The 113,758-nt window shown below is 44.4% G+C and overlaps 1 protein-coding gene and 1 long non-coding RNA gene across 3 annotated transcripts; one reads left to right on the forward strand and one right to left on the reverse strand.

Annotated features, from left to right (window-relative positions):
• Positions 1-1,440: 1,440 nt before the first annotated feature.
• Positions 1,441-88,429, reverse strand: TBC1D2B (TBC1 domain family member 2B). 2 transcript variants are annotated; one of them, XM_039912268.1, is made up of 13 exons: positions 88,079-88,429; positions 53,984-54,137; positions 46,496-46,661; positions 35,295-35,458; positions 32,899-33,074; positions 30,157-30,552; positions 26,453-26,563; positions 24,338-24,531; positions 22,049-22,543; positions 18,857-18,974; positions 15,873-16,058; positions 14,004-14,125; positions 1,441-5,563 (listed from the first exon to the last, which is right to left on the reverse strand). In XM_039912268.1, exons 1-13 carry the CDS (start codon positions 88,418-88,420, stop codon positions 5,368-5,370), a joined length of 2,820 nt encoding a protein of 939 aa, XP_039768202.1. In that variant the 5' UTR covers positions 88,421-88,429; the 3' UTR covers positions 1,441-5,367. The 2 variants fall into 2 exon arrangements, with proteins under 2 accessions (XP_039768202.1, XP_028921257.1); XM_029065424.2 differs by having other exon boundaries at positions 32,899-33,125.
• Positions 17,705-21,889, forward strand: LOC114812146. Its single transcript, XR_003759791.2, has 2 exons — positions 17,705-17,900; positions 21,737-21,889. It is a non-coding gene; the product is annotated as an uncharacterized LOC114812146 (long non-coding RNA).
• Positions 88,430-113,758: the final 25,329 nt, after the last annotated feature.

Consider the following 113,758-nt stretch of genomic DNA (forward strand, 5'->3'; position numbering starts at 1 on the left):
AAGCAATCAACTGTATTCATTGAGCAATTACTGCGTACAGAGCACTGTACTAAGAGCTTGGGAGAGACTGAGGGTCCCACATGGGACAGGGACTACGTCCAACCCGATTTTCTTGTATTGACCCAAGTGCAATTGTCCAAGTGTATGGTGCCTGCCACATAGTGAGCGGTTAACAAATACCACAATTATTATTAACAGAGACATTCTCTGCCCACAAAGCTTACAGTCTAGAGGACGAGACCGACATTTATATAAACTAAAGATTCGTACTTAAGTGCTGTGGGGCTGAGGGAGGGGTGAACAAAGGGAGCAAATCCAAGGGCGAAGGTGATGCAGAAGGGACTGGTAGAAGAGGAAATGAAGGTTTAGTCAGAGAAGGCCTCTTGGAAGAGATGTCCTTTCAGTAAGTTTTTGAAGGTGTGGAGAATGATCATCTGTTGGATATGAAGAAGGGGGGCAGGATGTGGGCGAGAGGTCAGCGGCAAGATAGATGAGATCGAGGTATAGTGAGAAGGTTGGCATTAGAGGAGCAAAGTGTATGAGCTGGGTTGAAGTGGGAGGGCATCGAGATAAAGTAGGATGGGGGCAAGGTGATTGACTGCTTTATTTCACTTCCCACGCAAAAAAAAAAAAGCCTCTCCCACTCACTTCTTACTCCACTCTGAACCCAAGGCTAGGTGAAGCGGGTGGCACCCCACTGCTTTGGGAACATATACCTCCCTTTGGCTTTCTATAGCCTCTGTGTCAGTGTTTTCTTGACCACCCCACTTCATCAGGCCCCTTGACTCAATCAGTGGTATTTCTTAAATGCTTACTGTGTGCACAGCACTGTATTAAGCAGTTGGCAGAATACAACAGTGATGGCAGACACGTACCCTCCCCACAAGGACCTTAACAGGCTAGACCCTTCCCTGGCATCCCTCTCCTCCTTCCTCCCAATTATTCCCTGACACCCATCCATCCATCTATTCATTCATCTGTATTTATTGAGTGCTTAATAGTGGGCACAGCACTGTACTAAGCCCTTGGGAGAGTACAATGTAACAATAAACAGACACATTCCTTGCCCACAACGAGCTTACCTTCCTTCTCCCTCTCTCTTCTGCCCTCATCATCTGCTCGCCTTCCCCAGGGGCAACCCAGTCCACATTACCAAGTTTGCCAAAGTGAAAGGTTTTGGAAATATTAATCGCTAAGATCTATCTTCTTCTGGGCAACTTCAGTAAATTGTGCCTGGACTTCATATTTCAAAATTTAGATGCATAGTGTTTGGGCGGAGTACCTTATGGGGTGAGAAAAACAGAAGTTTAATCTCGGAATTCAGGACCAGCAGAATGCAGGGTGTCTGGTTTATGGAGGCAAGAGTAAAGCACCTGGCAAATTCACATTCCCACAGCTGTGATTTTAACTGCATACAAGGGGCAGGAAGGAATCCAAACATTAAGCAATTTAACATTTTATTTTTTCTTCAATATTACAATTCCAAAGAGTCTCGTAAAGTACTCCATTTAGCAGATGAACCGATTTGATTTGACTTTAAAACAGAATCCGTGGCACTCCTTTCGGAAAGCCTCACTCAAAACATCTGTGCTCACTTCCGCGGCTTGGAAGGGCCTCGCGTTCATTTCTACATGACCCAAGGAATGCCGAAGCCCAACTATAAACAGAAAATGGTTTTTGTTTTTTTGCTTTTTCAAAACCACCATCGAGTTATTTCTCACACAGTTTGCCACTGCCCACTGTAAGTCCTTCCTGCTCCTTAACCACAAACAGGTGTTTCGATACATGCGAAGAACAGAAAAGTATTAAAAAGGGACATTATACAATACGGTAAACCATTAATAAAAAGAAAACTAACCTGTAATGCTTGCTTACAGTACTGGTTCTTCCAGTAGAGTAGACGCTAATACTAATATCTGGTACCAGCTGTCCTGGCTAAAAACTTCCTCTCTAGACTAACAGCTGTCAGCTCTGCTGCAAGTAACCCAGAGAGTTACCTGGTGTAATTGGATCCATGCATACATATATAAAGTGAATGGTGACCAAGAAAATGGGAGAAGAGTAATTTAGTGGTTCGGTTTACATAAATATCATACACAATGGGGACCATGCATAAGAAATAGTACTGTGCATATAAACGTACATAACCTAGAAAAATCCGTATCAAAATCTATAAAAACACAAACTGTAGTGACACAAAAACATGAAACAGGTGCTTAATACATTAAAAAAAACCAACCACCCCATACATTTAAGGGTTTGCCGTTTCTGCCCAGGGATTATGGAGAATTTCCAAGACAGTGTAGTACTCGGACAACTCCTGTTGATTGCAGTGGTGGTGGCGATGGTTAATTCTCCCTCGCTGCTTAGGAAGTTCATCACTGGGCAATCATTTTTGGTCTCTAGAGAATCCAGCACTTGCAGGTCCCACTCCATTTGTGCTTGCCATCATCTAGTGGTGATCCTGCTTAATTGCCACCTTAAAAAAAAGGGGAGGTCCTTCCTGCTCCTTAACCCCATAGCATAACCCGATTCCTTGTTCTCAAAAGAGCTTTTGCCCAGTATCGTGCAAGGCAAACTTTTACCGGAAAGGAAATTATCTCCAAGAAGAGAGGGGCCATTTAGTGGCCTTTCTCCCTCAAGCTGCTCTGCTCTGATCTCTTCGGGTGGGATTTAAGCAAACTTCTGCCCATCAGGGTAAGCCTGGACACCCCGAATTCATTTCTGTGCCTCCTCCGCTGTCCCGCCTCTATTTATATGGTTGCTAGGAAATTTCTCCCCAGCACATGGCTCTATCAAGATGATCTGAAACACACATAGGTAACGAGTTTAACCCAACATAAAATTTTTGATACAGTATTTATGAAAAAACAATAGGAAACACAGAAACTTCAAAATCAAAGTTGGCCTAGCACCTGCAGTGTAACTCACAGAACATGAGGAGACTTGTGGCCCAAGCTCACTGAAATTGTAACTGATTTGCCAGAGATGAGGGGCTTCTGTGAAAGCCGTTCTCGAGTTAAACCATGATTGATTTATCTGAAGGTTCTCAAGCGTTTATGATGTCTTGGATTGCAGCTGTGATGAAGGCTCATTATAGCAAGGTTAAACTTAAAAAAACCCGGCATGTAAAAGCGTGATGACTCTAGATTTTTAGAAAGTTCGATCTCAAATCTAGCTGCTAGTTAAGAAAACTATAAAATTGATTCAGAATAATTTTAACACTTGGAAACAGAATACGGCTACTGCATCATAGATCTGGATAAAAATACAGAGACCAGCTCTTTCAACATAGTGAAACACTGAATTAATGACACCTAAGATCAGAGGTGGTGGAAAATACATCTGCTCCGATTTGTTTCGAATACTGCTTTAACTGTAGTATGGCTAAAGATGGAGACTTTAAAAAAGCCCATTAACAATAATACTTCTGCTAATTGCATTTCTCAAGTGTCTCTAAATGTCTAGTAGACACTACGAATACATATTATCTTCTGGTGCATTTTTCTGGCTAGTGTGAGGACTTGTAACTTAAAATTACATTTTTCTCCAGTTAGACCACTGGATAGGAATATTCTCAGAATGCCATTAAAGTCGGACTGTGGTCTGATTTGGCATAACAATAATTTGCAGAAACAATGCAGCATACAGCTATAACACCACAAAAAAAAACCTTAAGTGCATTTTCTATTATAAAAGAAAACTTCAAAGATAGGGGTTTCCGACACATTCTGATCTTCATTGAACAACCAGGACTGAAATTTCATAGCCACGTCCTCAACGGCCCTTAGCATGTTGGCCCTGAAAGCTGAATTCACAAAGCACATAGCTGGCAACTGTTTACCCCCATCTACTGTCCTGACATCAGCGACGTGGTGACCCTCGAGCCATCTACGACTTCCCTTTTGGTTTCAAAACCTACATTTTCCACATTCTCACAAGGAAATGCTGAAATTAACCAGGAACCAATGTAAGAGCTATTCACCCCACTAGTATAATCCAGGGGCGGCAACCTCTCTGACACGTGAACAAACGACTGATATGGAAATAGGGAATGTCCAATCTGTATTCCCTGAGGAATGAAATGGCTTGGAAGTAGAAACTGGAAATTGCCAGGCTAAAAGCAACGGCCAGTGAGGAAATGTGGTTTCACACCATTTGCCCAGCAAGGCTAACTGTTCAACCTCTTGAGCAGGGAAATTGTTTTCTTCCTGAAAAGTACAGCTTGCATTAACCAAACGGTTCTCAAACAGTACAAGGTCCTTGTCCTGCCAAAAGCACGACTACAAACTCTACCTCCCTCCCCTGGCCCCCACATCACCTGAAGAATGTTCTTGAATAGTGTTTCGATCCAATTTTTCAAATCTGATCTATGAAAAGTCGATCCTTACTGGAACAACCCCCATCTCACACCTCATTTTACCCTAAGACTCTCAATCTCGCAGAGCCCGTAATCCCAATGGGGCTAGCCCCGTTATTTATGAAGAATTTGTCTGACTTGTAAGTATTAATTGATGTTGAAAGAATAAATGAAATTTGGGCTCCATACAATGGGGATTCCCTCAGGGAGCCTCCAGATTTCTCAGCAAGTTACTTGCAAGTCCAACGTTTGGGGGTGTTCTAGCAAAATAATACTGAAAACATTAATAAATGAAATTTCAGGGAAATCTTCCAGTAGATGAAAGAGGTTACACGAGATAAACGACTTGCGTTTAAAATGTTCAAAGAGCAGGGGTTTGAATTTTAATTATGGGGCTTGGGAAAAAATAGAATAATATAGTCCTTGTTTTTCTAGAGAGACCAATATTTTCAAGTTTACCATCTGCTGGGTCCAGATGATCACTTGACCACAGAGAAGCAGAGCTTGGATTTTTTTTTTCTTAATGTAAATGCTGAAATTACATCAGTGTGCCAGATGACTTTCAAGTTGTCACTCTGAAAATGCATATGGTACGACAAGCAAAGTCGGTGGTTTTCTTTCTTCAAGGATGAGATATTTTCTAACTTTGCTTCAAGCACAACTGCTCTTGGGCCTTAAAGTATCCCTCTCGACGGCTGACCGATTCACTGATCGAAACAGCTTTAAAACCTCGCTTGCTCATGCACATAGCCACAGGGTAACCACAAAAGATCTACCGAGCTCAGCTGTAAACAGAATCGAGATAGCTCTAATGAGAAAATGAAAATTTAAAAGTGCTGAATTATTTTGGAAATCTGTCCAGCATATTTCCAAATGCCACACATACATTTACATTCTGCTTTTAAAGAAATAGAAATATATTTGACTTTAATCTTCTTGATAAGCTTTGGTCATGACAACAGGACAAATAAGAGTGCCTAGAAAAACAAAAAAGTCTGTGAATTCTCTCAATTGTCCTCTTCGTCATCACTGATGAGGTCTCTCTTGTCGGGGTTGGTCTCTCGTTCTCGCAGAAAGTCCTCCCGAATGGCTTCGAGTTCTGTGAGCTCGAGACGCACTTTCTCTAGGTGGTAGGTTCTCCGGTTCCTTATCTGACGCAGTGGGAAAGGATTCAGGTCTCCAAAGGAAATGTTGATCAACTTCCTGGAAGAACAAACGTTAATCAGCGGGTGACCTCTGTCAGGGATCCAAGCAGACAAATTACAGTTTAATTCAGCGCCGTCCAGTCTTCTATATCTGAGAAGTCGGAGCATGCGTGTGGAACCTGGAAACCTAGCCCGTTTGAAGCGATACTGATTTTACAGGCATTCGTGGAAGTCAAGGCAAACAAATGTAGCTCTGGCATTACGGAACCCCAGAAAACCACCACGAGGGAAAAGTTCTTGAGGCCACGCAAAGCAAAGAATACGCACGAATAGATGCAGATATATATACATACGGTCTCATGTGTTATCTTGGGGGGAGGGGCAGAGGTTTTTTTTATGGCATTGGTTAAGTGCTTACTATGAGACAAACACTCCTCTAAGAGCTGGGAGAGAATAATAATAATGTTGGTATTTGTTAAGCGCTTGCTATGTGCAGAGCACTGTTCTAAGCGCTGGGGTCAATACAGGGTAATCAGGCTGTTCCCCCGTGGGGCTCACAGTTAATCCCCATTTTACAGATGAGGTAACTGAGGCACAGAGAAGTTCAGTGACCTGCCCACAGTCACACAGCTGACAAGTGGCTGAGCCAGGATTCAAACACAAGTTGATCAGGTTGAACACAGTCTCTGTCCCACATGGGGCTCAGACTAAGCAGAAAGGAGAAAAGGTACCGAACCCCCATTTTACAGTTGAGGAAACTGAAGCATAGAGAAGTGAAGAGACTTGTCCAAATTCACACATCAGGCAGTTGGCAGAAACGGGATTAGAACTCAGGTCCTCTGACTCCCAGGCCCATGTTCTTTCCATTATGCCACGCTGCTTCCCTGTGATTATTTCACATCACTCACCATTCAAGGAACTATTTTAAGATAGATATTAAGATATTTCAAGAGCCCTCCCTCTCCCTCTGTTCCTCCTCCCCTCCCAATTCCCCCTTCTCCCACCCTCTGCTCTTCCCCCTTTCCCTCCCCACAGCACTGTGCATATTTGTATATATTACTCTATTTTATTAATGATGTGTATATATCTATGATACTATTTATCTTGATGATATTTACACCAGATTACTTGTTTTGTTCTGTTTTGTTGTCTGTCTCCCCCAGAGAGAAGCAGCGTGGCTCAGTGGAAAGAGCACGGGCTTTGGAGTCAGGGCTCATGAGTTCGAATCCCAGCTCTGCCACTTGTCGGCTGTGTGACTGTGGGCAAGTCACTTAACTTCTCTGTGCCTCAGTTCCCTCATCTGTAAAATGGGGATTAAGACTGTGAGCCCCACATGGGACAACCTGATTCCCCTATGTTTACCCCAGCGCTTAGAACAGTGCTCGGCACATAGTAAGCGCTTAACAAATACCAACATTATTATTATTATTATTTAGACTGTGAGTCTCTTGTCAAACTGTACATTCCAAGTGCTTAGTACAGTGCTCTGCACATAGTAAGCGCTCAATAAATACGATGGAATGCCTGAAGATATGCCACTTTGACAATGATTAACTAAACCTTCAAATCGATTTTTACCAATTCTTTTTTTTTTTACAGCTGTTAAATATTGTCAATTTTACCTGCCTCAGTAGCTACTCGGCACCCACTGTGTGCAGAGCAAATAGTAGAAATGCAGGGAAACACAAGTAAAAGACTTGATCTCTGCCCTCAAAGAGCTTAATGGAGTCTCTCGTTGAGAGCGGCAAATCAGCCTCAATCCCGAGATTTTAGGATTGACAGCTGGTGAGAATGTCAGAGGTTTGGTCTGTCCACTTGGGACCGATGGTCTTAGGTGATTCTTTGGCCAGAAATCTCTAGTATTGCTAGCACTCCCACAACAGGTTGCCTGACTCCCACAAGCAGCGTTCTTTCTGACGGACCCACAGCAGGAAGTGGACTATAACAAGGAGCTGAAAATCAAAAGCCTCTAGGTTGGTCTTTTACAGAAAGCCTACACGAATGAATATCTGTGTATCTGCATCACAGATCGTGAGCACCCTCTCCCTCAGGGACAGGGACCATGTCTAATTCCCACCTCTGTATTATTCCCAGCGCTTAGTACAGCGCCCTGCAGATGGTAAGCGCTTCGTAAATACCATTACTCGAATATAAATGCATCGTGTGTCCTCCAAAGCCAATTAAAAATAAACCTACCGTGGAGTTCAAAAGTTGACAGGCCAAAATTGGAATAAAGTTGGCAGGTGGAGAGTGAAGAATAGTAAGGATAGTGAGTTAGACTCAAGAGGGCGGGGGAAAGAAGAGAACGAAAGTTGGATCCAGGAAGCGTTAGCCAACTCTTCGGCAACAGCCATGTCCTGATGATTTGGCTCAGGGATAAGGGCCGAGTCCTCAGGAAATATACCAAGCAGTTCGGTTTATCCTGAGCCTTTGCCCCAAGCCCCACCTCTAAGGGATCTTTACCTCCACCACTCGGAGGGGAAGGGAGCAAGCCTGGGGCAGTTGTGGGCCTCAATCTTCAGTGCCTGACTATTCCCATCTCCCTCCATTCCCAAATGGGGGCAGCTGTCAAGAGCACCATTTTCCAGGAAGTCGTGGTAGTCTACTGGTGAGTAAGCCAGGGAAAATTTTCAAGAGTACAAGTTGTGCTTTTTAAACTCTCCCCTCCCTCCGTACATCCCCCATCTGTCCAGACTGACACTGCCTCTGCTTCCCTGGCCTTTCCAGGACTCTGGATATTTCTGGTCTCCACACCCAAAGGCAGGAAACTGGAACTGTGGAGAGCAGAGGGAGGAGAGCGCAAGGGGATCTGACTTGGGTTTTGTTCTTCGGGGAGTTGGGGAAGGAGTTTTAAGATAAGATTAATGTTCTTTGACCAATCCCCACAAGGGTCTCTTGTCCCAGGCAGGCCCTTACTCCTATTTCGAGGTGGCCCTGTACGTGGTGGACCTCCCACACCAGCCATACACTCTGAAATTGTAAAACTACAGATAATACAATCTTACATACACCTCTCAAGAGTTGTTCATCGATAAAACATATAGAATATCCCGAAACGGGGCCCAAACACAATATTAAAACTGTAACGGTCAAGGATTTTTCACTACGGTTCCATGAACTAAGCTCATTGTGGGCAGGGAATGTGTCTGTTTATTGTTGCATTGTACTCTCCCAAGCACTTAGTACAGTGCTCTGCACACAGTAAGTGTTCAATAAATACAACTGAATGAATGAACTAGTGGCACTATAAAGCATCACTTATTCCACGTCAACACTGACGGCCTGATTCGAGATTACTGACTTTTACTGTACTTTCAAAAGCCCAGGGACCTGCACTTAAATGGAAAACCAAATACTATCTGTCAAAATGGAAAACCTCAGCTGTCTTTTTTGTTCTATAGGGTGGCAAACTTTTAACAGGAGAGAATAAATTAAGAGGGTGATTCCTTTGAATATTTCTTCATCCTAAACTCTGCTGAAAATGTACTCCTTTGAGAATGCATCTAATCCTATAACAAAGAATTTTCCAGTCAGGAAATGACAAAAAAAGAAAAAAAAAGAAAGAAATAATAATGTCCTTTCATCTGGAATCTTAGAACAGATTACTAGCGAAGGCTCTTCCAAGTGACAAATAAAGAAACATGCCCAGAGAGGCTAAGCATCTCACGCGAGGTCAAAGGACATGGTAGGGTTGTAGGCTGAGAAGAAAACTCAAGTGTCTAGACAGCCAATCCCCCGGGGTTCCATGACAAACAGTTGTTAGCTTGTTGTGAGCAGGGAATGTGTCTGCCATACTGTGCTGTCCCAAGCGCTTAGCAGTACTCTACACACCGTAAGTGCTCAATAAATACGACTGATTGACTGATGAACTGGAGGAGCGGGGCTGGTCGAGGTGATCCCTACCCTGTGGCAAAGAGCTGAGTGAGGTCCCCAGCTTTCTGGGCCAATAATAATAATCATAATAACAATTGTAATATTTAAGTGTTTAGTACGTGCCAGGCACTGTACTAAGCGCTGGGGTGATGCAAGCAGATCAGGCCGGACACAGTCCCCGTCCCACATGAGGCTCACGCTCTGAATCTCCATTTTACAGATAAAGGACCGGAGGCACGGGCAACTCAAGTGAATTGCCCAAGGTCACACAGCACACAAGCAGAGCCGGGATTAGAACTCAGGTCCTTCTCACTCCCAGGCCCGTGCTCTATCCACTAGGCCACGCTGCTTCCCGTGCACAGCTAGCACGGGTCGAGAAAGTGGGCACGTGGTGGCCCTGGCTGGGGCAGGGAGAGTCTTACAGGGAAAAACCGGCCCCTGGTCTCCCAGGAAGTGTGCCAACCTCAGGAAGCCGGGGATGCTAACTGAAATGTTTGAGGCCACCTTGAAGCTGATGCCGTGGTGGCTATTTGTGTCAGGCAGTCCCTTGCTACAGACTGTGCTTTTTAATCTTTGTTTTAATTAAAGTGCAATATTAAAAAAAAGGGTGGAAAACGATTTTCTTGGAAGTCTGAGGGACTTCTTTTGGTCTGTTCTTTGTAAATTCATTTCCATTTGGCAGCTACTATGTGAGTTCACACGGTGGCGCTAAACAGCCATGTTCTGATGAAAGTTTGGTTTCCAAATGTTTTTTCCCCCCAAAAAACCACCTCCGAAACACCCTGATCCCAGACCTGCCTATATTTCTATCATTAAATGCGTAATTTAGCAAACATCTGGTAGTCAGAATAACGAAGTGTGCACTGCAGTACATCCTAAGGGGGATACGCAAACATTCTGTGACTGCCTCGGGCCTTCTGTAGGAAGTCCTCTGGCTTGGAAGAAAACCAAATACGTACAGTGATGCGAGGAAAACTCATCTGCAAGAGAAACTGAGCTACTTTAACTCTCAAAGTAGTAAACCTGAACTATGGTCCTTCCAGGATGCAGGGGTTTGAACAAACTGTCCCTTCGGGTTTGTTCTGTTTCTAATGATTTTATGCTTCATAGTAATAATAATGTTCGTATTTGTTAAGTGCTTACTATGTGCAGAGCACTGTTCTAAGCGCTGGGGGAGATGAAGGATGATCAGGTTGTCCCACGTGGGGTTCACAGTTGTAATCCCCATTTGACTGATGAGGGAACTGAGGCACAGAGAAGTTAAGTGACTTGCCCACAGTCACACAGCTGACAAGTGGCAGAGTCGGGATTCGAACCCATGACCTCTGACTCCCAAGCCCGTGCTCTTTCCACTGAGCCACGCAGCTTAATAATGTTGGTATTTGTTAAGTGTTTACTATGTGCAGAGCACTGTTCTAAGCGCTGGGGCAAATACAGGTTAATTAGGTTGTCCCACTTGGGGCTCACAGTCTTAATCCCCATTTTACAGATGAGGTAACTGAGGCACAGAGAAGTGAAGTGACTTGCCCACAGTCACACAGCTGACAAGTGGCAGAGCCGGGATTCGAACCCTTGACCTCTGACACCCAAGCCCAGGCTCTTTCCACTGAGCCACGCTGCTTCATGGAATAAATACTCTTACAGGGTTTCAGGATTAACTCCTGCCTATAAAGTGCAAAACTAAAACTGGATATTGTGATTTGGTAAGCAACAGGTCACGATGGCGGAAGAACAATATGGATCAGAATTGCAAATCCATCCCTTATTTCAAGGTCCTCCAAAAGCGGGGTATCTCGACATATCTGGATCAGACATCGATTGTGAACATGCTGGTGAATTTGGGCTCCATCGGGAGAGAGAGAGGTTACAGGGGTGGTGAGCGTGGCTCAGTGGAAAGAGCCTGGGCTTCGGAGTCAGAGGTCATGGGTTCGACTCCCGGCTCTGCCACTTGTCAGCTGTGTGACTGTGGGCAAGTCGCTTCACTTCTCTGTGCCTCAGTTACCTCATCTGGAAAATGGGGATTAACTGTGAGCCTCATGTGGAACAACCTGATGACCCTGTATCTACCCCAGCGCTTAGAACGGTGCTCTGCACATAGTAAGCGCTTAACAAATACCAACGTCATTATTAATAGTGGGGAGAAAGGGGGAAAACCAAGAAGGGAAGGGAGAGGAACCTAAGAGTTCTCCACATCCCTGCTGTTGAGTTGACACGGCTATGTCAGTTTCTTGGCTCTCGCTGAACTCCGGAGGCGGGCCAGAGAGGCGTGGTCTAGTGGATAGAGCCTGGGCCTGGGAGTCACAAGGACCTGGGTTCTAACCGTAGCTCCACTATTTGCTGTGTGACCTGGGGCAAGTCACTTCACTTCTCTATGCCTCGGTTTCCTCATCTGCAAAATGGGGATTAAGACTGTGAGCCCCAAGTTGGGCAGGGACTACGTCCAACCCGATTAACTTGCAACTACCCCAGTGCTTAGTACAGTGCCTGGCACATAGAAAGCACTTAACAAATACTACAGTTCCCTCCGGTCTGGAGCTCCTGAGGATAAGGTCGGGGCTGTGACTGGACAACTGCTTAGTGTGGTGCTCTGCACACAGTAAGCACTCAAGTGACTGTGGGCAAGTCACTTAACTTCTCTGTGCCTCAGTTCCCTCATCTGTAAAATGGGGATCAAGACTGTGAGCCCCACGAGGGACAACCTGATTCCCCTGTGTCTACCCCAGCGCTTAGAACAATGCTCTGCACATAGTAAGCGCTTAACAAATACCAACATTATTAATAAGACTGAATGAACTGCCATGACAGCATAAGCCCCTCCCCTCCATCCCCGTCCCCCAGGACGTCAATCTACGCCTCACTTCTCCAGGTTGGAGATACCATCATGGATTCCAGGAAATGGAGGCCGATCTCAGGGACCCTGCAGTGGCTTCCGCCTCATCCTCAAGGACTCTGGGGTCAGAGAAGGGAGGACTCTCCTGATTTGGCCCTAGTGCTTTGTGAAGGTAGCGACATCAGTCAATTCAACCATAATACTTTTGGCACACTTGTCTGCAGAACACAGTGGTAGGACAACACAGAATTCGTAGATACAATCCTTGCCCTCACAGAGCTTACAATTAAGTGGGGAGACAGGCACTTAGAGGAATTAATGTTAGGAGCGAAAATGGGGATATGAATATCAGTTAGTGCTTAAGTAGTTGGTATGGAAGTGCTCAAATGGTAGGTAGGAACTCAAAACTGGGGAGATTAGAATTTTTTAAGGTATCTGTTAGGAGCGAAAAGGGGATGTGATTATGAGTTAGTGCTTAAGTAGTTGGTATGGAAGTGCTCAAATGGTTGGTAGGAACTCAAAACTGGGGAGATTAGAATTTTTTAAGGTATCTGTTAGGAGCGAAAAGGGGATGTGATTACGAGTTAGTGCTTAAGTAGTTGGTATGGAAGTGCTCAAATGGTAGGTAGGAACTGGGGAGATTAGAATTTTTTAAGGTATCTGTTAAGGGCTCACTATGTGCCAGGTGAATACAAGACTGGACAAAGTCCAGATCCTGTGTAAAATAATGGGGGGGAAGCCTCAATGAGGCAGCTCTGAGGCACTTGATTTTCACCCCACACCCAGCGTGATAGCATTTATGTACATATCCTTATTCTCTCCATTTCCCCTATCAGGAATTTATTTTAATGTCTGTCACCCCCTCTAGACTGTCAGCTCCTCGTGGGGAGGGATTGTGACTACCGACTATTTTCTGTTGTACTCTCCCAAGCGCTTAATATAGTGCTCTTCACAAAGTGAGTGGTCAAAAATACCACTGACTGACTTGATTACAGGAGATGACGTGATTTCAGAAGGGCTCCAAATAATAATAAGTATTTTCTATGTACCAATCACTTAACCAAGCACAGCACTAAGCAATGGGGTAGATACAAAACAATGAGATCAGGCAGAGCTGAAGCTGGGGAGAACTGCGGGACAGTGTTCGGCACAGAGTATGCGCTTAACAAATACCACTATCATTACTATCTGAAGCAGGGTGAAGTTCCAGGAATGATGAGGACGTGAACAAGAGGTCGGTGTTGGGAGAAGCTAAAACGAGGTGCAGTAAGGTTAGTTTGAGAGGAACAAAGAGCGAGATTTGGGATGCAGTGGGAGAAGAGAGTAGATACACTGGAGGGTGAGAGGGAAGGGCTGGATTCTGGAGATGTTGTAAAGAAATGACACGATCCGGTGACGGACGGAATACGGGAACTGAATGGGAGAGAAGTCAGGAACGGTGACGCGTTCGGTGGCCTGAGAGACGGGGAGGATGGCGGTTGTGTTGACCGTGATGGGAAAGTTCCCTGGAAGAGAGGATCTGGGCAGTTCAATTTTGGATATTCTGAGCTCGAGGAGCCGGTGGGATACCTAGGTAGAGAGGTCCCGGAGGCAGGAGGGAAAGGAAGGGTGAACTAACATTTTCTACTTCCTTTTTACAGTTGCTGGAACCAAAAGGTGGAAATGCACCTTTGCTCCCTTGTTGCCAAACCCATGGAGCCAATAGCCCTGATGCCGTATGGAGTTTGCATTCCTGATTAGAAATCATTAGCCAGGATTTCGACAGAATCTCCGAAGTGATCAAAATAGCACCTACCGAGCGTCGAGAATAGTGCGTGTGAAGTAGCGGAGATACTTGAATATGGACATTGAATCTTGGAGCTTCAAGATCTCCTCTTCCTTGTACTTAAAAAGTGCTAGAGCAAAACGGAAAATGACCTGTGAAGTTGAAAATAAAATGTCAGTGAACATTAAACACCCATCATTATATTTCTGTGATCATTTTCCCAACCCTAGTGTTCAGGGATTTGACCATGAGCCCTGCCTAATCCAGGGAAAATGGGACTAACTTTTGGTACTCTGGCAAATTGGACTGGCCAAAGCTCAGGTGCCATCCATTCTGAAGTTTGCCTTCATCTCAAAATGGCAGCTTTGAGTGTCTAAAGGCGCACTGTCATTTCCCTCTCAGTGTCCTTCCCCTTGACACGGCCCAGAGAAAATCCCGGTCTTCCTTGGGAAGATTACAGTGGCCTAGTGGAAGGAGTAGGGCAGGGAGTCAGGAGAACTGGGTTCTAATTCCACTTCTGCCATCTGTTTGATGTGTGACCCTGGGCAATTTACTACACTTCTCTGGGCCTCAATTTCCTCATCTGTAAAATGGGGATTAAATATTTGTTCTCCTTCCCCTTCCGACTCTGCATGCTGTGTGGGACAGGCTGGGTTCGATCTGATGATTAACCCAGGGCTTAATACAGTGCTTGGCCCATAAGCTCTCAACCCTCAACCTCACAGTTCTCGTGTCCATATAATAATGATGGTACCTGTTACGCGCTTACTATGTGCCAAGCACCGTTCTAAGCGCTGGGGTAGATACAAGGTAATCAGGTTGTCCCATGGAGGGCTCCCAGACTCAATCCCAATTTTACAGATGAGGTAACTGAGGCACAGAGAAGTTTCAGGTGATTTGCCCAAAGTCACACAGCTGATAAGCGGCAGAGCCGGGATTAGAACCTATGACCTCTGACTCTGAGCCCGTGCTCTTGCCACTAAGCCACATTGCTTCTCAATAATGGTATTTGTTGGCTCAGTGGAAAGAGCCCGGGCTTGGGAGTCAGAGATCATGGGTTCTAATCCCAGCTCCACCACTTATCAGCTGTGTGACTTTGGGCAAGTCACTTAACTTCTCTGTGCCTCAGTTACCTCATCTGTAAAATGGGGATCAAGACTGTGAGCCCCACGTGGGACAACCTGATTACCTTGTATTAACCCCAATGCTTAGAACAGTGCTTTGCACATAGTAAACGCTTAACAAATACCGTAATTATTATTTGTTAAGCGCTTACTGTGTGTCAAGCACTGTTCTAAGCACTGGGGTAGATACAAGGTAGTCAGGTGGGACACAGACTTTGTCCTACATAGGCCTCACAGTCTTAAACCCCATTTTACAGATAAGGTAACTGAGGCCCTGAGAAGTGAAGTGACTTGCCCAAGGTCACACAGCAGTCACGCGGCAAAGCCGGAATTAGAACCCATGACTTTCTGACTCCCAGGCCACCAAGCCATGCTGCTTTACATTTCATATAATTTATATTTATTAATAGCTGTCCCTGCCTCCTAGTTTGTTGTGGGAAGGGAACATATCTGCTAACTCTGTTGTACTGTTTTCTTCCCAGCACAGGGCTCTGCAGGTAGTAAATGCTCAATAAATACCATTAACTGATTGTTAGCAAATACTACTATTATTATTATTAGTTGGCCAATTGACGAGACTAAGGTCACAGACATCCATCCTGGGAAGCAATCATTCTTGTTACAAAAATACACCTAGATGACACTTTGTGCTATTTCTCTGCTCCTTGATTTTACTCAGCTGCATTTTCATATACCAGGGCAGTTCGATTCAAAGGGTTCATCACCATATCAAAGAACCTTGCGTACTTCCTGAAAATAGAGTTGGGTAACATACCTTTGGTCCCTCATAAAGAAACGAGTCCCATATTTTGAAGAGGATATCACTGACAACGCTGTCTACGAATACCACCAGAAACCAGTTGAAGGTGATGAGCGTATAGTCGACTTTGTACTGCTCAAAGTGGGCATGCAACCGAGGCAGCTTTTCACTCATGAGATCCTTGAACACTCGTTGGTCCACCTCGAGGGAAAGAAACCAGGGAGAGATGTGAGCAATATCAACGCTCGTCCGCCTGGAAAATCACGTTTTTTGGCTTTCAGTGTTCATAGGGTACTATTTAGAGTGCATACATACATGGGTTTTTAGGGGTTTTTCTTCTAAGGAGGAATGACACGATGTTTAGGGTAATGCTGTTCATATGTGGCTGTGTCTGAATGGAGTCATGGCCTTTACTTAACGATATGGTGGCTGTGTGCAGGGCCTTTTCCTGCTGTGATGTCTCCCCCAACCCGCAAATGCGGGTTCTTTGACCGGCTCTTTTGAAAAGGAGCCTTCCCAGAGGTGCTTGCTGACCTAAGGTTTTTGTGGGCGAGGAATGTGTCTGTTTATTGTTGTACTCTCCCAAATGCTTAGTAAAGTGCTCTACACACAATAAGTGTTCAGTAAATATGATTGTATGAATGAATGATGTTCCCGGCCTTCCCAAAGCCAGACTGTAATTTCCCACACTACTGCGATGTGTCTTTACGAGTGTTTATGAACCCCACTTTTCCTGCTTTGGTAACAATTTGGGTATCCTGCTAAATTGTACTCTCCCAAGCACTTAGTGCAGTGCTCTGCACACAGTAAGCACTCAATAAATATGCTTGAGTCACTATAAAACCTCTGCACCCAACCTTCTGGAGTTGAATCAAACTTCAGTGCCAGCGGACTAGCTGGCTCCACTCCAGGACCTCGGGACACCCAATCTTATCAGGCCATTTTATGCTTTTTTACGGCTTATAGTTGGCACCAATGAACAGCTCAAGAGGCCAGGTATATCTCACATCTTCACAAGGTCCAAAGTGTTCAGTCAAGGAGAAGGTCGGTGAGCTCAATCTTTGGCCTAAAGACTATGCAACCTTAGCACCATACTGTCTAGAAGTCTCCCGATGGACAAATTTGCCTCCTCAATTTCCTTTTCTGCTTCTTTGCCTCACAGCGCTTGGCAGTTTTATCTACAGCCCTCTGGACCAAGAGCTGCCTAGATAATAACAATGATGGCATTTGTTAAGTGCTTACTATGTGCCAAGCACTGTTGTAAGCAGTGGGGGGTACAAAGTGATCAGGTTGTCCCACATTCTTAATCCCCATTTTACAGATGAGGTAACTGAGGCCCAGAGAAGTGAACTGACTTGTCCAAAGGCATATAGCAGACAAGTGGTGGGGCCGGGATTAGAACCCATGGCCTCTGACTCCCAAGCCCAGGCTCTTTCCAATGAGCCACGCTGCTTTGGCTCTGGTCGATGAATATCTATAACGTGCGTCTAGGATTTTTCCGAGCCCAAAAAGTCTTCTGAAAGCCCTGGGAAGATACTGCGAAGTGGCCCCTCATCTCTCGAATGTCGTCTTTTATGAGTGATTCAAAGGAAGGCATCAGCTCCTGGATGACTCTCTCAGGAAATCGGGATGATGTGTAGAGTCTATTCAGCCTCGTACGGTCTGTCTCCAGACTGGGGAGACACGGTAGGCATTTATCAATGATCCATCAAGCGAGGTGGCCTTGATGTGCTTTGCCGCACCTCTTCTGTACCCGCCTCTCAAAGATCACTGTTTTATAGAATTTGGCCACCTACTGCCATTCCAAGTACTGCCCAGTCCCCATTGTCACACGGGCACTATTCCAGAAAGCTTGTGGCTGGGGTCTCGCCAGTGACAGAAAACATTGCTATGCGTAACAGTGGCCACAGTAACTTCCTCTCCTTTCTCCTGTTAGAGAATGATGATGATGGTGTCTTTGAAAGTCTTTGGCATTTCCTTGGCCCTCATAAACCGGCAGCAACCCTTGGGCAACTTCCAAGTCGACCCCTCTCCTTCCCGCTTGTAAGTCTTAGTGGGCAAGTATGTGACGGGTTCCAAAGCTTTCGCTGTCCCTAATGGCTTTCGTTAGAACACTGATCTCTTCTAAGTGAGAAAGAGATCAATCCATATAAAACTCAATGGGAGATATCTTTGCTGTTGGAAAACAGACTGAAATAGATCACTGAAATATGGCTATCTTCCCTTTGAGCAATATGGATGTGAATCTATTCTTCAGTGTGACAGTGCAAGCTTTAGTCAGAGTTTAGTTTTACACAACACTCGGCATCTCTGGTCTTGAAGTCCACTGTCTCTTGAGGATATGGAGTCCTTCGGGGACATTAGAGGGCTTTAACTTTTTTTAGTGGCCTAGTTTAAATTTGTTTTTCAGATTGGAGCTCGGTGCAAAATGGATTTTCCAATTCACGTGTCCCGACAGACTCGTTTCTATTTTGCTAATAATCAAACACTCAGACAAGTTTTATTTTTGGCCTCCAAGTCTGAGTCACCCGACCTCTACCCACCCGGTCTTCAAGGCCCCTATTTGCACCCTTTCAAAGCTTTCCCCCAGACGTGGTCCAACTTGTTCCCCTCAGGGTTCTCCCCTCTGCCCACCATTGCCTGGCAAAACGAAGGGGGCACGAGCAGCGTGGTGGCCTCAAAGAGGTTTTGTGGATAAACCGAGCAAAATTCAGTGGCCACCAGGTGACCAAATGATCTTCCCTTGAGGCAAAGCAGCTCTGTTTGTAGCAGTGTCAACCACAGACCCTCCGAAAGAGGATGTAGAAGTACCCCCTAAAGTCTCCCTCCTCCACTCAAAACATTTCTTGCACAATCTTAACTAGCTGTTCCCCTTACCGTCTTATTCATAGCATTGACAAAAATGTTGGAACCTTGGAAATTATTTTTAATTCACACCCCACCATCCCGATTTCATTCTACAAATTCACGTCTGCAAAATTCAAGGTATAATGAGATACCTGTGATCCCAGGAGAGTTTTTGTATAATAGTCTTGAGGCATAAAAACTTCCACTATAGTAACTAGACACCAGAAAGCATCTTCTTGTTCCAAATATAGGAGTGCAATTGCTACCAATCTACAAACAAATAGAAAAAAGGGGAAAATGGGCAGACAGGTATGCCCCGAGTAAATACTTTTTTCCCATCTTGCTTACCCACAGGTGTAGCAAATTATTCACTGTTCTCTCTTTCAAACGCTACACCCATTTAGAGCTCCTCAGTAGAGAAAATGAAATATGCAAACAATACTTAGCCAACAATAAGTGTTCTTGTTATGAATGAACGGACTACATTTCCCTTCTCAAGTCTCAGACTAGCCCACTGAAACTGGAACTTGGCATCTAACGTTTATTGGAATCTTAATAATAATAATAATGGTAATTATTATTATGGTACTTGTTAAGCACTTAGTATGTGCAAAGCACTGCCTTAAGTGCTACGGTAGGTACAAGTTAATCAGAATGGACACAATCCCTGTCCCATATGGAGCTCACACTTATTTTAAAGATAACCGAGGCCAGAGAAGTGAAGTGACTTGCTCAAAGTCATACAGCAGACAAGTGGCAGAGCTGGGATTAGAACCCAGATCCTTCTGACTCCCAGGCTCATGCTCTATCCACTAAGCCATGCTGCTTCTCTAACTGTTCATGCCTTGTATATGGATTGTCTTGAGATAAACGATGATCAAACAATACAGTATAATTATGTCCATGCTAAGTTAGAGTCTTGTTATGAATAAGACTTTAAAATTTGGCTCAGTAGACTCCTAAAAGGGGTGGATGCAACACCTAGTCCTTGCCCAGGGTAACAGCAGGAAAGCATCAGGCCTGATCCCAGGCCAGGGAGATCTGAGGGAAAAAGCCCGGCCTCGAGGAAAGTGTAAGGGTCTATGGGTCAGAGGAGCTGGGTTCTAATCTACCGTGTGACCTTGGGCAAATCAATTCACTTCTCTGTCCTCAGTTTACTCATCTGTAAAATGGGGATTAAATCCTACTCCCTCCCACTTAGAATGTGAGCCCCGTATGGGACAGGGACAGTGTCCAACCTGATTATCTTGTATCTACCCGGGTGTTTAGTACAGTGCTCGGCATGTGGTAAGCACATAAGCATTATTATTATATTATCATTATTATTATTAAGGATACTCTGCCAACCCAGCAGATTCAGGATGAGCACTACCTGCAGGAGGGGTGCTGGTGCTTAATTAGAGCTCTACATTCATTAAGTGCTCAATAAATACTACTGATTGATTGCTCGACTCGATCTTGTTTGTCCCAAATCTCTGACAATCAACCAATGGCATTTACTGAGCACTTACTCTGTGCAGAGCACTGAACTATGCATATAGGAAAGTAAGATATGGCAGAGTTGGTAGATCAGTGCTTGACACATAGTAAGTGCTTAACAAATACTACTATTATCGATTTCAGTGATCAATGATGAGGGTTTTCAAGTTAAAAGGAGTAGATATAATTTGGGGGGAGAAAAGGTAATAGATTTTTATAATGGGGGTACAACTGGGTTTAAATTTCAAAAATTGGGGGCTTCACTTTAGTTTTTATTTGGATGATTCACATACAGCAACTTCTGCCTGGCAAGTGTTTGACAATATTATTCCTTCTTGGTGTTTGACGAATGATATGGATGCCTTTGGCATCATAGAGATCTGTTGGGAAACCAGCAATGTGCAGGCAACTTAACTTAATTCCAGGTTCTACCCAAAATTAAATTTTAGGGGGTTGGGGGATTGGGTCAAATGTTTGAGGGGTAGAAATCAGATACAACCCAAAACTAATATACTCTAGCAGTGCCCAACACTCCCTGAACTGTGGCTCTAATTCTTCAGGCAAATTAAGAAACTGGGTATGGAACTGGACAACTAAACTATTTGGTTTCTGGGCTATTTAGCAAGGTGGGTTGTAGGGATAGTGATACAATTAACCCCAACACCTCAACTCCCATGCTCATGAGTCAGTTGTTCCTTGATGACAAGCTATCAGCATCCCCTTTTCTCCCTATATCAATCAATGGTATTTATTGAGTGTTTACTATGTGCAGAGCGCCCTACTAAGTGCTTGGGAGAGTATAATACAACAGAATGAGCAGCCATTCCTTACCCATGACTTGCTTACACTCTGGACTGTACATTCCTTGTGGGCAGGGAATGTGTGGACCAATCCTGTTGTATTGTATTCTGAGAGCTTAATTCAATGCTCTGCACACAGCGAGCGCTCAATAACCACCATGGATTGATAGTGGACCCAGTCTTTCCTTTCCCAGGGGAGTGGTCCAAGACAGCACAAGGTGGGGGAGGAGGTCCAGGAGCAGGAGGAGAAGAGTTGGAAGGAAATTCGGAATACAATGCACACCGAATACAGAAAGGAATTTTAGCAAAACAATACAAAGCAGGATGCGTAGCTGGAAAGCTAAAAATGGATGGCTCCAGATATTTCCCTCCCAAATATTTGTTTGGGATACTTTAAAGTAGAGCTACATAATGGCAAGCTTGAAAATACTACATCTATACTTTAAAGGAGAAGGTGAAACATTTAACACAAGAGAAAAAAATCTTTGGAATTTGTTAGCAAAAAGTTTTCGATGTAAAAATCAGTCATTCTAAACATTCTTTGGACCTTATTCTGAGAGACGATGGCATGAACAAAATGGGCACTACCTACTTGTGGATCTATTCCTTCCTGTTGGGTCCACAATTTAGCATAATTCTCTTTTTTTTTTGATAATCTCTAGGCAGAGATAATTTTTTTGTTCTTGTTCATTTATTCTTATAAAAATTTACAACATAGCAATTACTAAACATTTCTTCTACTTTTTTTCCAAGGACATCTAAAACATACACTTTCCAGTTACTGAAGAAAGAAGAGGACCAAAGTTATTTTGTAGTTTAACTGTGATCCTGTCCATATCTATTTAGACCACGTTTTGTTTCTTTAAAGCATTTTGGGGTTAAGAATATTAGGTATCAAACAGTTCACTATGGTTTCTTTTCCAATTGTAGGTTTTCTATTAGTAAAATAATTTATTTAGAAATCAAAATAACCAATAACCCACAAAAAAACATTACTATGGTCAATATAGGTTCAGCATTTCTGTACAGCCCCTCCCCTCACTTTTACGTTCAATGTGCTCATACCTGTTTAGACCTTGGCAATATCCGATATCTGGGTTTCTCCAAGAAAATGCCAGCAGAACGTTTCGCAACTTCTGTATCCCTTCAGAAGTGGGACAAGAGTAATGTTTGTTATTTGGCAAAGTTCGCAACAGATCCAGCTCAATTTGCTTTGATGCGGGATTCTGCTTTTCCAGAGCATTCTGCAGCAATGTCTGGAAATAGCCCGGATCGGTGCTGTCTTTGAACTTTTTAGTGTGCAGGTTGATGCACCACTTCCACATTTTAGACCGATGCTCGTGTGGAATTCCAGTGCGGATAAGGCTTTTCAGTTCTGGAGAGCACATCATCTCTCTGTTCATTGTGCTCGCAAAATAGTTTTCCCACTTCACCCCAGTTGAAATATCCTGGTTCTCCGTGAGGTAAAGGGATTTGAGATCTAAGGCGCGCACTTTGGCTACCAGCTTCTCTTCTTCATCATCCTCGGGTACTGTCCGAAATCCATAAATGTCATATTCACTGGCAGTAAAAACAAAGAGTGAGATGATTATTAATAACAATACTATGTGCCAAGTACTGTTCTAAGCACTGAGGTGGTCACTGTCCCTCACGGGGCTCACGCTTTTAACCTCATTTGACAGATGAGGTAACTGAGGCCCAGAGAAGTGAGCAACTTGCCTAAGGTCACACAGCAGACATGTGGCAGTGCCGGCATTAGAATCCAGGTCCTTCTTACTCCCAGGCCCATGCTCTATTCACTATGCCATGGTGCTTCCCTTTGCTAGTCATCAGCTTTTAGGTTACATAGATGCAGAAAAATCCACATCCTGAGACTCATGTTGCCTCAATAAAAGTCTTTGTCCCACGTTCCCTTTTGATATCCCTCTTTAGTAGCAGAGAATAAAAGGGCAGGTCTGCACTAAGCAAAACATGGATCCCACTGCAAGAGGTAGCTTGGGACAGTATTTTGAGATAAATATTACACATGCAGTCTCTTTGCTCAGACACCTCTGACACTTAAACCGTGTTTACTCTTTTGGCATTGAGCCATTCAAACTGATGAAGCAATATTTGAGGCCTTGTTACCCAATTTCCCTGTTAAATGAAAAGATGGTTTTTGCAAGGCGTAAAAACCAGTGAAAGCAAAAAACACTCCTACCACTTGCTATCAACTGCAGGAGAAACTTTAATCCTAACGCCAGCAGCCTAGACGGAGAATGCTTAGTGACGTGGATGGTAAAAGGTGGATGGAAAGTAGTTGGCAGGCTCCTGAAATCTACCTCGTGCCATCAAATTTCACCTGAAAGCCATGCGTTCACTCACAAACTGCTTGATTTACTCAACTGCTCGCCTCAGCCCCACGGTACTTATGCAAATATTCTTATTTCCCCTAATCTATTTAAAATATCTGTCTCTTCCTGCAGACTGTAAGCTCCTTTGGGGCAGGAATTGAGTCTACCAACTCTGTTGCTTTGTACTGTCCCAAGTATTTATTACAGTGGCCTGCACACGGTAAGCACTCAATAAATACCACTATCTGATAAATCATTTAGAGAAAACAAAAGAGGAAAAAATTATAAAGTCCCCAGATAGGTGAAGGTGCATTTTCCCAGAAGAGATGATTCCCAGTCTCGGAGGGCCCATATTCCCCGCTCCCAATGCCGACTGCAGGATTTTCAGTTCAATTTCCTTAAACCCATTTAAAAAGAAAAATCCACAAAACCACCCTCACATACACTGAATCAATTCACTGTACTTAATGAGTGCTTACAGGGTACAGAGCACTGTACTAAGTGCTTGGGACAGTTCAATCCAGTTGAGTTGAGCTAATGGTCTCGAGGGAGACAGACATTAATATAAATTAATGAATTACAAATACGTATAACATAAGGGCTGAGGGGCTGAGGGAGGGGTGAATAAAGGATGCAAATCCAAGTTAAAGAGCAACACGGAAGAGAGTACGAGAAGAGGAAATGAGGGCGTAGGCGGGGAAGGCCTCTTGGAGGAGGTATGCTTTTAATGAGACTTTGAAGGTGGGGAAAGTGCTCGTCTGTCGGCTACTAAGAGGAAGGGACTGTCGAAAGAAAGCTCATTGTGGGCAGGGAACGTGTCTGTTTATTGTTGTACTGTACTCTCCCAAGCACTTAGTACAGTGCTCTGCACACGGTAAGTGCTCAATAAATACGACTGAATGAATCAAGGGAGTTCGAGGCCAGAGGCAGGATGCGGATGAGGTGATCTCACCTGGCTAAGAGGAACAATTTTCAACTCTGGTTTCGGTGTTTTCCCCCCAACGAGTGGCCGTGAGTTTACCTGACAAGGTGAGGTTTGACAAAAGCTTGTTCCGGCTGCTCCACGCTATCCACCTGCAAAGCATCTTCCAGCAATCTGGCAATGACATCACGGGCAGGGCCCTGCTCTTCAGAGCAAACCGGAGTTTTCATTTCTTGAAGCAAAATCAAGTATTTGCTTTCGATCTGACAGAGTTTTGCTTCCAGGCTAGAATACTGTAGAGAGTGATTGTTTTCAATTATCTTCATTTCAAATACAGACCTTCGGAGTTACTGGATTATAAATACCTCATGCATACAGAGACTTCCACTGGAAATGCTGTTCTTGGCAAACATAACGAATAGGAAAGACTGTGCCGAGGCCAATTTCCTTTTAACTACATCCATCGCCGCAAATGAAATATTGCTCTTCCTCATTTAGAAATATCACTATTGTTGGGTTTTTGTTTTAAAGAATATACTAAGCCATAACACTCAAACGTTACAAAATATTATTTTACGACACCAATGACACAGGTTGATGATTTTGCACCTGTACTTGGTGTTTTTGGAATAAGTAAAAGAACACCTTACTCTTACACATTTTCCAGGAAAAAAACATTTTCCAAAGAGGAATATGCTTATAGTGGCACATTATTACACAACAATATTCAGAATTTTGAACCGTCAATTAAGCCCAAACATAAAAATGCCATGTCACACAACATTCCACTGAGGAAAGAATATCAAAATTCAGTTTAATTTTTTTTAAAAGTTGAAAAGCACTGGATGCTTTAAAAATACAGTATTTCCTCAGTCATAAAAGGACTACATTTGCTTACAAAATTGGCACAACTACTGTAACCAGCTGATTCTTTCATCCTGATAACAGCCTGCACCCTGAAGTTGAATCATGTGAACATTTAACTGCTTCTCAGAGTTAAGAATAATTTCATGCATAACATGGTCATACTAAAAATCTAGCCAAAGGTCATAGAGGGATCTGTTTAAAAATACCAAAAAATCCCACCACTTGATTATTCAATAATTGTCACCTTTTCAGCATCTGTAGTTCCCTAGTGTCAAAAGAAATACATATCTCTTACACGAAACTGTGTATGATAGGCTCTGGGCAGCAGCAAAGCCCTGCACAAGTAACCACTTGCCCTCAGTTTCAACTTCAGAATGAAAGAATCTTCACTGAAATAATGAAATAACTGCAATGGTAACAAGATAGTAAATAGAAATATCACCTTTACAGTCCTTGTACTATCCTAATCACTTGGTGAATCCCAGAGACTATTTTAATAATAATAATGATGATGATTATTATGGTATTAGTTAAGTGCGTACTATGTGCCAGGTACTGTACTGAGCACTGGGGTGGATACAAGCAAAACGAGTTGGACGTAGTCCTTATCTCACATGTGGTTTGCAGATAAGGTAACTGAGGCACAGAGAAGTTAAGTGACATGCCCATGATCACAGAGCAGACAAGTGGTGAGGCAGAATTAGAACCAAGGTCTTTCTGATTCCAAGGCCCATGTTTTATCCACTAGGCTATGCTGCTTCTTAATGTTTGTCTCCTCCACTAGACTGTAAGATACTTGTGGACAAGGAATATCTCTACCAACACTGTTGTATTGTACTCTCCTAAGAGCTTAGTAGAGTGCTGTCTGTCCACATTAAATTCTCAATAAATTCCATTAACTGATTCCTTCCCCGCGGGGCCTCTAAATGGACCTAAGTTGAGACTATGCACAGTCTAAATATTTCAAGAGCATTAAGTGTCTTCACCATAAGTTTTGGTTTCAACTGCTGTTTACTCACTTCTGAATAATTTCCCATCTTCCCCTTCACTGAATAAGGGTCACTTATAATAATAATAATAATAATGTTGGTACTTGTTAAGTGCTTACTATGTGCAGAGCACTGTTCTAAGCGCAGGGGTAGATGCAGGGTAATCAGGTTGTCCCAGGTGAGGCTCACAGTCTTCATCCACATTTTACAGATGAGGTAACTGAGGCCCGGAGAAGTGAAGTGACTTGCCCACAGTCACACAGCTGACAAGTGGCAGAGCCGGGATTTGAACCCATGACCCCTGACTCCCAAGCCCGGGCTCTTTCCACCGAGCCATGCTGCACTCATATATTCTTACCTTAGCCATCATTTCCCTCTCCCTTCTTTCTGCATTTCTCCGTAGAGCGGAGAGTTCCAAAATCTCCTTATTTAGAAATTTGTTCTGGGTTTTGTACCCCTGAAGATTATCCTGTTCGAAGAAACAAAAAAACAATCAAACCCAATCTGACTATTGACACTCACGTTAATATGCAGTCAAAATGCTAACACACCACCAGCTAAATATTAGCCACAAATTAAGGGATGCTTTTTTACAGCTGTGAAAAACCATGTAAAATTAATTGAATGTATATATCATCATTCTATTATGGCATTCAAAAATTTATCAAGCATTATCTTTTTAATCTTCAAATCTATTTGGGAAGCTATAATTAGACATCCAAAATAATTAGCATATGACCAAAATTATTAGTTCTAATTAAAGAAACACCAGAGGTAATTTTAAAAAGGCGCTTTTCTTCCTTAAATCCAACAAGCAATGCTCTTTGGTTAGAACCAATTTTCCAAACTCATCTCAACACTGTCCCCATACCTCTCTCAGAGAAATAATCAAAGAACAATAGTTAAAATTAAAATGGGATCCTTCTTCGGAGAGCATGAATAATTCCTCACATGTTTATTACACTTGATCTGCACCCTTTAAGCACTTGATATTCACCCACCCTCAGACCCAAAGCACTTATGTATATATCTGTAATTTATTTTAATGTCTATGATCCCCCTCTAGACGGAAAGCTCCTATCTACTCTGCAGTATTGTACTCTCCCAAGCACTTAGTACAACAAATTCCATTAATTAATTGATTGATTTATAGAGAAGACGCATGGCCTAGTGGAAAGAGTTTGGGCCTGGGAACCAGAAAGACCTGGGTTCTAATCCTGCCTCCATCACTTGACTGCTGTGTGACCTCGGGTAAATTACTTAACTTCTCTGTGCCTGAGGTTCCTCATCTGTAAAATGGGGATTAAGACCAGGAGCCCAAAGTGGGACATGGACTGTGTCCAACTTCGTATCTATCCCAGAGCTTAGAACAGTGCCTGGCACATAGTAAACACAAATATTATTTAAAAAAGGAGGAGAGGTAACTACTGTCAGTTTTTGAGAAAGTAAATTGGGACATACAAGAGGGTCACACACATGCCCCTCATTTCAATATCAGTGATGGAAGTAGAGGAGAATTTGGGTTTCCAATTCCCATTCAAGATTCTATCCACTGAACTCCACTGACGCTTTAGGGCTCTACAGAGCAATTCAGCATGAACAGCATCTTCCTCAAACTCATTCCAGTTGAGAGGATTCAATCCACCACTCCCACCCACCCGATTCCGTGCATTTTTCTATGCTTTTACAAGCACTTCCAATATTCAACACCGACCATCGATTTTCATATCTACTTTCCTTTCTGCATATGGCAAAAGGAAGACACACACACAAGTGGCTAATTCAAAAGCATACCAAGCACTTCAAAACACATTCATTAGCTGACAGACTTAGCTGACCTGAGATGTGAAGTGTGGTTTTGGCAGAGATTAAGTCAGACAGATTATCTGACTGGGTCAGGAAACCAAATTATTGGAAATTCTGAGCAAAAAAAGTGTAGATGAGAGGGGCAATGAAATTGAAGATAGACATTTTTCAGTTGAAGGCATATGTAAACAGTGGCCAGAATACTTCTTCAAACACAAGCACACTTCCGTAAACAAAAATGGATTTCACTGGAAAAGCGATAGAGGAAGAAGCTTCTTAGACGAGAAACTCTAAACTGGAACCAGTAGAGGGGAAGATGAAGAGTGGATAAAGGACGGAAATTAACAAGGGCTATGACCGGGATGGTGGGAGAGAATGGAGAGCAAACTTTTGGGGAAAATCTTCTGACTGTTGCCTTGAAATTTTACCTTCTTCATCTTCTACCCTTCCTAGAAATAACAGTGAGTAACCGAAGAGAAATTGGCAGCTCTTAAAATTGAAAGTCCAGAAGACAAGAGAAAGCCAAGAGGACTGCTCAAGCAACCAACGGGAACCTCGAAGCTAAATCTTCCAACAGATTACTCCTAGAATCTGGGTTGAGAGGCCAGCCAGACCACTACATTCCTCAAACTGAACAGGTTATTGAAACCCTTTCCTCAGGATTCCTCTCATTTTCTAGTTTCCCAGGTGAATTCAAGTTCAAATTTAGAATGGGGGTCCATTCTTCCCTGAGGGGTTCCCCGCCCCAACATGAATGTTTTTAGGTTATTATAGGAAGTCTGGAGTGCAAGGCTGCTACGCTCTTAAACTGGTTCGTTATTCCAATCAGCCCTGCACAGGGCCACAACATATGTTGCCTTCTTATGGGAGCGCTTTGGAGAGTGGCACAAATCCTAGTAGATGCATAATAGTCAGTTCTCGAGGTACATGTAAACACATGGCATTTTGGCTCGAATGCCAATGACAGAAATAAAGAATGTTCTTCTGCAAAGAACATCTTTCTGCCTGGGTGCAACGTGACGTGGTGTTGGAAATCAATGACTCTGCATGGCTCGAAAACCATGGGAGTTTTGTTTAAAATGGGTCATCAAGAACAAAAAGCCCTGCATTCTAGGTGAACTGACTATGACACTTCCTTTTTCGCTACTGGTTTCATCTTCGTTATTAATCTGCAATTTACATATGTATTAACCAATATTCTAGATGCTATTTAGAACGCGACATTAACTTCCACAACTCTGTGAGTTGGGAGGACTAAGTAAGGTAAGTAAAACATAGAGTTGGACAGAAGCTCAACTGGAATTGACAATTTGGTGCTCTTTAAAAAAAGGCAATATTGGTACCTGAAATGAACTAACAGGAGGGGATCATGCAAGGGTGGGAAAGTCATTCTTCTGCTACATCCTGTGCTGGTCAAACTCTTCTGGATTCAACTCTGATTATCACATTTAAAAAGGATGTGGAAAAACAGGGGAGGATATATTCACAGCCACCTGTAGCATTTATGTACATACTGATTTATGAATTGTAGCATTTATTCCCCTATCTTTTCTATCTCTTATTAAAACAAGTTATAGCTCTAAAAATAATTCTGTGCCTGCCTCTCAGACTATAAGCCCCTTGAGGGTGGGCAACATGTCTTCTGCTTTATTGTGTTCTTTAGGCTCTGTACACCAAATGCACGTAATTGGTCCTATTAACTGAAAGGAGGATGGGAGAGGCCATCATCAACAGATGACAAAAAATATTTAAAATTATGGAAAAATGGGTCTGATGGGGAAAGGTAGAAAAATCAATTGAGAATGATTAGTTTATCATCAAAAAATATGAGTTTTTATGAGGGGGGCAAAGTTGGTCAACTCTCCATGTCCAGAGAAGACTGAGCAGAAGGAAATGGGCTTAAGTGAAACCAGAAGAACTCTGGTTGGACAGACACATTTTCCTGGATTCCAGGCAGAGAGCATAGCAGAACAAAGGAGGTTTTAGAAGAGGTTTTAGAATCTTTGTCTCTGGGGATCTCTAAGAAAAGAAAAATGATCTTCTGCCTTGAAGGCTTACTCATTCTGAAGGCAGGACCAAATAACCTCTCAGTGTTCTTTCCAGATACAACATTCAAATATCTCAATTTTCCTTCTGAAGAAGAGCCTCTTTTATAGCTCAAGTTACCACTTAGCATCTATGAAGGTGTACAGTGATAGCTGTAATTCTGGAATCCTCTCCTGAGGTGAGAAAATAAGAGTAATAATGTTCACTTACTTTTATTCTGTCTAGCTCCTGGAGTTCTTTTTTAAAAGAAGGGGATTCAGAGGTGGTAGGTGTTCCACTCTGGGAGGATGAATTTCCTTCACATTCACTCAGCTGTCGTGAGAGTTTTATGATCACTTCATCTTTGGCTTGAATTGTTTCCATTAACATTCCCAGCTGTTCGTTGAGTTCTCCGATTTTGCTTTTCAAGTTCCTTACTTCCTGTTGAAGGCTGTCCTTTTCCAAACTGAACTTTTCAAGTTGGCTGTTGAGCCCTAAAATGTGATCATCTTTTTGGTGTAAGAGCTCAAGTTTGTCTCTCGGAATCCCATCACAAAGATGACTGCTAGTGAAATATTTATCGTACTGAGAAGATCTGACTGTCTGCTGAAGTAGTCTCACAAGTTCCTGAAGAAAAAATAGAGAGATAAAGTCATGGGGAAAGGAATCAAAAGTGGAAAAAAAAAATTCAAACTGTGTCACTCCATACCTTACCTGAAGCCCAGCTGCTCAACCCTGACTACTAGATAACTGGATTTCTGACTAGCCAGATGCTGGATAACTAAGTTTTCACAGAAAAATATATTACATGGTGGAAGAAAAACAAAAACAAAAGTCTCCTAGAAAGGAATAATTAGAATTTGAGTAAAAAACATCTATGGCACTGACAACATTAACCCATCTAAATGCAAAAGTTTTCTCGGAGGACCTGAAAAGGCTAAAGACAAATTTATTTTAAAAAGGAGATCCTTCCATAAGAAACAAGAAATTAACTTATACCTATGAAAACTAAATATGGCACAGTAAAAGCATGAAATTTTTCTAGCTGAGGTTCGTTAAGTCATTCGTGCATTGAAAACACAATGAGAAAAGCCTCACTAATTGGCATCAATGAAGTCCATTATGAGTATGACTTTCTTTACAATGCTGTTTTACTAAAGCATTCTGCTACTGTGTGCCTGTCTGTTTTGGTTTGTTACTCTGTCCCTCTGACTCTTTATATGTACGTAGAGCAGTTGGACTTTCAGTTCTCTTGCACTGCTCTATGTGGTGTTAATGAAGCCTCAGTTAAGCTGCAATAGCAAAAAGCATGCCCACATGGGACTATTCAAAAACTTCTAAAGATCAAAACCTGTTTTAGTTTCACAAAGTTGAGAAAGCAAGAAACAGTTTGGCCTAGTGGACAGAACACAGGCTTGAAAGTCAGAAGGATCTGGGTACTAATCCCGGCTCTGCCGCTTGTCTGCTGTGTGACCTTGGGCAAGTCACTTCACTTCCCTCTGCTTAAGGTACCTCATCTGAAAAATGGGGATTAGGATTGTGAGTCCCCAGTGGGACAGGGACTGTGTCCAACCTGATTAGCTTGTATCTACTCCAGGGCTTAGTACAGTACCTGGAACAAAGTAAGTGCTTAACAAATACCATTAAATAAAATGCAAAAGGAGAATGTACCAAATCAAATAACCACAAATTTAGGGTTAGAGAGTGTGAATTATAAATTTACGATATTGAATTAAGAAAACAATGTTCTCAATCAATGGAATTTAGTGAGTGCTTACTGTGTGCAGAGCACTGTTCTAAGTGTTTGGGAGTATACAACAGAATTGGTAGACATGTTCTCCTCTGGCCTGAAACCCCCACGCTATTTATATCTGAGAGATGACCACTCTCCCCTTATTCAAAGTCCTACTAAAAACATCCCCTCTCAGGGTCGCACCTGGAAACAGTACTCTTCCAGTCTCAACTACGGGAGGGAGAGCCAAGCAGGGGCCTACCCATTCCATTCCTAGCTTGGGCAGTAGCTAGCGAGTTGAAGGCCATCTGCTACAAGTCAAAACCCACCCTTGCTGGGCAGCAGCGACATGGGGAGAGAGTCAAGGGTGGATACACAAGTTTACTGCATGGAAGGAGGCAATGGTAAACCAATTTCGGATCTTTACCAAGAAAACGCTATAGATACACTTCCAGAACAATTTGCAGATGGAGTTGGGGCGTTCTGGGAGAGATGTGTCCATGGCGTCGCTATGGGTTGGAGACGACGATAGCATAAGACAAGGCTAAAAGCACATCTCCTCCAAGAAGCCTTTCCTGACTAACCCATCATTCTCCCCCGCAACTGCCCTTCTTTCTGTGCCGCCCATGCACTTGACCATGTCGCCCTGAAACATCTGACACTCAACCCAGCTCCACAGTACTTAAGTTCATATTCCTATACACTGCCACTGCCCCATCTGTCATTTATTATATTGTCTGTATCGCCCTGAAGGATATAAGCACCTTATGGACAAGGATTGAGTCCACCAGCTCTATTATACTCTCCCAAGTACTTACTCTTAGTGCTCAGTAAATACCACTGATTACCGAACTTCATTTTACCGACAGATTGAAGTTTAATTTAGTTTGTTTGGCTCATATGTAACTTTAAGTAGCTATTCACTGCGACAATTCTTATGAACTAGTTGAAGGTGTTTTCATTTATTACACAGCTGATATTAAAGCAGGGTGCTGAAACATTTCCCTAAAAGCTTTCGGCCTCCAGGTGGACTCACACTACCTTTCCTTTACTGTGCTTCTTCAGGTGCCTAAAGAGGTCTGGATCCTTTGAGAAAAAGAAGGAACTTCAGGGAAATTAATAAGACACAAGTTAAGACCTCTCCCAGATATTGTGCACTGTTACATAGAAATTTTAACTTCAACCAATCAATACTTGGTATTTCCTGATGGCTTACTATGTGCAGAGCACTGTACTCTTACCTTCTGACTGGACAAATCCTTTCCCAGCCTTTCCAGTTCTTCTTGCTGGTTTTGAATTTTCAGCTGCATTTCCGAAGCGAGTTTGTTGCTATTGCCAGGGGTCCACTCAACTGGAGAGTCGCCGTGGTTACTTCGATTTTTGTACGATCCAATCATGTCTTTCAGTGGGCGCTTTCCTTTAGAGGGAATGCGGCCAAAATCAAAGGAAAAGGTTGAGCCAGTTACTCCTGTATGAAACAAGCCATTTTTTTTTTTTTAGAGTTTAGCACTTATTGGAGTGTTCACGATATTCAAAATCTCCTTACAGAATGAATTTGCATTTGCTCTAGATACACCAATGTTCGTTGCTACCAGGATTTAGTACTTTAATGGCAATCATAAAAATTTGACCACAGCTACATATTAATAGGATTATTTTTTAAGTCCCAAAAGTTCAGTTTAGTGAGGTAAGAAAGTATTATCACTTCCACTTCATAAGCCAGAAGTTAACTGACCTGCCCAAGTTAACTGATTTTGTACCTTTTATTCATCCCACCCTCAGCCCCACAGCAATTATGAACATATCTGTAATGAATTTATTTATATTAATGTCTATCTCCCCATCTAGGCTGTAAACCCCTTGTGGGCAGGAAGCATGCCTACCAATTCTGTTATGCTGTTCTCTCCCAGGCACTTAGTACAGTGCTCTGTATACAGTAATCTCTCAATATATACGACTGATGGAAGATCACCTGCCCCCCAAATTCTAGGTCTCCTGGAATTACTTGTGCTATCTACCAAATCCACCACACCTCCAGATTAACTGGAATAATTCATTTTCCAAATCTGCTCTATTCCTTCAGCTTTGTCACCAGTCTCTCGCCTCTCCAGTCCCTCATATGCTGTCTGGATTACGTTTCTAAAATATCATTCTGCACCTGTCTCCTCACTCCCCCAAAACTTCCTGATTACTCATTTCTCTCTGTGTCATCCTAAAAGGCCTGACACCGGCTTTAAGGTACTCATTCAGGTATCCCCCTCTTACTACTCTCCCCTCACTACTCTTCAGCTCGCACTCTTCATTCCTCTCAGGCTAATCTACTCACTGTACCTCGGTCTCATCTTTCTCTGTCGCTGACCCCCTGCTCACGATTGCCCTTCCGCCTTTCTGGAACACTCCCTCCTCATTCAGATCCAACAGACCACAACTTTCCTTATTGACAAAGTCCTTCTGAAACGTTAGCTTCTCCAAGAAGTCTTCCTCAAAACATCATGGCCTAGTGGACAGAACATGAGCCTGGCAGTCAGAAGGACCTGGGTTCTAATCCCAGCTCTGCCACTTGTCTGCTGTGTGACCTTGGACAAATCCCTTAACTTCTCTTTGCCTCATTTACCTCATCTGTAAAATGGAAATTTAAGACTGTGACCCTCACTTGGGATGTGGAATGTGTCCAACCTATTACCTTGTATCTACCCCAGTGCTTACAACAGTGCCTGGCACACAGTAAGAGCTTAACAAATGCCATTATTTATTTTATTATCTTCCCAGTTTCTTTAGTCTGCCGCTTGTCAGCTGTGTGACTGTGGGCAAGTCACTTCACTTCTCAGTGTCCCAGTTACCTCATCTGTAAAATGGGGACTAAGACTGTAAGCCTCCTGTGGGACAACCTGATTACCCTGTATATACCCCAGCGCTTAGAACATTGCTCTGCACATAATAAGCGCTTAACAAATACCAACATTATTTACCCCCAACAGCTACTTCAGTACCTCTGCACCAACTAACACCTTGTGTATGCACAACCTAGGAACATTTGTTTACACATCGTACATATCATATTTCTTAAGCACTAATTTATGTATATATCCCTTCTTTCTTCCACCTGTCTGGAAATTATTTTGGTTTCTATCTTACCCCACTATCAACCAAATTAGATTGGTTAGATTAGAACCCAGTCGGGATTAGAACCCAGCCAAGCACTACATTAAGCACTTGAGAGAGTACAGTATAACGATATATTATAACAATAGTACCCTGGGTGGTGGGGTATATACAAAATGATAAGATGGAGCTCACAGTTTAAGTTGGAGGAGAACATATTTAATCCCCATTTTACAGATGAGGAAACTGAAGCACAGAGAAGTTGAGGGATTTGTCTAAGGTCACACAGCAGACAGTGGCGGAGTTGGGATTAGAAGCATCAGAGAACATAACTTTCCTAATTCTTTTTGGCTCTGCCTTAACTGGCCCTCCCTAAAGGACAGCTGGGATAGCAAAGCTCTCTGCCGTGTCCGAGAACCCTTCACTTCCTGATCCAATGGACATGGACTGGTTACCATAGGGAGAACGGTCAAGCTACAGCAATGAAACCACACTTTCTAAGTTTTTGGTAAACAGAAGAGATGTATGTTTATACCTTTACTTCCTTCTGAAGTTTGCTTTCTCCTTTCTTCTTGCAAGATTGATTCCTCCATGTCCTTAGGGGTTGGATCTATCAATTCCCATTCTTCACTAGTGTAAAACACACTCTTCCTGTTATCGCTGTTTCCTTTCCCAGGTCTGAAAGATGACATTGAATTTCTGTTGGGAGGATAAAAATACAAGTGAAGACATTCAAATTTGGTAAAAAAAAAAAAAAAAAAAAAAAAAAAAACCCAACCCAAACTCTCAAAAAACAAAGATGGCTAAGAGGCCTTATTTAAATTTTTTCTTTTTAAAGTTTCAATATTGTAAATTTTAATAGTTAAAAGCAATAGTTGTCTGGTATAATAATAATAATAATATTTATTAAATGCTTACTACGTGTCAAGCATTGTACTGAGCCCTGGGGTAGATATAAGAAAACCAGGTCTCACATGGGGCTCACAGTACAGGTTTTGAACCCACATTTTGAGGATGAGAGAACTGAAGCACAGAGAAATAAGGTGATTTACCCAAGGTCACACAGCAGACCTTTTCTGCTTTTCACTAGGCCATGCTGCTTCTACATTATTCTCAATTAGGACAGCCACTGATGGCCCTTATGGAACCTGGACACTGAAATTTGTTTGTTACACTGGGCGTACAGTGCACCACAGTGACATGATTCAAAACCCTTGGCAGAAGTCCATCAGAGCTGAGCATTTTTCCAGGGAGAGCCCTGACCCTTCTCAAACTTGTCCGGATCCACTGCAGTCCCCCTTCCACCTCCCTCTAAAAACTAGGCCTGCTTCCAAGCTGGGGAATGTGACCTCAAGAGCCAAGGCGAGAAGACCAAAATTACAAAATGGGCATAACGGTGGTGGTTCTGCATTCACACTGGTCACTGGGACAAGCGGACAAGCAAGAGACCAGACAAGCAGCCACCCCAGATTCAGTAAACGTTTCCTGAGCATCAACTCGGTCCAAGGGGCTGATCTTGGGACTTCAGAAAAAAGCCCTAGGACCTTCTCAGCTCCTCAGAGAGAAGCAGACCTGTTGACCAGGCACTGGCCAGAGTTGCTTCCAGCTGCACTGATTCACAAGAAAGGGATGATAATAATAATTGTGGTATATGTTAAGTGCTTACTACGTGTCAGGGACTGTTCTAAATGCCGCGGTAGATACATGCTCATCGGGTTGGACAGAGTCCCTGTCCCACAGAGGGCTACCGGTCTTAATCCCCGTTTTACAGATGAGGGAACTGAGGCACAGAGAAGTGAAGTGACTTGCTCAAGGTGTCACAGCAGACAGGAGGCAGAGTCGGGATTAGAACCCAGGTCCTTCTGACTCCCAGGCCTGTGCTCTATCCACTAGGTTGATGCTGCTTCTCTAACGATAGAATGAGCCCAAAGTCCCGAACACTACTAGCCGCTACTCGCACAGTTTCACGGAGTTTGCCCTGCTGAATTAAGGGCCCATTGCTGTCAGGCGGGCACCCTGGCTGCTCCTGCCATCCAAAGAGCATGTGGGGAGGTTAGGAGATGGTGAAGGAGGGGGCTGCCTGTAACCAGTGGAATGAGCAACTGTAGAGGCATGAGAAGCCCCGAAGAACAAATGCAAGGCTGGTGTGTGAACAGCTGGGCCACCTCTTGAGCGTACACTGGCAGTTGGGATACCTTTCTTTGGACCAGTAAAATGTACAATTTCTAGTGGCAATATGATTCTTATATTTGTGGTTACAAAAGTACCTTCAAAAACTTCACTTCTGAAGTTTCTCTGACTTTCTAAGCTAAAACTTCCATTTCCAGATTTGGTTTTGAAGCCAGAACATTATTTTAAACATTGAGAGAAGAAAAACAAGATCATTCAATTCTTGACTTCAGTTCCGAGGCATGGGAGAGGTGGAAGGGTGGGGAAAAGTTTGGCTTGAAAGGAACATTTGAAATTTGAAGGCTCATCCTGATCCTGACTAGTTCTACTTCAGATTTAAAAACATTCAATGGAAGTCACCCCACTCACATCTCACACCCACCTGCCCCAGTGTACACTGTCTGCTGTGTGCCTCAGTTACCTCATCTGTAAAATGAGCCCCACCTGGGACAGAGACTGTGTCCAATCCAATTTGCTTGTATCCAGCCCAGTGCTTAGCACAGTGCCTGGGACATAGTAAGCGCTTAACAAATACCACAATTATTATTAATATATCTTAGTAGAGTGGCCAGGCTGTTTAAATGACTAGAACCTGGCTTCACCCACATTTGGTCCCACCCTCCCTTTCTTTAGAAGTCAATTTTGATTTACAGCCCTGATTATAACCTCACCAGCTCTCGTCCAGTTGCATTATGCCACTTGGGCACTAAAGAGAAAAATACAGAACACATTTAAAAGGAATGGAACCATTCCCTTTTTTACTGTGCTTGTAACAGAGTAGATAGGAAGAGCTAAATGCAAGGGCAATCGTGGCTAACAAGGTCCCAGGACCCCAGCATATTTAAATGTTCTATGGCAGAATAGGCCATTTCCTTACTCGGCTTCCTCAATGCCCTGCCCCATGACCTGACACTGTGAAAACTGCTTGGCTGATTTTGAGGAGATAATCTGATTTAACTGCTACAACATGAGAAAAATTTCAACCAAAGTAAGGACGCACAGAATGAGAAGCAATCTTTATGGCCAACGGGATGCAAAACAGCTAAAGTCTGCTCCTTGAAGGCAAATATTATCTGAATGCTGAACACTTCGGAGAACTGAAATAAGGGAATTTTGTTCCACTTCGAATATCTTTTTTAAACATACAAAGAATAACCCTAATTTTACCGGATAGTGAAGTGAGAGAGGGACTGTAGGAGGTAGGTGAGTGAAGAATACCACAGAAGTGAAAAGCTAACTGCTTCTATGGTTTTCACACTTCTGTCCTCCCACCTTCCCCACAAAATACACTTCCCTCAGCTCGCTCTTTCTTTCCGCACCACAGCTGGACCTCTGGGAACTGTAGCGATGCTTGCAACAGGAACTGTGAGGCTGGATCCCAGTGGCTATCATTCTGAACCTAGCACTTATCATAGCCCGCCCTGACCACTAGACCCGATGGCCTCCTCGCTGACCTCCCTGCCTCCCCCCTCTCTTCAGTCCATACTTCAGTCTGCCGCCCAGGTCATTTCTCCAAAAAAGCTTCAGTTCATGTCTCCCTATCCCTTAAAATGCTCCAGTGGTTGCCCATGCACCTCTTCACTGAACAAAAACTCCTCAGCCTTGGCTTTAAGGCACTCAAATTGAGGCTCCCCATCTGAGATCATCTCACTAACCTCCTACTACAACTCAGGCAGCACACTTTTGCTCCTCTAACACCAAACTCCTTACTGTACCTCAATCTCATGTCTCTCACTCCTGATCCCTTGCCCACATCCTCCCTTTTGGCTTGGGACTCCCTCCCTTTCCATATCTGATAGACCGCCACTCTCCCCACTATCAAAGCCCTACTAAAATCATTCCTCCTCCAAGAGGTCTTCCTTGACCAACACATTTTCCTAGTTTAGGCATCATCCTTTGTGTGTCGCCTAAGTACTTGGGTGTGTACTCTTCAAGCACTTTCAAACTCACTCCAGTTACGTATTTATCGTATACTCTGCCCTTTCTCCAATCTGTAATCTATTTAAATGTCTAAATTCCCACTTAGACATAAAACTCCTTGCAGGCAGAAATTCTGCTTACCAGAATTATAGTCTCCCAAGCACTTAGTACAGTGCTCTCAACACAGTAAGTGCTAAGTACCACTGATCGACTGAATGGATGGGATTCACTTCAAATGAGAAGGGTGGGTGAGTTCCTGCTATGCCTCTGGTTGTAGAAAAATAGGAAATGACTTTAAATAACCTTGTATTTTCTCTGAGGCCCTACAGAGTTAAAAATTGTTGCCTTAGACTTTTCAATATGAAACCAGATCATGTGATTGTGTAATTCTAAGGTTATTACAGTACAGAAATCTTCAACACAGCCACACTAGCAGCACCACAGAGTTTGAGCAAGAAGGAAAAACCGCTCAGCATTAACATCAATTGTTTAAGTTCATTTTCAAAGCTGACATCTAGTGTCACATCAGGATGCCTGCCAGCTGAAATGCAGCACAGCTAATACCTTTCCACCCTGAAGTCTACCATTATTTTTTCCACATTGGTGAAATGAATATGCTTGCTAAAACCAAATAATCTTTGATGATTACAGTGATGCCTTAAGGAAGCATTCTACCTAAAGGCTCACAGATAAACCTTTATATTTCCCTTCAAAAACATACACTAATAAACTGCACTGCTATGCTTGGATTCCAAAGGTTCAGAGAAGCGTTACAAAAACAGCGATCAAATGTCTTATGAGTCTACAGTCATATGAATTTACTGAGCAGGGAAGTTTCAGATTGCTTAGAAAACTCCATTCACCAAAGCTACTGCAGCAATATCACTCCACCCAAAAATCGATAAAAAGCAACAAAAAAAATAATTCTCCGCATCATCAATGGTATCTATTGAGTGCTTACTGTATGCAGAGCACTGTAGTGTGCGTATGGGAAAGTACTATGCAACAGAGTTGGCAGGCACGTTCCCTGCCCACAAGAAGCATCATTAGGAACCCATTAGCATTCCCATAAAATCAGAAATCTCTTATGCCTACCACGATGGCCAGAACCATTCATTTTAAAAGTTCCTTTCCAGCGAGATCCACCAAACCATCATCTGGAATCCAAAGGGTTGAAAGACTACCAAGTGGAGGAAAGGTAACAAAATTATTATTATTATTATTGTACTTGTTAAGCGCTATGTGCCAGGCACTGTTCTAAGCACTGGGGTGGATTCAAGCAAATTAGGTTGGACACAGTACCTGTTGATGGTGGGGCTCACAGTCTCAATCCCCATTTTACAGATTAGGTAACTGAGGCCCAGAGAAGTGAAGTGACATGCCCAAGGAAGCAGACAACTGGAGGAGTCGGAATTCATTCATTCAATTGTATTTATTGAGCACTTACTTTGTGCAGAGCACTATACTTGGGAAGTATAACCCATAACCTCTGACTCTATTCACTATGCCACGCTGATTTTCAAATATTTGCCTGGTCGAGAACTCACTGACACTAAATTAACTTTCAAGCACTAGGGTTCTGGGGTCTGTATTTTACTTCTGTCAGATTTCTGTTTCTGTAGAAGTGATTCATGGCATACAGGCAGGAAAAGGAAGTTTTGTGGCCCAACGGATCACACAATTTTACATATGGCTGAAGTCGGCTTCCTTGTAATGTTAATGAGTTGCTTCAGGACAAATCATCATCTTCATAATCGACGGTATTAACCGAACATTACTTACATGCAGAGCTCAGAAATGTGTGGTCAGATATGCAAGTCAAAACAGTACTTGATTTTTTTTTTTTCCAAATGGTATTTGTTCAGTGTTTACCACTATTCTAAGCACTAGGGGAGATAAAAGATAATCAGGTGGCACATGGGGCTCACATTCTAAGAGGGAGAACAGGTGTTGAATCCCCATTTTGCAGATGAGGGATTACGAGTGCGAGCCCAATGTGGGACAGGGACTGTGTCCAGCCTGATTAACTTGTAACTAGTACCCCAATGCTCAGGACAGTGCTTGGCACATAGTAAGCGCTTAACAAGTACCATATGATTATCATTTTAATTATTAACAACAGAGACAATGGCTAATCTGTTTTCATTCCTTACTGACCGTTGCTCCAGGGAAGCTGGGAAAATTCCTGAGGTAGGTTCTATTTGCTTTGGGCCGGCGGGCTTGACACTGCTCTTACTGCAGGACTTACTCATGTAATAATAATAATATTGGTATTTGTTAAGCGCTTACTCTGAGCCGAGCACTGTTTTAAGCGCGGGGTAGATACAGGGTAATCAGGTTGCCCTACATGGGGCTCACGGTCTTCATCCCCATTTTACAGATGAGGTAACTGAGGCACCAAGAAGTCAAGTGATTTGCCCAGGGTCACACAGCAGACAAGCGGCAGAGCCGGGATTAGAACCCATGACCTCCGACTCCCAAGCCCGGGCTCTTTCCACTGAGCCACGCTGCTTCTCAAACTGCTGGCAGAGCAGCCTTCCAGTCTTTTATTTCTATTAATGCCCGCTCTCCCTCTAGGCTGTAAGCTTGCTGTGGACAGGCGGCATGTCTACCAACTCTGTAAAACCGTTCTCTCCCCAGTGCTTAGTACGGTGCTCCGCACACAATGATCGCTCAATATATCCCACTGACTGACTGATCACTGTTGGTGTAGGGGGAGAAGACTACATAAGAAGAAAAAGGCAAGGTCCCTACCCTCAAGGAGGTAAGAGGACTGTGTCACTAACTGATCAATTTAAACTCCTTGAGGCAGCCAGAAGCTGAAACAGGAAAAAATACTCAGTGTGGAACTTTTCAACATTCGCAGAAGAAAACCCTTAATAATGAATCTCAGATAAGGCAGGTCCGGAATAATCAGTAGGCAATTGCCAGGGACCCACAGCTCTCCCACCATCCCTCCGGAACCCCGTTTCACCCCAACCTCTGCAGCTAGGTCTCTCCTACCTAGGTTCTCCCAAATCCTAATCTGGCTCTTAGCACAGCTGGGGCTTCCCATTTTTCAAATTTGACTTTACCACAGATTTCATCCAGTTGCGAATGAAGTCATCGTCATTCTTACTGCTGGCCCAATTTGTAATGGAATAAATGATATCAATGACTTCTGACATTTGAGGGATTTGGGGATTTTTTGCACATGATGGCGTGGGCGGTTAGGACACCCTGATGAAAAAGCTCCATTGAGGGCCGAAAAATACCAAGACGCTAACAGAAAAGAGATTCAGCTACAAGATCAACAAGATCCAAAGAATCAGAGGAGCTAACCTTCCTGAGGCTAATGATGTGATGCCTTCTCCTTTTATTCCCTGAAAACCACAATAAAAAAAACCAGAGGTGAGGAGCTGGGTTGGGGGGGCCGGGGAGTGTCTACTAATTTCAGCTTTTGCCTGAACATGGCAACCTGAAAAATCTTCTTACTACTCCCCCAGTGGTTCGCACAGTGCTTGGCACATAGAGGTCAAGGGTTCGAATCCCAGCTCTGCCACTTGTCAGGTGTGTGACTCTGGGCAAATCATTTAACTTCTCTGTGCCTCAGTTCCCTCACCTGTAAAATGGGGATTAAGACTATGAGACTCATGTGGGACAACCTGATTACCCTGTATCTACCCCAGCACTTGGAACAGTGCTCTGCACATAGTAAGCGCTTAACAAATGCCAACATTATTATTATCATTATAGTGAGCACTTACTACAATAATAATAACTTTACCTTCAAAAATCATCTTGACAAGCCAAGCAATCTAGAGGTGGTACAAGAAGCAGAGGAGTTTTGGAGGACCTGAAGTTTGAGAAGCTATTCAGAAGCAATAACTCATCTTTGCCTTTTAGGGTGGAGGCAGCAAACTCCACTTATTGGTGGAGAAGCTTAAGGCCCTATAGCCCTTCACTGATGAAGAGTAAAACAGCAAAAATAGCGAGAAGCAGCACGGCAAAGTGGATGAAGCACGGGCCTGGGAGTCAGAAGGTCATGGGTTCTAATCTCCGCTCCGCCACTTGTCAGCTGTGTGACCTTGAGCAAGTCATTTCACTTCTCTGGGGCTCAGTTACCTCATCTGTAAAATGGAGACTGAGAATGTGAGCCCCATATGGGACAGCGACTGTGTCCGATATCATTGGCTCTTATCTACCTCAGAGTTTAGTACAGTGCCTGGCACATAGTAAGCTCTTAACAAATACCATAATTATTATTCACTTCTCTGTGCCTCAGTTACCTCACCAGTGTAATGGGGATTAAGACTGCGAGTTCCCCATGGGACATGGATTTTTGTCCAACCTGATTATCTTGAATCTACCCCAGTCCTGAGTTCTTAGTCCTTAGAGAAGCAGCATGGCTCAGTGGAAAGAGCACGGGTTCGGCAGTCAGAGATCATGGGTTCAAATTCCAGCTTCGCCACTTGTCAGCTGTGTAACTTTGGGCAAGTCACTTAACCTCTCTGTGCCTGTTACCTCATCTGTAAAATGGGGATGAAGACTGTGAGCCCCATGTGGGACAAACTGATCACCTTGTATCCTCCCCAGCACTTAGAACAGTGCTTTGCGCAGAGTAAGCGCTTAACAAATGCCATCATTATCATTATTATTATTATTATTTTTCAGTGCCTGGCTCATAGTAAATACTATAAAAAAAATTGGTACTCTAGTGACTGTTTCTATACTAACCCAAGGGCTTAAATTAGTAAATTAGGCATGAAAGTGAATGAGTGCCTTTTCTTTAAAATTAGAGTCCTGAAAAACCTTCAACCAACTTTTGCATCTAGTTTTATTAAATTTAAATTTAAAAAAATCTAAGAATTGCTTGTCCAATCACCAAACTTCAGGATCTGGGTCTGGAAATATTCTCAGAATATTGCTTAACTCCCTGCAATCTCTCTGAACTGGGCACTTTATTTAAAAAGAGTAGTCATAAACCGCTGTTGTATTTAGGAGTTTAAAAGAGTATACAGAAACGAACACCCACCCACCAGGCACGCCTGGGCAAATAGAAAGAGAAGTGAAAGATACACAGAGCAGAAGCTATAAAATCCCTTTTAACAAATAAAACGTTCCCCGTGATTTCAGACGTACATTTATAGGCATTACTGGTAATTCTCACAAGCCAAGAACAACGTTAAACAAAAAGCTGTTGTGTCACCCACTGACCAACTCTGTTGTACTGTACTCTCCCAAACACCTAGTACAGTGCTCTGCACACAGTAAGTGCTTAATAAACATGATTGATTGATTCACAAAGCCAATCGAGTGTAAGGGGGGGAGCAGAGCCATGTGATGCAGCCTTTGGCTACTGCCCAAGGAGAAAGATAAAGCTATGCATTGGGAAATTTTCTTCAGCTGACAAATATGTATCTCACCTTTCATCTAATTGGCTGAAAATATCTTATGGGCATAAAAGTCAATCACAGGAACCAGTCAATCAACCAATATTATTTACTGAGTGCTTACTACTTGCAGGGTACTGTACTAAGTGTTTGGGAAAGTAAAATACGTTACAAAAAGGAAGAAAACACCTTACATGAACAGCGTATGGATAGGTTTCAATAAGGAAGCCAAAATTACAAAACGATTTTTCCAACCATAAATAACTAATTTCAGCATTTAGTTTTATAAATGTCAAGCTACTTTTTCTTTTAGTAGTACTTGTTAAGCACTTACTACGTGCCAGGCATTTATAAAACTAAATGCTGAAATTTGTGATTTATGGTTTGAAAAATCATTTTGTAATTTTGGCTTCCTTCATGAAGCTAGATAAAAGCATCACTCTAAAGGGAATGGTGAAACAGAATAAAGTAGTTTTGGGAGAATATAGGGCGAGAATATATGGTGAATACAAGCAAATCGGGTTGGACACAGTCCCTGTCCTACGTGGGGCTCACAGTCTCAATCCCCATTTTACAGATGAGGTAACTGAGGCACAGTTAAGTGAAGTGACTTGCCCAAGGTCACACAGACAAGTGGGGAGCTGGGATTACAACCCATGACCTTCTGATTCTCAGGCCTGTGCTCTATCCACTACACCATGCTGCTTCTAGTGTAGATACTAAAGATTGGAGAGGACAAGGTGTAACTGTGTGCTTTAAAGCCAATGGTAAGGAGTTTCTGTTTGATGTGGAGATGAATGGGAAACCACTGGAGGTTCTTGAGGGGTGGAGAAACCTGGCCTGAACATTTTTGTAGAAAAATAATCTGGGCAGCAGAATCAAGTAGACTGGAGTGGGAAAAGGCAGAGGGCAATAGTCAAGGCGGGATAGGAAAAGTGCTTGGATCAAAGTAGCACCAGTTTGGCTAGAGAGGAAAGGGCAGAATTTAGCAATGGTCTGAAAGTAGAATTGACAGGATTTGATGACAGACTGAATATGTGGTTGAATGAGAGATGAGTGGAGGATAATGCCAAGGTTACAGGCTTTTAAAAGTTAGGGAGGATGACGGTGCTGTCTAAAGTGATGGGAAAGTCTGGGACAAGGAAAGGACAAGGGTTTGGTGGGAAGATGAGGAGCTCTGCTTTGGACACGTTTAATTTGAGGCGACAGCAGTTCATCTGAGTAGAGATGCCCTTCCTGACGGTAGGAGGAAATGTGAAGCTGCAGAGAGGGAGAGATATCAGGGCTGGAGATTTGGATTTGGGAATCATCCTCATAGAGATGATAGTTGAAGCCATAGGAGCCAGTGAATTCTCCAAAGGAGTGGGTGTTGATGGAGAATAAAAGGGGACCCAGGATTAAGCCTTGAGGAACTCTAACAGTTACAAAATGGAAGATGGAGTAAGAGCCCACGAAATAAACTGAGAATGAGCAGCCAGAGAGATAGGAGGCGAACCAGGGGAGGACGATGTCAGCGAAGCTGAGGCTGGATGGTATTTCTAGGAGAAGGGGGTGGTCCGTAGAGTCGAAGGCAACTGAAAGGTCACGGAGGGTTAGGATGGACTAGAGGCCGTTTGATTTGCCAAGAAGAAGAACACTGGGGGCCTCTGAGGGGCAGTTTCAGTGGAGTGAAGGGGGCAGAAGCCAAATTAGGAGGAGTCAAAGGTGAGAACTGGATGTAGGGAAGTGGAGGCAGGCACACCACCACAGCTTCTGCCTGGCTAGTGCTAACAACCCTCCTGACCAAAGTATCTGCCTAAAGTCAGCCCCAGACTCACATTCTCCAAAAGGCAGTGATTTCAAATACCCTCCATCCTTGAAAATCCCCCTGCCTTGTGGCGCAGAGCTTTCCTAAAACGCAAAAATGACTGAACAAATCTCCCCTGGGAGACTCTCAAGGACAATTCATAGCATGAAGAAACTAAGGTCTTCCTCTAGCCTGTAAACTGGTTGCGGAGAGGGAATGTGTCTGTTTATTGTTATATTGTACTCTCCCAAGCACATAGTACAGTGCTCTGCACACAGTAAGCGCTCAATAAATACGGTTGAATGAATGCGACTTTACCATACTGGGATAAATGGATCACTGATCTGACCCAGCAATGACATTTAATGTAACATTCCTAAAAACAAAATGGGATTTTTATGGTGTCTGCTAAAATGAACACTGATTGTAATAATGCACCTTTCACTCCTGCATTGTTTGGAAATTAAAAACAAACAAAAAAAAGCTCACTTTAACTCAGTACCCCACTGTTTCAGGGAGAAATTATGGATGCTTGCATGGACTGGGGCTGGCTGATTTGCTGCTTGCTCTCCCACTAGTTCTCCAGGTACAGTTTCCACAGCTAGGACGTTTCTGGCTTTCTCAGCCGAGGCATTGAGATGTGGGAAGATTAAATCTGAAAGGAAGGAAAAACAAATGTTAGTAGGTCAATCTACTGTATTTATTGAGTGCTTACTGTGTGCAGAGCACCGTACGAGAGAACAATATAACACAGTCGGCAGACACATTCCCTGAGGACAATGAGCTTAGGCCCAACACTTTCACTTGGAATTGCAATTTAAGGATATCATAATTATGATTCTGGTTGGTTGCAGGGCGGGGAGAGAGGGAAAAGGACTCCCTAAATACTTTTTAGGGAAGCAGTATAACTAGTGGAGAGAGCACAGGCCTGGAAGTCAGAAGGACCTGGGTTTTAGACCGAGCTTCACCACTTGTCTGCTGTGTGACCTTGGACAACCTCACTAGCATGAATTTTCAGAACCCTTCTGCTCCTAGCAAAATGACTCCCGGAATGAGTTATGCTTTTCTGTGAGCACCATAAGTGTAAACAAAATTAACTAGAAACCTTGAAGGAACAATAATTATTTTAATAAAAACTAAAGATAGAACTGGAGGACTATGCCTTCAAACTGTTTCTACAAGTTGTGGTTTTCCTTTCAAAGGAATTTTAGATTACTAATAAATGGTGAAAGATGGGAGGGGAGGGGAGGAAGCAGAAAATGTTGGAATGGTTGCTGAATATTAAAGTACCTAGGTAATTCTTGGCAAAAAATCTATTTACAAATTGTTACCGATACATAAGCATACTGGCAGCTTACTCCTTGGGCCAGAAAATATCTTACATCAGCAATTCCTTTTGTTTCACATCATGTATCAAGAATTTTGAAGGGCTACTCTAACAGACGCCCAAAGGTGAGCTTAGAGAAGCCAAACAAAATACATTACTCACCAGTGTTATCCAAAATAAAATGCTTTCATTTCCTCTTAAATATCAAATTACTACTTTACAGTACAAGAAAAGCCACCCAGTACATCAGCTTGTTTTGAAATGCTTAGTTATCTTTGGCTTATCCTACTGCTTCCCCTATTTCATCTGGAATCTGCCTTGCTTATAAACTTTTTTCTTTCAAAAAGGCCAAATATTAAAGTACCAATAATGAAGTTATAATATAAAGAACTACCTAGCTATCCCCTCAAATATTCCATGTACCTTCACCTAAAGCCATAAAAATGATTCCTTTAGTCATTTAATTGCTTGCAAAAATTAAAGCTGAATTTTTGAATGCAGCAAAAATTCACCTTGTAGGGTTGACCCATGCTTACATAGCTTTTAGCTTCAGCTGTTTATGTGTAACCTGACTGTTTTTTTTTTAGTTAAGTCTCATAATCCTCTAGAGGTCTCTTTCGAACAGTGTCACACCTTTCTACCTGCAACCCACTAATTAAGTCTCAGAATTTGGTTGCTGGGTTCCCCTGAAGTTCAATGGCACTGTATCCTTTACTGCCAAATTTTTCACTGTATTTCGGCGCCTTGATATGATACTGTATTTTGGAAAACAAGCTCATGAGATCTTCAGCATCTTCTTAGCAGAAGGAGATAATCGGTAGAAGACAGTTGTAGGTTAAAAAGCAAAACACTCGGAACAGCCTCCCAGAAGGAATTTGAATACAAAATATTTTAAAAGAGCTTCAAGCTCTCCACTTTGTCTACAGCCCGAGTTGCTAGCCAGCACAGCATACCAGTATTAATAATGCTTCCCCTCCCAAAACCAGGATGACATTTGCAAAAGGGATGTTAATACTTTTGATGGATTGTTTTGGATACTATTCACGCAAGATAAATCCATAAATATGGATGCTTTCTCTTCCTAGTCAGTCAGTCGTATTTACTGCACATTTACTGTATACAGCGGACTGTACTAAGTGCTTGGGAGAGCACAACAATGTAATAGATACATTCCCTGCCCACAATGAGCTTACAGTCTAGAAGGGAAAACAGACATTAATATAAATAAATTACAGATATGTATTTAAGTACTGTGGGGGTGAGAGGGAAGATGAATAAAGGGAGCAAGTCAGGGTGGTGACACAGAAAAGGAGTGGAAGAAAAAAACGGGCTTAGTCAGGGAAGACCTCTTGGAGGAGATGTGCCTTCAATAAGGCTTCAAAGTGGGGGATAATAACTGTCTGTCGGGCATGAGAGCATTTGGATGAAGAGGAAGGGCAGATTTTAGTGATTTGGTGAAGGTGGAATCGACTAATGATTCGATTAGGTGGACTAATGAGAGAGAGAAGTCATGGATAATGCTAAGGTTAGGGGCTTGTAAGACAGGAAGGACGGTGGTGCAATCTATAATGATGGGAAATTCGAGATGGGGGGGGCGGGTTTGGGTGGGAAGATTAGGAGTTCTGTTTTACACACGTTAAATTTGAGGTCATGGGAGGGCTTCCAAGTAGAGATGTTTTGAAGGCAGGAGGAAATGTGTGACTTCAGAGAGGGAGAGAGATCGGGCCTGGAGATGTAGATTTAGATATCTTCTGCAGAGAGGCGGTAGTTTAAGCCATGGGAGAGAATGAGTTCTCCAAGGGAGTGGGTGCTGATGGAGAATCGAAGAGGTCCCAGAACTGAACCTTAAAGGACACTCACAGTTAGTGAGTAGGAGGCAGAGGAGAAGCCCATAAAAGAGATGGAGAATGAGTGGCCAGAGAGACAGGAGGAGAAACAGGAGAGGACAGTGTAAGTGAAGCCGAGTTAGGATGTTGTTTCCAAGAGAAAGGGGTGATCGACAGTGTCAGAGGTAGCTGAGAGCTCAAAGAGGATTACGATGGAGTAGAGGCCGTTGGATTCGGCTAGAAGGCGATCATTAGTGATCTTGGAGAGGACGGGTTCTGTGGGTTCTGTGGCATGAAGGGGATGGAAGCCAGATTGGAGGGGGTCAAGGAGAGAATTGGAGGAGGGGAACTGGAGACAGCAGGTGTAGACAACTAGCTCAAGGAGTCTGGAGAGGAATGGTAGAAGGGAGATGGGGCAATAACTGGAGGGAGCCGTGGGGTCAAGGGAGGGGCTTTTTTAGGACAGGGGAAACGTGCATGTTTGAAAGTGGTGGGGGGGATGAAGCCATTGAAGAACAGCTGAAGATGGCAGTCAGGGAGGGAAAAAGGAAGAGGGCAAGTATTTTGATAAGGTGCTAAGGAATAAGGGTTGGATGTGCAGGTGGAGTGGGTGGATTTTGAGATAAGGCAGGAGATAGCCTTAGAGAGACTGCTGGGAAAGATGGGAGAGCTGAAGAAGGGGCAGGAGTGAGGAGGGGTGGGGAGGGGAGATTTTAGGGAGATCACACCTGATAGAACCAATTTTCTCAATAAAGTTGGTGGCCAGGTCATTAGGGGCAATGGATGGGGAAAGCAGGGGGAGAGGGGGTTTGAGGAGAGTGTTTAACGTCTGGAACAACTGGCCAGGGCAATGGGCATGGGTGTCAATAAGGATGGAGAAATAATTTTGCCTGGCAGAGGAGAGGGCAGAGTTAAAACACTCAAGGATAAACTTGAAGTGGATGAGGTCAGCCTGATATCTAGATTTCCGCCAGCAGTGCTCTGCGGCTTTTGCACAAGAGCGAAGGAGGCGGACTGTGGAGGTGATCCGGGGCTGTGGGTTAGAGGTACGAGATCGACAAAGGGATAGGGGAGCGAGTGAGTTGAGTTCAGTAGAGGGAGTGGTGTTGAGCGGGTCAATTTGGTCATCAAGGCAAGGGAGTCTGGGTATGGAGACACGATGACTTGAGAAAATTGGTTGGGGGTCAAAAGGTTGGAGCCCTCTGTGGGGGACAGCTCAGATTTGTGGGGACAAGGTGTGTGGGAAAGAAGGCAGGTGAGGAGGTTATGGTCAGATCTTAGCCTTTATATAGCTCCTGCAGAGGGGTGAAGCTTTCTAAATGTAAATCAAAGTCCACCTTAAGTAGCTCAGTAAGCAGCATAAACCCATTCCCTCTCTAAAAGGATCTCACCATCTAATGAAGGCCAGGGTCTATGAGCTTTGACGTTCATTCAGTATGTCATTTTGGAAAAGGCTCTTTAATTTTGCTCCCCTCCCCATTAAAATATTCTAATACACTAGACAAGATGATATAGAGAGTGTGTGAGAGACAGGGATGGTGGGTAAAAGCTAGAAATAGATGAAGACCATCTTCTCACTCTCGAAGAAGGGCTGCCATCATGTAATCCACCTCCCTCCTGCAAATCAGAGGTTCAGGTCAACTCCTCAGCCACCCCGAGCACAGATTTAGCCCACTTACTCCTTTCGGCCTGACTTATTTTTGTCATAACCAGGTGTGTCTGTATCTTTGCTCTTATGGTTATTTCCAGTGCATTGTTCATTCAATCGCATTGATTGAGCGCTTACAAATAACGATAATAACTGTGGTAGTTGTTAAGCATTTACCGTGTGCCGGGCAGTCTACTAAGCACTGGGGTGGACATGTGTAAATTAGGTTGGGCACAGTTCCTGTCCCATGTGAGGCTCACCTTCTCAATCCCCATTTTCCAGATGAGGGAACTGAGGCCCAGACATGTGAAGTGACTTGCCCAAGGTCACACAGCAGACAAGTGGCAGAGGCGGAATTAGAACCCAGATCCTTCTGACCCCCAGGCCTGAGCTCTATTCACTGAGCTGCTTCTTAGGTCATTTGAGAATAACCGTACACAGAGCATTGAGCCCTAGAAAGACCGACCTGAGCAGACCACGAGAAGCAGCGTGGCTCAGTGGAAAGAGTGAGGGCTTTGGAGTCAGAGGTCATGGGTTTGAATCCCGGCTCTGCCACTCGTCAGCTGTGTGACTGTGGGCAAGTCACTTCACTTCTCTGTGCCTCAGTTACCTCATCTGTAAAAGGGGGATGAAGACTGTGAGCCCACATGGGACAACCTGATTCCCCTGTGTCTACCCCAGCGCTTAGAACAGTGCTCTGCACATAGTGAGCGCTTAACAAATACCAACATTATTATTATTATTATTATTAGCAGACACGCGAATGATCGTAAACCCGTTGGTTACCATCAGCCAGGGGGTTATGGGCTGACAGTAAGTCCAAAGGAAGCCAAGCTCAGGTAGCAGCCTGCACCAAGGAAGCCACAAACACAACCAACAATTCATGCGCTACCCTTAGTCACCAAAGACTGTTACCTAGGTGGCATTCTGACCAACAACCTTACGGCAACTGTAGACAAGAAGAAAACCACATCAAGAAGGCCAGGGATGACGCGCTTGCCAACCAGAGGGCTCATTTCTCTGTAAAAACCAGTGTTTATGGGATTTTAAATAATGGAGATTTTAACAAAGCAAGGCCGCCAAAAAACAAAATATCTGGCAACTTGGCACTAAGCTCCAAAAAGGAGAAATCTCTAAGGGCAAGAAGGAACAAATTATTTGCTTTACTTTCACGAGGGACAAAGGCCTCATTACAAGATTTATATAAGAAGTTTCATTCAATTTTTTTTTTCATGCCCACGTCTTCTGCACCATGAATATTTCATTAAAAGAATGGCAATAAAGGTGGCTTTCTTTTAAGTCTGTTCTGGACTGATAAGGCAATCCCTACTTTTTGCTACAAAATACTTTGAAAATGAAAAACGAGCATTTAAGTGCATACATTTTTAAACCAATGGGTTCTCTTTTTCTACATTTTAAATCACATTTTCTCCTTGGAAGCTGCACTGTTTTAATAATTACACAGACTGCATTTTTTTTTTTTAAGGGAAATTGGTCCGTTCTGTTGATGAGTACATATCAAGAGTAATGTGCTGCATTATCTAGGTACAGATTCCAGCATTTCAAAAGTATAAATTTAGGACTAATTAAAATCTAACATTTGACAAACCAGAGATGTGAAAAATATAATCTCTTTGCTTTCACAGTATAGTGATGCACAATGATCAAAAACAGCATTTTCTCCAAATCCAATTTGTCCAATAAAATAGTACAAAACACCATTCTGTTAGAAAAAAATTAAACTGAATACTACTATAAAAGACAGGTGCACTGATAATACTCTAATAACCAGTTTTACAACATGAAATATTTTGAACAAAACGATTTTTCTATTGCAAAGCAGGAATAGGGGTGAAAATTCAGAAATTTGCTAAAGTTAAACAGCTTAAACAACCGAACAATATTTAGCTTCTCTTTACTCCCAGAGCTTGGAGGAAGATAGGGATGGGGAAAGGGAGAGACAGTAGAGGCAGGGAAAAGAGGCCAAAGAGGTCAAATTTTTCCAGCATTTAAACTGTAATTAATCCAAAGGTCAGGACCCATCCCAACCCATCCCAAGTCCCACACACGGAAGGAGCTTGGTCTAATGGAAAGCATACGGGGCTGGGAGTCAGAGGACCTGGGTTCTAATCCCAGATCCACCACTTGTCTGCTGTGTGACCTGGGACAAGTCCCTTCAATTCTCTATGATGCAGTTACCTCATCTGAAAAATGGGGATTAAGACTGTGAGCCTATGTGGGACACGGACTGTGCCAACCTGATTAGCTTGTATCTTAACCCAGCACTTAGTATGGTGCCTGGCACATAGCACTTAAATACCACTGAAAGAAAAGTCCCCAGAGAGCCTTTGACTGGTGTCAGCCCTATGGGAGTAGGTCACCCCATAAATCAAGAGCTGCTCCACCAGGATCCCCGGCAATCATTCAATGGCAACCTCACTAAGTGCAAGGAACGTTTCCTCTAATTCTGTTGTACTGTACTCTCCCAAGTGCTTCAAACAGTATAATGCACATAATAAGCACTCAAATACCACTGATGGTTTGAGCACTTACTTCATACAAAGCACTGTACTAAGCCCTGGGTAGAGTCAATACAACAGGGTTGGTAGACATGTTCCCTACCAGCAACGAGCCTACCGTCTAGAGAACCAAGACCCACCCGGATCCACCGAAATCATCTCTTGGTCCTCAGATCCAGACTGATCGATACTGGATCTGTACCCTTTGGGCGCTTGGTATATTCACCCCACCCTCAGCTCCCACAGTACTTATGTACAGACCTATAAAGGATTTAAAGTCAGTCTCCCCGTTCTAGATGTAAGCTCACTGTGGGCAAGGTACATGCCTACCAACTCTGTTGTACTGTACTCTCCCAAGGGCTTAGTATGGTGCTCTGCACATGGTAAGCACTCAATAAATATGACTGATTGACTGGTTCAGGCTCTAGGTCATGCTCCTCCAAAAGGTGGGAGCGCCAAGGAAGTTCTAGAACGCCAGAGTCAAAACCTCCATGGTTATCCACCTGCCATTTCGGCCCACCTGTGGCACAGTGAAATTGTAAACACATATGGTCAGCTCTCTGCTGAACTGCAGTGCTAAATTCTGCATGTTAAATGTGATTGCCCCAAGTCTTCACCCACATTCCCTTACGCTGTTTCCTCAACTTTTAATCTTACCCGTGTTGTCTTTGGCTACGAGACCTTTGGAGAAGTCACTGGGGGTGGGAGAGGTTCTGTTGTCCCGCTTCACTCCATCAAGACTGTTGCAATATTCCCATCTTTTTTGCTGGAGTTCTTGCAACCAATATGTCATGAGTTGACGGTTAGGAGCCTATGGAGAAAGGGAACGAGAGAGAGAGAGAGAAAAGAAGGAAATAGTTAATGAACTGAAAAACCCAGAAGAAATTTCCACATTCTCTAAGCAAAACAAAACTTCTGGTTGAAAGAGAAACAAGAAAAGTGAATCACAGAGTTGGCGCTGTTCTCACTCACTTAAAAATATTCAGGGGAAAGAAAGGATTTTGCCTACCAACAGTTGATTTAAAAAAGTTTAACCTCAAATCTAAATGAGTTCCAAAAGGTATTAGTTGTTCCACAATTTCACTTTTGACATCCACATATTTTTCCCTCAAAAGGTCAACTCTCCTCCAGGCAGAAATGATACTCTAGAAAAAACGCATGCTCCACAAACAGAAGAGACCAGCAACTGGAGAGTGACGCAAATTAAATCTGACACTGTGTCTTGACAAAAACAGGGGAAAACCAATTGCAGGTAACAAGCTGTAGTTCTGCACATAGCCATTTATTTCAAAGCTCCCTAATCTGCAGACAAACAAAACTATTAGGCCAAAAGATCAAACACCTACTTTCCTACAATGACAAGTACCAGTGAGGAAGAAAAGAGATTTAACTTACCTTCAGAGACTGCATCAGTATCAACATCTGAAAAACTGATCACCATAGGGGACTGCAATTAAAAGCCACATCTGCCATAGTTTTGATATGAGTATCTGCTCTGTCTATAGGAGATTGGACTTTTTGAAGGAGAAATGCATGGATGTCCAAAATTAAAGTGCAGAAGGATTATCTCCTTTTGAAACTTATAGTTGAGGTTAAAATATTTAAAGTAAATCAACAGCCAAATTCCTCTCTCCCTTTCTTTCTTGGGCGAATACAAGAGAGTAAAAGCCAGAGTAAAAGACCAGGCCCTCAAAGAATTTTCAGTCTCGGGTTGGGACTACAGACATAAGCCACTTACAAATGTTATAGCTGTTTATATGACAACTGAAAAACTTCTGGGTTTTTCAGCAAAAGTAGGGACAGAGGTATTTTTTTTTAAGATTCTCAATTTACTGACCAACTGTACTTGATTCAAAAAAGCTAAAGAATATCACAAAAACAGCTGCATAACAATGATCACTTTTCCTTATTAAGAATAACAAGCATCAACCTGCAATCGTAACTTTTTTGAAAATGCATCAAACGACACACAATTATAAATGCCCCTGGTAATACGATAACATGTCAGTGGGATATTCTAGCAATCAACAACCAAACAACAGTAGGTTCAACATGCTAATTATATAAAAATAAGCACCAAAGATATACTATTAGAGTCATACCAATAGTCCATCCTGCCTAGTGTTCTGGTCAGTGTCAGGCATGGAACTGTTTCAGTTTTGCTGACAAAATTCACCTCAACTTTCAGATTTCCTAGGCTATTTTTAGGCACCAGAAATGGGGCTAAGAAAGGTACTTGAGAACTGAGGAGGTATGAGTCAACCACGTCACAGGAAAAACTAACCAGACAAAACCGTTACATGAGGTTCTATTCTGCTTTTATTGTGTCTTTTCAGGCAACAAGTAGTTATCATTATTACTGTATTTAAGTACTTAATATGTGCAAGGCACTGTACTAAGCACTGCAGTGAATACAAGCAAATGGGGTTGGACATAGTCCCTGTTTCGCAAGGACCTCACAATGATTTTACAGATGAGGTATCTGAGGCACAGAGAAGTTAAGAGACTTTCCTAAGGGCACTCAGCAGACAAGTGGTAGAACCAGGATTAGAACACATGACCTTCTGACTCCCAGGCCCATGCTCTATCCATTAGGCCATGCTGCTTCTCTACCTATTGTCTAATTTGGTTCAGAGATTTACTTAATAAAAAGGTCTGGTTTGGGGCAATGCCTTAAAGTTTCCATAAAGACATTACTAGTTACCTTCTTGGTAATAAAAGCAAAGGAGAAATTTGGATACCTTTGTTATATAGGAATTCTTTCTGCCTACTAGAAACTGTCAAAGGGGAATCCTCCCATAAAACAGTAGACCTTAATTCTCATTTTGGCACCATGCATTCATTTTTCTATGCTTAAAACAAGAGCAATTAATTTCTTCCCTATTTTAAACGGTTTTTTAATAAATCAGCTTTAAATTGCTCCCCAGTACCATTCTGGGCAAACCACCAATCAACAGTTCTTACTTAACATCTGTGTACAGAGTACTGTACCGAGTGCTGGAGAAGGTACAACTGAGTAAGAAGCACAGACCTCGCCTTCTAGGAACTTACAGTCTAACAGGGAGGATTGACAGATACAGGTCATTCACAAATGCTACACTTGTTGAGAGCACAAGCATGACAAGAAAAAAATAAGTGGAACCTGATCAAAAGCATAACTACGCATAAATGCTACAGTGTGTAAGCAAAAGTTTATACAGTGATAAAGAGAAATACAGAGAAGCATCATGGCCCAATGTATACAGCATAGACCTGGGAGTCAGAAGGACCTGGGTTTTAATCCCTGCTCCACCAGGTGCTTGCGGTGTGACCTTGGGCAAGTCACTTCGCTTCTTGGTGCCTCAGTTGCTTCATCTGTAAAATGAGGATTAAGACTGTAAGCCCCATGGGACAGGGACTAGATCCAACCTGATTTTCTTTCCCAAGCAGTTAGTACAATTCTCCACACAAAGTAAGCACTCAATTGCCACTGATTGAACGGCAGGTATTTTAGAAAAACGATCTGGGCAATAGAATGGAGTCTAGACTACAGCGGGGTGAGGCTGGAGGGAGGGAAACCAATGAAAAGGTTGATGCTTTGGTCCAGCTGGGCTGTAACAGGAGTTCGAACCTGGATGGTGGCTACTGGGATGGAGGGGAAGAGGTGGATGAAGGAATGTGGAGAAGAAACTGGCAGTAAAGACAGACTCAGTCGGTTGAAATGTGTAAGTTGTGAGGGGTCAATACTGAGGGCTTCTGGGTCACAGAGTACGGTAATCATGTCGACTACGATAAGGAGTTCTGTGAAGGAACAGCTTGGGAAGGAAGACATGGAGGTGAGTTTTAGGCATAATGACTTTGATGGGCATTCATTTAGAGGCAGAAGGAAATGCAAGGTTGCGGAGGTGCAAAGATGGTTTTGGGAGTCAACCTTATAGACGTATTCCATATGTCCATACTCCACACCGCTGCTCAGATGCCTCCACTTCCCTGAAACATCACTCACACCCAACCCTCCTCAAAACCCTTCAATGGTTGCCCAGTTTCCTCCACATCCAGCAGACCCCTTATCACCATCGGCTTCAAGGACCCCTCCACCTCTCCGCCTAGTTATGAGTACTTCTCCCCCACCACTCTCCTCCTCACACTTTTGGCTCCTCCTACATCCATCTCCTGGCCGTACCTCACACTCCCCTAGGCCACCTCCATCCCCGTGTACGTGTTGTCCCTGGGGCCTGGAATTCCCTTTCCCATAAATCCACCCAGGCCCAACCCTTCTCCACTGTCAAATTCTTCCTAAAATCCTGACTCCTCTGACAAGTCTTTCCTGGCTAATCAAAAGCACTCCATATCTTGCAAAGACTGGGGTTCACATAGGGCCCTACCTCTGCCAACCCCAAAATTACAGGCACTGCAGCCTACCACCACAGCCACAAAGTTATAAATAATAAAGCAGGTTATCTCATTTTTCCCTACAAAGCAGCACGGAGGGAGAAGTACTAGGAGCAGCGGTGCTGGTAATGGGATCCAGCGAAGAAGCATGGTTCAGTGGAAAGAGTCCAGGCTTGGGAGCCAGAGGTCATGGGTTCGAATCCCGGCTCTGCCACTTGTCAGCTGTATGACTGTGGGCAGGTCACTTCACTTCTCTGTGCCCATCTGTACAATGGGGATTAAGACTGCGAGCCCTACGTGGGACAACCTGATTACCCCGTATCTACCCCAGAGCTGAGAACAGTGCTCTGCACATAGTAAGCGCTTAACAAATACCAACGTTATTATTATTAGTTTGTGCAGAGCATTGGACTATATGATAAGGGAGAAGAATTCAGGCGATAATTAGACATGGTCCCTGGGCCTTCTGGGGCTCACAATCGAAGAATAAGAAAGGTGAGTAGGAGATGGGCAACACCCACGTACGAAAAGATGAAACAATTAAAAATACAAAAATATGCAACAATAAATGCAAGGGGGATAGGGCATTATGACTAATCAATCAGTAATAACGATGGTATTTGTTAAGAGCTTACTATGTGCCAGGCACTGTACTAAGTGCTGGGGTGATACAAGCAAATTGAGTTGGACACAGTTCCTGGTTCCTGTCCCATATGGGGCCCACCATCTTAATCTCCATTTTACAGATGAGGTAACTGAGGCACAGAGAAGCCAAGTGACTCGATCAAGATCACACAGCACACAAGTGGCAGAGCTGAGGTTAGAAGCTAGGACCTTGACTCTCAAGTCTGTGCCCTATCCACTATACCATCGATGGTATTTATTGAGCATTTTCTACCATATTTGAGTGCTTACTGTGTGCAGAGCAATCAGTCAGTCGTATTCACTGAACACTTACTATGTGCATTTTACTAAGCACTGGGGAGGATACAATACAAAAGAACTAGCAGACAGGTTCACTACCCATAAGGGGCTAACAGTTTAAAGCTGTAAACTCTAGGCCCTGAGCTCCTCAATCAATCAGTGCTATTTAGTGAGCGCTTACTGTGTGCAGAGTACTGTCCTAAGTGCTTGAGCTATAAAGTAGGAGCCAGTTAGAAGCTCCTCGTGGTTCAGAGTCCAAAAGTCCCGGTCACTAACAGTCACCCTAGCTTTCTCAACATTCTCCAAGTTGAGAAGGCTTCCCAGCCTTCTAGCTGGAGGAGGGTCTGATGGGAATCCACCTGACTGAGCCGTGTCAGGGAGGGGGAGAAAGTCTTACATGTCCAACACAGGCCCCAGGAGGGTGATTTAAGATGCTCGCTGCCACTGCTCTGGCACCTTCTTGTCTGGAGAAGGGTAAAGTGAAGCAAATCATACGTGGTTCACAAGCTGCAGTTTGGACACTTCGGAAGTAAGCAGTCATGGCAAGTTTTAGACTTTTCTGCTGCCCTCACTTCCTTCCTCCAACTCTCTTCTTGCTCCCATTACAGTCTGGCTTCCATTTCCTTCGCTCCTCTGAGATGGCACTAACGCCGTCTCTGAGGTTCGCGATGAGTTCTTCCTTGCCAACCCTGAAGGGTTTTAACCTATCTTAATCCTCCTTGACCTCTTGGCCACCTTCAACACTGCATGAACTTCTGCTTATCCAGTCCTGAATTTATCAACATAGTTCTCTCCAGATTCTCCTCCTATATCTTTGGCAATTCCTCCTCAGTCTCTTTCTTTGGCTCTCCTTCTGTCTCTCATCTAATTCTGGTGTCCCTTGATGCTTTGGGATTCCCTAATCCTCTTACTTCACAGTCACCGACTCGGTGAGTTACTTCACTTCCACTACCCTAGAAGGAGTTATGATGGCATTTAATGGGAACCTTTTGACAGTCATACTCTGTATTCCACATTTATGAAGTACATCAGAAGCACAAGTCATTTTCCCTCTCCTCAAAGGGATTATGCTTTAATGGGGAAAAGAGGCATAGAAATATTCACAAGCGGTACAATCAGAAAAAAACAGAATGCTCAATCTAATTTTCAGACGTACACAAGTGCCAAGGACGGGTATAAACAAATACATAAATGTAGAAGACAGCTGAAAGGTTATAATTATGGCTTTTATTCAGTGTTTATCTCATTTTAAGTGCCGAGTAGGTTGAAGCTCACAAGATCAGACACAGTCCCTGTCCCAAACAGGGCTCACAATCAATCGATGGTATTTACTGAGTGCTTACTGTGAGCAGAGCACTGTAAAACTTATCTCATCCCCTTTGTCCAGTCGCAGTGAGGCCTAGAGAGTTTAAATGACTTGTCCAAGGTCATATACTCTGCCAGTGGCAATGCTGGGACTTGAATCTGGGTCTCCTAACTTGTGATCCTGGGCTCTATCCACTGGGACACAGTGGATACTGAATATATATATATATTTCCTATCTGCAAATCTCAGCTCTATTGTGTTTTTGGTCTGCAACTCTTCAGGAAGCTTGGCCATCCCTGGCCTACTTTAACGCTATTCAAAGCTTTCATGCATTGTGTTCTGACTGCTCCTAGAAGGACAGGTCAGTGAGGTCACTGGCTGAAAATGCGCTCAGAACAATTCCCACTCCAGAATAGAAGCAGGAAGCCAGGTATATTAAAGTTTGAACCGAGAGTGCATGGGAACGTGAATCAGAGCCACAACCATGTAAATATACTCCAAATACTTCTTGTTCATAAAAGAGAAAAAGCTCAACTTGTCCCAACTACAGACCAAAGAAATGGGAATTTACAGAATGCACTGTAGACATCCTGAGGACACTACTCTAAGCCTTTTAAATAAACTCAAATATTTGGATTCAAGCTCAAATGAGAACTAAAACGTTAAATTACAAATTAAGAGAAAAAAGATACAATTAACAGACTCACTTTCTCTACAAGGTAAAAGTCTATTCAAGGTTTATTAACTTTGACGACTAACTGGATGCGGGTTTTTTGTTTTGTTTTGTTTGACAGAAAAGTTAAGTCTCAGGAGCTGTATTCTTTTCATTAGGAACTAAAACACTTCAGTGTGCCTCAAATATAGTGAGAACCATGGTAATTAAAGTTCTTTCTCCTATAAGACCCCTTTCCCGATCTCTAGGTAGTAATTCAAGTGCAACCCTCAAATAATTGCTGTACTGACAAAAAGAAACAGAGAGTAACAGAGACATTCAAAGATAGAACCAGAGAGACAACGAAAAGAGGCACCAAGGGTATTTTAAAATTTCACAACATTTCATGGTTTTCTTTTAGTTTTTCGTAATCGGTCTATTTTTTTTTTAAGTACGACTGTAGCACAGTTTGGAGAAACTGCTAGGAGCCCTGTGGTAAAGTTAGAAATCAGTCAAGCCTTCAATGATTCATAATCAATCCACAATCAACTAAGGAACGAGGTGCTGCTGGCAGATCTAATGTATGCCCATAAGAAATTTACAACCCCAAAGTTCTGAGAACACCAAAACATTTAATTGCAATGATAGGCCATTACTGCATCAAAGAGAAAATATTTTGCCAGGGCTGTCGATTGCTTGATTTGAAAACATAAAGATGTTTCCCACCCCCATCACATCAACATTTAAAAACTGCCTCACTCAGTGGTGACTCAGATGCTCAGTGCTCTTTCTTCTTCTGGGGTCCTAGGTCGCTGATTCCCCAACGGAGTCCCAAAGCTCAATTCACACTCAGGGCAACCGATGTTTTGGTGGAAAAATAAAAACCCAACACCATTTCTGTTCCATCAGTTCAGAGGTTTAATTGCCTCAAGCATAAATTCTCTCGCTTCTGAAAAAATAAGGTAAGAGACTGCACTTTTAGCTAACACTGGGACCACAAAACCACATTTGCAGCATCGCCTCATTTAGCAAAGCACTAGCACATGCTCACTCTCTCTCTCTCTCTCTTTCTGGGGGGCGGGGGGGCGCGGAGGGGGAGGGCTTCCCCAGTGACTGCAAAAACAAAGGATTCACCTCTGCACTGGTTCTGAAGGGGCCCCAACTGAAATGTTTCCCTCTGAAGTACGATTTGTCTTTTTCCTCAGGACAAAATTATTTCCCCGGACATTTCAAAATACTTGGTTACTACCGTAAATTTTAAATGCCTCTAGTTTTCTAGACTTCAACAAGCACAATTTCAATCAAGGCATATGTAGACTACAAAACATAAGAAAGTTTCATAATAATAATTGTGGTATTTATAAAGTGCTTGCTTACTGTGTGTCACATACTGTATTGAGTGCCGGGATAGATACAAGATAATCAGGTTGGATGCAGTCCTTGCCCAACATGGGGTTCAAAGTCTTAATAGAAAATCCCCATTTTCCAGTTGAGAAAATTGAGGCACAGAGACTAAATCACAAAGGTCACAAAGCAGTCAAATGGCAGGACCAGGATCAGAACCCAGGTCCTATCTCCCAAACCCATGGTCTCTCTACTACACCACAATGCTCCGGAATTTCCATTCTTCAATCCTCCCTAGAGTTTAGTTTTAATGTTTTAGAAAGTAAGCCTCCTCAAAATCACTTAAGAGTCAGAAAATCTAAGAAACAACCATAGCAAACAAAGTGTTGTATCTGGAGAAAAAGCAAAAAGTGGTAGCTTGGAAGGCATTCTTGAACTTGGGGCAAACTAGAACAATGAAACCTTCAGTGTCAACGACTACCACACTGCTCTAAAGCAGAGAGCAAGAATCTGCCATGAGATGCAAGAAATCAATTGGCTTTGTAAGATTCCTTTTCTACTCAAACCTAAAATTGGGATGGATCGATCAATGAATGCCACTAATTGACTGAGTACCCAAAGTCAATTCTGGGTCCTGAGTTGGACAACTATTCATCCTGAAAACCGAACCAAGGGAAAAATCATCTGTAAGAGGAGAGGGAGTGATGACATGACCAAATCCTCCTTTCCTACCTTACCCCTCCTATTCTTCAACTACCACCCAGGAAACCCTATCCACTAACACTGTATCTGTAGGAAAAGCGATCACAAGGAAAAGAACTTGGTGAATGCAATAAGCATTCAGTTGTACATAATTTTTCAAATAATTAGTAATTTGCGGCTTAAACATATAAACTGAACATTCCTATTATTACTATATGTTTCCACAATGCAATCCGGGGTGTTTCACATGCCTGATCTTGAATTTTAGTTGGTTTGTGTCATGGGAATCTGTTTACATCACATCAAATATGTGTATCTGGCTGGTGTCAAAGTGAAGATTAATAGTTCAAACAGGAAGAAAATTCATAGGCTCAGCATTTCAAGAGCAATTACAAGTTCCTCTATCTTCCCTCAAATGCTATAGTACTTTTAACCTCAACAATAACAGCAAAAATGACAAAATTAAATATAACTTGGCAACCACATTACCCTTCAGGCACTGACTTTACTTTAGAAATATTCCAGGGTACAGTAGAACAACTGGCTATTGATGAGAGCAAGACTATTCACATAATTCATTCTGAAGTCACATTTTTTTCCCCAAGGAACTCAGGATTCTCCACAATTCTCATGAAGTTAATAAGCCTAATTTTTCACAGAATTCACAAAGAAAATGTGTTTTAATTGGATCTTTAGTTGTGACTATATTTTTCTGAAAATGAAATAATTGACTGTCAGAATGAAACCATCTGAAAAATAATTTAAACAACCATGATATTGTCATCAGCAACCTAATCTCCAATAAATTTGTAGGTAATCTGAGAAGAAGGAGTACAATTCTAAGATTAAATTCAGAGTACAGGGTATGGGATGCTAAATAAATTCTCCTTTGCCTTTTCTTCTTCCCTCTGGATAATCTCAGAATTTTTTTTTTGGCTCGACAGGAGGTTGTTAAATTATTCTGCATTGCAGCACAGAAATGGAAATAAAGTCACCGCAAATTGGGGCCCTTCTAAATTCATTGAATATGCATGCAGATTGCCAGCAGTTGCCGGAGAGACATATACTTGAAATACCAACAAGGAATTTTGATCAATTATCAGACTTCGTAAAAACTAAAATCTGAACTAACAATCTGAGTATAGATTTTTATGAATCAAAGCCTTCAGGATTTCCCTGAGAGTAAATCACGTGCTTGTGGACACAAAGAAGACTGTACTTCTAGTTGATGAGTTAAATGAAATATTTGTGTTCAGGACTTTATTTTCTATTTTTATTAAACCTTTTACTTGAACCATTCATGATTTCCTTTAGACTGAGCCCTGGTCTACGGTCCTGTGCTAATTTTGTACATCAATTATCCATCTCAAAACATTTTGGTACAAATAAGTTTGATAAGGGTTCATCACTAAAGGAGAACCACCAAAACGGTAACTTTAGTTTTGGTTTCATGGCACACAACCTAGTTAAAAACAGTGTCCAAATGTTCTTAAACAGTGCATCTCCCTATGCCTTTGCTTTATAAAATTGTCCTCTTTCCTACAATGAATCCAATTTCTTTCCCATTTTCTCATTTTCCAATTTTCTTCTTTTAAGTTCAGTGTAAGCAACCCAAAAGCCAAAGGAAATGGTAGTGGCAAGGAATACAAAACAGTATACCTTAGAAACAATCTCTTATAAACAATCCATGACTTAGATAAGCACCTCTTAAAATAGCTCCATCGCACTTTGACACTAACTTTTCTCTCCATCTTATCAAAATGTGTATTGGCAGTTTAATCTTCTTTCTTTTATTTTTTTACACAAAGGCTAAAACCACACTACTCAATTTCCACATTGCCTTATTTAATCATATAAGTTGAGCACTTATGGAGTGCAGAACATTGTACTAAGTGCTTGGAAAGTGCAATTCATCAATCCCTGCCCACATAGGGTTTACAGTCTAGAAGGGGGGACAGATATCAAAGCAAGTAAACAGGCATCAATATAAATAAATAGAATTATGGATATGTACATATATACCCAAGTGCTGTAGGATGGGGAGAGGGGGGTAGAGCAAAGGGAGCAAGTTGGGGCGACGTGGAGGGGAAGCTGAGGAAAAGGGGGGCTTAGTCTGGGAAGGCCTCTTGGAGGAGGTGAGCCCTCAACAGGGCTTTCAAGTGGGGAAGTGTGATTGGCGGATTTGAGGAGGGAGGGCGTTCTAGGCCAGACGTAGGACATGGGCCTGGGGTCGACAATGAGACAGGCGAGAACGAGGCACAGTGAGGTTAGCATCAGAAGAGTGGAGTGTGCGGGCTGGGATGTAGAAGGAGCGAAGGGAGGTGAGGTAAGAAGGGGCAAGATGATGGAGAGCTTTGAAGCCAATAGTGAGGAGTTTTTATTTGATACGGTCGTTGATAGGCAACCACTGAAGATTTCTGAGGAGGGGGGTGACACGCCCAGAACCGTGCATCTCTGAGAGACTGGACACTCTAAAACATTGGGTCCTTTGCAACTTGTATTTTCCCTTCAGGGAGTGGAGAACATGAAAGGCCACCTAAGATATTTGCTCTGCTTCAAAGGGAATGAAGCCACATACAATAAAACAAAGTATGGCCCCTAAATGACAAGATGGTTATGTGTGGACAGTTTTGGAAATCCGTTAAGGCATTTTTGTGAATTACAGACATAAAATCCTTTCCTAAATAGCCATTCCAGGCCAACGAGAAGCAGCATGGCCTAATAGAGTAAGGGCCTAGGAGTCGGATGACATGGATTCTAATTCTGATTCTGTCTGTTTTCTGTTGTGTGACCCTAGGCACAGGGTTGAGTTTCCTCATCTGTTAAATAAGGATTCAATTCCTGTCCCTCCTCCTACTTAGACTGTGAGCCCCAAGTGGAACAGGGACTATGACCAACCCAGTGAGTTGTATCCACTCCAGCTTGGTACTTAGTGTTTGGTACAAAGTAAGAACTTCATTCCACAATTACTACTATTCACTCTCCATATATACTCCAAACCATGGATCCTGCATAGATGAGACCTCTTCACCGACTTGGGACTTGGCAGCCTCCCTGTCCATCTACTCAATCACTGTTCTCTGTGCCCCAGGGGGAATGTGACTAAGCGGGATTAAGAGAGTTTGAAAAGTACTGCGCAAACCACCATCGCTATAATCAATTCCCTCACTCAGGCGACTATCGTCTGCCCAAGTATTCACTCATTCATTCGCATTTGTTGACTGCTTACTGTGTACAAAACTCAGTACTAAGCGCTTGTGAGAGTACAATTCACCAATACAACACACACTCCCTGCCTACAACGAGCTTACAGTCCAGAGGGGGAGAGAGACATTAATATAAATTACAGATATGTACCTAAGTGCTGTGGGGCTGGGAGGAGGGATGAATAAAGGGAGCAAGTCAGGGCAACGCAGAACACCCCTTGTTTGAATTTTTTTAATCCACAGTCCAGGGCATTTGAACTAAACACACACAGAATCATGATTTCCTTCTAATGCTTAAATCTGAACTCAATAATTGTGAAATCACTTCTGTTTAAACCAGTAACATTGTCCTTAGGTGCCTGTGATCTGAAACTCAGTATTCTGGCTCTTCTTTTGCTGTAGTGATCCCTTAGGCATGTTCTTTTCAGAATGGGTTGGAATATAGGAAAACCAACTGGACTTATAAAAATGGCACGATCCAGGCTGAAATGCTAGGGCAAATCTCAGCATTGTAAATTCACAAACAGTGAGAGGGATACCTTCTGGCCCTTGGTAACAGATGAGTAGGAAAACGTTTACATCACGTATATAATAGTAGATTTGATTGTCACAGGAGAAAATGCCTCTCGGGGGAGGAAAAAAAAGAAATCAAAAAAGGCAGTTGTCCTCTAAATTTGGGGCAGAATGGAAGACTGTCACCGTCATTAACCAGGCTATCCATGGGATCCAAACTCTGGGTCAGAAGGGTCAGTTCATTCATTCATTCAATAGTATTTATTGAGCGCTTACTATGTGCAGAGCACTGCACTAAGCGCTTGGAATGAACAAGTCGGCAACAGATAGAGACAGTCCCTGCCGTTTGATGGGCTTACAGTCTAATCGGGGGAGATGGACAGACAAGAACAAGGGCGATAAATAGAGTCAAGGGGAAGAACATCTCGTAAAAACAATGGCGACTGAATAGAATCGAGGCGATGTACATTTCATTAACAAAATAAATAGGGTAATGGAAATATATACAGTTGAGCGGACGAATACAGTGCTGAAGGGATGGGAAGGGAGAGGGGGAGGAGCAGAGGGAAAGGGGAAAAGAGGGTTTAGCTGCGGAGAGGTGAGGGGGGGTGGTAGAGGGAGTAGAGGGAGAAGAGGAGCTCAGTCTGGGAAGGCCTCTTGGAGGAGGTGAGTTTTAAGTAGGGTTTTGAAGAGGGGAAGAGAATCAGTTTGGCGGAGGTGAGGAGGGAGGGCTTTCCGGGACCGCGGGAGGACGTGGCCCGGGGGTCGACGGCGGGATGGGCGAGACCGAGGGATGGTGAGGAGGTGGGCGGCGGAGGAACGGAGCGTGCGGGGTGGGCGGTAGAAAAAGAGAAGGGAGGAGAGGTAGGAAGGGGCAAGGTGATGTAGAGCCTCGAAGCCTAGAGTGAGGAGTTTTTGTTCGGAGCGGAGGTCGATAGGCAACCACTGGAGTTGTTTAAGAAGGGGAGTGACATGCCCAGATCGTCTCTGCAGGAAGATGAGCCGGGCAGCGGAGTGAAGAATAGACGGGAGCAGGGCGAGAGAGGAGGAAGGGAGGTCAGAGAGAAGGCCGACACGGTAGTCGCTCGTGACCCCACTTCCCCCTCCAGTTATCGTCCTATCTCCCTACTACCCTTCCTTTCCAAAATCCTAGAACGAGTCGTCTACGATCGATGCTTAGAATTCCTTAACTCCCATTCTCTCCTAGACCCCCTCCGATCTGGCTTCCGTCCCCTCCGCTCTACCGAGACTGCTCTCTCTAAGGTCACCCGTGACCTCCTTCTTGCCAAATCCAATGGCTCCTACTCCATTCTGATCCTCCTTGACCTCTCTGCTGCCTTTGACACCGTCGACCATCCCCTCCTCCTCCATACCTTATCTCACCTCGGCTTCACGGACTCTGTCCTCTCCCTGTTCTCCTCTTACCTCTCTGGCGGGTCATTCTCGGTCTCCTTCGCCGGAGCCTCCTCCCCCTCCCATCCTTTAACTGTTGGAGTTCCTCAAGGGTCAGTTCTCGGCCCTCTTCTGTTCTCCATTTACACTCACTCCCTCGGTGAACTCATTCGCTCTCACGGCTTCGACTACCATCTCTACGGTTGACACGCAGATCTACATCTCCGCCCCTGTCCTCTCCCCCTCCCTTCGGGCTCGCATCTCCTCCCGCCTCCGGGACGTCTCCACCTGGATGTCGGCCCGCCACCTAAAACTCGACATGAGCGAGACTGAGCTCCTCATCTTCCCTCCCGAACCCGGTCCTCTCCCAGACTTCTCCATCACCGTGGATGGCACGACCATCCTTCCCGTCTCTCGGGCCCGCAATCTCGGTGTCATCCTTGACTCGTCCCTCTCGTTCACCCCACACATCCTATCCATTACCGAGACCTGCCAGTTTCACCTCTACAATATCGCCAAGATCCGCCCTCTCCTCTCCACCCAAACGGCTACCTTACTGTTACGGGCTCTCGTTATATCCCGGCTAGACTACTGTGTCAGCCTTCTCTCTGACCTCCCTTCATCCTCTCTCGCCCCGCTCCGGTCTATTCTTCACTCCGCTGCCCGGCTCATCTTCCTGCAGAAACGATCTGGGCACGTCACTCCCCTTCTTAAACAACTCCAGTGGTTGCCTATCGACCTCCGCTCCAAACAAAAACTCCTCACTCTAGGCTTCGAGGCTCTCCGTCACCTTGCCCCTTCCTACCTCTCCTCCCTTCTCTCTTTCTACCGCCCACCCCGCACGCTCCGCTCCTCCGCCGCCCACCTCCTCACCGTCCCTCGGTCTCGCCTATCCCGCCGTCGACCCCCGGGTCACGTCCTCCCGCGGTCCCGGAACACCCTCCCTCCTCACCTCCGCCAAACTGATTCTCTTTCCCTCTTCAAAACCCTACTTAAAAATCACCTCCTCCAAGAGGCGTTCCCAGACTGAGCTCCTCTTCCCCCTCTACTCCCTCTGCCATCCCCCCTTTACTTCTCCGCAGCTAAAGCCTCATTTTCCCCTTTTTCCCTCTGCTCCTCCACCTCTCCCTTCCCATCCCCACAGCACTGTACTCGTTCGCTCAACTGTATATATTTTCGTTACCCTATTTATTTTGTTAATGAATTGTACATCACCTCGATTCTATTTAGTTGCCATTGTTTTTAGGAGATGTTCTTCCCCTCGACTCTGTTTATTGCCATTGTTCTCGTCTGTCCGTCTCCCCCGATTAGACTATAAGCCCGTCAAACGGCAGGGACTGTCTCTGTTGCCGACTTGTTCATCCCAAGCGCTTAGTACAGTGCTCTGCACATAGTAAGCGCTCAATAAATACTATTGAATGAATGAATGAATGAATGAATAGTCTAGCCGGGATATAATGAGAGCCCGTAGCAGTAAGGTAGCCGTTCGGGTGGAGAGGAAAGGGCGGATCTTGGCGATATTGCAAAGGTGAAACTGGCAGGTCTCGGTAACGGATAGGATGTGTGGGGTGAACGAGAGAGACGAGTCAAGGATGACACCGAGATCGCGGGCCCGAGAGACGGGAAGGATGGTCGTGCCATGGTCAGTGACATGAACCTAGACGGTAAGTTCCTTGTGAGCAGAGCTCGTGCCTACTATACTATACTCTTCCACTGTACTTAATACAGTGCTCTGCACAGAGTTAGCGCTCAACAAATATCATTTATTGATGCTGGCCTGCAGATTTATTTCACTTCTCTTTCCTTCCCTCCCTCATCCTCTTAAACTGATTGCTCTCAAAAGGAAAGGATGATTGGAAAAGAATACACAGCCCTGCACTACACTCAACAGTTAGACAAATCGATAAAAGATGTTGGGTTCTTTTGGAAGGAAGTTCACAAGAATAAGCAGCAAAGTATGGTGATATAAACCAGCAATGTTCACTGTTATTCATGTTCAGCACTGATTAGGAAGCAACTCATTGCATGTCAAGTTTCAAGATTTTTGTCCATAAAAGAGACTTTTCAAAAAAGTTGGTAGAAAAAAAAAGTTTTTTTAAAAAATCTGCAGTGCCTTAAACTGCTATTTGTCAATTAACATGTTAATGACGTGACGATATTTTTGGAGAATTCTGCTGCCTCAGAAAAAAATAAACTAGACGCAGCAGTCCAAGAGTATAACACTGCCAGATGTTTAATTTTTTTGAGCCACATTTAAAGCAATATGACCTCTCCCCAATGCATACCAACAATTATCTTTACCAGACAATAACGGAAGGCTTTATTCTAGGCTGAACAGAACAATACCTCTGAAAGGAAAAAAACCTGAATTTAAAGGTCTTCTGAACAGTGTCAAGAACACTCCATTGCAAATTTTTCAAGGAGTCCACAAAGACCCTTGGAGTTGTGATTTTTTTAAGTGTTCACATTACTTTTAAAACAATTGTATTTATTGCACCTTAAGAGCTTGGGAGAGTACAAAACAACAGAATTTGCAGATACGTTTCCTGCCCATACAGTCTAGAGGGGGAGATGGAGGTTAATACAAGTAAATAATTTATAATGTACAATTTAAAGATATGTGCATAAGTGCTGGGGAGTTGGGGGTGGGGCGACTGTCATATGTCCAAAATGCCACAGAATGAAGTGCAGAGACAACGCAGAAGAAAAGCAAGTCAGGGAAAGGAGGGCTTAATCGGGAAGGGCCTCTTGGACAAAACAAAGACCGAAACTGTAAAGGGGTAGTACTGCATGGAGCCCATGTAACCACAGTCTTAATAAAGATCCTCCTAGGGAAAAGCACACCAAAGTCCTACTGCAAAATCAACAACAAACACTGCCTGGAGTTTTCAACTGCAATAATATAAAAACAGAAACCTCGAAGAACGTCTGGTGGACTAGAAAATGTGGAGCTGCCAAAGGATGAAATGAAATGACAATTCCCCAGGGAGGCTCAAAATATATTAGTAGCTGAAGCCTGCATGGGCCTCCTGAGGAACCTAAGGTCTTGGCTTTCTGCCCTTTCTTTCACCCAGTAGTTTGCAACCCTCTGCTTTTTGTCACTATTTGAACTTATGCGACTAGTTCTCACCTATCTCAGCTACTTTGGTGACAATAACCCCTCCCCCACCCCTTTCTCTTCTTGACTGTGCTTTAACCCCCATTTCCCTTATCCACCGTTTTGAGATTTTAGCAGCTCCGATCTCCATCTTTCTGACTTTTTTATATAACGGTATATAAAACACTGGAGTAGACACAAGATAATCAGGTCGGACACAGTCCCAGTCCCATATGGTTCTCAAGAGTCTAAGAAAGAGGGATTTCAGTTATCGAATCCCCAATGTACAGGCTGGGAATCCAGAGAAGTTGTGACTTGTCCAGGGTCACGCAGCAGGCACCTGGTAGAGCCAAAATGGGAACCCAGGTCCTCTGACTCCCAGGCCTGAGCTCTTTTCACTAGGCCACACTACTTCCCTAACAGAAGATGCCTCACTATTCTGTTTCCTACCCACTGTTCACATTGTTTCCCTTACATGGGAAATCAAACCTGCCCCACTAACTCCTTCCCTAACTTTAAAGCTTTCCTAAAAGGCCACCTCCTCCAAGAGTCATTCCATGATGAAATCCCAACTTCCTAGAAATGTCAATCAGTGATATTAGGGGCTTACTGGGTGCTGAGCACTGTAGTAACTGCTTGGGAGAGTAATAACAAACAGGCAGATTCATTCCCGACTCACATGGGGAGGGCGGGGGGGGGGGGGGCACAGTAAAACAAATTACGGATATGACAGAGTACTGTGGAACTGAGGGTGGGGTGAATATCAAGTGTTTTAAAGGGGACAAATCCCAGTGCAACCGAAGGAAGAAGGGGAAATGAAGGCTCAGTTGAGGAAAGCCTCCTGGAGGAGGTGTGATTTTAACACGACTTTGAAGGTGGGTAGAGTATCGCTTGAAGGGGAAGGGAGTTCCAAAATGGAGGAAGGATGTGGGCGAGGGGTTGGCAACAAGATAGATGAGATTGGGGCACAATGAGTAGCTGGGATTGGAAGAGCAAAGCACACTGGCTGGGCCATAGTAGGAGATCAGTGAGATAAGGTAGGAAGGGGTGAGCTGATTGAGTACCTTTAAGTCAAAAGTAAGGAACTTCTGTTTGGTGCAGAGGTGGATGGGCAACCCCTGGAGCTTCTTGAGGACTGGGGAAACACGGACTGAACGTGTTTTTTTTTTAGAAAAATGATCTTGGTGGCAGAGTGAACTATGGACTGGAGTGGGGAGAGGGCAGAGGTAGAGGGCTCAGTAAGAAGGCCGATGCGGTAGTCAAGAAGGGAGAGGATAAATGCTTGGATCGACATGGAAGCAGTATGAATGGAGGAAAGGACAGATTTTAGCAATGTTGTGAACGTAGAATTGACAAGACTTAGTGACAGGCTGAATGAGATAGGTGAGTCGAGGATAATGCCAAGTTTACGGGCTTCTGAGAAGAGATGGTGATGGGAAATTTGGAGTGGGGGGACAGGAACTGGGTGAGAAGAGAAAGAGTTCTGCTTTGGACATAAGTGTGAGGCGTCAGAGGGACATCCAAGGTGAGGTGTCCTGAAGGCAAGAGGAATTAGGAGAGCGTAGAGGAGGAGAGAGATCAGGGCCGAAGATGTTGATTTGGGAATCGGCTGTATAGAGATGTTAGTAGAAGCCATGGAAGCGAATGAGTTCTGAGGGAGTGGGTGTAGCTTAATAGAAAGGAACCCAGAAGCGAGTTTTGAAGGACTCCCATAGTTAGAGATTGGCAGGCAGAGGAGAATCCCATTAAACAAATTGACAATGAGCAGCCCGAGAGATGGGAGGAGAACCAGGAGACAGGACAATGTGAGTGAAGCAAAGAGTTAGAAAACGTTTCCAGGAGAAGAGGTGGTTCACCATGTCAAAGGTCACTGAGATGTTGAAGAGGAATACGATGGAGTAGAAGCTGCTGGATTTGGCCAGAAGAAATGCCAGTGGTGACCTTTAGGAGGTCGGTTTCACTCCTGTGCATATCTGTTTATCCATTACTTTACTTTTTATTTTATCACTTGCATTTTGCTCTTACTCTGATCTACCATACAATATACTCCCAAGAGTCTACTATAGAATCCTGCTCACCATATTTGTTCCATTACAGCAAGTGATTTTGATGATGGCAACAAACACTCTGAGCTCTGTTATACTTTACTCCACAGCTGAGCACACGCAACCTAGTTTTCATAATACGCACCATTACACACACTTACACATACACATATATACACACACAGTGTTACATTATCACAATATTTTTGTCACAATAATGGCTAGACTGGGCTGTGTTGTGTATCCCTTGAAATTTGAAATTCACATAGCAAGCAGTAACATATGACTGCAATCAACTATTGGCATTTTAAAGTGCTCAGCTGCCCCGAAAAGGCTGCCCAGAAAAGGTTGTTTTCCTCACAATTATGTCATTTAGAATAACGTCACTCACATAAAAGTTTTATATTCCACAATTCCTGCTCAAAAATTAAAAAAAAAATTTCTTTGTCTAAAAATGGCAACTTGCTATCCCTATTGCAATTTTGGGGGGGGGGGGGGGTTGGGAGGCGGTACCTAGCCACTAAAGATAAGTGCTGAAGTCAACTGCTGTACACGGAAAAATGAAAGACATTTTGAAAAGCCAATTCCAGAGATTTTTGAAAAATTAGCTCCCATGGATAAGATTTCACTTAGCTAGCGGCATGATCTCCATTTTGGCAACCACTTTTTACTTCTATAGTGGACAACTGTGAGTCAAAGGCTTTCCCAAAGCCGGCTTAAATATATATGCTGCAAAAGAAGAACAATTATGCAATAAAGATCGAGATTAAAAGAAATTGAAACAGTTCAAGATTCTTGAAGTAGAATGGAGAAGGACCTGCTAATACATAGGACAGACTTGGAAACAGACTCAGCAGGGAACTTATTCAAGGAAAAAGTTCAAGTCAGTGCTTTTAAGAAAATACATCTTTTAAAACTATTCTCAGTCACTGGTTACTGGTTTTTCTCTTTTATGTACATCACTTAAAGAAAAAACTAGATCCAAAGCAGTAATAAACAGTGCTCTGTTACGTAGAGAAGCAACAAGGCACAGTGGATAGAGCACGGGCCTGGGGGTCAGAAGGACATGGGTTCTAATCCCAGCTCTACCACTTGTCTGCTGTATGGCCTTGGGTAAGTCACTTCACATTTTTGTTCCTCGGTTACCTCATTTGTAAAATGGTGATTAAGACTGTGAGCCCCATGTGGGACAGGGACTGTGTCCAACCCAATTTGCTTAAATCCACCCCAGTGCTTAGTATAGTGCCTGGCACATAGTAAACGCTTAACAAATACTACAATTATTATTACTGTCTGCTGTGTGACTTTGGGCAAGACACTTCACTTCTCTGTGCCTCAGTTACCTCATCTGTAAAATGGGGATTGCGACTGAGCCCTACAAGGGACAGGGACTTTGTCCAACCCAATTTGCTTATATCCACCTCAGTGTTTAGTACAGTGCCTGGCACGTAGTAAGCGCTTAACAAATAACTCAATTATAGAAACCCCCTGTCTGCCCACCTCCTCCATCTCTTGCTCCTAGTGCCCTAGTCAAGTACTTAATTGCTAAAATTGAGACCATCAGACATGATGTCCCTAAAACCTCCTCTCCTCCTGCTTCTTATTAGGCTCTCCCATCTTTCCCAGCAGAGATCTCCATCTCCTCTTAAAACCCACCCTTCTCACCTGTGCCTCTGACTCCATCCCTTGGTATCCAATCAAAACACTTGCCCCCTCCCTTCCCCTCCCTGTCTCCTCAACAGTTCATTCTCATATAGCTTCTTCCCCACAGCTTTCAAAAATGCTCTTGTAATCCCTGACCCTTTAAATAATTTTAAAAAACCCTTCCCCTTGACCCCATAGCTCCCTCCAGTTACTGCCCCATCTCCATCCTACCATTCCTCTCCAAACTCCTTGATCGAGTTGTCTTCACACTGGCCCCACTTCACACTGGCTCCAATTCTCTCCTTGACCTTCTCCAATCTGGCTTCTCAATGGTCACCAGTGATTTCCTTCTTGCCACTATACTGTAAAACTCTTTATGGGCAAGGAAAGTGTCGGCTAATTCTGTTGTATTGTACTCCCCCAAACGCTTAGATCAGTGCTCTGCACAAAGTAAGTGCTCAGCACAAAGTGCTCAATAAATACCACTGAGTGATTGCCAAATCCAACTGCCTCTACTCCATTATTATCCTCCTTGACCTCTCAGCTGCCTCTGACACCTTGGATCACCCCTTTTTCCTAGAAACATTATCTGCCTTGGCTTTACTGACAGTCCTCTTTTGGCTCCCCTCCTATCTCTCTGGAGTACTCATTTTCAGTTTTTTTTTTTCAGGCTCCTCCTATGCCTCCCACTCCTTAACTGTGGGAGTCCCTTAAGGCTCAGTTCTGGGTCCCCTTGTATACTCTACCTACACCCACTCCCTCAGAGAACTCATTCACTCCCATCTACTCAACTACCATCTCTATGCAGATGACTCCCAGACTGACATCTCCAGCCCTTATCTCTCTCCTTTTCTGCACTCGTCAATTTCCTCCTGCTTTCAGGACATCTCTACATGGAGGTCCCAATGACACTTCAAACTTAACATGTCCAAAACAGAACTCAACTTCCCACCCAAACCTTGTCCCTCCCTCTGACACTTAACTTTCCCATCCCTGTAGACAGCACCTCCATCCTCCTTGTTTCACAAGCCCATAAACTTGACATTATCCTAAATTCATCTCTCTCATTCAATCCACATATTCAATCTGTCACCAAATCAGTTGGTCTTTCCTTCACGACATTGTTAAAATGCACCCTTTCTTTCCACTCCATCCCAACTGCTATTACATTGCTCCAAGCACTCATCCAATCCTGCCTTGATTACTGTATCAGCTTCCTCGCTGTCCTCCCTGCCTCCTGTCTCTCCCAACTCCAATCCATACTTCACTCTCCTGCCAACGTCATTTTTCTAAAATAAAAGTTTGGTCCATGTTTCCCCAGTCCTCGAGGAGCTCTAGTGGTTGCACATCCTCTGCCAAAGCAAACAAAAACTCCTTACCATTAGCTTTAAAGCACTCAAACAGCTCACCCCCTCCTATCTCACCTCGCTAATCTCCTTCTACAACCCAGCCTGCACACTCCACTCTAGTACCAGCAAATTCACTGTGCCCCTATTTCAACTATCTCTCTGTCGGCCCCTTTCCCACATCTTCTCTCTAACCTGGAACTCCCTCCTGGTCCATATTCACCAGACCACAACTCTCTCCACCTTCAAAGCATTACTAAGTTCACATTTCCTCCAAGAGGCCTTCCCCTAAGTCCTCTTTTCCCCAGCCTGTTCTCTCTTCTGCATCAACTAAGCACTTCAATCTGTGACCTTTGTACGTTTGATATCTGCACCATCCTCAATCCCACAGCACTTATGTACATACCTTTAAATTATATAAATTATTTATTCATATTAACATCTGTCTCTCCCTCTAGACTGTAAGCTCATTTTGGGCAGGGAACGTCTCAGCTATCTCTGTGGTACTGTATTCACCTCTGGCCTGGAACCTCCTTACCCCTTGCCCTTCGTATCTGACTCTCCCCACCTTCAAAGTCTTATTAAAATCACATCTCCTTAGAGAGGCAATTGCCCACTAAGCCCTCATTCCCCCTACTCTCTTCTGTGTTGCCCTTGAACTTGGATTTGTACCCTTTATTCACCCACCCTGGGTCCCACAGCACCTATGCACAAATCCATAATCTGGCTCCCCTTCTAGATGGGAAGCTCTTTGCGGTCCTGGAACGTGCCTACTAACTCTGTTACAAGCACTCAGTACAGTGTTTCTTCACACTCTGAGCACTCAATAAAGGCAGCTGATTGATTGATAGGACAACAATATTGTAATGCTGTCGATAAAACAATCTACCCTGTAACATGCATTTTACATCCATTCTTAATCCCTGCAGATGTATATTCAATTGCACAATTATTCATTCTGATTACTTATAAATATTTTTATATTTGTCTCCTCTGCTCATGAGTAAATTCCTTGAGGAAAGGGAATGTATCTTTTCTACTGAACTTTCTAAACTGTTTTGTAAAGGGAACTGAATCCAGTAAAAATACTACCATTCACTGACACTCTCCTCTCGTGGTTCTTCTCCTCTCTCTCTCTGGCTACTCATTCTCAATCTCTTTTGCGGGCCCCTCCTCTGTCTCCTACTCCCTAAATGTGGGTGTCCCTCAAGGTTCAGTTCTGAGTCCCCTTTTATTCTCCATCTACACCCACTCCCCTGGAAAACTCATTCACTCCCATGGTTTCAACTACCACCTTGATGTAGATGATTCCCAAACCTACACTTCCAGTCCTTATATCTATATCGATCTCTCTTCCTCATCTCGCACTTCCTCCTGCCTTCAAGACATCTCTACTTGATGTCCTACCATCACCTTTGTGTCAGCCTTCTCTCTGATCTCCCTTTCTCCTCTCTCTCCCCACTCCAGTCTATTCTTCATTCCACTGCCTGGATCATCTTCCTGCAGAAACGCTCTGGGCATGTCACTGCCCACCTTAAAAACCTCCAGTGGTTGCCTATCGACCTCTGCACAAAACAAAAACTTCTCACTCTGGGCTTCAAGGCTCTCCATCACCTTGCCCCCTCCTACCTCTCCTCCCTTCTCTCCTTCTACTCCCCACCCCGCATGCTCCGCTCCTCTGCCGCTCACCTCCTCACCGTCCCCCATTCACGCCTATCCCACCGTCGACCTCTGGTCCACGTCCTCCCGCTCTCCTGGAATGCCCTCCCTCCTCACGTCCGCCAAACTCTCTTCCCCTCTTCAAAGCCCTATTGAGAGCTCACCTCCTCCAAGAGGCCTTCCCAGACTGAGCTTCTCCTTTCCTTCTGCTCCCCATCCTCCCTCTGCTCCCTCCTCCTTCCCCTCCCCTCAGCTAAGCCCCCTTTCCCTCTGCACCTCCCCCTTTCCCTTCCCCCCTCCTCAGCACTGTGCTCATTTGTATACGTTTTTATTACCCTACTTATTTTGTTAATGAAGTGTACATCCCCTTGATTCTATTTATCGTGATTATGTTGTCTTGTTTTTGTCCGTCTGTCTCCCCCGATTAGACTGTAAGCCCGCCACTGGGCAGGGATGGTCTCTGTTGCCAAACTGTACATTCCAAGCGCTTAGTACAGTGCTCTGCACATAGTAAGCATTCAATAAATACTACTGAATGAATAACAGAACTCCTATCTTCCCACCCAAACCCTGTCCTCCCCGACATTCCCATCACTGTAGATAGCACCACCATCCTTCCTTTCTCACTGTAACCTTGGCATTATCCAGGGCTCCTCTCTCATTCAACCCACATAGTCAATCTATCACTGAATCCAGTCAGTTCGACCTCCACAACCTTGCTAAAATCCACCCTTTCCTCTCCATCCAAACTACCACGTTTATCCAAGCACTTCTCCTATCCCACCTTGATTACTGTATCAGCCTCCTTGCTGACGTCCCTGCCTCTTGTCTCTCCCCATTCCAGTCCATACTTCACTCTGCTGCCCGGATCATTTTTCTACAAAAACGTTCAGCCCATGTTGCCCGCACTCTTCAAGAATCTCCAGTAGTTGTCCATCCACCTCTGTATCCAACAGAAACTCCTTCCCATCGGCTTTAAAGAAGTCAATCACCTTACCCTCTCTTACCTCACTTTGCTACTTTCCTACTACAACCCAGCCCACATACTTTGCTCCTTCAAAGGTAACCTACTCGCTGGACTTTGATCTTTTATTATCTCACTGCCGACCTCTCGCCCATGTCCTGCCTTTGGCCCAGAACGCACTCCCTCTTCATATCCAACAGACAATTACTCTCCCCCTTTTCAAAGTCTTGTTGAAGGCACATCTCCTGCAAGAGATCTTCCCTGACTAGGCCCTCTTTTCCTTTTCTGCCACTCCCTTCTGCATCACCCTGAATTGCTCCCTTTATTCATCCCCCCACTCCCAGCCCCACAGCACTTAAACAGATATCTGTAATTTATTTATTCATATTCTGTCTCCCTCTCTAGACTGTAAGCTTGTTTTAGGCACGGAATGTTATACTGTTATACTGTACTCTCTCAAGTGCTGAGGACAGTGTTCTGCACTCCATAAATATGATCGATTGATTACTATCACTACCCTGTTTTTTAAATGGATTGGCCCACAGTAGCTGATTATCAAACAATTGTGTCCATTTTTGTGCTGCTTTGGCTTTTACTGGTTCTCAATTTAATGCTGCTTGAAATATGAGCTAATTAAATGAAATCCCGCTACTTAGAGTTATACTTATGTTCTTTTCTAATGAGGCTGAGTGAAATGATTTTAAGTGAATTCAATTTACGCACAAGAAGCAATATGAACGGAGGGGGGGATTATATTATCATTATTATGTTCAAGGGACAATTTTTCCACCTGTCCAGAAAGAATATAGCTGTGTTTTAAATAATTTTAAACAATTTACTTCCCCAAGTGATGACTTTGAAGCTTGGCTGAGGGTGCAAAGCATAACCAAACTAATAGTTTACATAGCAGCATGGTGGCTACTGCTAGATAGGTACTTTACTTTCACTTGCTGGTTGTTTTTCTGATACTTGAAAAGGCGTCACAGTGAGAATTCCTCAGAGAAACACCTCTTGGCTCACATCATAGGTGGCAATGGCCAAACGACATTACAACATATTATTGCACAAGGCGACAAGCACATTCTTTAGGAAGTCGCTGATATAATCGATTATTTTTTTTTTGAGAGCTTACTCTGTGCAGAGCACTGTACTAACCACTTGTGAGAGTACTGTTCAACCGAGTTAGTAGAAACGTTCCCTGCCCACCAGGAACTTACATTCGAGAGGAGCTTATCTAATAATAATGTTGGCATTTGTTAAGCGCTTACTATGTGCAGAGCACTGTTCTAAGCGCTGGGGTAGATACAGGGTAATCAGGTTGTCCCACGTGAGGCTCACAGTTAATGCCCATTTTACAGATGAGGTAACTGAGGCACAGAGAAGTTAAGTGACTTGCCCACAGTCACACAGTTGACAAGTGGCAGAGCTGGGAGTCGAACTCATGACCTCAGACTCCGAAGCCCAGGCTCTTTCCACTGAGCCACGCTGCTTCTAATAGGCAATGTAAATATTTTTTACGTCTGACTTCTACTTTGGATACCTCAGGTTTTCTACTGTACTTCCCGAGTGCTTAGTATAAGTGCATTCTAGTTAGTAGGTGTTCAACAAATAAAATTACTAATGTCGGGACAATATTGATTGAGAAGGGTCTGTAATAGAGCAGCCTATCTTAAGTACTTTGGTTATTTTCAAAAAACTATTTTGCATGAAATATGCATCTTTTATGATTACAAAATAACAAAGAAAGAAATCACAACCCCAGAAAATGTATATCCTAATACTTGCTAATACCATTTGGCCATCTTTGAGCAAACAGATTAAAAATCAAAGGATAAAGGAGTTCCCCAAAGTAAACATTGGAAATACTAGTAGAATTTAAATAGATTTGCATCACATTACAAAACCAAAATTCTTTCCAAAGAAAACAAAAACAGATTTTAAGCAGCATATTCAAAGGTGGCAGTCTAATTGAATCTACAAAGGGGAGGATTAAAAAATTAATCACCCCCACAGAGAATCCTCAGGACCAAACTATAATTATCAAGCCAGACAGTTCTCATCCATATCACATGCTTTCCTTGCCTTGATTTGTAACTTATTCATAATTTCCAGTCTTGTGATCAGACTATATGTCACTTAATATTACTAAACTCACAAGAGCAATAGCAGTCATATCAGCGTGGCTCAGTGGAAAGAGCCCAGGCTTGGGAGTCAGAGGTCATGGGTCCTAATCCTGGCTCAGTCACTTGTCAGCTGTGTGACCTTGGGCAAATCACTTCACTTCTCTGTGCCTCGGTGACCTCACCTGTCAAATGGGGATGAAGACTGTGAGCCCCATCTGGGACAACCTGATTACCTTGTATCTACCCCTGTGCTCAGAATAGGGCTTGGCACATAGTAAGCACTTAACAAATACCAACATTATTATTATTATATAACATACTTCAAAAGGAAATTATTATTTAAAAACCAAAATGTTCATTCTTTAAAAAGTTTCTAAATTCGCTTACTTTCTTTACCATTTGGATATATTCCTGGGCAAAAAGTGGGCTTCTCTAGCCACCAGTGTAATACATCGGCATACAGAACCCAGGGAATATATGTACTCCGATTAGTCATATTTATCTTTTCCAATTAAAGAAATGTTGACCTGAAATTAGAGCCACTGTAAGGAAGGCTGCTAATAGTACCTATAGTAATATAATTTACTGAACTCCTTTTGGGTGTTATCCACTGCACTGAGCCCTTGGGAAAGTGCAATGGGTGAAAAATGTACCTTCCCTACTCGGAAAGCGCTTATATTCTAAAGGAGGAAAGCCATGAAAATATTTTCTGTACAACTGAATATATATCTATATATGTTTATAATACACTGACACGCATACACAAAAGCTCTAAGGGTGAGTGTTGGGTTGATTCGACTCAAGGTGCTAGATAGGAATCAGGCTAGGTGGGATTATAGCCAAATTCTGAGGCTGGGGAGGGCAGAGGTTTGGCAGATTTTGGGGGGAGGCAGGGCGGGCACCAGGAATTTCAGGCAGAACTCTACCAATATGTGATATTGCTGTTTAAGCAAACTAATTTGAAATAGGTTATCGAAAGATTACTCTACCTCACGTTCAGTTACTCAAAGACTTTGAAAACACTAAGGAAACTCGGAGAAGTTCAGTGGACATTGCCACTTCCATTACATAAAACCAAACGATCTGTTGAATTCATTAAAAAGATGTCCAAGAAAGTCAAATTCAAATAATGACTAGGATGGGAGAAAATCAAGTTCAAATAATGCCTAGGAGGGAAGGTGGGGATGGTGAACTGCAAAGACTAATGCACTACTCAAAGCCTGGCCTCATGCAAGGACTGTCCTTTGCTTTATTATTCTGCCTAGTCACAATATCTGGCTCTGATTCCAATTTTGCCTCAAAAGTACATTATTATATTCACTAGAAACACTAGAGAAATCTCCTTTAAACCATCTCATATACCCTGGATAAAACTAGCAAACTCAACAAAGGAACGGCTGATGCTGAGTTTCCGCACGATACATGTATTTAATTTTAAGCTTGAACAAGTCGAAACAAATGGCCTCTATTTAAAAGTTGGGTCTTACCAATCGAAGATTTCCAATCATGCTAAACTGTATCAGCGCTGGTATGAATTTGAGGTAGTTGGAGGACATTATTTTCACATTTAACATGATGAAATTTTCACTTTAAAACACTTCCCTAAATGGTAAAAAATCCATTCCAAGAAAACTGTGGTGACGATCTTCTTGAAATACCCTCCCTCCAAAATTGCCATGCCTGAATCTCTGCCCCTGTCCTCTCCCCCTCCCTTCAAGCTCGCATCTCCTCCTGCCTCCAAGACATCTCTACCTGGATGTCTGCCCGCCATCTAAAACTCAACATGGCCAAAACTGAGCTCCTCATCTTCCCTCCCAAGCCCTGTCCTCTTCCTGACTTCCCTATCACCTTGGATGGTACGACCATCCTTCCCATCTCTCAGGCCCGCAACCTCGGTGTCATCTTTGACTCGGCTCTCTCGTTCACCCCACACATCCGATCCGTCACCGAAACCTGCCGGTCTCACCTTTATAACATCGCCAAGATCCGGCCTTTCCTCTCCACCCAAATGGCTATCTTACCGTTACAGGCTCTCGTAATATCCCGGCTAGATTATTGTGTCAGCCTTCTCTCTGATCTCCCTTCCTCCTGTCTCTCCCCGGTCCAGTCTATTCTTCACTCTGCTGCCTGGCTCATCTTCCTGCAGAAACGCTCTGGGCATGTCACTCTCTTTCTTAAAAACCTCCAGTGGTTGCCTATTGACCTCCGCGCAAAACAAAATCTTCTCACTCTAGGCTTCGAGGCTCTCCATCACCTTGCCCCCTCCTACCTCTCCTCCCTTCTCTCTTTCCTCTGCCCACCCCGCACGCTCCGCTCCTCCGCCCCCCACCTTCTCACCGTCCCCCATTCTCGCCTATCCCGCCGTCGACCCCCGGGCCACGTCCTCCCGCGGTCCCGGAACGCCCTCCCTCTTCACCTCCACCCAACTAATTCTCTTCCCCTCTTCAAAACCCTACTTAGAGCTCACCTCCTCTAAGAGGCCTTCCCAGACTGAGCTCCCCCTTTTCCCTCTGCTCCCTCTGCTCCCCCTTTATCCCTTCACCTCTCCTCAGCTAAACCCTCTTCCCCCCCTTTCCCTCTGCTTCTCCCCTTCTCCCTTCCCCTCCCCTCAGCACTGTACTCATCCATTCAACTGTATATATTTTCATTACCCTATTTATTTTGTTAATGAGATGTACATCATCTTGCTTCTGTTTATCTGCTATTGTTTGAATGAGATGTTCATCCCCTTGATTCTATTTATTGCTACTGTTTTTGTTCGTCCGTCTCCCCCGATGAGACCGTAAGCCCGTCAAAGGGCAGGGACTGTCTCTATCTGTTACCGATTTGTACATTCCAAGAACTTAGTACAGTGCTCTGCACATAGTAAGCACTCAATAAATACTACTGAATGAATGAATATTCTTTTCTAAGCCTGTGATAGTCTCTTTTGAAGAGTATCCTATCACATTTTTTCTCCTTTTATTTAAATGAGGAAATAATAATAATAATGATGGTATTTGTTAAGGACTATGTGCCAAACACTGTGCTAAGTGCTGGGGTAAATACAAGGTAATCAGGTTGTCCCACGTAGGGCTCATAGTCTTCATCCCCATTTTACAGATGAGGTACCTGAGGCCCAGAAAAGTGAAGTGACCTGCCCAAGGTCACACAGCTGACGAGTGGTGGAGTCAAGATTAGAACCCATGACCTCTGACTCCCAAGCCTGTGCTCTTTCCACTAAGCAACATGAAATAAAATGTCACTCAAGAACACTTCCACCTCAAGGTAATACACTGATTCCTAGTTTTTTGGGATTTACTGAATGAACTACATTCCTATTACATAAAACTTGATTTGTTTTCAAAATGATTTTGACCTCCCCATCGGTACACTTTCTTAGACTTATCACGTAGACAATTTCACTACGTAGAGGGAGGTAACGGGAAGTCTTTACCAAAAAAAAAAAATGTTATTGCAGTTTGAAAACTGTACGGTTTGCTTTTCCTGGCAATTCAGCTGAGGTCTTGATTCTGCACAGGCACGTCGATCATTCAGTAATGCTTAAAAACAAACTTAGTTAAACCCAAAAGCCAGAAAGGAAACCCAGAGGCAAGATTCCCTGACCTGAAACTATGGGAGGTGTCTTTTTTAATAAACAGTCTGACAGAATATTAAGTTTACCTAGGGACTGCAAATTTGTAAGAATCGTACAAGTCAAGGCTTCTGGGCGGGTCTCCCTCTACTCGATAGGGAAATTCCTGAGTTTACACAAAAGGCTCTGTAAACTTCCAAACTCCATTTGGAGGCAAAATTGAACATTTTTAGCATTCAGCTGTCCAAGCCAGCACTGTGATCCAAACCAGCTTGCGCGCTGTTTGTGAGACTACAGTTGGAGAAATCCAAACCAGCACCAAAGATTCAAAGTAAGCAAGGCTGCCAATCATCATCTCGGCCACTGGCAACCAACTATGCTGACGTATTACTGGGTTTGGAAAAAATCCCATGAAAAAACCCTAAATCAGAATTCCATCCTCTGCAGATTAGACCTGACACCGGTTAATGAAACTGTCCTTCCACTTTCCTCTCACGTAGATTATTACTCAGATCTTTTTTTAATAATAATAATTATAGTATGCCCTTACTATGTGCCAAGCACTGTTCTAGGCCCTGGGGTAGATACCAGCTAATCAGGTTGGACCTAGTCCCTGTCCCACATGGTGCTCACAGTCTGAATCCCCATTTTATAGGTGCGGGAACAGAGGCACAGAGAAGTTAAGTGATTTGCTCAAGTTCACACAGCAGACAAGCGGCAGAGCTGGGATTAGAACCCATATCCTCTGCTCCCAAGCCTATGCTCTTGCCATTAGGCTAAACCACGCTAGCTGCAGGTGAAGGGCAGTGCGGGAGAGGGAAGATGAAACAGAAGGAATAAGCAGGGGAGGAGTGTGAATGGAAGGGAAGAGAGAAAAGATGTGATCCTGGAAAAATGAAAAAGGGGTGCAAAGAGGGACATACCTGGACACATCCAGGGACTGTCACTTTATTGCTGTACTGTACTTTCCCAACTGCTTAGTACAGTGTTCTGTACACAGTAAGCGCTTAATAAATACTATCGAATTGAATGAATGAAAGCATCTAGGGAAAGGCTAAGGGAGGCCTGAAAGAGTGAGGAGGTTGGTGAGGGGAGGGATGGTCAAAGCAGGAACAGGAGTTATGAGTGGACACGTCGAAAAAAAGGACACAAGCCAGGAAGATGGATGGGGCAAGCCGGAGTTGACAGCGGGGGAGTGGGAAGGAAGGAGGTTACGGCTTTGGGAGGCCCTGGAACCTTAAGGTCACGGTGTGGAAGCGGGATAGGAAAATGGAAGGGGAGGCTGAAAGCAGAACTGAGACTAGAGATGCATTAAGTAAAGATTGAGGGGGGGAGATGAGAGAAGATAAGGAAGGAACTTCGAAAAGAGGGGAGGTTATGTGGGCAGGGAGCTCTAGTCAGGCACTCTGTCAACCATATCGCAAAGCACTGTACTAAACGCTTAGGAGAGTACAAGAGGTACATTCCCTGCCCACAACTAGTTGTTATAGTGTACTCTCCCAAGTGCTTAGTCCAGGGCTCTGCACCCATTAAGTTCGGTAAATACCATTAATTGATTGCTTATGAAGTAGGAGGAAGGGAAGAAGGAAGAGAGTGTGGAATAGGAGGGGAGGGCAAGCAAAATAGAAGGGAAAAGGAGAAGTGGGAGGGGAGGGGGACAAGATGATGAAGGCAAAAGGAGTGGGGAGGAGGGGGGAAGGTGAAGAAGAGGAAAGGAGGGAGGGTAAATGAAGGGGAAAGGAGAAGGGGAGCAAGATGAAGGAGAGGGGAGGGACGGGAGGCAAGATGAAGAAGGGGAAAGGAGAGGGGAGAAGGGGGCAAGATGAAAAAAGGGAAAGGAGAGGGGAGGAGGGGAAGATAAAGGGAAAGAAGGGGGGGGGGGCAGAAGGAAGCAGTGTGGCTCAGTGGCAAGAACAAGGGCTTGGGAGTCAGAGGTAGTGGACTCTAATTCCAGCTTTACCACTTGTCAGCTGACTTTGGGCAAGTCACTTAACTTCTCTGTGCCTCAGTTACCTCATCTGTAAAATGGGGATTAAGACTGTGAGCCCCTCTCGTGGAACAACATGATTACCTTGTATCCCATCCAGCACTTGGAACAGTGCTTGGCACATAGTAAGCGCATAACAAATACTATCATTATTATTATTATTATGAAGAAGGGGAGGGGCAAGATGAAGAAGGGGAAAGGAGAAGGGGGGCAAGATGAAGACAGGGAAAGGAGAAGAGAGGGCAAGATGAAGAAGGGGAGAGGAGAAGGGTGGGCAAAATGAAAAAGAGGAGAGGAGTGGGCAAAATGAAGAAGGGGAAAGGAGAAGGGGGGCAAGATGAAGACGGGGAAAGGAGAAGGGAGGTGGAGATAAAGACGGGGAAAGAAGGGTGGGCAAGATGAAGGGGGGGGGGCAAGTTGAAGAAGGCAAGAGAAGAAGGGTGTACAAGATGAAGATGGGGAGAGGAGAAGGGAGGCAAGATGAGGATGGGGAAAGGAGAAGGGGGGCAAGATGATGACGGGGAAAGGAGAAGGGGGCAAGATGAAAACGGGGAAAGGAGAAGGGTGGACATGATGAAGAAGGGGAGAGTAGAAGGGGGCAAGATGAAGGGGAAAGGAGAAGGTGGGCATGATGAAGACAGGGAAAGCAATGTGGGCAAGATAAAGAAGGGGAGAGGAGAGGGGTGGGCAAAATGAAGAAGGGAAAAGGAGAAGGGTGGGCAAGATGAAGAAGAGGGGGGCAAGTTGAAGAATGGGAGAGGAGAAGGGTGGGGAAGATGAAGAAGGCGAGAGGAGAAGGGTGGACAAGATGAAGATGGGGAGAGAAGGGAGGCAAGATGAGGACAGGGAAGGGGGGGCAAGATGATGATGGGGAAAGGAGAAGGGGGGCAAGATGAAGATGGGGAAAGGAGAAGGGAGGCAAGATGAGGATGGGGAAAGGAGAAGGGGGGCAAGATGAAAACGGGGAAAGGAGAAGGGTGGACAAGATGAAGGGGAGAGGGGAAGGGGGCAAAATGAGGAAGGGGAAAGGAGAAAGGGAGCAAGATGAAGACACGGAAAGGAAGGTGGGCAAGATGAAGAAGGGAAGAGGAGAAGGGTGGGCAAGATGAATAAGGGGAGAGGAGAGGGGTGGGGAAGATGAAGAAGGGGAGAGGAGAAGGGTGGGCAAGATGAAGGTGGGGAGAGGAGAAGGGTGGGCAAGATGAAGGTGGGGAGAGGAGAAGGGTGGGCAAGATGAAGACAGGGGGGAAAGGTAGGTGGGCAAGATAAAGAAGGGGAGAGGAGAAGGGTGGGCAAGATGAAGAAGGGAAGAGAAGAAGGGTGGGCAAGATGAAGAAGGGGAGAGGAGGGGGTGGGCAAGATGAAGAAGGGGAAAGGAAGGTGGGCAAGATGAAGAAGGGGAGAGGAGAAGGGGGAAAGATAAAGAAGGGGAAAGGAGGGGGGCAAGATGAAGACGGGGAGAGGAGAGGGGTGGGCAAGATGAAGAAGGGGAGAGGTGAAGGGGGGCAAGATGAAGACAGGGAAAGGAAGGTGGGCAAGATGAAGAAGGGGAGAGGAGAAGGGGGCAAGATGAAGATGGAGAAAGGAGAAGGGGGGCAAGATGAGGATGCGGAGAGGAGAAGGGGGCAAGATGAAGATGGGGAGAGGAGAAGGGGGCAAGATGAAGACAGGGAGAGGAGAAGGGGCAAGATGAAGATGGGGAGAGGAGAAGGGGGCAAGATGAAGACGAGGAGAAGGGGCAAGATGAAGCTGGGGAGAGGAGAAGGGGGCAAGATGAAGATGAGGAGAGGAGAAGGGGGCAAGATGAAGACGGGGGGAGGAAGGGAGGTGGGGGCAAGACGCAGAAGGGGAAAAGGATGGTGTCGGAGCCCCCGGGGCGGGCGGGGCGCGGGGGGTTGCCCACCTTGAGCAGGGTGACGGCGCCGGCGCTGTGCACCTGGAACTGTGCGGAGGGCTCCCCGGGCTCGTCCGCCTCCTCCAGGCCCTGGTAGCTGAAGCAGGCATCGGCGATGTCCAGGTGGCCGAGGGGCAGCGCGTCCTGGGGGCTCTTGAAGTAGTAGAGGTAGCAGCGGCGGGGGTCGAAGACGAACCAGCGGCTGCGGTAGCCGCGCAGCGGGCCCTTGCCGGACAGCCTCTGCAGGTAGCCGCACAGCCGAGCCGGCTCCCGGACCCCGGGGGCTCCGGCCGGTCCCGGGGGGCCGAGGCCGGGGGCGGGACTCGCCTCCTCCGCGCCCGCTCCGGGCATCGCCGCCACCGCCGCCTCCGCGCGCCTGCGCCCTCGCGCGCGCCCCTGCCGCCTCCCCGCGCCTGCGCCCGAGCCACCTCCCCCCCCCCCCGCGCGAGGCATCCTGGGACTTGTAGTTCGCTGGCCGGGAAAGTTCAGGTCCGAGAGGAAAGGCCGGTAAGGCCGCCATGGGGGAGGAAGGCCGGCGGGGCCGAGCCCCCCCAGGCCAGAGGGAAAGGGGTCGATGGCACATGGAGCGGGGATAGAGAGATGGAACTGGAAGTCATCAGAGAACCCGGGCTTGGGAGGCAGAGGTCCTGGGTTCCAACCCTGCCTCCGCCACTTGGCAGCCGGGGGACTTTGGGCCGGTCATTTGGCTTCTCTGCGCCTCAGGGACCTCCTCTGGAAAAGGGGGATGAAGACTGGGAGCCCCACGTGGGACAACCTGATCACCTTGTATCCCCCCCCCCCCCAGCGCTTAGAACAGTGCTCGGCACATAATAAAAGCTTGATACCAACGTTATTATCATTATTCTCTGGGCCTCACTTCCCTCATCTGTCAAATGGGGATGAAGACTTGGGAGCCCCACGTGGGACAACCTGATCACCTTGTATCTCCCCCCCCCCCAGCGCTTAGAACAGTGCTCGGCACATAATAAAAGCTTGATACCAACGTTATTATCATTATTCTCTGGGCCTCACTTCCCTCATCTGTCAAATGGGGATGAAGACTTGGGAGCCCCCCGTGGGACAACCTGATCACCTTGTATCTCCCCCCAGCGCTTAGAACAGTGCTCGGCACATAATAAAAGCTTGATACCAACGTTACTATCGTTATTCTCTGGGCCTCACTTCCCTCATCTGTCAAATGGGGATGAATAATAATAATAATGTTGGTATTTGTTAAGCGCTTATTATGTGCCGAGCACTGTTCTAAGCGCTGGGGTAGACACAGGATGAAGACTTGTGAGCCCCACGTGGGACAACCTGATCACCTTGTATCTCCCCCCAGCGCTTAGAACAGTGCTTGGCACATAATAAAAGCTTGATAAATACCAACATTATTATTATTCTCTGGGCCTCAATTCCCTCATCTCTAAAATGGGGATGAAGACTGTGGGTCCCCCATGGGACGACCTGATGACCTTGTATCCCCACCAGCGCTTACAACAGTGTTTGGCACATAGGAAGTGCTTAACAAATACTAACATTATTATTAATCCCTTAATCCCAGCACTACCACTTGTCAACTGGGTGACTTTGGGCAAATCACTTCATTTCTCTGGGCCTCAGTGACCTCACCTGTAAAATGGGAATGAAGACTGTGAGCCCCACATGAGCCCCACGTGGGACAACATGATGACCTTGTATCCCCCCCCAGCGCTTAGAACAGTGCTTGGCACATAGGAAGCACTTGTCAAATAACAGCGTTACTATTAATCCCAGCTCTACCACTTGTCAATTGAGTGACTTTGGGCAAGTCCATTCACTCCGGGACTCATTTACCTCATCTGTAAAAATCAGGCTTAAGACTGGGAGCCGCACGTGGCAACCTGATAACTTTGTATTTACCCCAGCGCTTAGAACAGTGCTTGGCGTATAGTAAGCGCTTAACAAATATCATCATATTATGATTATGAAGGGGGTAGCTGAAGCTCTGGAGGAGCCAGGGAGTGAGTGTGGAAAACACTTAGTACAGTGCTAAGCACTTAGTACAGTGCTCTGCATAGAGTAAGCGCTCAATAAATATGATTGAATGAATGAGAAGAGAAGGGGGCATAGAGCAGAGTCCAGAGAGATCTTTAGAGTTGGGAGGTGACAGGCAGAAAAAGAGCCAAAGAGGTAAACCTGGAAGGGTACACTGTACCTTTGAGTGCTAAGGATGATGTGATTGGAAGGTGGGAGTTGTAATTTGGATTATTTTCCCCAAGGAATCTTACCTCGTACTAGTTGACAGTGAAACTCTACAGTCATTTTTCAATCCATTTATTCATCGCTGTGAAGAATTCTTGCAATCAGTCCCCATCTGCATGGCATTTCATCACCGGATGAGTTTAGCCTCTTGTGCAAACAAGGAGATTCCACCGTGCCCGATTCCCCTTGCGGATCATATCTGAAAATGCCCTAGCCCTGACCCTCAGCGGGCCAACCAGTACCACTTCTCCATCCTGAAAAGCGGTCCTTTATCCTGCGCTAGTTTGCTCTGACATAATATTTTCTGCAATCCCATGATTGGTGGGTTTTTTAAAGCCTTTTATGTGGGACCTTTTGAAAATCTAAATATATTGTGGCTGCTGATTTCCTTCTATTCATGTGCCTAAAGATTCCTTCTAAACAGCTTGCCCTGGTGGAAAGCGTACGGGCCTGGATTCCTAAAACCTGGGTTTTAACCCCAGTTCTGCTACTTGCTTGCTGTGTGATGTGGGGCAAGTCACCTATCTTGTCTATGCCTCAATTTCCTCATCTATAAAATGGGAATACACCCTCTCAGAATTGCACCTGGAGAGTTTCCAGTATTCCACCGGTCTCGACTAGGGGAGGGAGAGTCAGCAGAGGCATTCCCATTCCTTTCCTAGCTTTGGCAGTGGCTAATGAGTGGAAGGCCATCTGCTACAAGTCAAAACTCCCCTATGTTGGCAGCAGCGGCGTGGGAGAGAGTCGAGGGTGGAGACTCATCGAGGCAATAGTAAACCACTTCTGTATTTTGACCAAGAAAACTCAATGGATACACTACCAAAATGATTACAGATGGAGAGTGGGGCGTTCTGGGAGCGATGTGTTCATGGAGTCACCGTGGGCCGGAGACAACTCGGCAGCATAAGACAAGACAGAAAAATTGGAAATAAGATATCTCTTCTCCTCCCATTGAGACTGCCAACCCCATAGGGAACAGGGACCGAATCTGATTTGACTTGCTTGTATCTACCCCAGCACAGAGCACCTAAAGAGCGCTTAACAAATGCCACAAGTCCTTCAATTATTATTATCATTCGAAAAATTCCAGCGAGTTAGTGAAACATGATTTCCTCTTACAGAAGCCAGTTCTTCTCTCCCAACCTGTCCCATCCCAAAAGACTATGGTTTTCTAAGGCCTCACTGATCCTAAACTTAATTATACATTTTACTAATTTACCAGATGATTGTTCTCAAAGTGACTGGAAAAAGTCTACTAGTTTACCACAGGGAATCTCCCTCCCATGGTTAAAGAGTGAGTACCAAAAAAATTATAAATACACAGATGTGCCATGAATGCAAAGGCGTATAATCTACAGTACAGTGCTGAGATCTGTCTCTACCTGGCCCGTGGATGCTCATTTCAGCTTGGCCCCAATTATCTCTGGGACCTTGAGCAAGGCAGTTCATATGGCCTAGAAGAAAGAACATGGGAGTGAGAGTTAGAAGACCTGAGTTCTAATCCTGGTCCTGCCCATTACCTTTCATTCATTCATTCAATCGTATTTACTGAGCACTTACTGTGTGCAGAGCACTGTACTAAACGCTTAGGAGAGTACAGTACAACAATAAACAGACCCTATCCCTGCTTGGATAAGTCACTTAGTCTCTGTACCTCAGTTTCCTCATCTGTCAAATGGGGTTTCAATATAATAAAGTAATGTTGGTATTTGTTAAGCACTTGCTATGTGCCAAGCACTGTTCTAAGCGCTGGGGTAGATACAGGGTAATCAGGTTGTCCGACGTGAGGCTCACAGTTAATCCCCATTTTACAGATGAGGTAACTGAGGCACAGAGAAGTTAAGTGACTTGCCCACAGTCACACAGCTGACGAGTGGCAGAGCTGGGATTCGAACTCATGACCTCTGACTCCCAAGCCCGTGATCTTTCCACTGAGCCACGCTGCTTCTCTCTGTTCTCCCTCCTTGATAGATCATGAGCCCCGTCTGGGCCAGGGACGGTATCTGATCTGATAAATTTGTATTTATCCCAGAGTTTAGAACAGTGCTTGACACATAGTAGGCGTTTAGCAAATACCAAAGTCATCATTCACTGCCCTGAGCGCCCCATTCCCATTCATACTAATGCTCACGTGCTCACTGACTCATGGATTAAGGAGATTTTGTCTGTAAAGCAAACTGAGCTTTCTGGGGAGCAGATAAACATAGAGAATTGCGACTGGGTGATTTTCCAGCACTCGAGAATGCAACCCACCCTTCACTGGAATTTCCAAGGTGTCATCACCTTATATAACAGGGGAAAAATATTCAACTCATATCGATTAGTCCCGATTAGACTGTAAGCCCGTCAAACGGCAGGGACTGTCTCTATCTGTTGCCGACTTGTTCATCCCAAGCGCTTAGTACAGTGCTCTGCACATAGTAAGCGCTCAATAAATACTATTGAATTGAATTGAATTGAATCGATACAAACAATCATTGTAAATAGGCTTCAAAATGTCACAGTCTTTGTCTCTCCTGGCTCTTACACAGGTTCCCAGGTAGTGATGTCTATGGCGTGTTGAGGACAAGTTCCCCTCTGCCATACTCCACTCAGCCTCTACATATGCCTTGGTTTCCTTTCCTACAGGAGAAGCACAAGGATTGTGGTTGAGTCCAGGGAGATTCACATGGAACCCTAATCCTGTCCCTAGAAGTCATGTCGGAGGCCAAGGCAGTAGAGAGTAGAACAGAACATCTAAAGTAAAGGCCTAATTCTTTGGGCCTGTATCTTTCTCCCTCTACCAACGCACCAAAGCCTCTCTATTTTTTCCTCCGTGAATCCCATGTCCCGTCCAAGCCTTCCTTCCATCTCTTCCTCCCACTCATTCCCTGCTACCTCCTTCCCAAACCTCCCCTTTCCTTCCCTTCAAAACCCTCTCTCTCCAACCTCTAAAGCTTTCTTCACCTTTCTCACTTCTTTCCTTCTCCCCAACCCTCTGTGCCTATATGTGTGCACGGTTGTGTCTGTCTGTCCATCCATGGGAAGCACTTATTTTTCTGCTCACCTTGAATAAACCAAGAGGTGAATCATCACACAGATATTCCCAATAGACCACAACATTGCCTCCATCCTTAGAGCTCAGCACTAGCATCTCTCACTTTTTCTTTTTCTTTTTTTTGTAGTATTTGTTAAGCACTTATTGTGTGCCAGGCAATGAACTAAACACTGTGGTAGATAGAAGCTAATCTGGTTGGACACAGTCCATGTCCTGAATAATAATAATGATAATAATAATTAAGGTATTTGTTAAATGCTTACTATGTACCGGGCACTGTACTAAGCACTGAAAGTGACTAGGCCAAGGTCACCCAGCACACAAGTGGATGACTGGAATTAGAACCCCTGACCTTCTGACTCTCAGGCCTTCGCTCTATCTCACAGTGCTAATCCCCATTTTACAGATGAGGGAACTGAGGCAAAGAGAAGCTAAGTGACTTGCCCAGGTTCACATAGCAGAGCGGAGCGGGGATCATAACCCAGGCCCTTCTGATTCCCAGGACGGCGCTCTATTCACTAAGTCACACTGCTTCTCATTTCTGTGACGGTTAACCCAAAAAAGAAAAGTACTGCAGGTAGGACTAAACTTTCTAATCTGTCTCCAGACCCTTCAGATACCCTCAAATTCAAATCTTCCCAGAGTTGTGATTATCTGCTGTATTGGAAGCAGCATCTTATTGAAAGCTCATCTCCTCCAAGAGGCCTTCCCTGACTAAGCCCCCCTTTCCTCTGCTCCCAATTCCTTCTACGGGGCCCTGACTTGCTCCCTTTATTCATCCCCTCTCCCGGTCATTTATTTCACCTCCCCTCAGCTGAGGCCCCTTCCCCTCCCCTCAACACTGTGCTCATTTGTATATATTATTTATTGCCCTATTTATTTAGTTAATGAGCTGTACATCCCCTTCATTCTATTTATCGTGATAAAGTTGTCTTGTTTTTGTTTCGTTCTGCTTTGCTCTGCCGTCTGTTTGCCCTGATTAGACTGTGAGCCCGTCAATGGGCAGAGATCGTCTCTATCTATCTCTATCTGTTGCCAAATGGTACATTCCAAGCGTTTAGTACAGTGCTCTGCACATAGTAAGCGCTCAATAAATACTATTGAATGAATGAATGAAACCAGGCTGAAAGGGGAAGTTCCTGCTCCTATATGTGCTAAACTGGGAAATTTGAGCAATTAAGGAATCACATCAAACCTTATGATGAATAAATCCCCTGCTGTACAACATGAGGAAATAAATAGTGACTCAGTAAAGGATGAAGGGCAGGTTACCCCGGATGAATTGTGTGAGGTCTAGTGTCTGACTGGGGCTTTATAAGGAGGAATTCATTTCAAGAGAACCCTTTTACACTGAAAGCCCATTGTGGGCAGGGACTGTGTCTCTTTATTGCTGTATTGTAGTTTCCAAGCTCTCAGTACAGTGCTCTGCACACAGTAAACACTCAATAAATATGATTGAACGAATAAATCAACTTCAATGGCCTCTGCTAAGGTTAGTATCTACTGAAGAAGTTTTAGGCTCTAGGGCTTGCCATCTATGTGACATGGAGAGGGGATAATCAACTAAACTATTTATCTGATGTATCCTTTACCCTAGGCTCAACCCCTGCAATTCTACTTTTTTCATGGTATTTATTAAAGCGCTTACTATGTGACACTGTTCTAAGCACTGGTGTAGATACGTGATAATTAGGTTGAACACAGTCCCTATCTCATATGGAGCTCACAGTCTAGGTAGGAGAGAGAACAGGTATTGAATCCCCATTTGACACTTGAGGAAACGGAGGCACAGAGAAGTTAAGTGACTTGCCCAAGGTCACACAGCGAGCAGCCGGCACAGCTGGGATCAGAACCCAGGTCCTCTGGCTTCCGGGCCCTTGCTCTTTCCACTAGGCCATGTTGTTCCAAACCGCCTTCCTGTTTCTTTCAAGCAAAGGATTGCTCTGTCGTAGTCTTGGTCTTCAAATCCTCATCCTCATCGAATAATACTGATTAGGCACTTCAGATCGTTTGCAAGGGCTTAGGCACCAAACTGAGGCCAGACATTTTCCCACCTCTCGGCCCTCTGTTGACCCATCAGCTTTCTCAGTTGCCTCCTGAGTCTGATTTATCTCTTTCTTCTCATTGATCTCTTTTCCCCTCAAGTAAACGTCCTTGCCAAATAGTTGTAAGCGAAGACTTCTCTTTTCTCCAGATTGTGCTGTGTTGTTTCCTCCCTTACATCATTCTCATCGGAAGACTCTGGGCGGCTCAGCTTTCCTCTGTAATGGTAGTTCTCAGAAACACAAAGGTCTTCTTAAACTTGTTCCTGGTTCAAAATGTAGACACCTGAAAAAAGACTAGACACCCGTTGATGTGTCAGGCTTCAAGGCAGTCTCCCTGTACAGAAAAGTAGAAAGAATTTGTTTAGTCCCTCTTTCCTCCTGCCTAGAACTCCCTCCCACCCTCAAGTTCACCAAATTACAGATTCTCCTCTTTTCAGTGCCCTCCTAAAAACTCACTTCCTCCCAGAGGCAGTCCCCAATTAAGCTCTGCTTAGGTTGGGTCACCAAGAGAGCAGCCTTAGCACTTATTTTTATATACTTTAATGTTTATGCATATTCTTAGCTTTGATTAATTTTCACTTATCTAGTTATCCTTTCATATTTTTGCTCTCAACAGATATAGCATTTGTGAATAGCCTCAGTCTGTCGGTCCGCCCCGTTTTCTTATAAGCACTTGAGAAGAGGGTCCATGTCCCTGAAACTGTGCTCTCATTAAGTGCATAGTACAGTGCTCACTGAAATCTGTGTTGGCTAGGACCGGGGGGAGGAGGGGATGGGGGTGGAGAGTGTGACCTCGAGAAAGACCTTTAGGATTTGGAATCAGGAGATCCAGTTTCTAGGCTCAGCTCTGCCAGTGACTTTCTGGGTGATCTGGGGCCAGGTACTTCTCTATGCCTCAGTTTCCTCAACTGTAAAATGGGGATAAGATAACTGTTCTTCTTAAATCGTGATCCCCGTGTGGAATAGGGACTATGTCCAATCTGATTGAATTATTTTTACCCCCCGCCCTTAGCACGCTGCTTTAGTACATGATAGCTCTTAATAAATGCTAGTGTTATCATCATTAATAGTAAGAGACTTCTTTCCCTGATCTTTACAGTAGCATGACCTAGTGGAAAGAACACAGCCCTGGGAGTCAGAGGACCTGGGTTCTAATTTCAGCTCCGCCACCTTCACTGTGTGACCTTGAGCAAATCACTTTATTTCTTTCATACCCCTCTAGACTGCGAACTCGTGGGAAGGGACAAGGGACTGTCTCTCTTTATTGCTGTATTGTACTTCCCCAACTCTTAGCACAGTAAGTACTCAATAAATACAATTGAATGGATGAATGAAGGAAGGAAAAAGGGGAATAAGACTGTGAGGTCTATATGAGACAAGGACTGTGTCCAACCCAATTAACTTGTATCTACCCAAGCACTTGGTACATGGTAAGTACTTAACAAGTACCATTTTTTTAAAAAAAGGAAAAAAGTGTGTCATTCAGATTGTCTATCTTAGATACAGAAGGCCCAAGGGGGAAAAAATAATAAACTTTAGTCATGATCATATAACAAGTTGGACAGTTTGGCAAGAGCTGACCTGATCCCTGGGATACACCAGGGATTAGTGCAGAAAGGAAAAAATAGTCTCTATTTCCTTGGGTTCAAGCCATTAACTCACTTCTGGACTCCTGAACCATTATTTGGCTCACTTGCTTAAGAAACAAAAATGAGCTATTCACTAGCATTCTTTTGTTTAAAGTATTGGCTCCGTTCAGTTTCAGTACTTGAAGTGTTTACCTTCAGAACTTCATCTGAGGATGTTAGGGAAAAGGTTTATAAAGCCAGGAAATTTCTACTTCTTCTTCTTCTTCCTTAAATCATTCCTGTTCAGAAAATTAATCTGGATCAAGGTTTTTGGGCTAGAAAATTCGCTAGAGGAGGTAGGCTTGTTGCTCAGAGAAATACAAATAAATAATTGGGAAACGGTATCTAAGGAATGTAATAATGGTCATCATGAAAGTCCCAAATAACATTGCCAAAGGGGGTTTAATCAAACCAACGAGAAGCAGTGGATAGAGCATGGGCCTGTGAGTCAGAAGGACTTGGGTTCTAATCCCTGCCTCACCACTTGTCTGTTATGTGACCTTGGGTGAGTCACTTCACTTCTCTGTGACTCAGTTTCCTCATTTGTAAAATAATAATAATGTTGGTATTTAAGTGCTTACTATGTGCAGAGCACCGTTCTAAGTGCTGGGGGAGATACAGGGTAATCAGGGAGTCCCACGTAGGACTCACAGTCTTCATCCCCATTTTGCAGATGAGGTAATTGAGGCCCAGAGAAGTGAAGTGACTTGCCCACAGTCACACAGCTGACAAGTGACAGAGCCGGGATTCGAACCTATGACCTCTGACTCCTAAGCCCGGGCTCTTTCCACTGAGCCACGGTGGGATTAAGACTGAGCCCTTGTGGGACATGGACTGTGTCCAACCTGATAACCTTATATCCACTTCAGTGCTTAGAACAGTACCTGGCATAGAGTAAGCACTTAATAATGATGATGATGATGATGGTATTTGTTAAGCACTTACTATGTTCCAGGCACTGTAATGAGCGCTGGAGTGGATGCAAGCAAAAGGAGTTGGACACAGTCCCTGTCTCATGTGAGGCTCACATTCTCAACCCCCTTTTTTAGATGGGGTAACTGAGGCCGCGATAAGTGAAGTGACTTGTCCAAGGTCACACAGCAGACAAGTGGCAGAGCCGGCATTAGAACCCATGACCTCCTGACTCCCAGGGCCGTGCTCTATCCAGTAGACCATGCTGCTTCACTTAACTAATACCGCTAGAAACAAAAACAAAAAACTAAAGCTGGATTTGTTTGCAGGGCAAGGAGAGAATAAGCTTAAGTAACAATAAGTGGCTCCCTCTTCTCTTTTCTTCACCAGACAATCCAGACAGTTGAACTGACATAAATCTTACTGCTGCAGGATGACACTAGATTTGGGGTGGAGGAAACAATGTATCGGGAGTCTTTAGTATCAGCTCACCACACTCCCATCCTGGGAATCTTGGCGGATTGTGCAAGCAGCAGCAAGAAGCAAGCACACTGTCAGAGAAGCTAATGGAAGTAAAAGAGGTAATGGTATTTATTAAGCACCTAATGAGCATGCTGCACTATACTAGCCACTTGGAAAACCACAACAATCGCACCAGACACATTCCCTGTCCACGACAGGATTTGGTGACGGAGTGAAGATGTGGGTTGAGTGAGAGAGAGGAGTCAAGGATAACGCCAAGGCTGGTGAGACGGGAAGGCTGGTAGTGCCGTCTACAGGGATTGCAAAGTCAGGGAAAGGACAGGGTTTGGGGGGGGAGATAAGGAGCTCTGTTTTGGACATGTTCATTTTGAGGTGACAGGAGGACATCCAAGTAGAGAGGTCTTGAAGGCAGGAGGAGATGCAAGCCTGAAGGGAGGGAGAGAGATCAGGGGAGGAGATGTACAATTGGGGATTGTGCTGCTGCTTGCACAATCCGCCAAGATTCCCAGGATGGGAGTGTGGTGAGCTGATACTAAAGACTCCCGATACATTGCTTCCTCCACCCCAAATCTAGTGTCATCCTGCAGCAGTAAGATTTATGTCAGTTCAACTGTCTGGATTGTCTGGTGAAGAAAAGAGAAGAGATGGTAGTTGAAGCCATGTGTGACTCCGGGCAAGGCAGTCAGTCTACCATCCATATTTATTGAGCGCTTACTGTTTGCAGAGCACTGTACTAAGCATTTAGGAATGCACAATATACCAAAATAACAGATACATTCCCTGCCCACAATGAGCTCACAGTCTAGAAGAAGAGACAGACATTAATATAAATAAATTACAGACATGTACATAAGTTCTGTGTGTTGGGAGGGGGGGATGAATAAAGTGAGCAAGTCAGGGCGACACAGAAGGGAGTTGAAGAAAAGGAAAAGAGGGGCTTAGTCGAGGAAGATCTCATGGAGTAGGTGTGCCTTCAATAAGGCTTTGAATGCGGGGAGGGTAATTGTCAGATGTGAGGAGGGAGGGTGTTCCAGGCCAGAGACAGGACGTGGGTGAGATTCAGTGAGAAAGTTAGCGTTAGAGGAGTGAAGTGTATGGGCTGGGTTGTCGTAGGAGAGTAACGAGGTGAGGTAGGAGGGGGGCGAGGTGATTGACTGCTATAAAGCCGATGGTGAGGAGTTTCTGTTTGATGCGGAGGTGGATGGGCAACCACTGGAGCTTCTTGAGGAGTGGGGACACATGGCCTGAGTGGAAGGAGGAGGAGGAGGAGTTGTAAAAAAAATGATCTGGGTAGAAGGGTATGGACTGAAGAGCAGAGAGTCAGGAGGCTGAGAGGTCAGCAAGGAGGCTGATATAGTAATCAAGGTGGGATAGGATAAGTGATTGGATTAAGGTCGTTACTTTCTCTGTGCCTCACTTTCCTCATCTGTTAAATGGGGATTAAATACTTGTTCTCCTTCCTCTTTTGGACTGTGATCCCCATTTGGGACAGGAGCTATGTCCAGTCTGATTATCTCGTATCTGCCGCAGAGCTTGGCACATAGTAAACCAATCAATCATATTTATTGAGCACTTACTCTGCATAGGGCACAGTATAGTATAACAGAGTTCATAGGCACGCTCTCTGCCTGGGGTGAGTTTACAGTCTAGAGGGGGAGACATATTTTATCATTATTATTGTATATCAAAATAGGTACAAGAAGCAGCATGACCTAGTGGATAGAGCATGGGGTTGCGAGTCAGAAGGACCTGGGTAAATCACTTAACTTCTCGGTGCCTCGGTGATCTCGTCTGTTAAATGGGGATTAAGACTGTGAGCCCCATGTGGGACAGGGACTGTGTCCATTCCAATTTGCTTGTATACACTCCAGCGCTTAGTAGAGTGTTTGCTACCTAGTAAGCACTTCCCAAATACCACAATTATTGTTATTATTATTATTAAGTGCTAGAGGTGACCAATGGGTTGGTACTACAAAGAAGAGTTGGTAATTAGTCAGGGAAGGATGGCTGACGGTGATGGGATTGGAAAGCCGAATGAGTTTGAGAGGACATTAGACCACTATATTCTCACTAAGTAACCCAGAATACCCATTCAGCAGAGGGTTCTGGGAAAAGTTGAGGCTGCAGGGCTACGAAACTTCATGAAGAAAACTAATTTAAGCCAATTCAATATTCCTCTCTCCTCATAACTCATTTTATCCATCCTGTGGCTAGGAAGAGGAAGGGCCGGTGTCTCTCCCATGCCAAAGCCCAAGAGGGAGGGCATTTTAGCTCTCTTTCAAAGAAATCAGCAGACTTTTATGATGCCAACTGGTGGCCAAACCTCTCTCCAGTTAAAGGGCAAGTAAAGCAGGGGTGGGCATGCCAACTCATGAAAAGGAAGTCCTGTGGATTCCCCAAACTAACAGCAACCCGGGGAATTCCTCAGTTCATGCACAGTGGACCCCGGGACTATTACGCCACTCTAAGTAATGTGTACTCACTTGCAAAGGAAATGACAGAGTTTATGCGTCTCCAGAAACTTGATACCATCAATCAGAATTGGCTGGGCTCTGGGCTCCTTGAGGGGTCTGGATGGGACGCTTCCCGGAGCTGGAGGTTTTCCCCAAGGAGGCAGGGATCCTCATCCTGATGTAGAAGTCTGTTGGTTGTCTGAGTTTTTCCACAATTGTGTGAAAGGAGGGTGTCCCCGGAGGCACCAATCTTTGCGCCAAACTCAGTTAAACCATTCCAAAGAGAGCCAGGGTCTAGAAGCCCAGGAAAGAACTCTCCCCGGCTTCAAAGCCTTATTGAAGGCACGACTCCTCCAAGAGGCCTTCCCTGACTAAACCCTCCTTTCCTCTTCTCCCACTCCCTTCTGCCTCACCCTGATTTGTTCCCTTTATTTATCCCCCTCCCAGCTCCACAGCACTTATGTCCATATCTGTAATTTATCATATGAAAGTCTGTCTCCCCCGCTAGACTGTAAGTTCGTTGTGGGCAGGGAATGTGTCTGTTATATTGTTCTACTCTTCCAAGCCCTTAGTACAGTGCTCTGCACATAGTAAGTGCTCAATAAATATGAATGTCTGACAGACTTGACTCTTTTATATTGTACTCTCCAAGCTTGTAGTACCGCACTCTGCATGCAGCACGCACTCAATGAACACAATTAATTGATTGGGGGAGAGGGAGAGGTGAATTATCAGACAGAACATGGACTTTGACCTTCCAGAGTGCCTTAAGGAAAAACCCGAAAGTCTTCATCAAAAGAGAATTAAACGAGTGTCCCTTGCAAAATTAACACGGACCCAGTACTTTGCAATACCGTCTGAGAAATGCAACCGAGAGCTTCTCTGTCCATTTACTTTAAAGGGAACAGTGGGTGGCACTCTTGCCATTTCACATTCCACATCTTGCTTTTGTTTTTCAGATTTTTTTTTTCCACCCAAAAAAACAAGCTGGGGGCATTTTGCTCTTGGTTTTCTCCAGATCGGCTAATTCCGTAAAGTAAAACTGCAGATCAGATTAGAAAAGACATCTGTAATTCTTACTGAAGCAAAGTTTTGCTATTTAACACTAATGAATAATTCAGCAAAACCCTAATTCAATAGGAAAGTGCTAATACCGTTAGGTTAGAGCCGTCTGATCTTGGAGACGAGATATTTCACATGAACCGTGAAGAAAAGGAAAGAAAAGAAAAGTTGGCTAGGAGACAACTTTGAGAAATGAAAAAAAAAAATTCGCAGCAGGGTGGGGGAAATCTCCACTTTTTGCCAGCGCAGTTTTACAAGGTTTTGTTCCAGGAGGACAGAGCACATCCTGCCAACAAAAGCTGGGTTTTCTCTTTCCGCAGGGAAACCAAATGTTATAAGAGGCAGCAGCGATGGAAGGTCAGAGGGCACCCCGACTGCCTTGTGATGTGTTCCCAGCTTGAATCAGCAATGAGGGAAGAGGGTGGGAGGGAGGAAGGGACCTCCCTTTAAATGGACAAAATGAGAAGAAACCCATCCTGCTTCACACTTTTTTAAATTCACCTAACTCCCCATTAGCACTCACATCTTTAACTCCGAGAAATTCGAAAGACGTTGGGAAGCTGAGACCTAAGAGTACAATGTGGCTCAGTGGAAAGAGCAAGAGACTGGAAATGAGGAGTACTGGCTCTGCCACTGGCCTGCAGTGTGACCTTGAGCAAGTCACTTAATAATAATGTTGGTATTTGTTAAGCGCTTACTATGTGCCGAGCACTGTTCTAAGCGCTGGGGTAGACACAAGGGAATCAGGTTGTCCCACGTGGGGCTCACAGTCTTAATCCCCATTTTACAGATGAGGTAACTGAGGCACCGAGAAGTTAAGTGACTTGCCTAAAGTCACACAGCTGACAAGTGGCCGAGCCGGGATTTGAACCCATGACCTCTGACTCCAAAGCCCGTGCTCTTTCCACTGAGCCACGCTGCTTCTCTCAACCTCTCTGGGCCTCAGTTTCCTCATCTGTAAAAGAGGAAAAGATCAGTGAGCTCCATGTAGGAAAGCAACTGTGTCCAGTCTCATAACCTTGAATCTACCCCAGCACTTAGCGCGTAGTGAGTGCTTAATAAATGTGATTATTATACAATAACAGTATTACAATTTAACAAACTGAAAACCTTCATTCATATTGGTCTTTATGGAAGCTGGTAACTTGGTCCTCTGAGTCGAAAAGAAGTGAAGGGAAGCAGCACGGCCTAATGGAAAGAGAATGGGCTGAAGAGTCGGAGGACCTGGGTTCTAATCCTGACTCTGCCACTTGTTTGCTGTGTGGTCTGTGCCTCAACTACCTCATCCGCAAAATGGGGATTGAGACGGTGAGCCTCACGTGGGACAGGGACTGTATCCAACCCGATTTGCTTGTATTACCTGGAATGTAGTAAGTGCTTAACAAATACCATAATTATTATTAATTATAATTATTATTATTATTATTACAGTGTCTGGAACATATTAAGTGCCTAAATACCACCATTATTATCATTATTATTATTATTATTATTAGTTGTGACAAGTGAAAACTCTCCAGCCCCACCGGCCACCTGATGGAGTACCGTTTGACTGGCAGTGCTCTCTCTTATTATCAGTCTCTACCCAGTCCAGTTTGACCTCATTTGACTGGAAGAATTTGCCAGCTGAGGACACTGGCCAACATGGCTGAAAGCCACCCCTGCATATCCAAAGACCCCCGGGGGGATAATGCACTGTATCGTTTCAACAGTCCCGGGGAAAAAACTGCTGCCAGAACCAGTCATCCCCACTCTTCTTTCCTGGCAGAGACTCCTTTGAGCACAGAGTGATGGTGGTCTGGAATTGCGCTCTGTCTCAGGCCTCAGCCGATCCGAAACTAAGTTCCAGGGTTTTCCTGAAACATCAGCTCTTGCCATGCAAAACAGGCATTTCTTTTCAACTGGGATTTTGCGAACCGGCATCTTTTCTGCCACGTCTGTCGCAATGATCTGGCTCTCCCAAATGATCCTATCGAAGGAGAAATCCCGACGGCTTTGTTCTTCCTGAGGCCCCTCTAGTTAGAGGATTTTATTTCTATTTTTCCCTCTGCCCTCCTCTCCGCGACTGGAATTTCCTCCTTCCCTCCCTTTCCTGCCCCAGATTCGGCATGACCTAAAAAAAGTAGCATGGCCTTGTGGAAAGGGCACGGGCAGGGAAGTCAGAGGTTCTGTGTTGTAATCCTGCCTCTGCCACTGGGCCTGCTGTTGGACCTTGGGAAAGTTACTTTACTCCTCTGTGTCCCAAGTTCCTCAACTGTAAAATGAAGATTCGATATCTGTTCTCCCTTCTACTTAAACTGTGAGCCCCATGTAGGACAGGCACTGTGTCCAACCTGATTAACTGGTATAATAATAATAATAATGTTGGTATTTGTTAAACGTTTACTATGTGCAGAGCACTGTTCTAAGCATTGGGGTAGATTAAGGCTCACAGTCTTAATCCCCATTTTCCAGATAAGGTAACTGAGGCACAGTTCCAAAGCTTGAACAGTGCTTGACACATAGTAAGCACCTAACAAATACAATAATAATAATAACAATACCACTCCTCCCGAGTTACTCCTAACAAGCCGACAAACTTTGTTCCTGTCACTCTCTGCAGCCTGATGTTGGCTAAGACCCTCCCTCACCTCCATTTGGAGTTTTAAAGGGTTAGTTCAGAGGGGTTTCCCAGCTTGGACTATGGGCTTCCTGCCTTCTGCTTCTGCATACTTGGAAGGGATAGAATGAGAGCAGTGTGGCTTTGTACTTTCCCAAGCACTTAGCAGAGTACTCTGTACAAAGTAATCACTCAATAAATACGACTGATGGGTTAATCTGTGGAAAGAGCACAGAGGACCTGGGTTTTAATCCTAGCTCCGCGACTTGACTCCTGAATGAACTCGGGTAAGTCTCTGAACTTCTCTGAGCCTCGGTTACCTCATCTGTACAATGAGGTTTAAATCCTACTCCCTCCTACCTAGAGTTTGAGCCCCCGTCCCACGTGTGTCCAACTTGCTTAACTTGGATCTATCGGTGCCTTGTTCAGTGCTTGGCACATGGTAAGTGCTTAACGAGTAATGTGAATATTAATTACTATCGTGCGGAGATGAGTTTCCTGCAGAAAGCACCCCTCCAGCATCCATCATTATCCGGATGTCTCTTATAGGAGTCCACTCCATAGGGGGTGAGTTTCCGAGCTAGATTTCCAGAATTGCTCATCCCAGGTCTCAGACAAGACTTGAAAATTTCCGATCAGAGCCGACGAGACTTGAAATGGTGACTTCCTGGGCTCTTTCAGCTCTTTGAAGCTTCTTCCCTTCTTCCCTCCCGCCTCAAATCCCTGCTTCCTGTTCACCCCTGTGCTCAGAATGAAAAGCTATCTCCTCTGCATGACGCACAAGATGGCTTTGTCAGGGCCACTGAATGACGGCACGTTCTGATGAGACGAGCTTATTTCCCTCTCAAATCAAAATGCAAATCAACTTCGTGTCAGTTCACAGAGGTTTGAGGAAGACACACCAAAGGGGTGAAAAACACTAAGTAGGTTTAACCCACCAGCGCCCAGCCTCCACGAGCACCCACCCAACCAGAGACTCACCACAGTCTTCCCTGGCATATGTTCATTCTACTTGGGATTGTTTGTCTAGAGAGACGCTGTATGCTCTGAGCTGCTTCTCTCTTCCTCAGAACTTTCCTGACTTTAGGGAAAACCCAAGCACATAAAAAGAACTTTTCTGAGAAACAGAGAAGATAACTGCATATTTCTTCTCTTTCTTCCCCAGCGGGACCAGCATCTACCGACAACTGACACTGTAGTAGCACTTGGAATCACTCGATAAAAGTTAAAAGCGCAGTCCCTGCCTTGGGGAAGCTTAAGCTCTTTGGAGTAGTTTGGGTCTGCAGTCCACGTCTCTCGGGTACTTTGATAAATACGAGTGAGTGAATGAATGAATGAATGAAATGCAGAACCTCAGCATCTTCCAAACTGCCCTGCGGTGACTTTGATCTGTGGCATGTGCTTCAGGAAACCCCCCAGAGCTGGTTGAGGGGAAGGGAAGACCGTGGGGAATTAAACATCTGAGCACACCTGCCATCAGAAGCGTCATCTGGGGGAACAGGGACCTGAAAGGGAAACGCATGATTCTGGATCGAGAAAGCGCAGGGCAGAGACACTTCAAGTTTGAGTAGCCTTCTTGGAGGCCCCACAACGGAACATAATGTGGTAATAAAGCGGGCAAAGGTGGCGATTTTATCCCTGCCTCAGGGCAACTATCTGAAGCCAGCCCTGACTACCTCATTCAGACTGTAGGTGATGAGCGACTGATTTGTGTTTCCTCCCAAATCAGGGACTTTTACAACCCCTGACAGGCCGGCCGCTCCTATAAACTTCCTTTCCAGCGTTGCAGGATGGCAGCACAGCTGTGTTGCAGTGGTGACCTTTACTCTTTTCCAGGTTGAAAAGTTGAAGCGCCGACATATTAAGGAACTGGATCGGAGGCAGACTCGAGGCAGACCAGACCAGCTAGAGCAGTGAGCCTGAAAGGAACAGGCAGGGGAGAAGCAACCACTCCCTGCCATTCTGACAACTTCTTCCCTGACTGAAGGAAATACTGGGCCCAGCTCAGCCCTAAGGGAACTTCGACACAAAACTGCTATCGCTAGGCAGACCGGATGCCCAACAAGCTGCAAAGATCCCAGGCTCCCGCTCTACGCTTCATGAGCTTGACTTAGACCTTCAAGGTTTAATTCAGTCGTATTTATTAAGTGCTCGTTGTGTGCAGAGCACTATACTGAGCGCTTGGAATAGGACAATGCAACAATAAAGAGGGACAAACTTTAAGGGCTTAGGGGTGGTCGTTCGGCAGGAAATGGGGGTGGACTATATGCCTTCTATAGGTCAGTCACTCCGTCGTACTTACTGAGTGCTTGCTGGATGCAGAGCGCTGTAGTGAACGCTTGGGAGAATAGAATATAACCATGAAAGAGACACATTCCCTGCCCTCAACCAGCTTAGAGTCTAGAGGGGGCAGACAGTCCATTCTAGTTTTGGGATTCTAAGCTTTTATATAACAGGCTGAGCTGGACTGGGCAGAGGGCAGGTCCTCAGGAACGTTGGCCAAAACCAGGGGACAGACAGTCCTCTTGTCACTTTTTTCTCTATTTGTGAGACAAAAGAATATAGAATCATTGTCCTGGAAGGCAGCTGGTGAAACCCACGAGATGGAGTCAAACTGGACGGGGGAAAACTTAAACTGCTGAGGAATGCCCTTTGATCCTGAGCCTCAAACCAGCTAGACACTCATCTAGCAGTCGTATGGTCAGAAAACATACTGCCCTTGATGATCTATTTTTTTTATAGCATTTGTTAAGCACTTACCATGTGCCAGGCAGTGTAATAATAATAATGATGTTGGTATTTGTTAAGCGCTTACTATGTGCAGAGCACTGTTGTAAGTGCTAGGGGAGATACAGGGTAATCAGGTTGTCCCACGTGAGGCTCACAGTTAATCCCCATTTTACAGATGAGGGAACTGAGGCCCAGAGAAGGTAAGTGACTTGCCCACAGTCACACAGCTGACAAGTGGCAGAGCTGGGATTAAGCACTAGGGCAGATACAAGGTAATCAGGTTGGTCCCGGTCCATTTCCCGCACAGGGCTCGTGGGCTTAATCTTCATTTTACAGATGATGTAAATGAGGCAAAGAGAAGTTAAGTGATTTGCCCCAGGTCACACAGCAGACAACTGGTAGAACCAGGATTAGAATCCAGATCCTTCCGCCTCCCAGGACCGTGCTCTATCCACTAGGCGTAGTTGCTTGTCTACTGACTTCCAAAGGAAGCCACATAGACTAGTGGTAAGAACATGGGCCTGGGAGGCAGAGGACCTAAGTTCTAATTCTGTCTCTGCCACGTGCCTGCTGTGAGACCTTGGACAAGTTGCACAACTTCTCTGGGCCTCAGTTTCTTCATCTGTAATGTAAGGATTCAATACCTGTTCTCCTTCCTACTTAGACGAGTGAGTCCATGTGTGGCATGATGATCTTGTATTTACCCTCAGCGCCTCGGGGCTTAGTCCGACCTAACTGTTATCTACCCCAATACTTAGAACAGTGTTTGGCACACTTTAGCGCTTAACAAGTACTATAATTATTATTATTATTACCCAAGTGCAGGACTTGGCACATAATAACCTCTTAACAAACACTAATAATAATAGTTATGAAAATGATAGTGTGTATTAGGGCTTACTATGAGCCAAACACTTTATTAAGTGGTGGGGCAGGTACAAAAATAATCAGATTGAATAATAATAGTAATTCTAATACTAATACTGGTACTACTTCTACTAATAATAACTGTGGTTTTTATTAAGCACTTACTATGTGCTAGACACTATACTAAGCACTGGGGTGGATACAAGCAAATCAGCTTGGTCACAGTCCCTGTTCCACATGGGGCTCACAGTCACATGCTCATGAGTAACTGAAGCACAGAGAAGTGAAGTAACTTGATCAAGGCCACTCAGCAGACAGTGGCAGAGCTGGGATTACAACCCAGGTTCTTCTGACTCTTAGGCCTGTACTCTATCCACTAGGCCACACTGCTTCCAGTGCAGTTCCAGCCCCACACAGAGCTCACAATTTGAGAACAAGTATTTTATCCCCATTTTAGAGATAAAGAAACTGAGGCTCCTAGGAAGTTAAATGACCTGCCCAAGATTACACAGAAGGCAAGTGGCAAGGCCAGAACTAGAAACCAGTCTAGGCCACACTGCTTCCCTAGGAGAGGGCCACTCTCTGAAATGCTTAGTATAGTGAAAGTGCAGAGAGTTGTTGTACAGCATCCGTCTGGTGTCAGGGAGGGGAGCAGGAGGGGAAAGATTTGAGGGCAGAACTTCGCCCCACATCACGTTAATTGCCCCGGGCTCTGCTTCCTACTACGGCTTCTCTTGCTGAGAGCCCCACGTGAGACAGGGACTGTGTCCAACCCGATTTGCTTGTTTCCACCCAGCGCTTAGTTGAGTGCCTGGCACATAGTAAGTGCTTAACAAATACCATAATCAATACTATTATTATTGTTTGATCCTCTCAGATCCACGTGAAAGTTTGGGCGATGGAACGACAAGTCCAGGGATAAGGGTAAATTCACTTCTGAACTCTTGAATTTAGGACACTGAGGCTTTGGTATGTCCTGGGAAGGGAGTGGCCAACTGTGGAGCCTTCATTAATTCTTCTAAATGGATAATGGATAATCCCCATTTATCTCATCTGGAAAATTCATTAATTATTTCAATCGTGTTTATTGAGCGTTTACTGTGTGCGGTGAACTGTACTGAGCACTTGGAAGAGTACAAAATAACAATAAACAGACACATTCCCTGCCCACAAGTTTACAGACTAGCCTGTGAGCCCCATGTGGGACAAGGACTGAGTCCGACCTGATTATCTGATATCTACTCCAGCGCTTGGGTACAGAGCCTGGCCCCTAGTAAGCGCTTAACAAATACCAAAAAAAAAAAAGAGGCGTAAGCAGGTAGGGGTGGCTGTAATTTGTTCAGGAAACAGTAGAAGAGGTTTGGGGAATCACTGGGGAGGAAAAGAAATCCTGGCCTGTGGGCTGAAGGGAAAGGGAAGCTCTCTATCCTGGCAAATAAAGGCTACTTGGGAAATGAGGACTGGTAACAGTCAAGATTTGGGGAGGGACATCGCTGTTTTTGTCACTTTCCAGCAGGCAAGAGCCAGAGGAAATCAACTTAGCCACACCGAGCAATGATTTCACTGGACAAAAACCTCTCCTGACCAGGCCCTTGAGGGCCACATGAGACCTAAATTGATTGATTTATTTATTATTTATTTAATATCTGTATCCCCAGCTAGACTGTAATATCGTTGGGGGTAGGGAATGGTCTTTTATTATTACAGGATGCTTTCCGAAGGGCTTAGTACAGTGCTTTGCAACAGTAAGCGCTCAATGAATACGACTGAGTGAATGAATGAACCTAAATCTCCTTATATCTCAGAATTTCTGTCTTGAGAAAGAAGGAAACAGGTTAGCCAAACTGAAAGGACTAACGCTACCTGATCTAAAAAGTGACCTGCTCTCATTTGCCTAGATGGGAAACATACCCACACCCCTAACTGTCTCTTGTTTCAAGCTGGGAAATCTTCCATGCAAACAAAGCTGCTTTGTTTCCTTATGCAAAGTGTTATATTTTCATCAGATGGAAACATTATTCTTGTATAAGCTCTTGCAAAGAAAGAAAAATGGATCATAATTCATGTCATCAGGAAAACATTTTATTTGTTTGACTACTTGGGGACAGCTTCACTGGCCCCTATACTGCAGCCAATGATAGGCTTTACAAACCCTATTTATTCTAGGAACTTGAAAGGTGCAGTAGACTAATCTAAGTGCATTCATTTTATGTTGTTTTTGTGTTTTAAGTGTTTTATCTTCCCTTATTTGTCTGTCACAAGTTCCCTCTTCCTGACACTCTTAGATTGTGAGCCCAGGGACTTTTCTTACTCTTGTACTTTTCACCAGTGGTTAATCCAGTGTTTTGCACCCAATATTCAATGAATATTACTACTACTAATATTAATGATAATTTGATATTTAATCATTTACTCTGGGCCTGGCACTGTACTAACCACTGGGGTGAATGCAAGGAAACCATTCATTCAATCGTATTAATTGAGAGGGTATTGTGTGCACAGCACTGTACTAAGCACTTGGGAGAGTACAATATAACAATAAAAGGACTCATTCCCTGCCCAAAACTAGCTGTCTAGGGGGGGAGACTGACATTAATGTAAATAAATAAATTACAGATACGCACATACATGCTGTGGGGCTTGGAGAGGAGATGAATAAAGGGAACAAGTCAAGGCAACTCATAAGGGAGTTGGAGGAGAGGAAAGGAGGGCTAGTCCGGGAAAAACTCTTAGAAGAGATGTGCCTTCAATAAGGCTCTGAAGGCGGGGAGAGTAATTGTCTGTCGGATATGAGGAGGGAGGGCGTTCCAGGCCAGAGGCAGAATGTGGGAGAGAGGTCAGCGGGGAGATAGATGAGATAGAGGTAGTGAGAAGGTTAGCATTAGAGGAGCAAAGTGTACGGGTTGGGATGTAGCAGAAGAGTAGTGAGGTGAGGTTGGAGGGGGGCAAGGTGACTGAATGCTTTGAATCCCACGGTGAGGAGTTTTGGGTGAATGTGAAGGTGGATGGGCAACCGCTGGCGTTTCTTGACAAGTGGAGAGACATGTTCTGATTGTTTCTGTAGAAAAATGATCTGGGCAGCAGGGTGAAGTATTGACTGGAGTGGGGAGAGACAGGAGGCTGGGAGGTCAGCAAGGAGGCTGATGCAGTAATCAAGGTGGGATAGGATAAGTGATGGGGTTAATGAGATAGCAGTTTGGATGGAGAAGAAAGGGCAGATTTTAGCGATGTTGTGAAGGTCAAACTGACAGGATTTAGTGATGGAATGAATCTAAGGGATGAACGAGAGCGAGAGGAGTCAAGGATAATGCTAAGTTTACAGGCTTGTGGGACAGGATGGATGATGGGACTTTTTACAGTGATGGGAAAGTCAGAGGGAGGACAGTAGCTAGACTGTGAGCCCGTCAATGGGTAGGGATTGTCTCTGTGGCCAGATTGTACATTCCAAGCGCTTAGTACAGTGCTCCGCACATAATAAGCGCTCAATAAATACTATTGAATGAATAGTTGGTGGGGAAGATAGAATTTCCATTTCAAACATATGAAGTTTGAGGCGACAGGAGAACAACCAAGTAGAGATGTCTCAAAGGCAGGAGGAAATGCAAGACTGCAGAGAGGAAGAGAGATCAGGGCTGGAGATGTAGATTTTGGCTATCACCCACACAGAAGTGGTAGTTGAAGCCAGGGGAGCGAATGAGAATGCAAATGGAGAAGAGAAGGGGATGCAGAACTGAACCTTAAGTGACCCCCACAGTTGGGGGGCGGGGGAGGCAGAGGAGGAGCCCACAGAAGAGACTGAGAATGAGTGGCCAGAGAGATTGGAGAAGAACCAGGAGAGTGCGATGTCAGTGAAGCCGAAGATGGATAATGTTTCCAGGAGAAGGGTGTGGTCGACAGTGTCTAAGGCTGTTGAGAGGTCGAAAAGGATTAGGATGGAATAGAGGCCACTGGAATTGGCAAGAAGGAGATCATTAGTGACCTTTGAGAGGGCCGTTCCCGTGGAGTGAAATGCATGGAAGGGGGAATTTGAGAAGAGGACAGTGGGTGTAGACAACTAGCTCTAGGAGTTTGGAGAGGAATGTTAGGAGGGAGATGGGGTGATAACTGGAGGGAGCTGTGGAGAGAAGGGAGGGTTCTTTTAGGATAGGAGACCTGGGCATGTTTGAAAGCAGTGAGGAAGAAGTCACTGGGGAATGAACAGTTGAAGATGGCAGTTGAGGGGTAATAATAATAATGATAATAATAATAATGTTGGTATTTGTTAAGCGCTTACTATGTGCAGAGCACTGTTCTAAGCATGGGGGTAGACACAGGGGAATCAGGTTGTCCCACGTGGGGATCCCAGTCTTAATCCCCATTTTACAGATGAGGTAACTGAGGCGCAGAGAAGTTAAGTGACTTGCCCACAGTCACACAGCTGAAAAGTGGCAGAGCTGGGATTCGAACCCATGACCTCTGACTCCAAAGCCCGGGCTCTTTCCACTGAGCCACGCTGCTTCTCCAAGGGCAAGTATTTTGTTAAAGTGTGAAGGAGTGGGGTCAGGTGACAGGTGCAGGTGGTGGATTTTGAGAGAAGGCAGGAGATCTCTTGAGATTCTGCTGGAAAAGATGGGTGAGTTGAAAAAGGGGCAGGAGGGGGACAGACTGGGGAGGAGCAGGGTAGATTTTAGGGAGATCATGCCTGATAGTGTCAATTTTCTCATTAATGTAGGTGCCCAGGTCATTAGGGGAAAGGGATGGGGGAGGTGGAGGGATGGGGGTTTGAGGAAGGAGTTAAACATCTGGAACAATTGGCAAGGGCGATGGGCATGGGTGTCAATAAGGATGGAGAAATAATTTTGCTAGGCAGAGGAGAGGGCAGAGTTAAAGCATGCAAGGACAAACCGGAAGTGGACAAAGTCAGCCTGATATCTAGATTTCTGCCCGCAGCGCTCTGCGGCTCGTGCACAAGAGTGAAGGAGGCAGACTGTGGAGGTGATCTAGGGCTGTGGGTTAGTGGAATGTGATCGACGAAGGGATAGGGGAGCGAGTGATCATCAAGGAAAGATAATTTGGGTATGGAGGCTAAGAGGGGCATGATGAGATGAGAAAATCGGATGGGGTCAAATGATTGGAGGTCTCTGTTAAGGAACAGCACACAGGGCTCACGGTCTTAATCCCCATTTTACAAATAAAGTAACTGAGGCCCAGTGAAGGGACTTGCCCAGTGTCACACAGCAGAAAAGTGGCAGAGCAGGGATTAGAACTCAGGTCCTTCTGCCTCTTGCTTTATCCACTAGGCCATGCTGTGGCCTAATTTCTACAAACAATCAATAGTATTTGCTGAGCCACTACTGTGTGGAGAGTACTATGCTAAGTACTTGGGAAAGCATAAGAGAGCTAGTAGACACAATCCCTGCTTTCAAGGAGTTGACACTGTAACAGGGGAGGAAGACACAAAATGGCACCTGATATGGCTGCCCCACTCGCCTCACCCTGATTCATTCACTTTAATCATCTCTGTTGTCTTTGTCTGATGCCGTCGTCTCCGACCCACGGCGACACCATGGACACATCTCTCCCAGAACGTCCCACCCTCCGTCAGTAATCGTTCTGGTAGTGAAGCCATAGAGTTTTCTTGGCAAAAATC

The sequence above is a fragment of the Ornithorhynchus anatinus genome, chromosome 5 (genome assembly GCF_004115215.2).
Source record: "Ornithorhynchus anatinus isolate Pmale09 chromosome 5, mOrnAna1.pri.v4, whole genome shotgun sequence".
NCBI classification, from domain to species: domain Eukaryota; kingdom Metazoa; phylum Chordata; class Mammalia; order Monotremata; family Ornithorhynchidae; genus Ornithorhynchus; species Ornithorhynchus anatinus.

Bases quoted from the DNA above. Each gene is read 5' to 3' on its own strand.
- TBC1D2B (XM_029065424.2), bottom strand. From the start codon at position 88,420: ATGCCCGGAGCGGGCGCGGAGGAGGCGAGTCCCGCCCCCGGCCTCGGC. The intron at 26,564-30,156 runs GTAAGTGAACAT...TTCTTCGAACAG, and splicing joins AGGAGCTAGACAGAATAAAA to GATAATCTTCAGGGGTACAA. The intron at 14,126-15,872 runs GTATGTTACCCA...TCAACTTCACAG, and splicing joins TTCTTTATGAGGGACCAAAG to GTCATTTTCCGTTTTGCTCT.